Raw genomic sequence first — 121,896 nt, forward strand, 5'->3', positions numbered from 1 at the left:
CTCCGCTGACAAGTAGTAGTAGTAGTAGTAGTAATAATAATAATAATAATAATAATAATAATAATAATGAGATAGAGTATGTGATCTTACCTTGTTTCCTGTGAAGCAGTCCCAGATGAGAAGCTTGCCATCCTGGGATGCACTGACCATTGACCTGTGGAGCAGATAACACAGTCACTGTGTCTGAAAACAAGTCTTTAAGGGGAAAAAAACTATTTATTGCTATAAATCTCATCGATACTGATAATTTTCCACAACACAGACCATAACTTTGTGGTCAGATGCCTGAGAGAAATGTCTTATATTGCAGGAAAGTACTCTTGTCAGTTCCTTAATGTCTTAATGCTTTTTATGTCATAAAATACAAATAAATTTGCCTTGCATGCATCAAAATATTATAGCAGTTTTTGTATATTGGATTTTAAGCTCCATGATTGGAGTTAGAGACAAACCTGCATGTGAATAAAAAAACAAACAGATTATCTATATTTAAACTACACATTCTAGTCTGTAGCTTTAATAAATAAATAAAAATAAGTTAAAATGTTAATGCAAAAGTTTTTCCTGTCTTTAATTATGTCTGTGAAGTAGCTGACACAGAAAACTAAGGCAATTAACCAAAAATGTTAATCATTTTCAAAATAAATTATTATAAATAAATAATAAAAAATAGACAATAAATAAACAATAAAAATAAATTGTATATATATATATATATAAAGAAAAAGAAAAAAATGCAAAACTCAATAAATAAAAATAGTAAAAAAAAATTGGTAAAGGGGTGGAGTCACAAATTGATACAAAGTAAATAAATAAATAACATTAAATGTGTGTGTGTATGCCACATCTTATCAATTAATAAATGTCTATGTTTATCTTTAATACAATTTATGCTACATTTAATGGCTTATTTATTTATTTATTTCCTTCATACATTGTAAAACAGGACTTTTGACACGTCTCAGCAGGAAAAAGATAAGTTTGAATTAATAATGATAATATTAATAATAACATCGATTCCTGAGACCCATAAATACAGTGCTCTTCCTGCAGGACTGTGACGCAGGGCCTCGTGTGCTCACCTGGAGTCAGCGGACCAGTGCATGGCATAGATTTTAGCCAGGTGACCCTTCAGTGTCTTCCTGAGCTTCAGCTGGACTCGGCCCACTGCAGACGCGTCTCCTGATGACGTGGACATGCTGCCGTCATTCACAGCCTTACGGGCCGCCTGGTGGCCGCGCACAGAATCACATGTTGAGGGGAAAGAACAGAAAAGAGAAAAAGAAGAGTGAGGAGAGGAAACTAAACTTAGAGGTTCATTTTCTCCCAGTCTGCAGTTTAAAGTTGAATTACCTAAGATTAATTTATCATTATTGTTATTATTATTTAAAGGCACGAGGATAAGTAGCAGTGACAAATGTTTTAACAGTAGTAGTAATAGTAATATAGGTAATAGTAGAAAAGGTAATAGTAGTATAGGTAATAGTAGTATATAGTAGTATAGGTAATATTGGCAACAGAATATGGTAGAAGTTTGTACTTTTAATAAATAGTACATTAATAGTTCATTCAACTTTAATTCAAAGTTATTTTACAGAGTGCAACCAATAAAATAATAAGAAATCATGTTTAATAATTGTAAGTAATGCTATAATTTATGCTAGTAACAATTGTTTCACACATGATAGCATTTGATACACTATATATTGATATTTGATGATTATAATGTTAAATGGTTAAAGAATGCTTCTAAAATTATGTAAAAATGTTACTTAGATAGATTTAATGGGGCCAAATTAATGCAATTTAAAGCTTTATAAATCATTCATTTATCATTAACTAATAATTAGTTGCATTATTTGTTATAACAGCCACCAACTAAAATAGGAATGAATATTAATAATGTATCATAATTTAGCTAAATAATGTTTTAGATACTATAAAAAGTATTATTATTATTATTATTATTATTATCAGTTGCAGCTTGATACAAGCCATTCAAAATTAACAAATAATTAATATAATACATAAGATGTTATAATGTGTGAAACATTCACCTGGTAAATAGCATGAATTACTAATAATTAGTAGATAATAATGATCATGATTCCGCTTTTTGTTCACAGTCAAAAACAATAACAAAGATTAATTAACATCATTAATTATCATTTTACAATTTTTTAATGATTATTATAATAAAGTATTGTTAGTGCCCAATTAAAACCACTAATACAGTTTTTTGGTGAATTTTCAACACACAAACTGAAAATGTATACTTTTTTTGAGCTCTTTTCATTTGTTACAAAGGTGAAGACAGGGTTCTTTCTGGAGATTTATGTTTGTTTTTTCACAAGACCGAATCATTGCTTTTAGAGATTTTTTAACAACCCAAACAACAGAAAGTTCTGTGTGTTTTAAACGTCTCACCTCAATCTGTGCACGGAGGCCATCGCACTCCTTTTTCAGTGCATCCATTTCAGCTTTCTCAGCTGCCATGGTGACGGTTTTTAGGGGATGTTACTGACGGAAAAAAGGAAACTTGTCACTCTGAAACAGAAAAGAGAGAGAAAAAGAGAAAAAAAACATTAAAATATGTCAGTAATGTAAGTGAGTATCGAGGACTCCTGAAGGAATTTACTGCCTTTGTTCTCCTGCAGGTACACAGAGATCCACTGACCAGCACTCACAGTTCAGACCTGGAGCACCATCCAGTCTAGAGCAAAGATTAGACACATACCTGACAGCTTTAATCCCTCCCTAAACCAAAGTTGTAATAGCGTTAGCTCTCTTACTGTACTGGTCCAGCTATCAGTGTGAAGGGAGCGAGGGACGAGGGGGAAAGGGAAAGGAAAAGCTGAGTTGCACAAACAAAAGCAAAAACAAGAAAATTAGACTTTATATGACAGAGAAGCAAAGGAGGGAGGACAGTGAAGAGCTGAAACCTGATTCTCTGATGGTATGAAATGACATAAGACATAACACATGAAAGCGTGAGCTTGTGTTCAATATAAAATTCACTTGAAAGCAACAAAATTTCTCTTCCTTTCCTCTTTCCTCTCAATTTTAATGAAAACAGACTGTTTCTGCATTTTTTAAGGTAACTCATTATTTATGAGCAGCTCATGTTTTGCTTGATTAGATTCTCATTTTCAAGTATCTTTTGTCCATAATTCTTCAGATTAAACTTGTTCAGCCTTGTTAGGGTCGACAGTCGAGCAACAGAGAGAAAAAGAGAGAGAAGGTCTTACGCTTGACCTCACTTGTCTTTTATCACTGGTTCCTTTTACTTGGACATATTTTTTCATTTGGAGCCGTGCGTGCAGAAGTTCAGAGCATGGGCCTAATGCTCTGTAATAGGATACTGACGTGTGACTAATTGAACCCCAACAGCCTCCGTGTACAATTCTGCTTGTTGGCAAAGGAAACTCTAATAGCTCTTAAAACTGTTTTATAACATTTTCATTCATTTTACTGGCTTGTGAGCATTGGTCTGTAACTGTTGAATTGCTTTGGACAGACAATAAAAAGTGTTGTAAAAATAGTTTGACTGATTGATTGATTGAAAGTCATATGCATGGTTGGCAAAATGCAAGAATGAATTCTGTTTGTTACAGCAAAACAAGGAACTTCAACCACTTGTAATCTACATGCTCTATGCAACATTTTTAACCATTTCCCTTATTGTTACGTTATTAACTTGCATGTGATGTAACGCTGCAGTTTGTGGGGAAAGAAAAACCTTAAAGAGGAAATGATGATCTGATACTCAACTTCTAAAATGGAAGGATTACCAGTTTTTTTCTGTTCTGTACCATTGCAAATTAAATATATTTAAGTTTAAAACAGCCAGTGGATAAAATAAGCAAATTTAGCATGTCACCTTGGTAGACTGTGCTGGCCTTTTTCCACATTTTATAGACTAATTATTAGATTAATGGATACATAAATCACAAGAATAACTGCAGCTTTTATGTGACTCTTGCACAATAAAGTTAAATTCAGCAGTGGAGGTTTTGGCTTGGGACGAGGCCTGCATGCAGCACAGGTAGCAGCCTGAACCTGTGACCGGATGGAGGATATGGGAGGGGCAGCAGCAGCAGCAGCAGCAGCAGCAGCAGCAGCAGCAGCAGCAGCAGCAGCAGCGGAGGTGCTGGTGGTGAGGCGGGTTGCTACAGGGTTTAAATCCCAGGCAGGAGATCTTAAGGGAAGCTTTACGGGTCAAATCTCCTGTCATCCGATTACTGACTGCTCTTTACCTCGGGATCAGCGAGACACAGGGAGGGAGCCGCTGTGCACGGTCTGTTATAGTCAAAAATCAGCAGCTTCTCCTCCACCACCACCACCACCGTGTCCTTCTCTTATTTCGTGGACACGATGGTGCATTTGTGCTCTCACACATACATTTCCAATCTCAGGTGATCTTCAGCTCTGAAGTTAGAGGAAGATAGAGCACCAGAATAACAAACACAGTCATTAACAAAAGCATTTCAACCAGCAGGAAATAAAACCCTGTTAGCAACAGCGACTCAAACCAGCCGGCTGAGAGAGCTGGATGAGGTTTGGCCTTGTGTGATAGATCAGGCTGCAGCTTACTGCCGCCACACCTGAGGCACCAATCCTCTTTGGCAGCTTCCCTACAATCCAAAGATCACCTTCAAAGGGTTTAAGGAATCATTACTTTGGATGCAATTGTACACAGGACTGATTCTCTTACTCTCAAGGAACCGATGCCTCAAGATGCCTTTAAAATATCAGCGTCCTGTTGAGTGAAGTGGTCTTCTTGCAATAAAAAATGGCTGCTCAATTAAATAGAACAGCCCAGAAGTAAACATCATAAGAAAGCTCATGCTTTTCTAAAATCTCTGCAAATGCCCAGACTGCACCTGCAGCTGCAGCTGCATTGCATGATTTGCTGGCAGTCATATGCAGTAAATCTCCAATAACAAGTTGGTATTGTTTCCTGTGTTGCACACTGAAGTAAAAGTGCAATTATTTAAAATCTCACAAAAGCAAAAAATCCACCTAAAATATCACTAAGATGTAGCTCCAAATGTTCTCCAACAGCCGAGGAAGCACCTGGATATGATGCATAAAAGAAGAAAAACTCACCTTTTCCACTCAAACCGTGGTCACTTCTCTCGTTCTGCACCTGTGCAGCTCCTGGTCCCTGACACCTCCGGCTCTGAGTTCCCCTGTGAGCTTTTTTAGATTCCACAATCCCAGGGTGCACAACCTGCTCGCTGGCTCCTCTGATGCTCTCCCCCTGCAGACTGCTAGCAGCTTACTTGTGAGAAACTCTCTCTTTCTCTCTCCCTTCCTCCACAGTGAAGAACAGATGAGGATTGGAGGGGATGAAGGAGATAAGGGATGAAGGGATAAAGCTCAAAGATGGAAATAGAGAGGGAAGGAGAGGGAGAGAGAGGAGAGACAGAGCGAGAGAGAGAGAGAGAGAGAGAGAGAGACAGGGAGAGGGACCATGGCGCGAGAGAAGGTAAACCGATTGGAGAGAGAAAATGAGGTTATGAGGTCAAAAGACAAGAGCAGGTAAAGAAATGAAAGAAGAAGAGAAAGGGAACAGGTGGAGATGAAATGTGAGAATATGAGCGAAGAGAAATAAGAGATTACATCTGTTGCATCAGAAAGTTAAGAAACTGACATATAAGCCATGCACCTAATCAAATATGAAAGAATATGCTGTTGTTTTAGGCCCTGAGCTGCCAGCTCAAATGAGTTTCAGGTGTACGTGCAGATGCAGATCATTGCAAACTGAAAGTCAGAATAAAGTAAAAATGCAAAATGAGCCTCACTCCGACAACTTTTAATCATCTTAAGAGAGCATTTAAAATCATTTGCAATTTACAAATTTGAGACATGATTTTTCATTTCTTTGGTTCATTTGATTGTCAGGACATGTCCCTGGTGCCCTGTGACCACAGAGAGGTGACATTGTGCGTTGATTCCTGGCATTGCAGCGCATGATTCCTGTCAGGATGCAGGAGCAGGGAAGGATAGTCTGGGGCGGAGGTTGACATGGGTGAATTGGTTTGTCAGAGCTAATGAGCTGAGCCCGGTTAATCAGGGTCTAATGGGATATCCGGGGACAGCCAATCTCGTTAGGGAATTAGAGCAGGTCAGGGTAAACGTGCGTCACACCTGACACACAGCGAGGCAGGGACGATCAAGAGTGGATCAAGAGTCAAACGCAGAGTTTTGCATCAAAATGAGATCTGAGCAGTTTTAAGGCGTGGCAGCTGCTTCTTTTAACAAAAGTTAAAAACTGACAGAGAATGCTGCATTTCATAAAGAACACACTTTAAAAAAAAAGACTTTACATCTGTGAAATAATATCTCCTCCAGAGTGCATATATGAAATGGTCAAACGCAGCAGGTCAGATATATTTGGAGGCTGCCAGTGAAGCCGGACAGGAGGGATGGTCTGAGTTGAGCCACGACAGGAAGCAGAGCAGGTATTGGTCTTCAGTGAGATGATCTCATTTGGTCCACCTCCCCCTTGACATCCCATAATCTGACTTGTGGCTTGAGGGCAGATTTCCTTTTTTTTTCTCCTTCTCACTATTCTAGGAAAGGTGGGCGGTCGGGAACTCCACATGGGTTAATAATCTGACGCAGGGGTCGCCAGCTCCACACGTTTCAAATGTTATCACATGATTGAATGAGTGGTTTTTAGCCAATAAGTAGAGGCCTGCTCTACCTGCTGGCAGGTGGAGCAGGGATGTAACTAACATTTACTCAAGTACTTTACTGAAGTATAATTTTGAGGTACTTGAACTTTACTTGAGTATTTCCATTTTATGTAACTTTATACTTCTACTCCACTACATCTAGCTGCTAACTTTGGTTGTTTTTCAGGTCGAGATTTAACATAAAAACATGGTAAATAAAAAATGAATTATTATAAATTAAAAAAAGCACATAACAGTATATTTAGATACAATGAGCCCTAACTTGAGAAAATGTAAATGCTGCTTAAATGCATCAATAATAATAATTATCCAATGATATATTTGAAATATATAAAACAATCTGAGTGGGTCCGTTCTGCATCACGAGTACTGATACTTTTGATACTTTAAGTACATTTTGATGCTGATACTTTTGTACTTGTACTTCAGTAAGTTTCGCATGCAGGATTTTTAGTTGCAGTGGAGTAATTTATACAGTGTGGTATTAGTACTTTTACTGAAATAAGGGATCTGAATACTTTTTCCACCACTGCTGGCAGGTGGAGGTGGTTGATATCAGCTCATTCAATGGCTGCTCGCTGAAAACAAAGTGGCTATGTTTAGTTAAAAGGCTGCAGTTTCCTCACCATTACGCTACAAAACCGGTTCTCAGACGTTATGGCAAAAACCTTCTTGGCCAGGAGTTCTAAGACACAGTTTAACCCTCTGGGGTCTGAGCCTATTTTTTTCCCTTCATATACCACATAAAAAAATGTTTACTATACCCATATTTGGTATCCAATTTTCTCACTTTAACCTACTTTATCAACATATTGAGTTGAAAAATTATACTATTTACTACAATAAAAACCACAAATATGCTCAATGAACTGTTTTGGAACTTGAAAATGTAAATATAGGATACAAATATAGACATATAAAAAGGTAAAATTTAAATATAATAGAACTATATACAAAAAGTCCCATAAAAACATGTATATTTAAAGGCTTTTTTCCCCCTTGTTAGCTGTGCAAAATGACACAGAGAGCTACACCAACGCTCAAATATTTCTAAGTATCAAATTAAAACTATCATATCTTTGGTTTTACATGACAAATAAATGTTAAACAAAAACTGGGAGAAAGTTTCAGGTCTGTACTTTGGAGTGAAGTTGACAGCAGCGTTCCATGTAACCTAGTTTTTTTGTTAAACATCACGTGATCTGATCAGGATGGCACAATCATAGACCCCAGAGGGTTAAAACATTAAGTAGAACTATTACACTAGAACAGTAGAACTAGAACTATTACAGTAGAACATATGCATGTAAATGCTCAAAGTTAAGGTGTTTCAAGGACAATGTGAGCACCGGAAGTGTCGCAGTTACTTTGCTTGAGAAAACGTGATTTATGGGCGTGAACTTCAAAAAACATTGTGACTTTCTATTCTTTTCTTTTCTTTTCCGGTCTCCTGGGGTAAAGTGCTGGTTTGTTTGACCCCGCCCATCGTAAGAGCAACTTTTTGTGTTTCCTTTGCTTCCCCCTTCACTTTCACATGTCTCTGTTTCAGCTGTACAGTGCCCTAAACAACACACATTAATTAATAAAGCTGCCCATTCAACAGGCTGATAACGACCGCCCGGCCCACCAGCAGGCGGCTCAGGCCCCTTCTCATCCGTGCTTTTGGGTTGATAACTGCTTGTAACATTAGAATCAGGTGGCAGCTCTGTGTTTGTGCTCATCAGGACACTTCAACTGCTCCAACATTTTCTTCAGCCAACAATCAAGCATTCAAAGAGAAATTGTTAGATGAGCTGAATCTTCTCCTGCTGACAGCTTGCCAGTTGGCTTTTTGCCTGCTTAAGATGTGAAAACACTTGGGAAATGTTAACCTCTCTGCTCAGGCTCAGGTAATGCAGCCTAGTTACTACACCGCAGCTCTAAGCCACAAGCCTCGTCCTCATTGGCTGAGCGTCCTGCTAATCTTCGCCCTCATGCATCACGCTGAGATCCTCAGTGATGTTTGATGGCCTCCTCTAATGGGGACTTTCAGATTAAGCCTCATCGGGTCTTTTTTTAGTAATTGATGCAACAGGTTTTTTAGCTCAGGCCTGGTGACATCATACTACGACATCACTGTTATTCAGCCTGGATTGACTTATAGATGAACCACACAGACAAACACACACAGGTTTAATGTCTGCAGGGTCCATTATGAATTATGTGTCACTCAAAGTGGCTTTCAGCCAACACAACTTTTTAATTTTCAGGCATCACTTGTTTCAGATAATAAAATATGTAAAATGTAGAATATATGAGTTTTATGTATTCAGAATTAGTATAATAATAATAAAACAATAATAAAACCACATCGATTGTCATTTTAGGCCTTTGTGGACTCTCTCTGTGCCATTTGTTCGAAAACACAAAACAAAAGTTCTCCCATGGTGCAACCCCAATTCCAAAAAAGTTGTGAGGCTGTGAAACACCCAATAAACTTGTGACTTTTGTGGATCAAAACTCTATTAAACACCAAAGTGACACGATAACACAAACAAACGAACCGATCGAGGCAGCAGAAGACCAGCAACTCCTGGATTCTGCAAGGTGAAATTACTGTTTTTGTCAAAGGAGTCTGGTAGCTTTGGAGAGAGCAGAAAAAAAACCTTAACTTCCACCTGAGTTAACTGCAACAAGGCTGTCTGGCAGCAGTGAATATTTTCCTATTGCCTACTTCTCCAAAAGGGCCGACCTTCATCCACTGCAGATAATACACTGACTATCAACCAGTACCTCACATAACCACTTCTATAAATCAAAATTATCCATTCAAAGTCAAAAGAGAAATAATTGCAGCACTTAAAACTAGCTTGAACACACATATCAGGACTCTTGTTTTGCAGACAGACTTCTGACTTATTCTGTATTTTCTCTAAATGTGTCTTTAACTTGTTGTTGCTCTGTTGTTTGATTTGTTGATGGGACATTCTCACATAGAGTATGTAAAGAGCACGTACTGTATGTTTCTGCTCACCTCTCTCTCTCTCTAAGTGTCGGCCTGTAATCCGGGCTAATGAGCTGTGACAGAAGAGGGCTAGCTGACTTCCTGATAACTCTCTGTGGTAACGAGCTCAGGAGGGAGGAAGGAGTACAAACCGTGCACACAAGAAACCCCTCTCCGTCTTTGCCGACTTCGTTAGGGGACACTCTTAGCCCACTTTGACGAGACAGGACAATGTAACCCAGAGACACGAGGAGATGAGTCCTCAGGGAGAGATTTGAGACTGTGAAGTGCATACAAGATAAATAAGTGATGCAGTTGGTTTAGTTAATGAAAAGGAAATTTACAGAGAAAATAATCTGTGAGAATAACACCAGAGGTTGAAGTTGAAAAGTGAAGATCTCGTTCCTTTTTAGGATTTGCAATAATTAAAAATCAAGGGAAGCTTTCAAAATGAAACAGCTCATAAATCGCTTGTATAAAAGGAAAATCCCAGAATTTTTTTTCTTGTACAGTAGAGAGAGTTAATTAGAAGCTTAACTTTTTAATTTTCAGAGAAAAAGACTCAAAATGTGCCAAAGCCTTATTTTGTTTTGGAAACATAGAAATTAAATTTTCAGTTCAGCATATAAAACTTAACATAAAAGATCAAAAGTACACTTTCTGTCTACAGTATATGTAACAAATTATATGTAACCCTAACCCTAACAAAAATAAACCTACATAAACACAAATGTGCATATCCTTTTTCCGTGTTCTACAGTATTGTAAATAACTGACTTTTCACAGCATTAATGAAATGTTTGGGTGAGTTGCTGCCTTTGAGGAGATGCAATAGAGTTCATAGTGTCCCATGAAACAGTGGAAACAGTTGCACTCACAGTTTAGAGAACATTACTGTAAGAATGTTTCAGAAAATGAGACAAAGGGGCTGAAAAAAACCTGCGGACGTGTCCTGCAGACTCCCACACAGTCCACAGACTGACTGCAGGTTGTTTGTGTTGATGCTGCTCCCTGCTGGCCAACAACAACAGCAACAACAACAACAACAACAACAGGGAGGGGAAGTTTAAGACAACAAACCACATTTCATAAAGATGTTTTGTTCTATTAATGTATTATATTAAGCCACATTTTTGAGTTGATTCCTATCTGAATTTTTCACATTATTGATATTTGGTTTTTTTTTACCATTTTGTTTCATTGTGTAAAATGTACTTGAGTATTTCCATTTTCTGCTACTTTATACTTCTACTCCACTACATCTCAGAGGAAAATACTGTACTTATTACATTTATTTGATTAGTTACAAGTTAAGGTTCTTAATACAAAATATAAATCAACAAATTTATGATGTATTTTTATGGATTAAACTACCTACTAAACTACTAACAGTACATGAAGTAATAGGAATAAGCTCCACCTACCAACTTCAACTTTTAAAGTTATAATCAATAAATCAAAATAACATAAATAATAAAGTCACAGAACAAACCATGTGGAGATTCACTGAATTTAACAAACAAGTGTGTGGGGTTAGAATCGCTGTGTGAAGAAAAATGTAAAAAGTAAGGTGAGACACTGAGGTACTAAACATTTATGGTTATTATTTATTTACAGGATTCGCAGGAGAAATTTCTTCACAATTTCAGATATTTGACTTATGTTGCATATAAAAAGCTTAAATCAACTGGGAAACTATAAAAATATGAAAACTTTGACTCTCAAAGTGCATCAAATTAAAACTGATCTGAAATAAACACACAAAATTACACAATCATAATCATACATAATTAATATTAGGACACTTTCCTTATGTACAGTTGATATGACTATATCTATTTATAAAGAACCCATTTCACATGTAAAAAAATCCCTGATCTATGAAACAAACAAACAGAAACAGAAGCATGTAAAAATATTATATTATATATGTGGTTTAAGGCACAGATGCACGTTTAGCACCACCACAGTACGCCTCCAAGGTTTTAGAAAAAGCCGCTGACTACCCGATTCTGATTTTATCAGACAACTGAAAGGTTTATTAGCCTGTAAATACAGGCGAGTAGAGACCTGCTCCACCTGCTGGTAGGCCAGTAGGTCGTTATCAGCCCATTGAATACTGCTACAGAGTGTGAAGGGGAGGGGGAAGAAAGGGAAACGGAGAATAAAGGACGTAAAGTTGCTCTTAGGACGGGTTGGAGGGGACCATAAAACAATAAAAGTTGATGATGTTATTTGAAATTACCCGTACTTACATCATCCTTGTAACAACTTCAGTTCAGGTATTTATGTGCATTTATTTAACTTTGAAAACTACCTTTTATCATGCCTAACTAGGGTTCCAAACACCCTTAACAAGGAACTTAAATATAGTGGGGGAAAATATATTTTTGCATTATCTTGACTAGTTGCCTATACAGTTGAATATCTGCACAAGCACACAGCACACTGCTTACTGCAGGACTGCTTAGACCACGCCCCCGGTGTGACCACGCCCCCGGTGTGACCACGCCCCCTGTGTGACCACGCCCCCTACATGCACCATGCATCCCTCCATCACAGGTTCAATTCATTTACATGTTGAATGGGACTTTTTCAAGGGAGAGGGGCACATTTTAATTTATTTTTGAATGGGTGGGGTCAGGAGGGCTGAGTAATATTTAACTTCATGTTTTTGTTGTTTTTGTTCAATACAACAATTCAACCTTGATACAGTTCTACTTACAAATAAAACTGTGAAATGTCATGTTTTTTTTAATTGTACTAATTTGCATGGATGTCTGCTTATGACAAAACAAAATGTTTATATTTATGTTTGGATATGATACAGTTTGTTTAGATAACCCCCATTTTACAGTTAATTCACAAAAATCCCCATAATTCCCATGAAAAGCTTCCAATTTGGAATATTTACAAAATTCCCCAGTTTAACTTCGCATGGAAAGTTTCTGAAAATTTACCGAAAATGTTCCAATCCTTTACAACCCCAACCCTAACCAGAAGATTTTTTGGCCTTACCTTAAAGAAGTAGTTTTGTAGTGTAATTGTAGGAAAACTGTAGCTTTTAACTTAATGCAGTTGCCTTTCAGCGATTTTTAATCAATGGGCTGATAACAACTGCGAGAAGGTGAAGCAGGCCCCTACTCGCCCATATTAATAGGATTGATATTGGATGATGATGCAAATTCAATCGTGCGATCCAAAATCCAAGCTTGCAGACTTCTTGTTGGGCTACAAAAAGTTTTGTGGGTTTGAGGCGATACGGAGCCCGCTGGACGCTTTAGCCCTCGGCACTGTGGTGTTGTGGACAACATACTTTTGTTACACATAAGAGAAAAATACAATCATATGTTCATTTGAATTAACGCATCTTATGTTCATCCTGTAAACCCGTGAAGTTGAACATACTGTCTGAACTGTGTCAGAGCTAAATAAAGTTTGAAGCTGCGTTCCTTCGTGCAGCTGACAAACGACTGACCGCGTGTCCCGTTGTCCTCAGACCATCAGAACGGCGTGAACATCTCAGTGCGGGATGGCCGTGCTGGCGCCGGCGCCCATCTCTTTCTCGCAGATGAAGCGCCAGTACATGGTGCAGGGGGCGTCGTACCAGCTCTTGGTCGCCACTCGTGTCAACACGTCTGTTTTAATGATGTAGCCGCAGTCCTCGTTGATGTGGTTGTTGGGCTCGCCATCCTCCCAAAAACTAATAAGTAGAAAGAAAAAGCACTTCGGTCAACAACATATTTAAAGAAATCCATAAACTTAACCCTTTATCGGGCGAAGAAACCGTATTTGGTAACTTCAGCGGATATCCAAAATAAAAAAATTAAAATATTTTGAGAAAAAGGTTGCAAATTTACTAGATGAAAGTGGCAAATCTACAAGAAAAAAAGTTGGAGAATTAAGAGATTTAAAGTGGCAAATCTGTGTGGAAAAAAGTCACAGATTTACGAGAAAAAAGTGGGGAAAAAAGCAACTTTTTTCTCGCAGATTCACCACTTTAAATCTCATAAATCTGCACATTTTTTCTCGTAGATTTGCCACTTTAATCTCATGAATTTCTCAAAATATTACCCCCCTTCCCCAGGTCCGTATGTTTTTTTTTACACATTCTGGCTGTATGTAATATCCTCCAATATTCTCTAGGGTTGAAATTTGGAATTTGCAAGTATTTCAATGAGTGCCCTATTAAGGGTTAAGCACTTATATAATGTTCATATGTGATTATTATGCAGCTTGTGATTTTCATGATTCTGGTTATTTTACATAGAAACAGTGTGAACTGTAAATGTCAAGAGATCCCAGCTTCTGTCTGAAAATGTAGATTTGCTGATAATCTTAAAAAAAAAAAACAGGAACACAGGCAAAGATATTTCAACACATCTTTCCAGAGAAGCAACTTGGACATAAACATAAAAGTTGCAAGCAGTGTAAAAAATGTGATAAAGTCAACATCTGAACCAAGCCAGAACAACATAAAATAAGAAACAACTCAGCAGGAAAAGAGGAAGGAGAGGGATTTAAGGGGCAAAGAGGAATGATCTTTAACTTTAGTCATCTTCAAAATGAGGAAGAGAAATCAGGTGATCATAAGAAAATCTGTTCAGTCGGCACAAAATGGGGAAAAAAATCTCAGCGGGGACAAAATATTACCACGAGGGAAAGACGAACTGGAAGATGTTGGTGACAGTTTAAAGCTAAAAGCATCTTTCCACAGATCCTTCAGGCTCTGACACATTTGTTTTTCATCAGAGGTCAGAGGTCAGGGTCACCTGCAGAGCAGCGCCCTGCAGCAGGTTAACAACAGTTGCATAACGCTGCCCAGAGCTGCTGTTTGCAGCCGGCAGGAGACGTGATCCTGGCCTCCATCCAGCTGTTATCTCACATCTGGAACAGATTGTTCCTTTAACTCTGTAGTGACTGTGCTCTTTATTGTTTCTGTCTCTTAACATCTATACCCCACTGTTTATTTACATTTGAATAAGGGCGGAAAAAAGTAAGTATTCGTAAGAGATTAATGTTTTTAAAATTGTGAAAAATACAAAATTTCTTCTTTCTTTCTTCTTATGTTTGCACTGTTTGCATTTCTCCAGGTGCAAAGTCAAAAATGCACAAAAGGAATGCACGGCTGATTTTTATTGTTTTTTTGTTTTTCTTGTGTAAGAGACGACAGCTGTGCTTCAGCCCTGTGCTGTAGCATGACTAATACATTAATGGGTTTTGCTGTCAAGGAGAGAGTCTGGATTCAGATTCAGATTCAGATTCAGAATACTTTATTAGTTCCAGAAGGTTTTACAGTCAGGCTATCCTCATTGGCTCGGCAGCTGGGTGGACGTAAACACATGACGATGCACGACTAGTTGACTGCTGCAGACATTGTTAACTACTGGTAAACGCTGGGGAAACCCTGCTGTATTTACACTACCAGCCAGAAGTTTGGACACACCTTCTCATTCAATGGGTTTTTATTTCTTTCTAATATTTTCAACATTGTAGATTAACACTTAAGAGACATCAAAACTATGAAAGTACAGATATGGAATCATGTAGTAAACAAAAAAAGTGTTCAACAAGTTTAGATTCTTCCTTTTGTTTTGATGGCAGCTTTGAACACTTCTCTTATTCTCTCAGTCAGCTCCATGAGGTTTTCAGTTATCAGGTGTGCCTTGTCAAAAGTGAATCTGTGTAATTTGTTGCCTTCTTAATGTGTTTGAGAGCATCAAAACAAAAGATTAAAGGCTACTTTAAAGCATCTAAAATATAAAACAGGTTCTGGTTTCTTTAACAGTTTTTTGTTTATTACATAATTCAATATGTCCTCCTGTATGTCTTGCTATTGGGTCTAGAGCCTGTAATAAAGTTTATATATATATAAAATTCAATATGTCCTCCATCAGAGTTCAGATTTTTTAAATATTAATCTTCAACGTAGAGAATATAATATAACAATCTCTCTTAATGCTGCTCAAGAATCACAGTTGTAAAGATGTTTCCTTTTCAAGGGAATCAAGAAACCTTTTTTGGAGTCCAGGAACTTCACTTCCTTTTTTGATTATCTCCCTCCAAAAATGTTGTGAACAGCAGGATGACCTTCCAGTAAAACAGGAAGTACGGGGTTGAAGTCTGTCCTCAACAGTGTTTTTTCTCCTCAGCTACTTCCCCCTGGCTGCATCTCTCCTCTGGCCACCTGACTCGCTCACAGTAAACCAGGCCAACAACCGTCGCTGTGCAGCCTGCAGGCCAAAACCTGTGCCAAAGTCTGCAGGGTCTGTGAGGGGTCAGTGTTAAGCAGAGGTCCAATGGTCAGTCAGTCGGTCTGCGTGTGTTTGTCCAAGCATGTGTGTATTACAGACAGTCCGGAGCCAGAGGAGAGGACTCACAGTCTGGGCAGAAACTAACAGAATCTTCCTCTTCCTTTAAGACTTTTTCCTGAGTGAGAAACATTTGTTTACTGTATACTTATACAGGCTTTAGTGGCTTTGAGGTTTTGTTTTCACGGCTTTGTGGTGTAAATTTACTACCTCTCTGAGTGAGAAAAGTGGAAGTTCCTTCTAGTTTTCTTTATTATCAATCATCAGAATACACTGCCTAAGTACAATGGAGGAGAACTTTGTCCATTTCAAGGCTGCTGAAAAAAGGTTTCCCTCCAATGTTTCCCGTGTTCTCTCTGGCTTTTCTGTCTGTGTGTAAGATCATTTAATTCAAATGTTCCAGCCCATACGCAACACAGCCGGCACGTCTTCCCGGGCACGAGCACGCTGCTAAGTCTACTTTTTAACCTTAAAAGGACACAATCTATACTTGCTTATATTTAAAAAATCCAACGCCTTTACTGTCTGAAAACTCCCAGATATTAATGTTCATTATTCTGGTTTGAACCAGTTGGTACATGGAGACTCTGGCTGTTACATGATCTAGAGGTCATAGTGAGGCCTTTTCTTAATAAAGCAGAACTCTTATATTAAAGTAATATAAATTATACCATTTGTAGCATAAAATATACTGCAGCTTTCTTCCCTCCTCCTTATGTACCCTTGTTGCTGTAAATATCAGCATTAGTCTATGTTCAGCTGTGACCAGTGGTGGAATGTAACTCAAATTATACTCAAGTACTGTACTTGAGTATAATTTGAGGTACTTGTAGTAACTTGAGTATTTGAAGTAAAACCTCTACTCCACTACACTTTGAGGCAAATTTTGTACTTTTTACTGCACTACATTTAGCTTTAGTTACTTTTCAGGTCGAGATTTAACATAAAAAACATGATACATGTAAAATGGTTACTTCAGTAAGTTTTGAATGCAGGACTTTTACTTGCAGTGAAGTAATCTCCCAGTGTGGTATTATTACTTTTACTGCAGTAAGGGATACTTTTTTTCCACCACTGTTTGTGACCAGCAGCTCTATAGGTCGCTTTGTCAGCCTGTCGCTTGATCCACAAAAATGTCCCCCACCTCCTCCAGCAGCCAGAGTTTTCGCCATAGGAGACTGATATTTTGCATGTAGGTCACATGTGTATGTGTGTGATTGTGTTCCTGCCAACTGGCTAAAATGGGAAGTGGCCAATTATATCTAGAAAGTTTAAAAATGACTTTAAAAGAGAGCTTTGCTGATACATTTTCATTGGAGCTGTAGCTGTTTCTGTGCTCACAAAGTAATCCTTCAACTTTATTAAAAACACAAAAGTTGAATTTGTCTTAGATTATGGAAAATGAACTGAAGGAAACATGCGTCATTGTTTCAAAAAGACCAAAGACAGAAAGGAAAGGAGTTGTGAAAGATGAAGAAGTGGACCTACCCTCCGACCAGCGGGGTGCCATCCACCCATTTCCATTGATCCTCTGTGTGCTCGTCACTGATCCCAAACCAGAAGGCGTTCCAGTGGCCTCTGGGAAGAAGATCCCACACAAACGTCTGTAAGGAAACACACACAAAGGAAATGTAAAGGAAGGTATGATAAAGGAAGTAGAGAGACATCTAAATGCCTGACATTTGATTTATAGTGGACGATTCAGCATAAAATTCCGTTCCACAGCTGTGTTTTTGTAAAGAAAATGTCTGGCGATATCTCAGTACATGAAGAGAGGTTAAAGAAAGAAGGCAGACATGAAGTAAACACTGAACATAACACAGTTTGGGCTGTAGAAGTGTTTAAGGACTGGTTGATCGAAAAGAAAAAGCAAAGTGACTATTTCTTGGCGTTACAGGCAGAAAACCTCAATCAGGTGCTGCAGTTATTTTAGTCATCTGATCAAAATAAGAAGGTGTGTTGCTCGTTCAACCGTAAAATCTAACAAACTATTCATGAAGCTGAGGCATTTAAATCATTTTTAAATCAATTTTGTGTCAATTTAAGTTATTGATTGATTTAGTAAGTAGTCATGTTTTAAGCGGGATAATGTAAAGAGAACTGGTCGTTAAAGCAGAAAGAATCCACTTCATGGTGAATCAAGACCTGCTCGCTGTCCATTATCCCTCTCGTGTTCTTCCTCAGGATATAAATGGCAGCTTTGTGCTCACCATGTTGCAGCCCTGCAGCGTGTCTCACTGTACCTGCTCCTCGGCCGTGTGGATGATGGCGAGGTGGCCTCCCTGGCTCTCGCAGTACGACTTGCTCTCGGGCCAGTCCCTCGTGGTTCTGGAGATGAAGTAACAGCTGTTGTTGAAAAGATGCCAGTCCACGGGGCAGACGACGGGGGCCTTCGTGGTCGGTTTGATCACCTCTGGAGCTGATGAGAGAGAGAGATCAAGCAACCGGCTCTGACGGCTCTACGGTCCCAGCTGCTAATACTAACTCCGCAAGAACAGAGAAATTTACAACAAGGCCAGGACATTTCACACTTCACGAGAAACTCCTGGGAAGTCCTCATAGAACATGGGTCTCAAACTCGCGGCCCGCGGGCCAATTGTGGCCCTCGTGACGGTATTTTGTGGCCCCCACCTTGATATGAAAGTTTAATGTGAGTTTTATATGAATGGCACTTTATCTTGTTGTGTGTGGAAGGTCCCTTTATTGCGCAAGCTGGAGCTTTGTTTCACTTGTTTCTATGACGACGTTAACAAAAAGAAAGGCCGTGTTGTCACCGGAAGAAGTGGAAATGTTATGTAATGTAATTTTGTGTCTTTTTTTGGTAATTTTGTGTCTTTTTTTCGGTAATTTTGTGTCTATTTTTAAAATAAATAAATAAATTAATTTTGTGTTGTTGTTCTTTTTTGGTCATTTTGTGTCTTTTTTTTGTAATTTTGTGTCTTTTTTTGGTCATTTTGTGTCTTTTTAAAAAAAATATTTTGTGTCTTTTTTTTTTGTAATTTTGTGTCTTTTTTGGCCATTTTTTGTCTTTCTTAAGTAATTTAGTTTTTTTTCTGTCATTTTGTGTCTTTTTTTGGTCATTTTGTGTCTTTTTAAAAAAAATATTTTGTGTCTTTTTTTTTTGTAATTTTGTGTCTTTTTTGGCCATTTTTTGTCTTTCTTAAGTAATTTAGTTTTTTTTCTGTCATTTTGTGTCTTTTTTTGGTCATTTTGTGTCTTTTTAAAAAAATATTTTGTGTCTTTTTTTTTTGTAATTTTGTGTCTTTTTTGGCCATTTTTTGTCTTTCTTAAGTAATTTAGTTTTTTTTCTGTCATTTTGTGTCTTTTTTTGGCCATTTTTTGTCTTTCTTAAGTAATTTAGTTTTTTTTCTGTCATTTTGTGTCTTTTTTTTTTTTTTTAATTTGATACTGCCTCCAGCGGCCCCCAGGTAATTTGAGTTTGAGACCCCTGTCATAGATGATGTGTCAAGAACAGAGAAATGTGTTCTCTCTTCCAGAGCTGCAGAACAGATCCCTGCAGCCCTGGAAGAGAGAACAAATGTGCTTGTTCTTGCAGAATATGTATTAGCCTTAAGTGCTGAAGACTCTCATAGACAACTGTGGAGCCGTCTACCTTTAGTGGTCATCTTGGCGGCCAGTTTGGCGAGCAGGTCGTCCTTCTCTTTCTGCAGCTGGCTTTTCTCCTGCTGCAGTTTGTTGATGGCGGCGGTCAGAGCCGACACGTCTCCGTCCTGCGTCTGCTTCTCTGACGTCGCTTCGCCACCGCTCTGAGGTTTGTTCTTATCTGCGGGACAAACGGAGCAATGGACCAGAAATTAAACAAGTCAGTTTAAAATCTTGGAAGATAGAGATTAGAAAAGTTCAAGCTGGAGAAACACATGTTGGGCTGCTTGATTAAAAAATTGTTGCAGATTCTCTTGCACCAAAAAATTGTTGCAGGAGGCCCCTTTTTTTGCACCAAATGACGATGATCTCCAATAACATTAATCATATTGCAATTGCAATATCAGTCAGAATAATCAGTAGATATTTTTACTGTACTGTGGAGCCCTAACACATTTTTTTTAACCAATTTGCTTTAATATGGGCGAGCTGTTTTTATTTGTAGTGTAGATTTTTTTAAATAAAGCATTAAAATACACATGCAACAGATATTTTTTATACGTTAAATTGATTGAACCTCATACAACAGAGGCTAACTGATATACTTACATTAAACAGTGAAAATATGACGTACTTAAGGGACAGTTCAACCATAAATCAATTAATTTTTTATCTTACTTGTAGTGCAATTTATTATGCTTTTTTCTTTTTTTAAATTCAAATTTTATTGATTTTTATAATATATTTTCCATAAGTAAACAAGCAAAAATGTAAGAAAAAACAACAACAGAACCAAACAAAAAACAAAAAAATTTTTTTTTAAATAAAAAGGCAGGAAACACAACAGACATTGAAATGGACAACTAAAATTGGTTACAATAATGATGAGCATCATATATGTACATGGCACATACACAGTTGCATATAATATGTTAGAGATGCCAGCTTTCTCTTTACAATGGAACGATATGGCACTCAGCTTTTGTTGCTCAAAGCACCAAAAAATATATTTAAAAAACTCAACAGCAACGTCTCTTTCCCAAAATCTTGATAATCATCTAAATGAACAAAATATATATATTCATTAGTGTTTTTCACATTTAAAATCTTTAATATCAGTACTTCTGAGATGTCTCACTTTGTCGTAGCTGTCAGCAGTTTAACTGACGAGCTCATTAAAAGCAGAAGCAGCATTTCAGTGTGGCTGTTTCAACATACCAAGCACACACACACTCAACTATTACTAAGTGTGCCGTACTATTGGCAGAGGTGCCTAAAATGTCAGTGTTGCAAGGCTCAAACCGCTGGATCCTCTTTCTGTCTTACCTGAAACTGTTCATTCTGCAGTTTTTACAGCGTGCACTGATGTCGAGTCACTTAGTGGTATTTTTATCTCCTAAAATCTTAGCTGATGCCTTCAGATTATCAACAGTGATATCAGTGATTATCAGCTGTGTTCACGGTGTTTGTGGGAGAAATGTGACAACAGAAAAGCTAAATACCAAGTATATAGGCTGTAAATTTACATTTTCATCTTACCAGCAGAGATATTATCACTCTGGATTGTTTTGATGTGAGATGCTGAGATTTGGAGATATCTGCTGAAGAGATGGCCAACATCTATACTTTATACAGTCGATCCTCGTCCCTGAGTAGATGCACACTTCCTTTTGTACAGTGCATATAAAGTTTCTGTGGATTACTTTGAGTAACACGGTCATGGTTACTAGAAGAACAACATTGCTGCTGAGTTTTTTAAATGTATTATTTTGAAGCTCCACAGCCAAGAGAAGACGGACATCTCTTTGGCCGACATCTATAATAAAATATTATTTGTAAAAATAGAACTACAGGTAAGAGGAAAATATAGATATATTTTTTATTTTGGGGTGAACTGCTCTTTAAGACTATCTTTAGTCCCTCCAAAACAAAGAAAATAACACATAAGCAGCTCGTCAGCTCTTAAATTAAAAAAAAATAAAGACATTTTTACAACCTGCATGTAGTCTGGCTACTTTACCAGTCCAGTAAACATGTAAAAGCTGTTTCTTGTGTGTCTGACAGCGTGAGCACTCACAGTGTGCCGTTACAGCTATGATGGAGATGAGCAGCACAGCGCACAGCGTCGCCAGGCAGATGGTGGCGAGGCGGTAGGGCCCGGGGCCGCTGGGCCTGGGGATCCGTATGACCGGGGAGACTGGGTGAGCTGGAGCTGGAGAGAGGCAAGAGGTTGTTTTAATGAAGACAATAAACCATACTGCGTGAAGCTTAGAAACCACAAATATTAAGCTCTTTAAAATGAATGTTAATGGGACACTATAAGGTAACTAAACACATTTTGTATTGTATGAATTAAAAAAGCAATAAAACACAGTTGCTTATTAATGAAACATGTTTTTTTTTTGCAGCTACTGATATAGTTCAGGCCTCTTAACATTAGTGCACAACTTCCACAGGGGTTTATTCTGTCCCATTACCATTTTATTAACAAAGAGTGCTTTAATGTCCACTTTTATACATTTTCACCTCTTGTAAGCTGCTTAAAGTCACTAAAAACTGACCTTTTGTAAAACTTCTTCCAGGGTGATAATGTTTTCAGACACAAATGAGACATTTTGTGCAATGGCGGACACGGCAGTGCTGACAGGATTTAATTTTTTTTTTTTTTTTTTTTATGTTTTCACACAAATGACTCTTCCACTGTGGATGAGTAATTGATGTGCCACTGCAGACAGGTTGCCCTTTTTCAGGCTTTAAGATTGGCCAATATCTTCTTTGTGTGTTAAGTCAAACCCATTGGAAAAATGAGTTGCTCATGTGTTGCTCAATCTCGTCTCTTGAGAGTTTGAGCTTCTCATATTCGTATCTTTCATCAGTTGGATAAACTGAGGAGATCTCATAGTTTTATGCCCCTGATCTCAATTATGTTTCGGTTATTTTGAAGGAGAATTTAATTATTTATTATTATTTTAGCTTATCTCTTGCTCCTAAGGGACCCTTAGGAGAAGTAACTAAGAAACAAATGATCACAGAATGATGAGACGAGATTGAGCAACACATGAGCAACTCATTTTTCCTATGGAACGAGCTTTTTGGGTTCGGGTTTTATCCACACCGGTTTGTTTGCAATGCTAATGACAGCGTTTCACAATTGCATCCCGTTTTCAAAAATACCCATGTACGTGAGGACGAGGCCTGTCAGGAGATTTGAATTTTACAAAGTGCATGCTGAAGATGCAAAAACTGGGTAAAAAAAGCAATTAAAAAACATTACTAATTTAATAATAAAATTAAATTAATAAACCAAGTGTGATTGCTATTTCTTTGACAATGATTTATTAACTAGCTTTCACACCAAAAAAAGAAGATTTAGGAAGAAAAAGACCCAGAGCTCTTGCAGCTGAAGCCAAACGCCCTTTAATAACCCCTGAACCGCTCACAGATGTGACTGAGCTCCTGTATTGTTGCATCACTGGAAGTCGTTTCACACAACGGAAGTCGTTTCAGACAAAATCAGCAAAACTCATATCAATATATACACAACGGAATCTCCTCGACTCTGTTCAGACTTGCAGTAAAAAACAAACATGTCTCAGCAGTGTCTGGGATGTGGACAAACTGGCTGCACCCCAAAGACCAAATCAAGCATAAAGCAGTGAGAGATGCATGGGAATAAAAGTTTGCAGATTTATTCCAATACATAGTAGCTGGCTTTAACTTCATCTTCCACTCATAACGTAAAGAGTCTAACTGCAGTCTGTTACTGTGGTTCACTTTTTGTTTTTGTTTGATTATCTAAATACTCAGCATGCCAACATGCAAACAAGAGCAAGTTAACCACTTCAACCCTCTGTTTCACATGTTATCATGAAAGCATTTTCCACTAAACACACAAAAAACGTCTATTTGTTGTTGGAGCTCGAGGAAAAGACGAGACAAATGATTCATCCTCCAGGGAACATGAATGTGAGGATTCTGCAACAATTTGTAGACAAAACTATCATGTTTAAGCCCTGTTTTGTTACATTGCAGGACTGTGGGTTATTTGTTTTGATTTTATGTTGTTTATCTACTTTTCTGCTGTTGTATATTGGTATTAACACAACTTGTTTTAAAAAGTGTTGTGTAACAAGACTTAGTCAATTAATTAAGAGAAAATTGCAAAAACAGTTGAAAATCAATTTGCAAATATACCAAACAAGGCATGATTCCAACTGTTTTTTTTTTTCTGTTTTTTTTTTTAAATTAAACTGACCAACATCTGGTTTGGATTGTTTGTCGTTTCAAGCCTCACAGAGAGCCTCAGGAAGTCATTATGTGACATTCCAGTGGATCAAACAATTCATCAATTAATAAAGAAAATAATCTCTTGATTAACAATAATAAAAAAAGATAAATATTTGCATTAACATAACGGTTAATATCATAATAAACAATTAATCATATAATAAATAGTATTAATAAGAAATCCATTTTTCCAAGGCTACAACAATGTTCATTGCGTGCAACTGACTGTTTTGATTTTTTTAAAACTAAATCCAGCATTGCTATAATGAAAAAAAAAAAAAAAAAAATCAAAAAGAGAAACCAAAGGACCATGAACTCAAATGTTTAGCTTTAATAAGACTGTGAGAAAAAGGTCGCAGAAAGTTTAAAGCCTTGATATTTGTCCTTACCGCCGAGTCCCACATCTGGCCTCCGGTTCAGATCGTCATACGCGCCCTCCTCGTCGATCAGTTTGGAGTACATCCCCTCACAGGCCAGGGAGCTCCCGGTGGTCGACATTTCAGCTGTGCAGCGGGAAAAAAATAATGAAAATAAAAGTTTAAAAAGTTTCAGCGTGAAGTGAGAGCGAGCACCAAACTCCCACTCAACCTCTGGGTCAGGGTCCTCCTCTCTCCTGCTCCAGCTGTTTATAAACCGCCTCAGCTGCAGCGCTGCAGTCAAGCTACGCATAGTCACATCACTTCCGGTTACATTTGTCAAAATAAAAGCCCACCTGATGCACATAATATTACACAATGAAGGAAAAACGTTTATTATACAGTGCTTAACAAATGTATTAGACCACCTGTTATAAAAACGAGATATATATTTTTGAAATCCTTCAAAAGCTTGTTTAAAACTAAAATGTTATTATTTATTTGGCAAATAAAGTGAATTCACCTTTTTACAGCCAGACCACTAAAACTCATTGTTCTGTTCAGGAATGCAATGAAATAACTATAACTTGACATCTTAATCAAGAAATAATAATGTGCTTTACTATTTTTACAGGGTTTTTTTTGTAAAATAGTAAATGTGAAAATGCATGGATATCAATAATAATTATATTTTAGCATTTAATGTATATAATTTCTGTGAAAGAGCTTGTATATACTTCTGTATTAACATTACAGAAATCTTATAGATCATATATATTAAATATCATCTTAAAATGATACGAAAACATTCCTTTTTGGCTCAACCTTTCAGTAGTCTGGCCTTTTAAGTTATTTTATTCTTACTTCTTTAATAGTTTTTAAATAACGTCTTTGATTGATCAAATGTTGCTCTTCTTTTAACGTTTTAAACTGATAGTGTTATTTTACGTCTCTCAAATTTTGATGTTTAAACTTAACCTCCACACAATCATATCGGATTATTAATCGACTAATGAAGATGTATTAATTTCCACAAGGAGGTGCATTGATAACATTATATTTTATACATCACTGCATGAAAGAAAATATTTTTTCACCATCCAATGTCAAAGCAAGCATTAAGCAATAGCACAAAAAAAAACAGGTCTTTACCTTAACATCAAGGTTAGGGCTTTTACTTTGAAGGCGCACTCGTGTTTTCCGGTCTTGTTGTTGCGTGCTTAGCGTTCATTGTGACACATTATTCACCGTAGAACAGCCCCAGACCTGTTGCACTTCTCTTGCTTTTGGGTAGATTTTTGGGAACGTGTGCAACAGTTTGTGTGTATTTTTCAAACACTGTATAATATTTTACAGTCTAGGGTCAGAAGCATGTTGTGTCTCTTTCTGTCAGGACTTGTCCAGACAAGTCACACAGTGTCTCCTGGATACTTCAGACTAGGTGAAGACAGTCAACAGGATGTACATAACTGTCCTGACACTTTTGCCTTATTTGACAAGTATTCAATCTGTCTCATGCATATTTATATGGGAAAAATGTTAAGACTAGAGATCATTTCTACAACATTAAGTCTTCTATCAGTGTCTGAGAACATTCAGCTTGTTTAAACCACCAGTGAAATGACAATAAAGAAACAGTTCAAAGTAAATTATAAACTCAGGAAAATAAACTGTCCAGCCCCTTTTGTGTGAAAAATGTTTAATATGTGTTTAAAACATGTTACATCAAGGACTGGCCTTATCAATTAAAATACGAGACAAAGACACATTTCGTCTAAAAAAACATAAATAGACTTTGACAAATAGATTTCAGATGAATCAGTTTTACAAAAAAAGGAAAGAAAATGGCAACACACAAGTTTATTACATGTGGTTGGTCAATTGATTGTAATTGGTTGATAATGGCATTGTAGGGTCTATTATTTGTGAATAACAGACTGTTGCAATGTATAACAAAACGTTGCTATATACCTTTATACTTCTACTCCACCTCATTTAGCGGCCAGCTTTAGTAACGTAAAAACATGACACATTAAAGTGATGATACTTTTTTTTTTAATTAAACCTTATCACCGTACATTAAATAGTTAAAATGAGCCCTATAATTGCTAAATCAAAACGCTGCTTACATAAATTCATCAATACAAAAAAATTAAATAATATATTTAGAATATGTAGCCCTCCCAACCAACTCTATTTTATTACTACATAGTCATGGTAAAACCCCTTATATCTAATGACACCTCAAGCATGGGAGCTGAATTGGAGAGAGTCCACGAAAATATTAACATTTTAATGTGTTTACTTCAACTAGAGCATATGACCCTGACTAGGGTGCAGAGAGGCCTGGTTAGCTTATTTTATTGCTATATTGTTATTGTGAGCTTTAATACTCCCATGCATATGTAACAGAGCTAAAAATGCATTTATTATTTCCAATTTGTATTTGTACATTTTAATTATCATTTCATGATTATTTTGAGTGTTTATGAATTTTATCTCAATGAGTTATTTTCGTTTACCATTATTTTATACATTTGACCTCCCTGCACTCCTTCTGTTGTGTGCCTCCTGGGCTTCTGTAGCCCCTCCCCTCTGCCCCCACAGTCCCTGTTTGTGTTCATGAGGGTAAGTTGTGTGGGAAAATGTCACTGTAATCTTGTGTTATTTTTCTTTGAAAATGTAGTCATTTAAGTTGAACTCTTCAGTGTATATTGCTCTTTATTATATACTTTGTGTTATCCCGCTGGTTTGTGTTGTTTTGACCACAAATATAAGTTTTATGGATGTTTTTAGTTTCACATTTTTGGCGCGATTTGGTTCTGTGTAGTTGTGTAAGCTGTCCCCCCTCTCCCAGCGTTAACAGTGTATGTTTGCATGTTTAGGCAGCGGTGATGTAGAGGAAGAAGCAGAACATGTCAAAATTGTTATTATGTCTTATGCAGGTATGTGTTTTCTTTGTTATGTTATGGATTTTGTTAATTTTATTTAGCTAGCTCACCCCACGCTCTGTGCTCGTTTCGCCACCAGGTGGCATTGTTTGCTCCTTGTATGTTCTTTTATGGTTTTGAGATTTTAAAATTAACTGTGATAAAATGTTTTGTGAAATCTTTAAACTCTGCGACAGTCACTGTTTGTGTTCGTGAGGGCAGCGGTGATGCAGAGGAGGAAGCAGAACATGTCAAAATTGTTATTATGTCTTCTGCAGGAGGAAAATAAACTCAGAACAGTGCAATCAACTCATCCTTCATTCCCTGACCGCACATGGCCGTTACACGTACACCTTTCATACACTGTAGCCCTAATAACATCACATTTAATAAACAGCATGACTGCAAATACACATTGCAACAGGAAGAATTTTATTACACAGAAAAAATATATCGGCAATTACCCTTTATTTTTTTGACCTGGTGACCCTTTGAGTCAGCGAAATAAAATAAACTAAATATACCCGGGATTTTGTAAGTCAGTTATGGTTACCATATCGTTGGCGCGCATGTTGAGTTGGAGCTCATGTATCCTTGTGAAAATGTTTCTCAGTACTCACGGACAACCACCGTTTCCTCAAACCCTCGGTTCAGAGGAGTAAGGTGAGTGGAAATGAAGAAAACTAGCCCTGCTGACACGTGCTCCTGCAGCAGCAGGTTCTCTGGCGACAGCGTGGATCCGGAGCACCCTCTACAGCAGCAGACCAGCGGCAGGCATGCTGGCCCGAAGGCACGGAGGCAGCCACACTAAGCATAAATTCAAAACACTAATAAACTCGCTGTTCGTTCTCATACATTTTCATATTGTTACCAGTTCAAATAATGTTCATACTCACTCAGGAAAAAATATTTCTCCCTCTCACACACGGTCTCCTTCCAGCTAGCGGGACGAGGCTAACTCTAGCTCCATACACAACGATAATGGCGTCTCGGATATTCAGTACAATTCCCGGCTGAAACAGCTTTGAACTCGGTTCACTTTCACATTTAACACCGGTAATACACAAACAGACCTTCAGGTTTAAGGTTTTAGTAACAACAGTAACTTTAAACGGTTTAAAATAACTTACAACTACTTTTCCATGGTGTTGTCACTCTTTTTTTCTCGTCCTTCCCTTTACTAGCCTGAGCTTCATCTCCTCTTTTTCGGTAGATAGTTGACACTCGTCTCTGACAGGCACGGATTGGTTAATTACAGATCGATACCTGGTTACTCAAATAAACAAAAGAAACGTCATAAGACATTCACAGACCATGAAAAACATGGGACATTTTAGTACTTTCCACAAATGACGTGCACTTATTAATTTCTCTGTATTAATTCAAGTTTATTTCACCATAGAACTAATTCAACAGGCAATATTGCAAAATATACTAAATATTTAACAGACGTCTTTCACTGGAAGAGCGTAGTGGGTGGGAGGGTTTGTGGACCTGAACAAGGGAGTTCAGATATGTAGGAGCTGTTCCCGTTGCTGTCTTGTAAGCCAGAGACAAGGCTTTGAATTTGATGCGGGCTGCAACTGGGAGCCAGTGCAGAGAGGTGAGAAGTGGAGTGACATGTGCTCTCCTGGGCTGGTTGAAGACCAGACGTGCAACCACATTCTGGATCGTCTGCAGAGGCTTGGTGGTGCAGCAGGGAGACCTGCCAGTAGAGAGTTGCAGCAGTCTAAGCGAGATGTCACGAGGGCCTGAACCAGGAGTTGTGTGGATTGTTCGGTCAGGTAGGCTCTGATCTTCCTGATGTTGTACAGGGCGAATCGACACAATCTGGCAGTTGAAGATACTTGAGTCTTGAAGGTCAGTTGGTTATCAATCATGACACCCAGGTTCCGTGCAGAGCTTGCGGGCACAAGTTGCATGGATCCAAGCTGAAGACTGATAGGTTGATGTAGGGCTGGGCAGGCCGGGATGACTGGCTTAAAATAAGAATTTATTATGTAAATATATCAGCCATTTGAACAATTAAACAGTTGTTTAACACTTGAAGAATTCAAGGTTTTACCAAAGACGGACTTATATTTATGAGAGTATTATATGAGTATGACAGTAAAGAGTTGCTAGTTTTAGCAGGAGCATCACACAGGGTTCGTACACTTTTTCAGTGGTCAAATTCAAGCACTTTTCAAGGACTTTCAAGGTCCATTTTCAAGCTTTTCCAGTACCTTATGTTAGAAAAATTGCATGAGGAAACCTTGAAAATTGAATAATCTGACACCAACAGAAAATCCTCACCATTTTTCTGCGCAGATCGTTGATGGGGAAATGATGAGCAGGAGGATATCCAAGTTCTAAGTTTAACATAATTTTACTACAATACATCAAAAAATGTGCAGTTACAGAGCTCTGGGTCCAAAACTACATGTCCCTGATACACACAGACGGGTTTCAGTTCGTGAAGTCTGAACCACGTCCTTTCCCTCGAACCCATTATTTATCCTAACAATTGTTTACAAAACATGCTGGTGGATTTCTTCCAGGAAGTTCCGCCTTCTTCCTCCGCTGATTCGGCAGTCTTAATCAATACAAGGGCACGTCATGCCACCTGAGCTTGCTGCCCGGAACAAGGCCGTGACATCAAGTCCTGACCTGGCCTCTTCTCCAGAACATTCAACAAAACCTCCTGCCTTGTTATGTCTTACAGAGATATTATGTCTTACAGAGCCAAAGGATTTTCACTGTCTTACATGGATTCTAAAGTCTAAAAAATATGAAATACAATATATTCTTTGTGATAGATGATATAGAATCTTAATCAGTTTAAGCAAATGAAATATATGTAATCAAAGTAAATAAAATCAAACTCAAACCTCTCCAAGGTTTACTGAATTATGCATACATAGTGACCTTTGATAGTGACCTGCGTTACGCACAGAGACAGACAACAGAGATAGACAACAGAGACAGAATAATCAAATTATTTTAACACTTACAACGGTTGTAAATTGCATGTTTTGGATGAGTACCTCGACACTAAAAGGGGTAATTTCACTTAACCAAACCACCAGCAATGTTATTACACTTTTAACAACTAAAAGTAGTTTGCTAATTTCATAAAACATACTGGTATGGGAATCTAGGGGCTAGGGGCAAAAATCATCACAACAATCATCAACCAGCAGCTGGTGGAACTAAACACGACCCAAACTAGGAGGAAAGCCCCACAAATACTTCAGGAGCCCTCACATCCAGATACAGGGCAGAGCAACAAGAAACATCTCTGAAACAAGAAGACGCAGGTGGAGCGGTCTTCATTTCAGATAGGCTATAGGCTATTCACTTTATATAGTTTTTTCCATTGAAAATGCGGTTATCTATAGTCAGATTGCAAAAGAAATACAGTAAGAATTTCAAGCATTTACAAGCACTTTATCCAAAATCCAAGCACTTTTCAAACCTTGAAATTCAACATTAAAATTCAAGCATTTTCAAGGATTTCAAGCACCTGTACGAACCCTGATCAGAGGAGGGAATCTGCCCACAGTGTTTGCACATTATTTACATGATGAAGTACTCACTGTGATCAGTCAGGAGCTGTATCATTGTCCACAGGAGTTGGAGAGGATGAATGTTCAGAAGCTGTTAGAGAAAATTGTTAATAGTTGAGCTACAAACTACAACAGTATTTATTAAAGAGAGAGGGACAGACAGATATTCTGACATAATACTTACAGTTTGCGGGCTTGAGTCCTGGAATATAAATAAGAGATGAAGGTATTAAAACAGTACCGTGTTCTACTGAATATCAAGTCAAACTGTTACTTGTTTTTCATTAAACATTATCTTCTAGATGGTGTTCTGTGCTGAAACAGTGAAGTAAAAACTAACCAGGGTCAGTAAAGTAGAAATGTCTTCATGATGAGTAAAACCGTCATTATTTCTTACCATTCTTGTTTTTCCTCCAGAAGAAGAGTCCAGTGATGCAGAGTGCAAGAAGCAGCATCAATCCCACACAAACTCCAATAACAGCAGCAGCAGGAAACTCTGAGGGAGAAACTGGAACCAACACAGAACATTCTCACTTTGTCTCCTCTCCTGGATGGAGCTGATGTTGACGCCACTTACCTCTGTTGGTCCTGATCACTGCTTTGTCCAGTCTGGTGACGATGTCGTCCTTCACACCAACCAGCTGAAACACACACTCGTACCTGGTCCAGTCTTCAGGTTTGACTGATGAGAGGTCCAGGTCAACACTCATCTGGAAGGATCCATCGTGGTTGGGGAGGATCTCTCCGAGCTCCACGTCCTCATGAAGCTCCTCTCCATCTTTCCTCCAGAACATCATGGCTCCGTCAGGGTAGAAACCTGTAGCGTGGCAGCTGACTGGAGAGGAGGGAGTCTTCTGGAGGAGAGACACTGAGGGAAGGTCTGCAGAGAGGAGAGAGAAGAGGACAAATTAAGACATTAAGAAGGGAGAAATCAAGATAAGAAATGGAGAAAATTTGAGACTGAAGCAATAAAACGTATATTAAATCAAATCAATGACAATACAATGATAGTTCAGTCCCAGCGAAAGTGGTTGAGTTTCAGCAGACTGTATAAATATTACTGTGTCCATGAAATGATATCAGGTCATGTGATATTACCTTTTCTCAGCAGAGAGCTGTTGCCATAGTCCACATACATCTTCAGCCATTTAGGGAATACCTGAGTGAGGTGATACTCATTGTCTTTAAATCTAACTTTGTCAGCATCCCATCTCTGTTTGGTGATGACAGCCTGTGGTTTTAGAGCGATCCATGTCAGTGTCTTCATGTCCAATGATAAAAAGTCTTCTCCGTTATAACCATACTGATTAAAACCATTAACTTCTCCAGTCTCATCATCCCACTCACAGCCACTCATCCTCTGTAAAATATGGATACCTGAGAGAGAGAAACAGAGACTGAAACATGATGTACAGATGATATCTCAGGTTAAAAAAGATGATAGAAGATGATCTGATGAAAAGATGATCTTAAACATGTTGTGCATGTCATGAGGTTAGTCTCCCAGTCTTGTGGTGGCTCATGGATCAAACATTATGGTTTAACTGGGTTTCAATGGGGACATTTTGTTATTATAGACTGAGGAACTGAGGTTGAACCATCAAAAAATTGCATTAACACAACTAAATTGATTAAAAAATAAAATAAAATTAAGCAATACAAAAATATAATATGACAGTACTGTAAACTGTACCTCCACTTTGGTTGAAGCGCTGCTTCGAAAGGTCAATCGAGGCTTTGAAAAAGTGAGCCCCCTCACGACATTTTCCACTGTACCACTCAAACTGCTGAGGTTCATTTTCTGATAATTTTCTCACCCAGTCCTGCTTTGGTTCTACTGTCATTTTATCGCTGTCGCAGCAAACAACCACAATTTCATCAACCAATGCAACAACCACAAACTCTGGGACTTTTTGGAATCCAGAAGATCCGGTTGTAAAAAACTTCAAGGAGTGTTGAACTGTCGGACAAACAAGATTTTACAATCAGTACAAACTTCGTTAATATATGGTGCATTCAGTGTTATTCGGTTACAAACAAATAATCATAACAAGGCCACGTCAAAGTGAAAGTAAATAATATCAAATCAACAAATGCAGAGCTGACTGGAACAGTGAAGCAGAGATTAAGAAGGTGATCGTACCTGGAGATGCCACATGACAGAGGAGAAGCAACGAGAGGAACTTCTTCATCTTGTTTCAATAAATGACTGTAAATGTTGAAGTTAGATGGTTAGAAGTGAGACGGCTCACTGACCACTCAGCTCCTTTAGCTGTCCTGTTACTGCTGCGCCCGTTTAAACAAGCTGCTGCAGGTCTGTTGATTACAACTGTAGTGGCAATTTTGTCCGAAAAAATAACAAAATTAAACTTAAAACAAACTTAATCAAAATACCACTGATGCACCATGAGCGTGTGGTGTACGCAGGCAAAGAAGGTGATGTCCATGCATGATTGATAGATCCAAAGGTTTATTTTGTCCATTGCGAGCAAGCAAACAAAAGAACAAAGAAACATGGCTCCTGCTGCCTCTCTTCGCGCTGGTAAAAAACCATAGGCCCACCCAGGTGCATGATGGCCCTCTGCCTACCTACCTACCTATATAACCTCAGGTGCCCACGGTGCCAATCCAAATTCCATAAAACCCACAATATAATATATAAACTAAATATGCTAAACAATAATGATGATTAAACTAAACAATTAACTAGCAAAACAAAATATTATCAAAATAAACAAACGTCTAGAATAATCAAATAATACTCATTGTTAATAATAAACTAAACAGACAACTAAATACTAAAAAGAACTAAAAAGCTCCAACACTCCGGCCCCTAATTGTGCATTATATCACAATTAAAATTATCTTCAGAAAAGAAGAACGAAAGGAGCTATTTCTGCAACGTGAACTAATAATCAGAAATATTCCTTGTCATGCATTAACTTTGAATAAATTGTCTAAATTCTTGATGTATCTGCAACAAAAAGTTAGATAGAGAGAAAGAGAGAAATGTAGAGTTAGAGAAAGAGAGAGTCAGTCCATGATGTTGACTGCTGCTTCCAGAAGCAGACAGAGCTTTGTCACAGGCCTCTCCAGAATGCTGGTCCTGGTTTGAAGACACACAGAGCGTACCTGTCCCTTTGCATCTGGTCTGACATCCAAAACTTTCCCCATCACCCACGATCCTCTTGGAGCTGTGGCGTCGGCAACAAGGACAATATCTCCAGGACTGAGGCTTCTTCTTGGCCGTGTCCATTTTTGTCTCTCTTGCATCATAGGCAGATACTCTGAAATCCACCTCTTCCAGAATATTTCAGCCATGTATTGTATTTGCTTCCACCTTTTCCTGACATACAGATCACTGTGGTCAAACAATCCTGGTGGCATAATTGGCTTGCCCTTCAACATTAAAATGTGATTTGGTGTGAGGGCTTCAAGGTCACCTGCATCATCTGACACTTTTGTGATGGGTCGGTCATTCAATATTGCCTCCACCTCACAGAAAAGAGTCTGGAGCCCTTCATCATCCAGAGTTTGCTGCTTCACAACTGATGTGAGAACACTTTTAACTGAACGAATCAGTCGCTCCCAGATACCACCGTGATGAGAAGCTGCTGGTGTGTTGAAGTTCCATTGTATGCCATCCTGGACCAAAGCCCTTTGAATTTTGTCATGATTCAAAACAGTCAGATTTCTTTTTAGCTCTCGGCTGGCTCCAACGAAATTTGTGCCATTGTCAGACCTGATAGCTGAGACTGGACCACGTCTACAGATGAACCTCCGAACTGCATTTATACAAGAGTCTGTATCCAGTGTATGTGCCACTTCTAAGTGCACAGCACGGCTGGTGAAACATGTGAACAGCACTCCGTATCTCTTGAGAAGACTTCTGCCTCTTTTAACATCAATGGGGCCAAAATAGTCAACTCCAACATTTGTAAAAGGAGCTTTGTCAGGCAGCACTCTCTCTTCAGGCAAGTCTGCCATCTTCTGTTCGACCAGCTTTCCTCTGTTGCGTCTGCAAACAACACAGTCTGATATGACCTTCCTGGCAGCAGAGTTTGCATTAATGATCCAGTACTTCTGCCGTAACCTGGACAGCATGTGATTTCTTCCTGCATGTCCTAGTTGATGGTGGATATGACGTAAGATTAATGTAGATACATGCATGTCTTTGGTCAAAATGACTGGATGTTTGGATTCTGATGGCAGTGCTGCTTTACTCAGTCGACCACCCACTCTGAGGATTTCATCATCCATTACTGGGTCCAGTTTGTACAATGGACTGTCTTTGGGAATGTTTTTAAAGCTACCTTTGAGTGAGGCAATTTCAGCTTTGAACTTGTGTTTTTGAACATACAGAATGATTGACTGCTCTGCTTTAACCAGATCTTCAGGAGTCAGACTTTGACCTTTGAGCATGACTTTAAAGCTCTGAACTCTTCTTTCCACTTCATGTACTTGAATCTTCAGATGGTCCTTTTTCAGGCCTGCAGAAGCAAGAAACTCCTTACTCCTCTGAGCCAACATTATGAGAACGTCCCTGATCTTCAGAAACCAAGCCACAGATGTTTTCAACTTAGTCCAAGAAGAAAAGTAGCAGATAAGGTGGCTGGTGGGATTTTCCACATCCTTGACAATAGTGTTCACCATCAAGTCTCTTTTGATCTCTGGGTCATCTACAGAAATCACATCAAGATCCACATTCATTTCAGGCCAATCCTCCTTTGTCTTGGAGAGAAACTCAGGTCCATTTATCCATCTTCTGCCTTTCAGAAAATCCTGAGTTTTCATTCCTCTTGAGGCCTCATCTGCGGGATTCTCCTTGGAACACACATATCTCCACTGATCAATATCTACTGCTTCTCTGATGACAGAAACTCTGTTGGCAACAAAAGTGTGAAATCTCTTAGTTTCATTAGAGATATATTTAAGGACTGTTGTGCTGTCCGTCCAGAAAACTGACTTCTCCAGCTTAAACTGCAACTCCTTGTGCAGCACTTTATCCACTCGAACAGCCAGAACTGCTGCTGTGAGTTCGAGTCGTGGGATTGTAGTCTGCTTGAGGGGTGCAACTCTGGCCTTTCCAAAGAGAAAGGCAACATTAACTCTATGGTCTTTTTCCAGTCTTAAGTAAGACACAGTTCCATATCCAACTTGACTGGCATCTGAAAAATGGTGAAGCTGTGCTGTAACAGGGTCTCCAAAGTCTCTGGGCCTAACACAGCGTTCCACTTTGAACTCTGCCACCTTTTGGAGGTCCTCCAGCCAATCAGACCACTGTTTAGAGAAGGCAGGGGAAATAGCTTCATCCCACCCCAAGTTTCTTCTACAAAGCTCCTGTAACAACAGCTTGGCTGGCATAGTGAATGGGGCTAGAAATCCCAATGGGTCATAAAGTGAGCTGACCACTGACAGGATGCCTCTTCTGGTCTGCGGCTGTTCTCGCACTGAGGTCCTGAAGTTGAACTTATCAGCTTTAGTGCACCACTGTAGTCCTAATGCACGCTCCATTGGAAGTTGGTCTGTGTCCAAATCCAGCTCCTGCATTTCCTTTGCTCTCTTTTCCTCAGCAGTAGACAGCAACACTTTGCTGCTGTTGCTGGTCCACTTTGAAAGATGAAATCCTCCTTTGTGACAAAGAGCCGTCAAATCCTTCATCATTTGTATAGCTTCCTCCTCTGAAGCCATGGATTTCAGGCAATCATCCACATAAAAATTTTGTTTCACTGTATTCACCACTTCGAGAGGGAAATGCTGGGCATTATCTTCTGCTGTTCTCCTCAAAGCATAATTTGCACAACTTGGTGATGATACAGCTCCAAACAAGTGAACTTTCATACGACATTCCATTGGAGACTGTGTAGTGTCGCCATCAGGCCACCAGAGGAAACGAAGAAAGTCTGTGTGTCTTTTTGCAACATGGACTTGATGAAACATGGCTTTGATGTCGGCCATTACAGCAACAGGCTCCTGCCTAAATCGAATGAGGACTCCAATAAGAGAGTTGGTGAGATCGGGTCCCTGCAAGAGATGGCAGTTCAACGATGTCCCTTTATATGTTGATCCACAATCAAAAACAACTCTCAGCTTGCCTTTTCTTGGATGGTAAACTCCATGATGAGGGATATACCACACCTTTCCATCACTTTGTTTTAGTTGGTCAGCAGGCACCATCTCAGCATATCCTTGAGTTAACATGTCATTTACAGATGAAACATATTCCTCCTTAAATTGACTATTCTTGTCAAATTTTCTTTTCAAGCTCTGGAGGCGCTGTTCTGCAACACAGCGGTTGTTTGGCAAGATGGGATTGCTCTGTCTGAAAGGTAAGTCAATACAGTAATGGTCTCCGATTAATTCTGTTGAGCTACTCACAACATTCATGAACTTGATGTCTTCTCTGGACATTTCAATCTTCTCCTCTGATGATCTTTCATTAAAGTCTTGGTTATACTGTTTAACCAGCATCTCTTGAAGGTGTTCAACAGAGATTCGGTTAGCTGTTACAGCAGGGCAGCCACTCTTACTCCTACTGCTTCCGCCACGAAGTGGACCATTAATGACCCAACCGACCCTGGTTCTTGCTGCATAAGGTCCTTCATCCTGGCTATTTATCAGCTCCCAAGGCTCCATTACTTTTGGGGCATCAGTTCCAATAAGAAGATCGACACCTGAATCAATGTTGTGGAGCTTTACATCCTTCAGATAAGACCACTGAACAGGATCCTCTTGTTGTGGGACGTTGAGTGAAGAGACAGGCATGGTTCTTTGAGTCAAAACATCAGGTAACTGAATGAAATCATCTGCATTCACACCAGACACTTCAAGACCTGACAGAATATGAGCAGTTACAGTCTTCTTTTGACCCATTGTTTTTAACAGAATACTTGTCCTTTCACCTCTCAGGTTCAATTTTCTTGCCAGGTTCTCGGTACAGAATGTTCCTGAACTCCCTGGATCCAAAAAGGCATATGTCTGCACAGTTTTGTTACTCCTCTTGTTCTTGACTTTAACTGCCACAATTGGAAAGATGGAATCATCTTCACAACCGGCCCCAATATGGCCGCAAGTTTGAGATGTTACACAGGAAACACTTGGAGAGCTCACAGTGGGTTGGGAGTGTTCGGAGGATGTGCCTCTATCCTGCCGCTCTATGTGGAGGACTCCCGGGTGCTTTTGGTGACACACATTGCAATCCAAACGACTCCTGCAGTCTTTGCTTATGTGGCCTATTTTCAGGCAACCAAAACAAACTCCTTTTTCCTTGATGAAATTGATCTTATCTCGATGTAACTTCATTTTGAACTGAGAGCATTTATCCAACAAGTGACTTCTTTGTGCACAAAACAGACAGCTTGGGGTAGAAGAGGGCTTGATCTTATTTCCTCCATACTGAGATATGGCTCCTTCCTCTACTGCAGTGACATTAGTAGCAAAACTGCTTTCCTTTTTCCTTTGCTTTAAATGACTTGTGGTGGATGCCTTGTAGTTGATGGGTTGTGGGTCCTGAATGTTGCCAAAAAGGGGATCTGAGGCAATTTTGACTTGCTTTTCAATGAAAACAACCACATCATTAAACAATGCTCTCCGACCATTTCGCTCTTGCAGATCACAAGCAACAGTTCTCCATCTTTCCCTTAATTTGTAGGGGAGTTTCAAGATGATGCTCCTCATGTTAGAAGGTAAGTCCAATTCCTTCATGTGCAGCATTTGCTCTGTTAGATTTGAGCATCCACGAAGAAACAGGGAGAATGATTGTAATGCCTTAGTATCCTCACTTTTAACAGGCGTCCAGTTGAGAATCTTTTCCATGTATGCAGAAGCAATTTTGTATTCATTTCCAAAGTGCTCTGCTAGAAGACTTTTGGCTCTGTGGTATCCCAGGTCTGAAGGCAGATGTTGACAGCTGTGCACCAGGTCTCTTGGCTGCCCCCTGGTGTACTGTTCAAGGAAGTGCAAACAGTCACTCCAATTATCTGTCTTCTCCTCCACTCCATTCTCAAAAGCTCTGATGAAAGACCTATATTGAAGTGGGTCTCCATCGAACACAGGGATATTTCTTGTTGGAAGGACAGAGCTCAGATTTTGCTGGACCAACAGAGAAGCAATGTCATTTTGTCTTTGCATGATGTTCACAATGTCATTCTGATAGTTTTCAGTCACAGAGTGGGATTGAGAATGCACCAGTCCTGCTTGATTTTCAATAACAGCTTGTTTTACTTGAACTGGAGCATCAGACTTCAACAGAATTCCACCCATGTGTTTGGGCCGAACAACTTGTGGTTGTGACATTGCATCAGGCACAGCAGTAATATTAACCTTTTCCTCCATTGTGACAGGTACAAAGGCGTCAGCGTCAGGATTTAATGCATTTGCTCTTTGGGAGTTATTCCTTTCAAAATAAGAGTTCATGCCATCAGAACGTTTTGAGCCACACTGCGATGAATTTATTTCCAAGACATGAAGCTTTGCATTTGTTACAGCCAGCTCGGTTTCGAGTTCCAGTTGTTCCTTTTCTCTCCTCAATTTTTCCTCTTGAGCCTCTATTAGATGTTTCCTTTTTAATGCGGCGACACGTTCAATCAGAGCTGCTTTGTCGGCCTTGGCTTGAATGCGTGCAGAAGATGCAGAGGAGGTCCGAGATAGCTGGGAGCTTGTCCTTACAGAGCTCACTTTTACACTGGACACATTAGAAGCACTGTCTTCGGGGTTAATTTCATCTGCGACGCTTTGGTCATCGGGAGTGTCTTTATTTGGCTGCGCGTATGGATAGCCTCTCTCAGACAGCCAGGCTTTCACCCTCTCAGTGTAATCACAAAACTTCATCATTTTTTCCTTAAAGTGCGTACTTTGTCTTGTCGCTTCATCTTGTGGCAAAGGTAGACTCATAAAAGTTTCATGCATTTCATTGGCGTCTTCATAACAATGGATAAACTTGGCAAGCTCAGAATTCACTGAAATCACATTTTCATTTGACTCCATCAGCGCACGGATCTTTTCCACACATCGTTTAGCTTGTTTGCATTTTGCATTCCTTTTTTCTTGACACGTTTTCGTATAGAAGCACAAGCCTTTAGAAGTGAGTTTAACGCTTCTTTTTGCTGACGGCGTTCCGACATCATTGGCCGTAACATCGGACATTTCCACTTTTCTTCTAAACTGCTTGTTACACAGCAATCAAAATCCACAATCAAACAAATCGGCAGGTTAAAGGGACAAACAAGACGTGATGAGTGACATTGCAGTCGGGGCTTCCTCTTCTTTAATGAATGAAGTCTCCGACAGTGGTGCGTAATGGTACTGCGCAATGTTTGCTTGCGGCGATTCAGCGCCGTCCAACTTCTTAAACTTCAGAAACTTGATTGTGAAACACTGACTTCCAAACTCCAGTCGTTTGGCTGTTTTCCAATACAGCAGTCGTATCACGTACCAGTTTCATGTGAGAAGGCTGAGTCTTTGTTGATCCGGCTGGAAGCCGTTTTCCCGCTGATGCTTATTCCAAAAGGCGATGAATAAAACAATCCATACAGTTCATCAATCCAATATCCAAGAAGATCCAACTTATCCAGTGACGAGGGATCCTTCCTTTGAGTCCAAGGGCTGGTTTTTTACTTTATGTAGTGGCAATTTTGTCCGAAAAAATAACAAAATTAAACTTAAAACAAACTTAATCAAAATACCACTGATGCACCATGAGCGTGTGGTGTACGCAGGCAAAGAAGGTGATGTCCATGCATGATTGATAGATCCAAAGGTTTATTTTGTCCATTGCGAGCAAGCAAACAAAAGAACAAAGAAACATGGCTCCTGCTGCCTCTCTTCGCGCTGGTAAAAAACCATAGGCCCACCCAGGTGCATGATGGCCCTCTGCCTACCTACCTACCTATATAACCTCAGGTGCCCACGGTGCCAATCCAAATTCCATAAAACCCACAATATAATATATAAACTAAATATGCTAAACAATAATGATGATTAAACTAAACAATTAACTAGCAAAACAAAATATTATCAAAATAAACAAACGTCTAGAATAATCAAATAATACTCATTGTTAATAATAAACTAAACAGACAACTAAATACTAAAAAGAACTAAAAAGCTCCAACAACAACCATAGATTACAATGGGAGAAATAAAGTGATCGCAGATGATGACCGAGTCTTTTGTCCCAGAGTCTCCAAAGTAACGTGTGTTCTGAACATTCTGACACAAAAATGGCATTTTTCTGACGGACAAATCAGGAGAAAATTAACTGTTCGAGATCCATCCGTCTCAGCAACTCACTCTCGCGAGATCTGGCTCTGGATAACTTTAACCTTACCCAAAGTCTCGCGAGAAAATTAATATGAATAGGTCAAAATCATTTACTTTCGCTAAAAGTTTTCAAATACTGACATCAAAATGTGGGTCCACTCAAAGTACTTAAAGTGAGAATTATCCATTTATCCATTATCCAATAGTTACAGGCCCCGGGCATGAGGCCTGGTTAACAGATGATAAAACCGGATTTAAACAGGAAAGAAGGAAGAGACGGGAATCAGTGACTTCTTTTAAGGCTCTTGTCGGTCTTTATTAACATATATTAATTGTTCAATTACTCTTTTCCCTTTTTCAAAACTCATTTTGAAATAAAACATGTAAAGAAAATGTCTCTGCATCAGTCCTTTTCAATTACACACACAAATATTCACTTCAGATAATTTAACTGGAGGTATTTTACATTGTAACATACAGTATTACTCATTAATATTCATGTTCATTTAGGCTAATTACTGTTTGGTTACAGTTCTAACATTTACAGGTAAATTCTCACGAGGTAAGTATTCAATACATTAAGGCTACATTTATTTACTGTTTTAGTGAGAAGATGAACTAGCCTGTTTTCAATGAAATGTTTTAAACAAATGTGTTTAACTGAATATTACTATTGAAACTACAAACAACAAAAGTACTTAGCCAATTAACCTGCTGGTTTGATTGTTTAGCATAGAGCCACCAACTGCTCATCGCTTAACAGGGCTAAGTAAGTGCTGCTAACCAGATATAGGCCTACATCCAAATTGTATACTGTAACAAAATGCACTATTTTCCCCATATACAGTATATAGCCTACAAGAACATTAGCTAGAATCAATACATTACGATGTATGGAAATAACACACATTCTGCAATATGATACGATGACCTGCTGGCTAAATGAGATGTCTCATAATTCTGTTATTTACCTACATCATATATTTCTATTATGCAATCAAGGAAAACTCAATAAAAATGGTGTTAATAATATTCATGATTATTACACAAACAAATCAATCTGTGTCACATCTTTTATCCAGACATTGTAGTATTTATATTATTATTATTATAGCTCTGGTTAACCAAACCTCTTTTCTCTCTGCTGATCAATACCTGAGTTGATCACTGATTATTGACCTTTCCAGAGAAGTCAGCAGTGTGACAGCGCCCCCTGTGGACCAATAATATATCTGCCTTTGAACTGCTCAGGAGGAAACCACCTGAGGAGTCACCTGACTCTCTGTTGGTGTCAGTTAGACAAAACATCATGATGATCCATAACTCTGGTTATATGTATTTATCAAAGTAAGAACAATAGAATAAATTAGAATCAAATATGAATGTATTTAGTGTCAATGAAGAGCCTCACTGCTCCATGAAACCTAAAAATACCTTTAACAAAGCTGAATCCAGGAAAACAAACAAACTGTGAACCTCCAACAAACAACAAATAAATAATCTTAACTGTTGTCTATTTCAGGAACACAATACTCATTATATAAACCCTGATCATTACAAGTTGTAGTTAAATGGAGGCTGTTACACTCCAAACAGTAATGTTCTCATTCTCATTTTTCATCTTTATTTGATATTGGGGGAGATACAGAGTGAAAGGGGGAGACTTGGAGGAAAAGGCTGTGAGTCAGATTCAAACAAATAAATAAAGGCCATAAAAAGAAGCTTGAATTATGAATTAAACTGATTAACTGCAGCATTTAATAAAAAGCCACATTTCGAAAACAAGTCAAAATCTGACAAGTTTTTTTGCAATCTGATTAAAAGCCTCAACTCAAACTCAAAGCCTGAAATTAAAACACTTAAAAAAAAAGATGAAGCAGGTCAGAAGAGAAGAACGTCAGTTTGTCCACCAGAACACAATCCTGTATACATTGTTTGTTCTGCTCTTGTTATTTTTATCCCTTCTTATCTGAACATAATTACTGTATCTATGTGTTGTTTGTTTGTCCTTGTCTATAGCTTTGTTGTCTTTGTTTAGCTGCATGTCTGTGTTGGTTTCTGTCCCATTTGTGGGTTTTTGACAAAATGATTCTGACTAATTTAGTGGTAGATACGTACTTTCATCAATTTATTAAATTATTCCATTATTCAACCTTTTACACCACCTGCAGCCTGAAGAATAGTTGAGTTAGTCTCCCAAATCTTAAATGAAATAAAACATGTACACACAATGAGAGGTTAAAATTCACATGTATTGTTTTTTCTTCTATTTTGGTAAATAAGCTTTGATGCCTTCTATTAGAAAAAAATTACATTGATTTTGCTAAGGCCTTTTTTTTATTAGAGAAAACAGGAAAACATACCAGAGAAGATGCAAGATGATGTTCCAGTGTCAAAAAAAAAATCATCAGTAATGTTTTTTAATGTCATTTTTGAAAAAAAAATCCCTCCTCAGATGTCTGAAGGATCACAGGTTTTCCCAAATAATTTTGTTCTTCCTGCTCTGTAGTTTAAAACGGACAGGTCAGAGCCACAGTAACAGTAGTACAAACACATAAATACTCAAATAATTATAGTTACAGTATCAGATGTTTAAGCATGTATGTGTAATCACAAAGACAAGGACATTAGTTATATTGGGAACTTTATTGAAAAGCAAAAGTACAAAAGAAATGAAATAGCAGGGAAACTTCATTTGACATTCATCTACTTCACCCAACACAAGAAGAGCTTGGCTGTAAATTTCTTCAGTTAACATATCTAAGAGATTAAATGTCCCTTGTCCCTAAATACTCATTAAATATTTAAAATATTTCTATAACTGTATTGAGAAGCTTTGAACACCCCGCAACCATTTTTTATCTCAGCTAAAATAAAATATTTCAAAACGCATCAAAACAATGAAAAACAGCAACATAAGCTTCTCATGATTCATTCAGAAAAACCTCAACAACATAAATTATCTTTTTATTTGGCCTGACTTGAACCAAACAGAATCTTAAAATCCAACCAGTCTAAAGAAGAAATATATACACACAAACTATTTACACAACTGGAAAATAAAAGTGCTGTCTGCTGTTTATATTTTGTGTATGTTTGCATACACACTGTATATGTAATTCCATGTTGTGATGTATAATTAGCCACAGTAATGCAAAGATCCATCCATTTCCTCAGCAGTTGGTGGTGCTGAGAGCACACACTGGGAGAGGTGGAGTCCAGTTCATCACCAGAAGAAACACACAGACATTCACACTGACAGCTACGGGAAGTTTCAGGAGCAGTGGCGGACTCAGACTGTTAGAAGGGCAGGGGCGAAAAAATAAAAAGGGAACATTCTGCACAACATGGGGCCCCACCAGCATGCAAAAAGCTATGAAGCATCATGTATGATGAAATATTAGCATTAAGTTAAAAGGAGATCCGGATCAAAGTCATTAATGATATGGTACTGACAATTAAAACCATCGAACCGAACTATCTAGGGGGGTCCGGGGCAAAGAAAATGTGTACATTTTTAAGTAAAATGCATCTATTTTGTGCACTTTGAGAGCTAAATGAGCTAAATAAAACATCTCACATAACATTATTCACAGTTGGGTGTAATATAGAATTTCTAGAGGGCACCTCATCATAATTTATTGTATGAAGGTGCACCCTAAGGGGCAATCAATACGTTTTTTCATGTGTAAAGGGCAGCCAATAAGGCACTTTGTCTCATTTTCACCATCTAGAGGGCACTTTAGGCACTTTCAACCACGGAGGCACCAAACAGGAAGAAGGACACTAGAAGGGCACTCATTAAGGCACATTATCAAATTTTCTTGCGCTAGAGGGCACATCATCATTATTTATTATATGAAGGGGCACCCTAGAGGGCACCAAATCATTTTTTGCACGTGTAACTGGCAGCCAATAAGGCACTTCCTCTCGTATTCCCCATCTAGAGGGCACTTTCGCCCGCTTTTTCAGGCCTGAGTCCGCTACTGTTCAGGAGTCTAATGAGCAGAGAATATTTTGGGATGTTTCTGATTCATTTGCAGCATTGTCCCCCATGATCAAATACAACCAAAGAACCAAAGAATCAAAGAACGGCTGAATCAATATAAACAGTAAAATAACTTTCAACTGGTTAATAAATCTCTCTTTATCTCAAGGTTTATATTATCTTATTGCCAGAACCAAGAAGTGAGTTTAATAATATGAGAATGCACATAAATTAGCAGAAGAATCATACTATTAATGTGTTGTTGTTGTTTTTTTTTTTAGATGAGCACACAAACCTTTACTATGTATGTATGAAGAGTGTTGTGGTGATTTCATAATTTTACACATCATGTTTTACTTCTCTCCAAAAATAAACCTCCTCAATTTGATTTACAATCACTTAAGCAAAAATTATATCAGAATAAATGCCACATTTTCAAACATAATGATCCAAATAATAAAATCTCCATTCATGTTTGATAATATTTGTAAAATATTTGTTTGTTTGTTTGTTTGTTATTACAGTTTGTTTTCTTTGTATTCCAATCAATAAAAATCTACAATTAGATTCCCAACCCTGATTCTATCAGTTTATGATATAATATAATAATATGTTTGTGGAGGAGAATGTGGATGCAGCGCTCCTTGATCCAGTGTAATGTTTATCCATAAACCTAAAGAGACAAAAAGATAAGAAGATTATTAATAACATATAAAATATCCATTCAATTGTTAACATTTTATATTATATTTTTTTTAATTTACCAACTAAGCTTTTCAAGTACAATAATTTATTTTAATTTGGTTTAATTTAACAGTATTTTAATAAATTAGTGTTAATATTTGACTTTTTAATATTCCAGCTGATCTGAGCTGCTGATGTGAAGGTTTCTGAAAGCCTCTGTGTGCTTTTCTCCTCATTAAATCACTTCAATTCAACTGTTTCATCTTTGTCGGTCACAGAAGTTTAACAGTGGATAAAGAAATAATCGCATATGGTGATTTTCTTAGTTTAAGGCAGCTTTGTTTAACAACTGGTGTGAAAAGTTCACGTCCCAGCAGCAACTCACTGTGTGCAGGGTGGTGTGTTTGTCATTTATGTTCTTGGATTGAGTTCCTCCAAGACCTCCGGGTTGCTGACAGCTGTAAGGTCAGAAACACATTGTTAAACACGGAATCAGTTCAGAGCAGTGGGCCAACAAACACTGCAGGAAAAAGTCCTGAAAAAGTTCTTCAGAACAAAATCCAGAAACCATTTTTATATCTGCAGAGTGTAAGATCAGAGAAAATAGAATAAAAACAAGCTTTACTTACGAGATGGAGGGCGTTTGTCTGAAACAAAAAGAAAAGACAAAGTTATTAGTTGAAAATGATACTTTGTCACATTCTTTCCACTGATAATTCCCCTTTGACTTAAACTAAATAAGTAAATCCTGTTTACCTTTTGTTTTACATTATTTCTCTTCCAATGTCCCCTCCCTTATAACATCATGCTATAGTCATATTATAACCAAACTGTGGCTCTGAGCCTCAAAGCACTTAACTGTTGTTAAAAACAGATTCAATATAAATAAAGTTTAAAACCCAAAGTGTGAAACGAAGAGACAATCCTACTTTATTGATGTCTTACCATTCTTCTTTTTATAAATGATGAATCCAATCACAGCAAGGACGAGGGCGAGAGCAAGAACAACAACTATAGCGATGATGATGGTGGTCATGTCAGTGGCTGGTGGCTTCTCTGTGGAGCAGAAAACAACAAGAAATAGTCACAATCTGATTTAAAAACAAAAATTAACCTACAGAAAAGTGATAAAGATATTGAAAATCTAAAATTAAAAAATAAAGAAATTTGTTTGTAGTATTTTATATTAACCCATTGGCTTAAGCAAACATTGGACAGGCAACAGAAAACAAACTGTGGTAATAATTCTGGGTCCAGAAGTGAGTAAATGTGTTGGTTTAATACTTAAAGCAGGAGAGAGATTCAAGATGAACTTTACTGTCATTCATACTATTCACAGGACAAGTGAACAGCAGAAAGTCTTACAATTATTTATAAAAAACTAAATTAAAGTAACTGGAAACAAAACAATATGAGGAAAGAGTTAAAAGACAGATAGAAGTCTCACCTCTGTTGGTCCTGATCTTTACTTCTTCCAGTCTGGTGAAGATGTGCTCCTTCACACCAACCAGCTGAAACACACACTCGTACCTGGTCCAGTCTTCAGGTTTGACTGATGAGAGGTCCAGGTCAACACTCATCTGGAAGGATCCATCGTGGTTGGGGAGGATCTCTCCGAGCTCCACGTCCTCATGAAGCTCCTCTCCATCTTTCCTCCAGAACATCATGGCTCCGTCAGGGTAGAAACCTGTAGCGTGGCAGCTGACTGGAGAGGAGGGAGTCTTCTGGAGGAGAGACACTGAGGGAAGGTCTGCAGAGAGGAGAGAGACACAGTTTATAGGTTCTTTATTACTATCACTACCTTAATACACTATAGATACAGTATCTATACAATGTGAATACGTCTCATTAACTGATAAAAGAAGAGAGACAGAAGGGAAAAGACAGATGAAGAGAGGTGAGACAGATTAAAAAGTGCAGTGGACAGTGAGTGTGAGAAAGACGAGTGGGGATAAATGTGATGAGTCAGAGAAATAAAGAGACCAGAGAGAAAAAGAAATGTGTTTAAACTGAGACAGATTCAGCCTCTGTATGGTTTATATTTATTGTAATGTTACTTATGGTTGGAAACACAGAAGGCATATTAACATTGTGGTGTTCATTAAACTACATCAGGTCATGTGACTCTACCTTTTCTCAGCAGAGAGCTCCTCCCGAAGTTCACGTACTTCTTCAGCCACTCAGGACAAATCTGGGTGAGGTAGTGCTTTCTCTGAGCCATATAAGCTTTGTTATGTTCCCACTTTTGTTTGGTGATGACAGCCTCTTGTTTTGGAGCGACCCATGTTTCTGTCATCAGGTCATATGCTAAGAAGTCTTCTCCATCAAAAGCATGCTGATTGAAACCTTTGACCTCACCAGTCTCATCATCCCATTCACAGCCATACATCTTCTGGACAATGTGGACACCTGAGAGACAGAGAGACAGAGACACTGCAGTAAACCAGAGTGAGATCACAGCCCAGTCATCTATTACCAGCTGATATCACATCTTTACCACAGAGACACACTGATCCACAGACACTAAGACACACAATCTACACCTCCTGCTGTTACTGTCTCCATGACAACCACTTACAGCCAGTCATCATGTGGACAGTGTGGACGTCTCAGAGAGAGACAGAGAGGCAGAGACTGCTGGGAAACAGAGGGACATCCTAACACACTTCATATCCTCTTTTCTTTAACCACAGAGACACACTGTCTCCACGGAGACCAGCAGTTTGTCTCCACTGTTGAAGGTGGTGTGGCTTCATGTGAGCTGCAGGAACAGACACACACACTGAGGTGGAGTCCTGATTATCAGACTCAGATTAAACCTGAACCTGGACTGAACGTTACAGCCACTGAGACCCTGCAGCCAGTGGATCAGTCCAACAAAGTCCTCTTCCTGAGAGAGACTACACACTAGACTGTATCTGTTTAATAAAAGACTTAAATCATTATTTGATTATCAAAATTCGTGTCAATTAATTTTCTTTCAATCAACTAATAAATTAATTGAGTGATTGTTTCATCACTATAGATGTTATTTATGGAACAGACCCACCATGGTCAAGTAAAGTTAATCTGATCTCATCTCATCTGTAGTTCTACTAGATATTTGTGACTTGAATTAATTACTGTTATTATTGATTACGTAACAACTATTTTGTCAATTAATCATTAATTGTTTACACTGTAAAATGTCAGAAAATTTTGAAAAATGTCCATTAAAAGTCCCCAGAGCAAAGGGAGAATTCTTCTTATTGCTTTTTTTTATCTGACCAACACTGAACAGTATTTAATATAAAATGATAAAAAAATAGAATATTCTCATATTTGGGAAACTGGAACTAGAAACTATTTGATATTTATGCTGATTAAAAGACTTAAATGATTATTTGTTTGCCAAAATTTGTGTTAATTAATCTTCTGTTAATCATCCAAACGATTTTATAGACTAACTGTTTCAGCACTATATACATATATTATGGCCTACACACACTGTGGTGAAGTGAAATAATCAAATATAATGTGTACTTCTACAGTATATAAAGGTATATTATGGGATGGACACACTGTGTATCAGTAGGTAGAGTGGAGCTGTTAAACTCTTTAAACCTCTGATCTGAATGAGACGTTCACTATGTCGTCCTGTCAGCAGCTTTATTAAAACAAACCGCTCCTCCTCTCATATGAGGACCCATCAGAAGCAGCCTGTGTCCCCTTTACAGTCCCGGCTCCACACTTTGAGAAACCAGGCAGTAATGTTCCTCTATCAGCTGTGTGTTGTTAAAGTGTTGTGATCAACAGGTTCCTGCAGTAGAGTTATTATGGAGCGACTCACTGTGGGCAGTTCAGTCGAGTTATTCTGATCTAATCTAGTGGAGATAAAGTGTTAATAATCTCTGCTGGTTATTATGGGATGGACACAAACACTGTATCCATGTAGTACAGCAGCATTCACTAGTCTCACTGTCTGACTGGGCTTCAGTCAAGAAAAGCTCTCCAACACTTTCATCTGGGAATGGTGTGTGTGTGTGTGTGTGTGTGTGTGTGTGTGTGTGTGTGTGTGTGTGTGTGAACATCTGTGTACTAATATACAGGATAAAAATAAAAATATACAACACAATAAACCACATTTTATCAGTAGAAAGTGAAACATAAACAAACCTCCAGTTTGGTTGAAGCGCTGCTTTGCAACTTCAATGTTGTTTTTGAAGGCCTGCTGGGCACCAAATCGATACTCAGTCTGTGTCTGCCAGTACTGAGGATCACCTTGTGTGGCTGTGATCATCCAATCCTGTTTGGGTACGTTTTTCCTGCTGTTACTGTCATAGTGGTCCATCTGAATTTCATTAACATAACCAACAGACACAAACTCTGGGAAGTTTGGGACTTGAGACGATGCAGTGTAGAAATACTGCAGAGAGTGAGTCACTGGAAGAGAAAAGAAGTCATCATTTCAGTTTTTATATCACAGTTTCATTAATAACTTAATCTTATTTTCTTTCACACAGAATCAAAAAGAATGACAATACATTTGAGACATCCTAATAATCTGTTTTACACTCTAATAAATACAAAAATACATTTATAGATTTTTCATATTTTTCATATTTCTGATAATTTTATCTTGAAAACTGAATTAATTCTAAAATAAAATATTAAACAAGTCACATATTTAGGTCATGCAGTTGTGTACTTGACTCTCATTGACTGATTTTTTTTTTGTAAAAACAAGATAATTTATTAATTTAATGCAGAAAAACCAGTTTAGTTTCCAGTCAGTGGATCATTTATTCTTCAGGATGCATCATTAGAAGTTTATGCTCCTCATTATTGGATTAGTTAGAAATCTGAAATCACAAACCTCTGACCCAAAATATATAAATGCTGCAATTTCCTTTTCAATAATTGACAAATTATACTTTTTTTTCAATATTTTATTATTTAAAATGCCCTACAAGCTCTATTTAATACTATAAATTGTGACCAAATACAACTTGTGTTTCTTCTTCTGAGGTTTTGAAAAACTAATTTGAAGCTAAAAAGTCACAACACTTCTCCTTCTACAGTTTACAAGAGTTTTGTTTTGCTTTTTTCTATTATTGTTTTCATTTTTTATATTCAAGTAACAACTGATTTCATGTTTGTGGTGTTGTCAGAGGGTTGGTGGATTCTACAAAGTTTGAATATAACTTTTGTTTGTTTTGTTTTTCTAAATAAAACCAACAATAAAAACAAATATCTGACACGTTGTGCCTCTAACTTTCTTTATTTATGTAAACTGAAGGATTATATTAAGGTTTCACTCTTTTGAAACCAAAATGTAAAACCAAATGTTCTGTATTTAATGACAATCCCAGAAAACTCTATATTTAATAAAGCTTTAATAAATAAGATGTTTATCTGTCATGTCGTCATTCTGTACAGTTTTAGTTTAGTATCAGTTATAAACTGGTTTAATATCTAAATTCCCTCCATCATGAAGTGATCATTATTTGCTCTTAGTCCTGATACTAGAAGTCTTTACAGATTATTTTAAAGTTTGAACAGAATAAACTTTCTACAGTTTTCTATGAGTTTTGATGATCATCTATTTAATAATCCTCCACTGTCCTCTGTTGTCTGAATGCATGTAGATCAGATTTCTGTGTTTAGATGAACTTTAAAAAATCTGCACTGGTCACACCAAAGAAGGTTTTGCAGATCTGTCCAAGAATAAATATCACTGTTTCATTTCAATCAATTCATCACATTCATTTATTTTAAAATCTGATGTAAAAGTTGATAGTAACTTAAAAATATAGACAGGTAACATAAAAAATGTTTTTGTGGCAAAGATCCATAGAGAGGAGGGAAAGTCCCAGTTTAATGATAAAACTGTTTCTCTGGTGGACAAACGATGTAAAGGTGAAACTGTTTCAGAGCCTCAAACTAAGTTAGTTCATCTCTATATTTGACACATATTTATCTGCAATAACCTGATATCATAAAATAATATCCATGGCTGATTTATTGGTCTAGCTCTACTAAACAGTTTGACGTGCGACATTAAAGCAGATGTGTCTTTCAGTACGTGAATTTAAACTGTGGAGTTATTTGGGGAAGGGCTTAAAATATGTATTTTTTTTTTAAATATAATGCACATTAAGAAAATATATAAAGGACAAATAATATCACATTATGAATTTAATAACTATTTTTAGTAGGCTGTTAGTGAATATGTTTTATTCTAACAAATAATCAATGTTTACTATTTATTTATTCATTTATTATGATGGGGCCAGGTTATATAATGTTACTTTCTTCTTAATTCTCTTTAATGATAAAAGATTATTCTTTAGTTACAGATTATAGTTTATGTTTTGTGTTGGGAGTGTACATTTAAGTTATATATTTATATAATTAATATAAATATATCATGTTACTATCCAATTCATTCTGTTTACACACATTAGTCAACAATATTAAATATTGTACCAACAGAGCAGGAAGTTGTTCAGCAGGAAAACAACGATATCATTTGACATGTTGGATGAAAATAAAAATATGATTTTTTTCCACTACATATGTGTGCATATAGTTTTATATTCAGCTTGTTCTGAGTTCATAAAGATACCAAACACTTAATTATGCTCCTTGTAGTTTCTGAGAGCATTTTTCTTATCATACAGTATTAGGTCTTTGGACACATGGGACTCCTGTTTTTCCCTGAATTATAATGGACTCTAGTGCTAAAACAGCAGTCCATGTCCCAAAAAGACTAGATATAGAGAGATAAGAAAAACTAAGTGTTCAGATAAACGGGTTGACCCAACATGACGTCACATTTGTGTTGAGGGAAGTCCCGAGAAGACTCCAACAGGAAATTAAACATTTCAGACGGAATAATAGCGACACACTTTATATAAGAAACGACCGTGAACAACTTATATCTTGAATAAGAGCACTAAATATAGTTATGGACAAGAACCGTTTAGTTTAAAAGTCTTTCTTCATGTTGTTGTTTTATTTATTTCTCTAAATGTGGGCTGGACTGTTGCTGCAAAGTCATGCTGCCATTTTAACATTAACATGGATCAGATATAAAAAAATAAAAAGATAAATAAAAGATATAAAAGTTAAGGAAAACACACTTCTGCCCTTTTCAGGATTACAGTACTGACTATCCCTCTTTACAAAAGTTCAACAGGAACCGAGAAATCTTTTTATAGGATCATTCAATGAGGTGAACAGACAGGATTTACTGACGTCAACTTTAACATGATGGTTTGTTACTTATTAATATTTATATAAAATACACAGAAGTCCAGGAAATAAACATCAAAGACAATCGTAAAATGCTGAAACTCATAAATACAGTATAGAAAGACATTAAGCATTTTTTTCTTTTACAATAAAGCAACAAAACAATGTTGACTCACTTGCCGCAGCGCCATGCAGGGCTGTTACCAGGACAACCAGAGCAGCCAACATCTTCACTGTGACCGTCTGAAGATTCAGCAGAGTGAAGCTTTGTGTGTTTGTCTGAAGAGAGAAACAGAAATCGTCCTTCAACCTCGAGAATCAGGGTTGAAATGAGGCTCAAACATGAGACTGTATGAATAAAACATGAGGGGGCGCTGACACAAACCTTCATCTGAGCCAATGGGAATTTATTCTGAGCATGACGTCACTTGTATCTCGGTAAAACAGACTGAGACAGGTTATGAACGAAAAAGTGCTTCAGTAGTTTCTTGTTGTTCTGTTGTTCTGTATGGCTGCCCTGGGATTTAAAACAGTCCTGATCAAAATATCAACAACAAACAACAAATCCAAGTTTGGTTTGATGGATGTTAGTGTTATCTGTCCTACAGAATAAATGCTGCTGAGCTGGTTTGAAGCTGTGGACGCTGAAAACTGCTCAAACAACAGAAATTGAACACCTCTGTTGATGTTTGAACACATGATCCTGCTTTTCTTTTTGCTTTGTCTCTTCATATAGCTTCTCTGTTTCCACCCTCTCTTATTGCTGTTGAAGCACTTTATTAAAAAGTTATTGAATTGGGTTTAATGAGAATAAATAAAACATGAGGAGGCGCTGACACAAACCTTCATCTGAACCAATGGGAATTTAGTCTGAGCATGACGTCACTTGTATCTCGGTAAAACAGACTGAGACAGGTTATGAACTGAAAGTGAAAGTATATGATGTTACTTCAGCCTGTAAGAGGAAGGGGAGACATGCGGGGCTTGGCTTTTATTTCTCTACTTTGTCCACATATGAAAGGAGTTTTATACTTTCTGCTGCTCACATCTTGTAAAAATGTTTTGCAGACTAATGAAATGTGCAGAAATGTTGTGGCAGGTCAGAGGTCACTGTCAGCTACAGATCAGACACTCTGCAGTTTGTGGGGATTCACTAGTGTCTTATTGTTCTTTTGTTCTGTATGGCTGCCCTGGGATTTAAAACAGTCCTGATCTAAATATCCACAACAAACAACAAATCCAAGTTTGGTTTGATGGATGTTATAGTGAGTAAATGTGGTGAGGTGCTGCCCCCAGTGGTTCAAAGCTGCAGTTGATGTGCAGCAGTACAGACTGTCATTATCTGTTATTTTAAACAGATATGTGAGCAGTCAAACCATCTGCTTATTAAATGAGATGGAGGGGAACATATTAAATCCCCTCTGAAGTTCTTATCTAATGAGCTGCTCTATGAAATATGTCAGTATGTTAAAGTGTTTAGTTTAGCTCCACTACAGGCCTGCACACTGCTGTTGGCACACATTAGCTCAACTATCAGGACAAACAGTAGAATAAAACACAAGATGGTTTCCATGAAACAATATTTCACCTCATTGGAGTTTAATAAACAAATAAAATAAATAAAACTGGAGCAGAAAGCGAGTCAGAGAGCTTCTTAAACACAAGCATCAGATCAGGTCAGCTCTGTCCTACAGAATAAATGCTGCTGAGCTGATTTGAAGCTGTGGACGCTGAAAACTGCTCAAACAACAGAAATTGAACACCTCTGTTGATGTTTGAACACATGATCCTGCTTTTCATTTTGCTTTGTCTCTTCATATAGCTTCTCTGTTTCCACCCTCTCTTATTGCTGTTGAAGCACCTTATATAAAGTTATAGAACTGGATTTAATAAGAAACTTAGATCTTTTGTTCTCACTATTCCAACTGAGACAATAATATTCATGATTATTACACAAACAAATCAATCTGTGTCACATCTTTTGTCCAGACATTGTAGTATTCATATTGTTTGTTACTTTGAGGCTTGAGCTCTGGTTGACCAAACCTCTTTCTGCTCTCTGCTGATCAATACCTGAGTTTATCACCAGGAGATCCAGTTAAGAAGATCTCCAAGGAATGTTTAACTGTCAGAAAAACAAGGTTATAATCAGTGAAAAGGACTGTTTGCTGCGGTGACGTTGGTTCAGTGAACATCTGATGTGGTGCACATTTAAACAGGTTCCAGGATGCTGTTCAGCTATTTATCTAGTCAGAGTGTTTCACTGTATGGTCAACAGGAGGATAGATGGATGATTGGTGGATGGATGGATGATTTTTGCCATATAATAAAATACAAAAGAGAATATAACTTATCTGATCATATCAAACAATAGTGTTCCTAATAAATCAGGTTACTCCTTTACTCCATTAATGCATCCACAATGGTTTTAATTTACTTGAAAACAGGAATAAACTCAGGAATCTAGTATAACAAGAACACAAATCCATCCTCTTTGTTCTGGCTGGTGTTTGGAGGGACATCAGAGGGAATCACAGGCCTGGAGGGCTGGCTTTATAGACTTGGGGGGAGTGGCAACCTCCTGAGTGACAGGGTGATGCTACGGGCTGTTTAGGGACTTGAGATTTAACAATCAGTACAAACATCTTGAATATGGAGCATTCAGTGTTATTCAGTTACAATAATAGTCATGTCAAGGGTTAGTAGATGTTAAAATAGATAATATCAGCTCAGCAGGAACAAATGCAGAGCTGACTGGAAAAGTGAAGCAGAGATTAAAAGGTGATGGTACCTGGAGATGCCACATGACAGAGGAGAAGCAACGAGAGGAACTTCTTCATCTTCTCAATAAAGGAGTGTAAACAGAGACAGGTACCAAGAGAGACGGCTCACTGACCTCTCAGTCCCTGAACCTGTCAGGTGGCTCAGTTACTGCCACGCCCCTTTAGGAGACGAGCTGCAGGTCCAATGGGAGAAATAAAAGTCAGCACAGATTATGATGTGTAACATGATTTAAGATTAATTTTGGAGTGAGAGATACGGAGGGAAAAGCAGGTTAGAGAGTTTAGATGAAGTGATATTGATGAACCTGACTCTAAAGACTCTAAAGGAAGTTGTAGCTGGAAAGACTGAGGAATGTTGCTCTGGCAGCTTGTTTCACTGCAGTGACTTCTCTCTCAGCTGACTCATTTCAGAGTTATGTTGCTCTCTAGTGGTAACATAAGGAAACACACTCTAGCCTCAAGATTCAAGTGAGAGATTAACACTGAATCGAACTGTGAGCAGGTGATGCAAGTTCAATTTGTTGAACTTGAACTTTAGTTGCCACAGAAAATAAAACATTTCCCTCAAAGAAATAACACTGAAATGCAGGAAAATAGGAGAAAATGTAGCAGCACCTCAAGATAATTTCCAGTTCACCAAATGGGAAAAAATGTTAATTAAGACTGGAGATTATTTCTACAACATGAAGTCTTCTATCAGTGTCTGAGAACTGAGAACATTCAGCTTGTATAAATCACCAGTGAAATGAACATAAAGAAACAATTCAAAGTAAATTATAAACTCAGGGAAATAAACTGTCCAGCCCCTTGTGTGTGAAAAATGTTTAATATGTGTTTAAAACATGTTTTACATGTTTGGTTCTGGTCTTATCAAACACAATATGAGACAAAGAACACATTTAGCCTAAAAAACATCCATTGAATTTAAAAAAATAGACTTTTTACAAATAGATTGACACCTCAATTTTACAAAAAAATAAATAAAAATGGCAATATGCAATAAAGTTTATTACATGTGGTTGGTGAATACTGGATTCTAATTGGTCGATGATGGCATTGTAGGGTCTGTTATTTCTGAACAACAGACTGTTGAGAGGTATAACAGAACGTTGCTATGTATAGAGACTTGCTATGGATATAGTTCTGATCATGGACTCTGTAGGATCATGTCCAATCATATCAATACGCAGAAAGAAATCCTCAACAGCTGTGGCAAATTAAAAAAAATTAAAAGCTTATTCAACACCCTCCACTTTGCCTCTGGGTCCAGCATCACCATGTCAGAGATCATTTCATGATAGTGACCCACTCGATGTTCATTATCTCTTCATATCGTTACATGACATGTCATCAATGCTAATCATCACCAAAGACAAGAGATCACATGACTGAATAACATGAATTTGATATGTAAAAGCCCCAAGATTCTGCACTGGAAACATGGTTGTGTGTTGTGTGCAGTGGTGGAATGTAACTAAGTACATTTACTCAAGTTCAGTTTTGAGCTACTTGTACTTTACTTGAGTATTTCCATTTTATGTAACTTTATACTTCTACTCCACAACATTTTAGAGGCAAATATTGTACTTTTTACTCCACTACATTTATCTGCCAGCTTCAGTAACATAAAAAACATGATACATTTAAAATGCTTAGACTTTGAAAAAAAAAATTAAACCTCATCACAGTATATTAAGTAGTTAAAATAAGCCATATCTTTACTAAATTAAAAACTGCTCATATAAATATATAAATTATTTGGAACATATAAAACAATCTCAGTGTTGCGGTTCTGCATAACGAGTACTTTTACTTTTAATGCTTTAAGTACATTTTGATGCTGATACTTTTGTACTTTTACTTCAGTAAGTTTTGAATGCAGGACTTTTACTTGCAGTGGAGTAATTTCACAGTGTGGTATTAGTACTTTTACTGAAGTAAGAGATCTGAATACTGTACACTTGACAAGTTAGATTTAAAGTAAACAAATTTTGTTTATACATATTTATGTCGCATAACATAAGCTAATAAAATATTGATGCCCCAACCACTTCACTGGAGTTACGCTTCTTCTTCTAATCTTCACTGAATCGCTGTAAAGAGAGGACAAAGGAACCTGGACTCAGTGTTGATATCATCATGGAGTATTTGCTGTCACATTATATGCAGTATGTTTGGACCAAAATGTAAAGTTTTCAGTTAATATTATCATAAAATCTTAGTTTCAGCTGTTACCTCTAACTATACTGGATCACTTGGCTAATAATAAGAATTTATTATGTAAATATATCAGCCATTTGAACAGTGAAGAGTTGTTTAAGACTTGAAGAATTCAAGGTTTTACCAAAGACAGACTTATATTTATGAGAGTATTATATGAGTATGACAGTAAAGAGTTGCTAGTTTTAGGAGGAGCATCAGAGGAGGGAATCTGCCCACAGTGTTTGCACATTGTTGACATGATGAAGTACTCACTGTGATCAGTCAGGAGCTGATCATTGTCCACAGGAGTTGGAGAGGATGAATGTTCAGAAGCTGTTAGAGAAAATTGTTAGTAGTTGAATTAAAAACTATAAGAGTATTTATTAAAGAGAGAGGGACAGACAGATATTCTGACATAATACTTACAGTTTGCAGGCTTGAATCCCGGAATATAAATAAGAGATGAAGGTATTAAAACAGTACCGTGTTCTACTGAATATCAAGTCAAACTGTTACTTGTTTTTAATTAAACATTATCTTCTAGATGGTGTTCTGTGCTGAAACAGTGAAGTTAAAACTACAACAACCGGGGACAGTGGAGTAAAAATGTCTTCATGATAAGTAAAACCGTTATTATTTACCATTACCATACACTTACCATTCTTGTTTTCTTCCAGAAGAAGAGTCCAGTGATGCAGAGTGCAAGAAGCAGCATCAATCCCACACAAACTCCAATAACAGCAGCAGCAGGAAACTCTGAGGGAGAAACTGGAACCAACACAGAACATTCTCACTTTGTCTCCTCTCCTGGATGGAGCTGATGTTGACGCCACTTACCTCTGTTGGTCCTGATCACTGCTTTGTCCAGTCTGGTGACGATGTCGTCCTTCACACCAGAGAGATGAAACACACACTCGTACCTGGTCCAGTCTTCAGGTTTGACTGATGAGAGGTCCAGGTCAACACTCATCTGGAAGGATCCATCGTGGTTGGGGAGGATCTCTCCGAGCTCCACGTCCTCATGAAGCTCCTCTCCATCTTTCCTCCAGAACATCATGGCTGCCTCAGGGTAGAAACCTGTAGCGTGGCAGCTGACTGGAGAGGAGGGAGTCTTCTGGAGGAGAGACACTGAGGGAAGGTCTGCAGAGAGGAGAGAGACACAGTTTATAGGTTCTTTATTACTATCACTACCTTAATACACTATAGACACAGTATCTATACAATGTGAATACATCTCATTAATTGATAAAAGAAGAGAGACAGAAGGGAAAAGACAGATGAAGAGAGGTGAGACAGATTAAAAAGTGCAGTGGACAGTGAGTGTGAGAAAGACGAGTGGGGATAAATGTGATGAGTCAGAGAAATAAAGAGACCAGAGAGAAAAAGAAATGTGTTTAAACTGAGACAGATTCAGCCTCTGTATGGTTTATATTTATTGTAATGTTACTGATGGTTGGAAACACAGAAGGCATATTAACATTGTGGTGTTCATGAAACTACATCAGGTCATGTGACTCTACCTTTTCTCAGCAGAGAGCTCCTCCCGGAGTCCACGTACTTCTTCAGCCACTCAGGACAAATCTGGGTGAGGTAGTGCTTTCTCTGAGCCATTAAAGCTTTGTTATTATCCCAACTGTGTTTGCTGATGACAGCCTCTTGTTTTGGAGCGACCCATGTCTCCGTCTTCAGGTCTAATGATATGAAGTCTTCTCCATCATAAGCTTCCTGAAACGAAAAACCTTTGACCTCACCAGTCTCATCATCCCATTCACATCCATACATCACCTGGAACATGTGGACCCCTGAGAGACAGAGAGACAGAGACACTGCAGTAAACCAGAGTGAGATCACAGCCCAGTCATCTATTACCAGCTGATATCACATCTTTACCACAGAGACACACTGATCCACAGACACTAAGACACACAATCTACACCTCCTGCTGATACTGTCTCCATGACAACCACTTACAGCCAGTCATCATGTGGACAGTGTGGACGTCTCAGAGAGAGACAGAGAGGCAGAGACTGCTGGGAAACAGAGGGACATCCTAACACACTTCATATCCTCTTTTCTTTAACCACAGAGACACACTGTCTCCATGGAGACCAGCAGTTTGTCTCCACTGTTGAAGGTGGTGTGGCTTCATGTGAGCTGCAGGAACAGACACACACACTGAGGTGGAGTCCTGATTATCAGACTCAGATTAAACCTGAACCTGGACTGAACGTTACAGCCACTGAGACCCTGCAGCCAGTGGATCAGTCCAACAAAGTCCTCTTCCTGAGAGAAACTACACACTAGACTGTTTCTGTTTAATAAAAGACTTAAATCATTATTTGATTATCAAAATTCGTGTCAATTAATTTTCTTTCAATCAACTAATCAATTAATTGAGTGATTGTTTCATCACTATAGATGTTATTTATGGAACAGACCCACCATGGTCAAGTAAAGTTAATCTGATCTAATCTCATCTGTAGTTCTAATAGATATTTGTGACTCAAATTAATTACTGTTATCATTGATTATGTAACAACTATTTTTCAATTAATCATTAATTATTTACACTGTAAAATGTCAGAAAATTATTAAAAATGTCCAGTAAAAGTCCCCAGAGCAAAGGGAGAAATCTTCAAATTGCTTTTTTTATTTGACCAACACTGAACAGTATTTAATATAAAATGATTTAAAAAAAAAAAAATAGAATATTCTCATATTTGGGAAACTGGAACTAGAAACTATTTGACATTTTTGCTGATTAAAAGACTTTAATGATCATTTGTTTGACAAAATTTGTGTTAATTAATCTTCTGTTGATCATCCAAACGATTTATAGACTAACTGTTTCAGCACTATATACATATATTATGGCCTACACACACTGTGGTGAAGTGAAATAATCAAATATAATGTGTACTTCTACAGTATATAAAGGTATATTATGGGATGGACACATCAGCTGTGTGTTGTTAAAGTGTTATACACTATACAACACAATAAACAACATTTTATCAGTAGAAAGTGAAACATAAACAAACCTCCAGTTTGGTTGAAGCGCTGCTTTACAACTTCAATGTTGTTTTTGTAGTTCCGCTGGGCACCCATAAAGCTCTCAGTCTGTCTCTGCCAGTACTGAGGATCTCCTGCTGTGGCTTCGCTCATCCAGTCCTGTTTGGGTTCTGCTTTCCTGCTGTTACTGTCATAGTGAACCATCTCAATCTCATCAACCAAACCAACACCCACAAACTCTGGGAAGTTTGGGACTTGAGACGATGCAGTGCTGAAATACTGCAGAGAGTGAGTCACTGGAAGAGAAAAGAAGTCATCATTTCAGTTTTTATATCACAGTTTCATCAAGAACTTAATCTTATTTTCTTTCACACAGAATCAAAAAGATGACAATACATTTGAGACATCCTAATAATCTGTTTTATACTCTAATAAATACAAAAATACATTTATAGATTTTTCATATTGTTAATATTTCTGATTATTTTATCTTGAAAACTGAATTAATTCTGAAATAAAATATTAAACAAGTCACATATTTAGGTCATGCAGTTGTGTACTTGACTCTCATTGACACATTTTTTTTTTGTAAAAACAAGATAATTTATTAATTTACAGCAGGAAAACCAGTTTAGTTTCCAGTCAGTGGATCATTTATTCTTCAGGATGCATCATTAGAAGTTTATGCTCCTCATTATTGGATTAGTTAGAAATCTGAAAACACAAACCTCTGACCCAAAATAAAAATTCAGCAATTTCCTTTTCTATATTTGACAAATTATATATTTTCTAGATTAGATTTTATGATATAAAATGCCCTACAAGCTCTATTTAATACTAAATTGGGTCCAATTACAACTTGTGTTTCTTCTCCTGAGGTTTTGAAAAACTAATTTGAAGCTAAAAAGTCACAACACTTCTCCTTCTACAGTTTACAAGAGTTTTGTTTTGCTCTTTTCTATTATTGTTTCCATTTTTTATATTCAAGTAATAACTGATTTCATGTTTGTGGTGTTGTCAGAGGGTTGGTGGATTTTCCGAAGTTTGAGTATAATTTTTTAATTTAAAAAAATAAATAAATAAAACCAACAAGAAAAACAAATATCTGACCCGTTGCGCCACTCACTTTTATATTTATTTATTTATGTAAACTGAAGGATTATATTTAGGTTTCACTCTCAGCATCAAGATGAAACCAAAATGTTGTGTAAAACCAAATGTTTTGTATTTAATGACAAGTCCATAAAACTCTATATTTAATGAAGCTTTAATAAATAAGATGTTTATCTGTCATGTCGTCATTCTGTACAGTTTTAGTTTAGTATCAGTTATAAACTGGTTTAATATCTAAATTCCCTCCATCATGAAGTGATCATTATTTGCTCTTAGTCCTGATACTAGAAGTCTTTACAGATTATTTTAAAGTTTGAACAGAATAAACTTTCTACAGTTTTCTATGAGTTTTGCTGATCATCTATTTAATAATCCTCCACTGTCCTCTGTTGTCTGAATGCATGTAGATCAGATTTCTGTGTTTAGATCAACTTTAAAAAATCTGCACTGGTCACACCAAAGAAGGTTTTGCAGAACTGTCCAAGAATAAATATCACTGTTAATTCATCACATTTATTTATTTTAAAATCTGATCTAAAAGTCGACAGTAACTTAAAAATATAGACAGGTAACATAAAAAAAAATTTTGTGGCAAAGATCCATAGAGAGGAGGGAAAGTCCCAGTTTAATGATAAAACTGTTTCTCTGGTGGACAAACGATGTAAAGGTGAAACTGTTTCAGAGCCTCAAACTAAGTTAGTTCATCTCTATATTTGACACATATTTATCTGCCATAACCTGATATCAGAAAATAATATCCATGGCTGATTTATTGGTCTCTCTCTACTAAACAGCTTGACGTGCGACATTAAAGCAGATGTGTCTTTCAGTACGTGAATTTAAACTGTGGAATTATTTAGGGAACGGCTTAAAATATGTATATTTTTAAAATATAATGCACATTGAGAAAATATATAAAGGACAAATAATATCACAATATGAATTTATTTTATTCTCACAAATAATCAATGTTTACAATTTATTTATTAATTTATTTATTATGAGGGGGCCAGGTTATATAATGTTACTTTCTTCATAATTCTCTTTAATCATAAAATATTATTCTTTAGTTACAGATTATAGTTTATGTTTTGTGTTGGGAGTGTACATTTAAGTTATATATTTATATAATTCATATAAATATATCATGTTACAGTCAAGTAATTACTCAAGTAAACAAGTAATTCTGTTTACACACATAAGTGAAAAATATTAAATATTGTACCAACAGAGCAGGAAGTTGTTTGGCTTCAGCAGGAAAACAACGATATCATTTGACATGTTGGATAAAAATAAAAATAATATGATTTTTTCCACTACATATGTGTGCATATAGTTTTATATTCAGTTTGTTCTGAGTTCATAAAGATACCAAACACTTAATTATGCTCCTTGTAGTTTCTGAGAGCATTTTTCTTATCATACAGTATTAGGTCTTTGGACACATGGGACTCCTGTTTTTCCCTGAATTATAATGGACTCTAGTGCTAAAACAGCAGTCCATGTCCCAAAAAGACTAGATATAGAGAGATAAGAAAAACTAAGTGTTCAGATAAACGGGTTGACCCAACATGACGTCACATTTATGTTGAGGGAAGTCCCGAGAAGACTCCAACAGGAAATTAAACATTTCAGACGGAATAATAGCGGCACACTTTATAGAAGAAACGACCGTTAACAACTTATATCTTGAATAAGAGCATTAAAAATAGTTATGGACAAGAACCGTTTAGTTTAAAAGTCTTTCTTCATGTTGTTGTTTTATTTATTTGTCTAAATGTGGGCTGGACTGTTGCTGCAAAGTCATGCTGCCATTTTAACATTAACATGGATCAGACCGTATCGGTCTTAATGGTCCTGATAGTATAAAATAATGAGCCGAATAAAATATATAAAAGTTAAGGAAAACACACTTCTGCCCTTTTCAGGATTACAGTATTGACTATCCCTCTTTACAAAAGTTCAACAGGAACCGAGAAATCTTTTTATAGGATCATTCAATGAGGTGAACAGACAGGATTTACTAACGTCAACTTTAACATGATGGGTTTGTTATTTATTAATATTTATATAATATACACAGAAGTTGTTAGAATAATTTGAATATTATACTTGTTGAAAATGAAATGTTACTGTCTTCCTCTCTTTTCCTCTTTGTCTATGCATTTATATTAATCAGGTAATATGATTTTGATACATTGATTGTGTTTGTGTGTTAATATTGATGTAGAAAACTATGATTACTTTGTTGACATATACTTCATTGGCTTAAACTGATTAAGATTCTATAAATCACAAAGAATGACATCCAGATATATTGATGCACAGTTTTTGCTGTGTGTGTGTGTGCATTTGTGAGTGTGTGTGTGTGTATGTGTGTCTGGAGAGGGGAGACCACAGAAGGCCGAATGAAAATCCCGTGTGAGAATCTCTGTAAGTCATAACAAGGAAAAATGTTTGTGCTAACAAGTTTGTTAGTAGGTCAGGGCAAGGCCTGGTTTCGGCAGCAAGCAACCAGGTGGCATGACGTGCCGTTGTATGCATTAAAACTGGCAAATGAGCGGATCAAGAAGGCGGGACTTCCTGGAAGAAATCGACCAGCATGTTTTGTAAACAAATGTTAGTATTTTAATGGGTTCAGGGAGAGAGTCGGGGTTCAGACTTCACGAACTGAAACACGTCTGTTTGTATTCAGGGACATGAGTTAATTTGAATCCGGAGATCTCTGTAAAGTGCACATTTTTTGACGTATTGTAATAAAACTTTTGTTAAACTGAGAGACTTGGAAGTCTCCAGCTCTTCATTTCCCCATCAACGAATGTGCAGAAAAATGGTGAGGTTTTTTCTGTTGGTGACAGATTATCAATTTTCAAGGTTTCCTCATGCAATTTTTCTAACAAAGTCCAGGAAATAAACATAAAAGACAACCGTAAAACGCTGAAACTCATAAATACAGTATAGAAAGACATTAAGCATTTTTTTCTTTTACAATAAAGCAACAAAACAATGTTGACTCACTTGCCGCAGCGCCATGCAGGGCTGTTACCAGGACAACCAGAGCAGCCAACATCTTCACTGTGACCGTCTGAAGATTCAGCAGAGTGAAGCTTTGTGTGTTTGTCTGAAGAGAGAAACAGATATCGTCCTTCAACCTCGAGAATCAGGGTTGAAATGAGGATCAAACATGAGACTGTATGAATAAAACATGAGGGGGCGCTGACACAAACCTTCATCTGAGCCAATGGGAATTTATTCTGAGCATGACGTCACTCGTATCTCAGTAAAACAGACTGAGACAGGTTATGAACTGAAAGTGAAAGTATATGATGTTACTTCAGCCTGTAAGAGGAAGGGGAGACATGCGGGGCTTGGCTTTTATTTCTCTACTTTGTCCACATATGAAAGGAGTTTTATACTTTCTGCTGCTCACATCTTGTAAAAATGTTTTGCAGACTAATGAAATGTGCAGAAATGTTGTGGCAGGTCAGAGGTCACTGTCAGCTACAGATCAGACACTCTGCAGTTTGTGGGGATTCACTAGTGTCTTATTGTTCTTTTGTTCTGTATGGCTGCCCTGGGATTTAAAACAGTCCTGATCTAAATATCCACAACAAACAACAAATCCAAGTTTGGTTTGATGGATGTTATAGTGAGTAAATGTGGTGAGGTGCTGCCCCCAGTGGTTCAAAGCTGCAGTTGATGTGCAGCAGTACAGACTGTCATTATCTGTTATTTTAAACAGATATGTGAGCAGTCAAACCATCTGCTTATTAAATGAGATGGAGAGGAACATATTAAATCCCCTCTGGAGTTCTTATCTAATGAGCTGCTCTATGAAATATGTCAGTATGTTAAAGTGTTTAGTTTAGCTCCACTACAGGCCTGCACACTGCTGTTGGCACACATTAGCTCAACTATCAGGACAAACAATAGAATAAAACACAAGATGGTTTCCATGAAACAATATTTCACCTCATTGGAGTTTAATAAACAAATAAAATAAATAAAACTGGAGCAGAAAGCGAGTCAGAGAGTTTCTTAAACACAAGCATCAGATCAGGTCAGCTCTGTCCTACAGAATAAATGCTGCTGAGCTGATTTGAAGCTGTGGACGCTGAAAACTGCTCAAACAACAGAAATTGAACACCTCTGTTGATGTTTGAACACATGATCCTGCTTTTCATTTTGCTTTGTCTCTTCATATAGCTTCTCTGTTTCTACCCTCTCTTATTGCTGTTGAAGCACTTTATAAAAAGTTATAGAACTGGGTTTAATAAGAAACTTAGATCTTTTGTTCTCACTATTCCAACTGAGACAATAACATTCATGATTATTACACAAACAAATCAATCTGTCACATCTTTTATCCAGACATTGTAGTATTTATATTTGTTGTAATGTGAGGTGCAGGGAAACATAGTGAGACTTGGGGAGGACAAAAAAACATCACAATAGCCAGGAGTTATGATGAAAAATAACTCAGACTTTAATTTTCAGTCTCAAAAAAATAGAACAAGACAAAATAAAATATTAATAAAAAAAACTGGTCCCAGCTGAAACAGTAGAGACGCCACTCTCCCTCTATCAGACTCTGCCTCTGTCATGTCACTCATATATGTAGTATGAGAGCCGCCTTGCCAGTTCAAAGTGGCCTATCAGGTCGGCACTATAACATGAGAGGTGACAAGGTTAAACACAAATATACAGTTATTCTTAGTTTGCTCACACCAACAAACCCCACTTCATTTATTCAATATGTGATCATTAATGTCATACATTTAAATTAAGTAAATCATTTCTTTATCATTCAAGATTTATATTATTTAGCTGTCATTTTCATGACACATCCTTTGACCAATCAGATGCAAGTACCCACATACTCACATATATATGGAAGTAAATCTGTGTCATCGGAGTCTGAAATAAAAAAGACGTTGAATTTCTAGCACTGAATATTTATGCATTGAAATTATGTATCTGAATGTTTTTCGTTAAAAATTCAACCTCAAAAAATTCAACCTCAAAAAATGTTTTAAGGTTGAATTTTTAACGTTGAAAAACATTCAGATATATAATTTCAATGCATAAATATTCAGTGCTAGAAATTCAACGTCTTTTTTTATTTCAAACTCCGATGACACAGATTTACTTCCATACACATACATGATAAAAGGGCTGCAACTGAGGCTGCTTCCTCTTTAAGCACCAGCACAAGATGGCCTCCGTTAAAAGGACTCAAAGGACAGGTGATGGCTTTAACTTAAAACTGAGCTTCATGCAAAGTAAATAATTTGTATTTCTAAATTCATCCTCTAACCATTTGATGCAAAATAAAGGAAACAAAGAAAACTATGTGTGAGTCTGTGCACTTTAGTTAAAGAAAAAGGGGTTTAAGCAACAGCTGGTGAGGGAGTTGATGCTTCCTCACAATATTGTTTGTTACTTTGAGGCTTGAGCTCTGGTTGACCAAACCTCTTTCTGCTCTCTGCTGATCAATACCTGAATTTATCACCAGGAGATCCAGTTAAGAAGATCTCCAAGGAATGTTTAACTGTCGGAAAAACAAGGTGATACAATCAGTGAAAAGGACTGTTTGCTGCGGTGACGTTGGTTCAGTGAACATCTGATGTGGTGCACATTTAAACAGGTTCCAGGATGCTGTTCAACTATTTATTTAGTCAGAGTGTTTCACTGTCTGGTAAAATGGAATACAAAAACATAATTTATCTGATAATATCAAACAATAGCTTTACTAATAAATCAAGTTACTCCTTTACTCCATTAATGCATCCACAATGGTTTTCATCTACTTGAAAACAGGAATAAACTCAGGAATCTCGTATAACAAGAACACAAATCCATCCTCTTTGTTCTGGCTGGTGTTTGGAGGGACATCAGAGGGAATCACAGGCCTGGAGGGCTGGCTTTATAGACTTGGGGGGAGTGGCAACCTCCTGAGTGACAGGGTGATGCTACGGGCTGTTTAGGGACTTGAGATTTAACAATCAGTACAAACATCTTGAATATGGAGCATTCAGTGTTATTCGGTTACAATAATAGTCATATCAAGGGTTAGATGTTAAAATAGATAATATCAGCTGCTCAGGAACAAATGCAGAGCTGACTGGAAAAGTGAAGCAGAGATTAAAAGGTGATGGTACCTGGAGATGCCACATGACAGAGGAGAAGCAACGAGAGGAACTTCTTCATCTTCTCAATAAAGGAGTGTAAACAGAGACAGGTACCAAGAGAGACGGCTCACTGACCTCTCAGTCCCTGAACCTGTCAGGTGGCTCAGTTACTGCCACGCCCCTTTAGGAGACGAGCTGCAGGTCCAATGGGAGAAATAAAAGTCAGCACAGATTATGATGTGTGACATGATTTAAGATTAATTTTGGAGTGAGAGATACGGAGGGGAAAGCAGGTTAGAGAGTTTAGATGAAGTGATATTGATGAACCTGACTCTAAAGACTCTAAAGGAAGTTGTAGCTGGAAAGACTGAGGAATGTTGCTCTGGCAGCTTGTTTCACTGCAGTGACTTCTCTCTCAGCTGACTCATTTCAGAGTTATGTTGCTCTCTAGTGGTAACATAAGGAAACACACTCTAGCCTCAAGATTCAAGTGAGAGATTAACACTGAATAGAACTGTGAACAGGTGATGCAAGTTCAATTTGTTGAAGTTAAAACTACAACAACCGGGGACAGTGGAGTAAAAATGTCTTCATGATAAGTAAAACCGTCATTATTCCTTACCATTCTTACTGAGGGAAGGTCTGCAGAGAGGAGAGAGAAGAGGAAAAAATTAAGACATTAACCCTTTGATGCACAACAGAGTTTTTATGTTCTATATCTTTGCAATATATATATATATATTATATATAATATATTTTCATCATTCAGTATTCCAGATTTTCCTCAATTAGTTTGTTTTTGATCATCATACATCCTAATTTTCCTTGATTAATTTTTTAATAAAATCCCTTTTTGTGTCACTATCCTTCTAATGCACAACATGGGTCAAAAATGACCCATATCCATTTTTTTCAGCCAAGTAGCTTGCTAAGCTAACTACTGAGCTAACGTCTTGGCTAAGTAGCTTGCTAAGCTAACTACTTAGCTAACTTCTTAGCCAAGTAGTTAGCTATATAATAATACAAAAACTTTTTTTCTTCATAAAGTATGAGAGGCAAAATGGAAATAATGATCTGTTGTTATCAAAAACAAGATATTTAAAGAATACTGGGAATATTCAACCATAAAATAAGTTGATATCAAAAGATAGAGCACAGAAACACACAGCAAGTATTAATATCATGGAAAATTAATACAGGTCATTTTGACCCATGTTGTGCAGAGAAGAATTAGAAGAGGGTTAAAAAGGGAGAAATCAAGAGGAATAGAAATAGAGAAATGAGGAGACAGAAGCAATAAGATGTGTGTTAAATCAAATCAACGACAATACAATGATGGTTCAGTCTCAGTAAAAGTGGTTGAGTTTCAGCAGATTGTATAAACATTATTGTGTCCATGAAATGATATCAGGTCATGTGATATTACCTTTTCTCAGCAGAGAGCTCTTGTCATAGTCCAGATACATCATAATATGACAGTATACTGTACCTCCACTTTGGTTAAAGCGCTGCTTCAAATGGTCAATTTAGGCTTTGAAAAGCTTTGACTCTCGCTCAGCACATTCTCGAGTGTATCATCAACCAAAACAACAGCCACAAACTCTGATGAGACTTTTGGGAATCCAGATGATCCAGTTGTAAAAACTTCAAGGAGTGTTTTACTGTCGGACAAACATGATTATACAATCAGTACAAACATCGTTAATATGGTGCATTCAGTGTTATTCGGTTACAAACAAATAGTCATAACAAGGAAAAGTAGAAGTGGAAGTAAATAATATCAGCTGCGCAGGAACAAATGCAGAGCTGACTGGAACAGTGAAGCAGAGATTAAAAAGGTGATCGTACCTGGAGATGCCACATGACAGAGGAGAAGCAACGAGAGGAACTTCTTCATCTTGTTTCAATAAATGAGTGTAAACGTTGAAGTTAGATGGTTAGAAGTGAGACGGCTCACTGACCAGTCAGTTCCTTTACCTGTCAGGTGGGTTTAGTTACTGCCACGCCCCTTTAGACAAGCTGCAGGTCTATTGATTACAATGGGAGAAATTAAAGCGATCGGAGATGATGACCGAGTCTTTTGTCCCAGAGTCTCCAAAGTAAATATTGGACTCATTTATCACCGGCAACGTGTCTTCTAAATATTCTGGAACAAAAACGGCATTTTTCTGAAAGACAAATCAGGAGAAAAATAACTGTCTGAGATCTTTCCGTCTCAGCAGCAAACTCTCAATCTGGCATCACAGATTCCACAATCAGTACTACCCAATCAGACCTCGCCGTCACTGTAATGGTTTTATTTTGAAAGGGTTTATCGGACGTTCTATTATGTTATTCTGTCTAATTTGATATTGATGTTGTAGTTACTAGTTGTGGCCACAAGAGGGCGTCGTGATTACAAATATATAAATGTAGACGTTTAAAAAATAAATAACGTTTAAAAAACGGCATATTCTTATATATATTAGTGTTTTCACGTCATAAATATTGTTTTACTCTCCCAAAGACAGTTGAGTTCTACACTCATCCACAGATAACCTGCTTACAGTGCAATCTAGCACAACAACTAGCCAGCTAGCAATAAAGCTAGCTAACTACACAAAACAATGCAAAAATTGAAAATCATTCCGGGGCAGTTTTACTATTTATTTTTGATATATATTTGTATATATATATATGTATATTTGAATTATTTTACTATGTATATATATATTTTAATTATTTTACTATGCATATATATATATCGCATTTATTTATTTATGTATATATTATATTAATCTACAGTTACTGTAACTGACATTTTTCGTTGTATGTCTTGTTTATATCCTGAATGTTTGTTTGTCTCTAGTTATTAATAAAGATCTGAAATTAAAAAAATGACAGTCTCAGTGGGACGTGTCATTGTGTCTAAATAGGCGGTTTGTTTAACAAAACAGCTGTTGTTGTTTTTTCACCCAGTTTTTGTTTCTTTCTAACCTTTATAGTCTTCTATATCATATTAAAACTATTACAAATGTATTCGCCGGAGAGTTAAATGTCTGCCTTGACTCTTGGTAGACTTTATGGTAATGAATGACAGTTTGTAACTCCTTATACAATCACATGTAAACACTGCCCTCCGGTGGACACAGTGCGTAACTACATTTATTTATTTCGCTGTTATTTTGGAAGGGCTTGCCGGAAGTATATCTACGTAACTGTGTCTGCCTTGACGGTAGTATCCTGTTGTAGTTACTCGTTGTGGCCACAAGAGGGCTTTAAGACAGTTATGTTCTCCATTCATCCACAGATAACCTGCTTACAGTGCAATCTAGTACAACAACTAGCCGGCTAGCAATAAAGCTAGCTAACTACACAAAACAATGCAAAATTGAAAATTATCCCTGGGCACTTTTTACTATTTATTTTATTTATATTAAATGATCGGAATTTGGTGACTTACCGGCTTGTCTCTGACTGACAGCCACAGTTCAGAAGTACCATTGAAGACTAATGGGAACTCACATTTAAATAACTTAGGTATGGCATCACATGCCGGCTCAGTACATCTCATTTTGACTGACAAGAAAAATAATTATTCAAATATAATTCATGCTCTAGCTCTGTGAGACTGTGTTCACAGTGAAGATATTTTGGTAACTAGTAGATCTTAAAGTATGAACCGCATTCCTTGTTTACTCGGAACCGGAAATAACGTCACTATATGCGACAGGCGAAGCTGGGCTTTAATTTTGGCATCTTATATATATATAGGCGGTTTGTTGAACAAAACAGCTGTTTTTTTTCAGTTTTTGTTACTTTCTAACCTCCATAGTAAATAAATATATCATATTAAAAACTATTTCAAATGTATTTGCCACACATTCAAATGTCTGCCTTGAAACTTGTAGAGTTTATGGTAATGAATGACAGTTTGTAAATCCTATTATACAATCACATGTAAACACTGCCCTCCGGTGGACACAGTGTGTAACTACATTTATTTATTTAGCTATTATTTTGGAAGGGCTTGCCGGAAGTATATCTACGTAACTGTGTCTGCCTTGACGGTAGTATCCTGTTGTAGTTACCCGTTCTGGCCACAAGAGGGCTTTAAGAACTCATGTTTTGTTAACAGGTAGTTTGTTCAACAAACAAAACGGCAGTTTTCCCTTTATTGTGGAAATATTTTATCATTTAAAACCTCCATAGTCATCTATAAATGTATTTTATTCAAAACTATTACAAATGTTGTTACCAGAACGTTTATAATTCATAAAGATTTTGTAGCTCAGCTTGCTCTCTGCCTTCTTCTGTTGTGATGTTTCAGTGACAGCAGGAAAATAATAAGATCTGTTTCAAAGATTTCTCAATTAAATATTAGCTGGTTGGTGGATCAGATACATGCCCAATAAAACACACACACACACACACACACACACACACACACTCACATTCTTTTTTTCATTTAATGAACTTTATTAAAACAGGTTGTACATACAAACAATTCTAGAACAGCAGACAGGTGCTCCAATATATAGTTATCATCAGAAATACATAAACAATAAATAACTAAATCACGGTAAATTAAGGTTATTAGTAATGCCAGTAAACTTAAAAAAGGAGAGAGAATCATAAATAAATGAATAAATAAAATGACAGGAAATATCATATATATCTGTGGATGCAATGCTTTGTTTAGTGTCAGTTAGTGTTAGAGATTTCATGAACTCTTTAAACTCATGCAAGAAACTTCTCAAGTTGGGTGGAGTTTTGATGTATTTGCGTTTGTGTATGTGAAATTTGCCGTACAAAATGAACAGGTTTGTAATAAAGGTGATGTCATTTTCTTCATGGACAAAATACATAATCACACTTCTACAGACAATTCAGATGTTTATCTTGATTTTAAACTATATATTGTTCAAGCTGAGTCCAGAAATTGATAGATTGGGAAGAAAAATTAGGTAAGGTTCCATATTGCAAAAACTGCATTTGTTTTCAATATTTAAAAATGAGAAATATAAATTTGTTGGATATGTAGTGTGTAAAATTTTGATGTGAACCTCTTTTATTTTATTGGAACACACACACTCATAACACTGTTAATTCACCGTCTGTCGTGTGTGTGTGTGTGTGTGTGTGTGTATGTGTGTGTGTATGTGTGTATGTGTGTGTGTGTGTGTGTGACGGTATTTTTCTTTTTTTTTCTCCGGTTGAGGCTGCAGATGAACAGCCTAATTAAATATTTTAATACAATTTATAAACCTAAACACGTGTATTAATACTAACACTGTACAGATTTTAGCTTTTTGTGCTTAACACATAACTTTAATTGGTAGATAATGTTAGCTGCGTGTTTGGATATTTCTACAATGCAATTAAGGGAAACTCAATAATAAATGGTGTTAATAATATTCATGATTATTACATAAACAAATCAATCTTTCTGCCTTTGAACTGCTCAGGGGAAACCACCTGAGGAGTCACCTGACTCTCTGTTGGTGTCAGTTTGACAAAAACATCATGATGATCCATGACTCTGGTTATATGTATTTATCAAAGTAAGAACAATAGAATTAATTAGAATCAAATATGAATGTATTTAGTGTCACTGCTCCATGAAACCTAAAAATACCTTTAATGGGACATGAATGTATTACCAGTTAAGCATATAAAAAATAAAACACAACTTTACTCTTTAAACATAAACTGGCACTAACCCATAATATATGAAGTATATAAGGAAATAGATATATTAACATTTAAACTAAAATCATGTTTCACTAGATTATTATTTTGCTCTTCTGGTCCGATCACCATGACTCTGCTCTGTTGACTGAGTTGTAAATTGCTCAGCACGCCATCTACTGTTGTAAATCGGCTCTGAACCTTTCAAACTAAAATTGTTTTCACTGCTGACATCACATAAACATGAGCCTCAGATCCTTGAACTCCTTCACAACGAGATCTGTGGATTATCTCGACTAACCGGCTCATGATATCTGCAAAGATACTTTTGACTTTAACTCTCTGGAGTCTTTTTGGCCTATTTTGTCCATTTTTGAATCCTTTTCATCCTGCCTGTTTACACCACTTAAAAACGTTTAAATGCCATGATGGTATGTATTTTTTCAGCACAACCTCACCTATATGACCTAATAATAATTGATGTTTTATTCTGACTTACTGGATCAACATTTTGAACCAAAAAGAAACAAAGAAAAACCAACATAAATGTGATCTTGTGATTGTGTGTGATCCTCTGTTTTTTTCTTGTAGTGTGACTGTATTTTATTTGTGTCTCGTGTGTTTTGTTTTAGTCATTTTGTGTCGTTTTATGTCTTTTTTGTGTCTTTTGTTGTGTCCTTTTTAGTTATTTTGTGTCTTTCTTTGGTCATTTTGTGTCTTTTTGTGTCTTTTTTTAGTCATTTTATGTCATTTTGTGTCTTCTTTAGTTATTTTGTGTCTGTTTTTGGTCATTTTGTGTCTTTTTTAGTCATTCTGTGTGTTTTTTAGTCATTTTGTGTCTTTTTGTGTCCTTTTTAGTTATTTTGTGTCTTTCTTTGGTCACTTTGTGTCTTTTTGTGTCTTTTTTTTGTCATTTTATGTCTTTTTGCGTCTTTTTTGGTCATTGTGTGTCTTTTTTCAGTCATTTTGTCTCTTTCTTTGGTAATTTTGTGTCTTTTTTAGTCCTTTAGTCCAACATAAGATGTGATTTTGAATCTTTTTTTAACTTTCAAAACACTATCATGCTCAATAAAGAATTTTAAATGTTACAAATATGACCACAGGTGTCAAATCTAACATATAAGAGGGTTCCATCCAGTTCTATCATTTTATACTAAATCTATTTGAGCTTGTCTCCAGTTTTACTTGGTATATCATCATCAAACTGAAACTGGCCTCATGGAGTTTACAGCCAGAACTTTAGAGGTAAATTTACAGTAGGGCTCCACGCTGCTTTGTTTTCTAGTCTGGATGTGATGAAGAAGTCTGGATTTGGAGCTTTTGGAGACTCCAGAGAGTTAACAAATGTATGTTTACCCCTCTAGAGGCTACAGCAAATATCTCCCACCCCATCCTTTCAGCACACATTTTCCTCCTCTTCACAGGTGCGAATGACGTTGGTCTAAATGTGTTCCACCCACTTTTTGCCCTGTTTACGCAGTCAGGTTAATCTCTAACAACAGAGGAATTACATTAAAAAAACTGTTGTCCAAAGGATTATCTACATACCCCACAACTCCGACTGGGAGCAATTTCCCCGTAGGCAGTGGAGTCGGAGGATTATCAGAGGAACCAGGACAGACTTTCTATAACGCTGCTTACACTTTGAACAAGTCAGGGAGTCAACGGACATCTGGATGTCCTGCAATAATCAATATTTAAAAAATAACGTTTAGTGTTGTAGTTCTAAAACTAAGAACCCAAAGTGTCCAGATGTTCACTGGACAAGACGGACAGAAATAGTCTGTATGTAAAAGATTATTATTGTTTCATAATGAGGAGACCTACTTTAGTTTCTTGCTCCACTTTCTCTGAGACATCTGCTGTCTGTGGTTTTTAAAGTACCCATGCTTACGTTTCTATTATTATGAAACCAAATTCATTAAAAAAGAATCCTTCATTAATTCACTACAAATTAATTTTTGGAGGGTTTTCTTTAAATCAAACAAACAAACACAACCACACGTTTGGAATCATTCTTGTGGAACTCTTGTTTGACTTTGAGCAAATAAATCCTCTGTACTCTGAGCTTAAAGGTGTAAAACAAACTACTTCAACTAAATACTCGACGTAGTTCTGCAGGTTGACTCAAAATACAACTCTAACTCTTGGTTTCACCTGGCACACAAACACTGGTCTCCTGGATTACAGCCAGGGTTTGTTTCATCTGTTCACTTCGACCTCCCTAAATTGACTTTTACACTATTTAATATTACATCTGTTGCTCTGCACGTCTATTAATGATGCAGACAGGTTTTCATTGGAGTCTACAGGAAGTCAATCATGGTGAATCTGATACAGATTCCAAAGGATACCTTGTGCTGAGACTGATGGTCATCTAATTTCTGTCCCTTTCTCATCCTTTATTCTGCACCAGTGCAAACTAAGTCTTCTTCTTCTTCTTCTTCTTCTTCTTCTTCGTTTTGAATGTTATCAGAGGAGTGAATGGGTGAGTAGAGGCCTACTCCACCAGCTCGCAGGTTGAGAAGGTTGTTATCAGCCCTTTAAATGGCTGCTCGCTGAAAACAAAGTGGTTAGGTTTAGTTAAAATCCCAAAGATTCCTTACAATTATGCTACAAAACTAGTTCTCTAAGATTACGGAAAAAACTTCCTGGTTAGACATTGTTAAACATAGTTTAAACATAGTTTAAAAAGGATAATAAATGCTGGTAGTGAAGGTATTATGAGGGCGATACGAACCCTGGAAATGACATTGTTTTAGGTCACGTAAAAAAGTGACGCTAACTGACATATACCATTCCCAACTTTTGTAATCAGAAAATTCAGTGGGCTGATAACAACCTACTGGCCTACCAGCAGGTGGAGCAGGCTCCCAGTCAACCATAACTTAAGTTTTGAATGTTATCAGAGGAGTGAATGGGCCTTATCAGCAGTTATCAGCCCATAGGAATGGGTGAGTAAGGGCTTAATCCACCTGCTGGCAGGTTGAGAAGGTTGTTATCAGCCCTTTAAATGGCTGCTTGCTGAAAACAAATTAGGTTTAGTTACATTATATTTAATTACAATTCCAATTTTTGTTATCAGACCATTCTGTGGGATGATAACAACCTACTGGTCTACCAGCAGGTGGAGGAGGCTCCCACTCAACCACACATATGGGCTTATAACAGCTGATAAGGCCCATCTAATCATCTCATAACATTCAAATCAGATGATGTCTGATGAGTTGAGAGTGACAGCGGACGACTTCCAGTATAAACGAATACAGAAACTGATAACGCCGTCTCTGTACACCTCTAACAGTTGGTTTGAACTAAATCACCTCTGAGACAATGTCGTGAGAGGCTTATCTTGCATCAACTGTTGTATAATTCAACTTAATTACTGTCCACATACTGCTCAGTGTCCCGACAACCCAGTTTATCTCCGCCTCACTTCCAATATTATGTCAACATCTCTCTCCCTCCCTCGCTCTCTCTCTCTCTTCGTCTCACTCCGCTGACTGGGGAGATTATTGACATAATCTTCTGCCAGGCATTTGAAAGCATCTGTCTTAATGTCCAAATCTCTCTGTTGCTGTAATCTTTTATTCTCGCTTTTCTTCTTTTCATCGGTAAATATAAACACAGGGAAACATTAAGAAGGAAAATAAAAACATGCTAACTTGGTATACATACTCAGATCACATATTCAGGCTGCAGGTGACAATATTGTAAAAAGTCTTTAAATGGTTAGAAATAAGACAACTTGGTTTGTCTTTATTTATCACCTTGTACTGGAGGGGATGTTCATTCATTCATGTGGACACAGATTTAAACAAAAAACATAAAAATAACATCTTTTAACAGTCATTGTCACAGTTGTATCTGACATGTATGTCAGATACTCTCACACATCTCATGAATCATAAAACTTTATACAATCCCTGAAAAGTCCCTGTAAGGCTGTATTTACATGAGAAAACTGATTGTTGCAAAATGTTATATTGTAAGACAATTCTGTAAGATAAACATTGTTGCATAGCGTCAGAAAAAAACTATTTTCCAGCTGTTTCAATCTCCGACGTTCTGTCTACATACATTAGCAAGTTTCTTATGAGTCTTAAAGATGATCCAGTCTTTGACAAAATGCACAAATATTAACAAAATTATACTAGACTCAATCTTCTATTGGCATTGCCACACAAATAACTTAAAGTCCCTCTCCAATGTGAAAATGTCTGACCTTGCCTATATTTACTTGTATCTGTGCACAGTTTGTTACTAGAGAAATGGTTTCACAATCTCCTACTGAAGGGGGAGATAGATAGATTTGAGTCTGACATTCAAACTTACTCCAGGCAAGCTAGATCAGGTACGAAACAACTTTTAAATCCAATCAAAACCAGAAAAACACACTGTAAGATTAAAGAAGAATGATTGTATGTGTCGCTTTGGTCCCCTCTTGTTGATGCCGTCTGCACTGAGAGTTTCCAGACTACTACACAATGAATCACTGCTTAACCCAATGGGAATTAACACAAAACTCTATGCAGTTTTTAGCCTCTTTTAGGCCATTGTTTTGGTTCTTCTGCTGCACGAATACTTGAAGGTGGAGTCTCACATAAAAACAAAAGTTCATGTTGCCTGAAAATGGGACGGTGATGTGTCTCCATGTGTGCTGGATGCATAAGTAGGAGATTCTTTGCTGATTTGTTAGCTGTGAACCAACCTTGAATTGGCTGTTCTGCCCCCTAGTGGTCATGAAATTGAGCGACACAGCTTCAAACAATCATTGTGTAACTTAAAAACAGCCTAGAAATCCTACTTGAAACTACATATATACAAAACATATCAAGATTTCGAAGGTATGAGTTCAAGTCTTGTAGTCTTGGAATGTCGTTTCAAATAAAATGTGTAAATCCTGACAGGATGTTGTCAGAGTCCTTGACTCCAAAGAGTTTTAGCAGAGTGAGTCCTCTCGCTCCTCCTGCAGAGTGTAATCTATTTCGTCCATCTCCCGCTCACAGTCTTCACATCCTTCAATGCCACATTCCTCCACCACCACCACACCGTGAGGGTCCACCAGCCGGCCCCCTCCCATTCCACATCCTCCAACTGCTCCCATTGTTCCCAATCCCATCCCTCCAACTCCTCCCATTCCTCCCATTCCAACTCCTCCTACTGCTCCCATTCCTCCCATTCCAACTCCATTTCCTCCAATGCCAACTACTCCCATCCCCATTCCCCCAACTCCCCCAACAGCGCCCACTCCCATCCCCATCCCAACTCCTCCCATTCCAACTCCTCCCATCCCAACTCCTCCCATCCCCATCCCAACTCCTCCCATCCCCATTCCAACTCCTCCCATTCCAACTCCTCCCATTCCAGCTCCTCCCATTCCAGCTCCTCCCATTCCCATCCCAACGCCAACAGTTCCCATCCCTCCAACTCCAATCCCTCCTCCGCCAACGAGCAGCGCTCCCCCGGCACCGCACGCCAAAGGGCCGACAGCCGGGCCCACTCCTCGGGGCCACAGAGGGTCCATGAGCGCCCCCTGCTGGCCAAGCTGAATCAGCTGACTGACGGAGTAAACTCCACTGTTGGTTCCAGCTCGAACTACCTCCTCGTAGGAGGGTGCGCAGACGGCGGCACGCGCCTCTTCCAGCCTCACCCGGGCACGGTGCTTCATCTCGATGATGGTCTTGGTGTAGGAGTTGAGCGTGGCCACGGCGGCCGCCATGCAGCAGCTGAACGACAGCCACGCCATGCTGGGGAGGGAGGAAAGAACATTTAAACCTCGTTCATCATACGAAACGCTAATGCAATTTGTTGTCTGAAGGCCCCGTCACACACAACAACATATTCTCACGAACAGTTTGCATGATTTCTCACGAGAACTCATGCAATGTCGTACGTATGATATCCTATGAAATATGGTTGTTCGACTCATTGCTAAACATGATGTGAAAGTTGTGAAAAGTAACCACTTGGTGAGGCAACAAAACCACCGGATTAGGTTCAGAAAAAAAGGAACAGGGTCAGGGTTAAAATTACTATTTCCACATATAACTCCTGGACACAGCTAGATGGACAAGATTTTGTGGGATCGCTCCGAAATCTGGTGTATTCCATCCTCCATTCTGGTTTCTCTCAAAATCGCTGATATTGCCATGCATCTACATTATGCGGTGTTTTTTAGCCACAACTCAGAATTTTAACACTGTTTCACCAGACCTCTGACATCCCAGCTGCAGACAAAATAGTTATAACCATCTAGATTCTTGTGCGGTTTAATCTGGCTCCCTGTGCAGTAGGAGGCCTTAAAGTCTAGGTTATTTGTAACCATGAACACCTCCACACCCAGCAAATCACAAAAAAAGCTTTTATTTTTATGGATCAAATCAAGTTCAATTTTCCGACGATACTCACAGCATTTAATGTAAGCCAACTTTTTTTTAATCGTCACTTTCCTTTATTTCCTTTTCACCTAGTATAAGGATTTACTACTTCCTGCCCTCTATCTGAATTTCATGCACTACTTGATTGCAAACAAGCTTGAAATTAATTGCTTTTGCAGCAAAATTTTACAGTTTTAAATGCAGGTTGTGACCAAGTTTCGATCCGATTTAAGGGGTTAAATTTTGACTAAAACTCACGCAAAAGACCATCCGTAGTCCCAGGTCTGCGGCCTCCAGTCTTTGGGCCCGATGCTCACGGTCATCTGAAACACTGTGGTGTACATCATGTGCGCTACCATCCCCATCATCCCTGGCAGAGGAAGAAGAGAAGGTAAGTCAAACATCAGGGTTAAAGAGTGACATTTTATAACCTCATTGGAGAGAGACTCGTCACCTGAGAGGACGGTGCACATGGCGGCGAAGGCGTTGATCTTGAGGGCGTTCATCTCCCTCTTCGCACAGAGGCAAAGCACTTCCACACACATCAGCAGAAAGCCCATGGCCAGAAGACCGATATATGTGAACTCACTGATGACTGAAAGCCAGAGGACACCTGCAGGAAAATAATAGACTTTGTACCTGAAAGTCTGAATGACTGGATGTAGATGTCATATTTCACATATTCTCCTCCCCTTCCACTGTCTCCGCTATCTATTTCATCACTACATCCTGCTGCCCAAGACTACTGTAATCAGTTTAAAGAAATACAAAGAACCCAGAGCAATTCTTACCCAATAGAAGAGTGGTGCTCAGTGAATAAATTGGATAAATATTTAGAGAAGTTTAGGATTACACAAGCTACGCCGAATCCAATTGGTACGCTGTGAAACGTCTCCAAAAAAACCCCTCTGCAAGTGCATACTCCTGTTATTACTGCATCTATTTCAAAAATTAAATGACTTACTTAGTCAATTTACAAGTTAAATAAGTCATTGATGATTTTTGGCTTCACATGGGACACAAACATTGGTTTCTTGGGTCACATTTCTGTATTTGTTTGGCCTATGCGGACTTTATCGCTCTTTATATGTGACATGACTTCCTCCCAACAGTACAACCTCAAACATCTACAGCATTGAAATGCAATATACATAATAATGCAGCAGTAATATTAGCCCAAACGACTTTTATTGGTAGTGACACAGTGTGGTATTTGTACTTTTACTCAGGTATGGATGGATGTTTGGCTGTGGTGATGTGGTAATTGAAATACAGGTTATATTTTCTGAGTTTTCTGTTACTGACCTTGTGTCTCTCCGGGCGTCAGCTCAATGAAGCTGCGACACTTTTCTTCCTGATCCTCACCTGGAAGAACAATCACGACAGAGTTCATGTTTTTAGCATCCATGCAGACTGTAATAAAAAGCTCAATCTCTCAGCATTAGAGTGTTATGTTACAGCTCTAATATGAAGTTTTTTTAGGGTCCGAATGACGTAAATAATCTCTTGTAAATGCTTATATATTCTGAAATTGTTATATAAAGAGTTAGCTTTAAGCCAAACTCCTATGGGAAGAAGAATTAAAGGTCAAACTGAGTAATATCAAACAATCACATTGTGCCAGTGATTACTTTTTGTTTTCTGGATACCTAAGCTGGATCTCTGCATGCTTTACCAAACCACATAACAATTAAAGTAAATTTCAACCCCTTGTATGCTCAGCTCTTTTTTGTTTTGTTGCTGAAACCATACTATTTAAAGGGCCAGACAAATGTATTTCTTCAGCACATTTTCATACCCGGAGGCAAAACAAAGTACTTTCCAGATTACAGTACAAGTAAAAGCACAATCATAAAAAAATAAAGTAAGCCAGCAGACGTCTGGATGACTGCCAATACGGCATCGGTATGGATCCAAAATAATACAATTTTTCTGTGAATTTATTGCAATAAACAGCTCAAAAGTATGCTGAAATAACAACAGGAATGTCTGGATGTGAAAACAGTCTGAGTTCATGGGTCCGTCCTCAAAATGACAAGTAAACAACTTTTAAAATGTTTGTTTTCTGAACGGAGTTCTGATCGATCAACACCTGGCAGAGATCTGCAGCTCCATTTGATACAGAAAAGGTTTTGGGGTTGAAGTAGTCCTTGCTGATAAGACGTGTAGGATTTTGAATGCAGGACTTACTTAGTATTTGGTAATGTAATCACATTACTTTGCCTGAACATATTATAAATATACCAGTAGTAAACTGGTAGATGTGCAGGTGAACCAACAATAAGCCTTTGAGTTCAAACTCAGCTGTTAGAAGGTGCAGTATGTGATCTGAGTTCAAGTAACACAACTTTCAAATTGCGTGCAATGCACATGCCAACAGGAGTGTTGAATAGAGACCCTACTGTTTGCAGGACACTGTTTGTTAAATAATGTTGCATTTCTGCTCCGAAAGCATTTATCTAAGGTTGGTGCCAAAATGTTCCTAGTTAGGCTCTAAAAGACAGTTTAAACAGTAAATAAATGGTGTAAATGCCGGAAGTGACATAGTTCAGTAAAATGTGATGCAGGAAGTTAAATGATGTTTGAATCACATGGTTTACTTTTGTTCTCACATGGAAGACAAACGCTGCTCTGCTGGGTTTGTTTGACCCATCCACCTTCCTTAACTGCAACTTATGTACTTTATACTCTCTTCTTAAGAAGGAGGTTCCCTTTTGGTTCTCACTGAAAACTGATGTTTTTATAAAACTGAGCCATATTTGCTCTCTCTCGCTGAAATTTTGAGCCATTTTGAGCGAGACAGAAACCAGAATGGAGGATGGAAAACACAGGATTTCGTAGCGATCCCACAAAATTCTGTCCGTCTAGCTGCACCCAGGAGTTACATGTGGAAAAGTTCATTTTAACCCTAACCCTGTTCCTTTTTCCTGAACTTAATCAGGTGGTTTTGTCGCCTCACCAAGTATTTCATAACATACACAAAATGTTTAGCAACCACTAACACTTCGGCCTCATTTATAATAACTTTGGCCAACAGACATGTGGCGTTTCATATGCACGCAAAATTGGCTTTTGCCGTATGCATTGCACGTAATTTAAAGGTCTTGGGGTGAGTTATTTATATGCAGATTCTGTGACAATGGGTTGGACCTGGAGTCTCATTTCCAGGTCATTAAATACACTTTTTGGTTCAGACTAACTCCAGCTACAGCTTTTGTCATGTCGAAGGCCTTCATCACAAACCTTCATTGTGCTTCTCACAGGAGAGCCAGAAGCCCGTGTGGAAGTAGCGCAGCATGTACTTGTCCTCTCCCGTCTCCCAGATGTAGTGGACGGCGTTGGCCAGCTGCTTCCTCTTTATCCTCGCCTGCTCCTCCTTCTGCAGCGGCGACAGCGTCACGTTGGAGGGCGGGTTCCTCGGGTCCGGGGTGGGCGTCTCTGCATGCAGGAAAAAGAAATTAAAGAACAAAAGATTAACTTGTGGGCCCGGAGGTGCAGGGGGAGGAGGAAGGAATAAGAAATGAAATATTTTCCTAAAATCAGTTTGGGATCGTGGAATCTCCGACATAAATCCTACTGCGGGTCTGCCGCGGGTCACGGCGTGTAACACAATCCTGCCCTGAAACACTGTTCTTTAGGTAATCTGTCATTTTGTATGGAGTGAAAATTGAATGCTACACGGAAACAAATAGGCTTAGCGGCGGGAGATAAGACAGCGGGTCAGTGAATCCAGATAACATGCAGCTGCAGATACAAAGTTCTGAGATTAGCAACAAAGCCGGGATTATGTGAATCTGTGCCGGGAAGGCAAGGCGAGAGTAAAATACTCGAATATGAGGTGCAAGGAAAATACTGTGGACGCCATAAAATCCCCCCGTAGATTAGAGTTTACTATTTCTGGAAATATTAATACAGTTCAAACCTCTTATAGTGGATGATTATTATAACCACAGTTTTTGTTTTATTTCTCATACAGCCATCAGTCTGACATGTAACTTAAGTGCAATTTTGAGGTTCTTGGACTTCTATTTATGTAACTTTATACTGTTACATACTATTCTCTATAATAATAATCCAATAATATATTTAGAATATATAAAACAATATGAGTAGGTCAGTTGTGCATAAAGAGTACTTTTACTTTTGATACTTTAAGTACATTTTGATGCTGATACTTTTGTACTTTTACTTCAGTAAAGTTTTGAATACAGGACTTTTACTGTAGTGGAGTAATTTCACAGTGTGGTATTAGTACTTTTACTTAATTAAGGGATTTTCCCACCACTGCACACTGTACATTTATAACATGAATATAAAGTGATGATTGTTTAAACACTTTAAATTGCTTTGCTGTGTATAATTCAAATACACTATATTTAATAGTACTGTAGACAGACTGTATATAGAGTATAGTTTACTGCAGTTTATATTATAATTAGGTTTTAATTAAAACAGTATTGTGTTGTCTACAAATAGAGAAACATCAGGAATAGATAGAGCTGTATAAAAATCTCATTGGTCTGTGAACTGTGATAACTCTTGTTGTTGTTACATTATAATCTTTTCATAATGCATTATAATGTGATTATAGGGGGTTAGGATAATCCTGATCCTATAATGCATCACAAGTATGTTTATAATGCTTTATAGACACGGGATTGTAAAAACAATTTCTGAGTTAGCAGCAATTAGTGAAATATTCTGATATTTTACCTTTTAAGAAATTATTAAATGCTTTATAATGTGTTATTACAATTGTTCTAATAAGGCTTGCTTGCAGGTTTTAATGCATTATTAGTATGTTAAAATGCATTACAGACTTCCTATTCACTCTAATTTATTAATTAGCAATTACTTCTGGGTTTGTGATTTTTTTTACATGTTTTAGTGAATACTTTAAAAAATGTATGTATCTGTGTCAACATGTTTAAGTAACAGGAACTGTTCTTACTATATATTGACACAAAGTATAAAAAAAAAACATGCACAAGAAACTCAAAATTAACTTGTGGATAGAGTGTCCAATGCACAATAAAAAAAGAGATCTTGGCAAAATGTGAAAAAAAAGAAGAAAAATAAATCAATATGCATTTAACATTGATTCTGGTCAAAAAGCACAGAGCCTTTCGGACACAGATGATTCAGTGCAATAGTTAAAAATAAAATGAATAATAATAATAATAATAATAATAATAATAATAATAGTAATAATAATAATAATAATAATAATAATAATGAAATGTAGCAAACTTGTGTCTATACACCTTGGCAAAGTCAAGAGGAGGGTAAAAAAATGTGCAAAAATTTGATTATTTTAACAAGGGCATATTTCAATTTTTTTCAAGAAAGCTGACCTCTGACCTCAAGATACCTGGATGAAAATGGGCTCTATGGACATGCCTGATTTATGATAATTCATGCAATTTAAGGCAAAACTGCATTGTGTTATTTTGTCCTCTTGTATGTGATTATTTCTACACACTGGGGTCCATAAACAGTCTGTGAGCTGCATAAATCAGGTCTGAGTGTAAAGCTGAGACTCTTGTGGATTCAGTGAGCCCAATGTTCTTCATGTGTGATGATGTGAGTCAGTAAAACTTGAGCTAAGTGTATAAAATGAGCTGCTGTGACCTCTAGGATAATCACAGCCTCATGAAACTTTACAACCACAAACTAGAGACCTGGAGCATTCAGAGGATGTGTAGCTTCCCTACATATATTGACAATAAGGAGGTTTCTCAGCAGGCAACACAACACAAGTGCTTGCCACACAATCGCTGAAAAATGTTTTTCTTTCAGAAATCTTCAAGAGGTTAAAAGATTTTGAAACCAAATCACAGCATGGATTCTTCAGGCTGCATTAATGTGGCATTTTGGAGGAATTTATTACCATTTTTATCCATTCTCGAGTGGCCAAAAATGATTAAATTTATAGCACCAAATCTGTGTAACAAATGGTATCAAACAAATACATCGCTGCAACACTCATGTGACATAATTGAGAATGGAAATTGACTTCACATACTTGGCAACACAACACAAGTCGCCATAAAATCACCTGCTATCAACTTGTGATAAAGATTGGACCTGGTTCAAACATAACAGGAGGGTAAACCTGTTAGCATTCCTCCAACCCGGCTACAGGTAGTGATATATGAAACTAGAAGATCTGAGGAATCCACTAATACCAACCATGTCATGATATCACAGCTTTCCTTGTCCTATTAACAATAAAGGGGTTTATCAGCAGTTTAAAGAACAGAAGTGCTCGTTATCAAATCGCTGAAAATACAGAAAATTCCAAAATGACCAAAGTTTGTGAAGCATGGATTTCTCTATGTTGCTCCAAAGGTCTTGGTGTATTAATGTTATATTCTGGAGGTGTTCTTCACAATTTATATCGATTCTCAAATAAGCCAAATTCACCACCAAATGTGTGTAACAAATGGTATCAACCCAAAAATTGCGGCAACAACTTATGGGACATAGTTGAGCTGGAAATAGTTTTCAGAAAGCCAAACATTAATGTTCTGAACTATTCTGCCCTACAAAGCCTAACAGCAGTAACTACACAAAAGGTAAAACGGAGAAAAACTGATTTAAAGTTTTTTAATGTTTTTTAACTGGTCAGCCAAATGGGTTATACTGTAGGTAGGTAAGTGATATGACACTTATTTCTACCTGTATTGATGATGTAATTTTTATGCTCAAAAATCATGATGATGCATTTGACCTTTGACCCCAAAAACATGGTTTTGCTGTAAAAGGTTCTAATAGTAATGCAGAAACAGAGTGAAGTAACTACAATGTTGTTGTCTTCTTTCAGCTTATTTATTTTCAGTGAATAAACAATTTCAAATTGATTTTCTTGGAAGTGTATTTAAAAGTGTTTAAGAACTCTATTCAAAGATGTGTGTATTTTAGACTTAATATTATAAAGAAATGTTATATTTTAGTCATCTTAACATCATTTCATCTCACTTTTTTACCTCATCACTATCTAGATAATAATTTCCCTTTCAAATAAACTTATCATTTCAATTATTTTTTATGTTTAAATTAGTATAGACTCAAAGCAGACTGTGTGACAGTGCAATTACTGCTTGGTTTTGAGTTGGATTTTGTGGTTTTTATGTAATTATTTCATCTGAATTAAAGCAAAATTGAAATCTAAAACTTTGTCACAAGATAAAACCGACATCAAGGAGTTCATTTTTAGTTATAACTAAATTTTGACCAAAAAATGTAGTTACTGCAGTTAGGCTTTGTAGGGCCATATATACTTCCCAGCTTTCCGATGATTGTTATCTCCCCTTAAAACACTAGGGATGGGGGGGGGGGGGGGGTTGATAAAACACCCAATAAGGCATTAAGGTAAGAACGTGTTAGACCTGCCTTCAAAATACAATCAAACACATGTAGCTTTCAAAATAAGAGCACATGGATGTGTTAGCAGAGTCCGCCACAAAATTTACAAGAAGACTGTTGAAATATGACACCTTAAATAAAATATAGGAGAACCCTTATTCTCCTTTACAATAATTCATTAAAATATGCAATGATTAAGATGGAATATTGGCATTAGAATGTGTGAGAGGCACCAAATGTAGGCTTTTAGGCCAAAAATGTATCCGGGGTAGCATGTCCCCGGACCCCCGTACTAAGTTATGGTCTCCCCATCAAAGTCTCAGAGAATCCTGTGGGAACACTGGTTATAAAGAAGAAATCGCCCAGCAGTATGTTCAGGGTGATGAAAGGCGGAGAGATGTTTTTGGGTCCTTCATTGAGTCAGCTTCAAGTCAGTAAATTTGTTTTGCTGCACTGGGAATCTCATGCACAAACTTATTTTTATTTATATAAATATCTTGATTGTTGCTTACACTACACTTCATTTAAAAATGTTTAAATAAAACACATTTTGGTTCAGACATGGAGTGCAAAAATAACTAATATGAAACGTGTCCCTGCAGGGCAGCCATACTAACATGTATCGTGACCCCGGCCTCACCTGTGGTGTACGGCTGGCTGTTGTTCTGCCCGCAGTTCTTCATCTTGACGGGCGACAGGCAGAGAGGCTTCACCACCTTGTGAGTCCCGACGCACCAATAGGAGGTGCAGAAGGCCGAGACGGACAGAGTGAGGGCCAGGGAGGTGAGGGAGAGGGAGAGCAGGGAGCGGTTACACCTCGACATGTTCTCCAACATGGTTGTTTCTCACGGAGACGGCAGTGTGAACAAAAAAAATAAACGTTTACGGGCCAAAGATTTCAGCCGGGATGAGCGGAGTGAAGAGATTGAGTCATGGAGGATGGTAGGAAGGAGAAAAAGAGGAGGAGAGAGAGAGAGAGAGTGAGAGAGGGGATTAGGGATGTTTGAGATGTGGAACAAAGGTCAGAGGTCAGGTGGCGAGATGGCGTGAGGAGACAGTCGATGAGCGGAGGTCAGAGGACAGCGGCGTGGAGAAAGATGAAGGATTTAATCACTTCCACTGAGTAAGAAAGAGACAGATGTGGAGGCCAGAGGTTGCAGGAGGAACTCTCCTCCTCATGAGATTTAAATTCCCTTTCTTCTTCTTCTTCTTCTTCTTCTCTTTACGGCACGAGCCAGGCGACACGTCTGACTCCACACATGTCCTCCCGCCGAGCCGCCACTCTACCCCGCCGATGACATCACGCCTCGGCCTGTCCGCTCCTTTCTGATCACGTCTTTATGAAAGCTGATCCTGTGGCGTTCTCTCCTGTTCCTCAACCTGCTCCTCCACCTCTCCGGGAGGGGTTGAGCTCGCCAAGGAGCGATTAGTCCGGTTTCTCAGGACTACCTCGTCGGGGGCTGGTAATCTGTGGTAATCTGGCAGGGTTAGGTGGATCAGATTAAAAGACTCTTATGCTGTCTTTGTCTCGACGACCACCTACAAGTGGATGAGGAAGACAGAGTAAACATCTGGATTAAGAGAGGAGTCATTCATGTTTCACTCCTGACATTATTTCTTCACTTCTTCTGTTTTTAAGGTTTTCAAAGGAGCACAGACGTTTGGAGGAAGTGTGTAGTTTTCATAGAACTGATTTACTAATTTATATTTCATATGTTGGCTTTTATTTTGAGCCTGACAGATATATCAGTTGACAGATATTATTCACGGTCGCCCAAAAACTTGGAATAAAATATTTTTTACGTGTGATCGGTTCTTGATAAATTTGAGATTATTTATTATTTATTAGTTATTAATCAATCTCTTCCAAACACATCACAATGAAAATTAAATCACAATTAACAGAGGATTGTGTCCGAAAACAAAATGATTCCAACTTTATGGTGCGAGTGTGTATAATACAAAGCTATTAAAAATCAGTATCGCTGTGTATGTTGTTTTTTACCCAATATAAAAATCAAACTAAAAATTGGTGTTAGCTATTGATTTTTTATTCTTTTTAAAAAAATGTTTTGCAATTGACTGAAATTGAACAGAAACCATGTTTATTAAGCTATTTTATTAATTTATTTCTTACTTTTTCTTATTTTTAATACATTTCTTTAGTTATATGTATGTAACATGTTCATAAAGTTTTTTTTTATTATATTTCTTATATTATATATTTTTTATATATTATTATTTATTAATTGTTAATACTTTTTATATTTCTACTTGTTTATATTGTAAATTGTTAATTCTTTATAATATTTTTAACTTGTTTATTTGCTAATACCTTTCTTATATTTCTAGTTTATACTGCTGTTTACTATTTATCCACTTTGCTACTGTAACTATGGGACATTTCTCCATTGTGGGACTAATAAAGGAAATCTTAGTCTTAATAAAGTTTGAGAAAGAAACTCTCCTGATAAATTGGTGCACAATCCACATAAAAAAAAAAGGTAAATTTCCATCCTTGCTAAAAAAAAAAAAAAAGACTATATCAGCCATCATATCAGCTATTGATGAAAATGTCCACCTCTGAATTCAGTCGAGCTCTATTTTTTTAATAGATAACACCTGACACTAAGTAAGAATAAATCAATGTATAGGAAGTATTTTAATGCATCTGAAATACTTTTAGATCCAGTAAAACCTGTAAACATGGTGCTCAGACTCTCTGTCGTCTCATCTCTGAAGACTTAGTTTGCACTGGTGCAGAATAAACTGCAATAAAAAGGTCAAAGTTCTGAATGTTCCCATAAGAACAGATGAGCAGAGAGCTGCTCCACCTGCTGGCAGGTTGAGAAGGTTGTTGTCAGTGATTAGTTACAGTGGTTACATTTAGTTAAGATGCAGCAGTTTCTTATGATTAGGCTACAGAACTTCTTCTCTACGTTTAGGGCAAAAATCCTCCCGGTTAGGTGTTATAAAAGAAAGTTATTAAAATGAATGCAGAAAGTTAAGTTACGAAGACGACGTGAGCCCCGGAAGTTTTGTTGGTCGAGTACAAACATGATGCATGAACGTTAAATAACAACATCGACTTTTGTTTACACACGTGACAGGAAGCTCCGTCAGGTTTTTCTCTCTCTTCTTTTCATGTCACTTTATATTTCTACACCACTACCAAATATTGTTTTTTAAATTCTCTACATTTACAATTTTATAAAATGTGTCTGTGAGGATCCGCACATTTTCTTTTAATATATTATTTGGATGTTATGCTATGAATGTCACTTTGGGCTCTGGGTAAATGTTACGTCATTTTACACAATTCTCACTATTTTTTGCGAGCCACACAATCAGTCTATTAATAAAAAAATGTGTTCCTGATTATACTTACATACTTTTAATTAAGTATCATTTAACTAGAGGATTTTCACAGTATGTCATTACTTTTACTCCAGTAAAGGATCTAAATGATCTACTTCTTCCACCACTGGCTCAATAGTCAAAAGTCATTTTTCTAATATTGTTGAGCACAATTAATCAAAAGTCAACCAAAATGTTCCAGATTGGCTTCCTGTTATCACACCATGCAGCATGATGTCCATCTGCAACATTATTTAAACCCCTGTAACCCCTGTTTTCCAGCTTTAAAGTTTTTTTTAAATCCTTTCCTCTCACTCTGTCTAAAAATAATCTATACACTGTATTCTGTAGTTTCTCAATGAAACTACATCAAAAGTTTCTTGTTCGATAGTTATGCAAATATTCCCCAAATTCAGCCTCATATATTTGTTTTTCTTTGGAAAGTTCTGATGGTTTTAATAATGTTTTTGCTGCTCAGCATGAGACCAGCATCAATCAGATTAAAGGTGATCTGTGTGTCTTAAACAATATATATTCTGAGTTATTAGAGAAATCCTGTTATTGAGAAACTCATTCTGCTCTTTTATCACCTGTAACACCATTTTCAGCAAATCTTTCTAAACACAGATGGTTTTGTCATGTTTAACCAGGCGTTGAGGTTTAATTTGATCCATCAAATAATCTGTGTGAAATAATCTAAGGCAGTTATTGTACATGATTAGAGATAATGTCTCCACACACCTGTCCATGTTATAACAGCTGACAGATTAAGTGAAGCAGCTCTGAGACAAGCCTCCCTCCAGCCTGCAGAACAACCATTTCTGAATGATTTTCGTAGTTTCGGTGGCTGAATGTCACTACAGAGACATAAAACCATGAACATCCTCTCAATATGAAAGCAGCAGGAGCTTCAGTGTTAATAAAAGCACGTACTGTGTCTTTATCATCTCATCAGGATAAGCTGAAATCTTCCTCTTCATGTATGTGATTGGAAAAATCCAGCTTCTGTCAACTTTTTAAATCAGCTTACACTCAAAAAATGCATCAAAAATAAACGGGACTCACCGTTTGTGTTGGTTTCCTCCGCCTCTCCTCCAGCAGGGATCCCGTTTCCTTCACCTTTCCTCTGCGCTCCCTCATCACTGCCTCCTCCGTCTTGGGAGCGTTTCCATCAGAAACCCACCCAGATTTCTCTAATCCTCACAAGTCCATCTGTTCCTTTCCCTCCCCTTTGCTCCTATACTGTGCCGACTCATCCAGCTCTTTCTCTCTCTCCTGCTGTCTTCATCTCTCCTGCTCCTCTAACCCTGCTGACCTCCGCTCCTATACTGATTAATCTGACAGTATGCTATGGAACAGCTTGGAGCCAGATGAGTGTGAGTCGTGGTGTCGTGGTCCCGGCTGCTCTCTAAACTTCAACCCTTCTTAACACAAACCAGTCCAGTACAGTATGGAGAGCAGCTGGCTGCAGGCAATCCCACGACTCCTCCTCCTCTGATTAGAAAACCAGTGAAGAAGAACAGCATGTTGGAGACAGTTTGTCTGAACTTCAACAGGTCTGAAACAGCAGCACATGCATATCATTCAAGCAGTTTAAAAGCTGGTTTTGTTTCTGTGTTTTGTTGCAGACCAACTGATGCTCTCATGTAGCCAAAAACACAAAGATGACAAGCAATGGTGGAAAATATATTCAGATCCTTTACACTAGCACTCAAATGTTTTGTCACTTAGAAAATGTCTGTTGTTTTCCATGAAAACAAAAAGTTTTATTCATGAAATGAGCTCAGAATATAGTTAAGACATTGACAAGGGTATAAATAATAATTTTAACCTGAGATTCTCCAACTTTACCTCCAGATACTCAACCAGCCTAAAGCCCTTTACATTCTCCACTAGAACAGAGAAATTTGTTCTCGTTCTCGAGGTGGCAAGAACAAGAAAAAAGTTCTTTCTGGCCAGGACATTTCATACTTCACGAGAAACTCCACGGCAGAACTCCTGGGAAGTTCTCACAGGGCCGACCCACTGCAGCACACATTCGTCTTATTGAAATTTAAATTTTTGACTAATCACACAATAGTTGTTGGACGCCACACAAGAAAAAAGTTCTGCCCAGATGTTGTGTCAAAAACAGAGACATTTGTTCTCTCTCTTACGGCTGCAAGAACAGAAATTTTTTTCTTAAAGCTCTGAGAGAGAGAAAACACATTTTTCTGTTTTTGCGGTGTATGTATAAGCCTTTAGGAAGGATTATTTTATTGCTTCTCAAATCAGCACAAAACAGTTTTCAGCTGAGCTAACATGATGTTCAGGTGTTTTAATGATCAATCAGCCTTTCAGCACAGATAAACGTGGATTAACACAATATGCCACTGGAACACAGGACAATATATAATAGATACTTAATAAGAAAATCATGTCTAGTTTTAAAATGTTTTGCTTTTCTTTCAAAAATAAGGACATTTTTAAGTGACAAACTTTTGAGCAGTAATGAATTATCAAATACATATATTTTTTGTTGAGTTGTGCGTGAGAATGCTTTTCCTTTACTCTACTGAACATCTGGCTGGCTGTTTTAATGTCTATTATGTTATCTTTCAACTTTTCATCTTTAAGCAACTTCTACATTTTGCACAATTAAAAAAAACAAGCAAACTATCACTTCCTCCCTGCATTAAAAGCTCTCCTCAAACCTTCCTTACTTTGCAAAAGTCAAACTCTCTCAGCAGCAACAGGGGATCACTCTACAGGCTCTGAAAAAAAGCAGCACGCTTGCACTCTAAAGCCTCTAAAGACTCACAGGTTAGGATAAAAGTTCATGTTTACTGAATGAATCTGCAGTCAAGGGTCGAAGGTCAAAACTAGACAGACAGAAGAGGCAAACTCAGACGAGAAGGGGGGCAGAGAGAGCTCAGGCAGGCAGAACAAAGGTTGGAAATCAAGCTAGAAGCTAGAGGTTGAAGCTGATTTATATACTGAGAGGTTGATCAATGAAATGGGAAGCAGGTGAGTGAGTGAGTGGGCGGGAATAACAAGTGATAAGAAACGTGTTAATAAACAGGCTTTATCGAATCATTTTCAGCCTCTGATCGTTCTGTCCAGTCTGGGATAGAGAGTGTTGCATTGTGTAATCTGACTTGGTTCTGTGAAAAAGGCAACACAAGGCCTGAACTGACCATCGTGTCCTAATGTAACACATGTTCACTAACTGTCCCCTGCTGCTTTTAGACACTAAGCTCTCTCCACATGAATGGGAGAGAGCTCAGAGTGGATCCTTCATTTCCTCCCTGTTCTCAACAAATTCTGCCATGGCCTGAACTGACTCCACTGCCTGCTACTCTCCTAAATTACTGGGGAGAAACTGTGAATGCATTAATTAATAAAATGTTGGAATAAATGGAAAAATGTTCTCCCCAAACATGTTGTAAGACATTTTAAGATACTCCCCTTTGTATTTGTGGGTGTTTTTTTCCACTAAAACTCAATAAACTTGTTAAAAATTCCCAAAAGCACATCTGGAAAAGTAATGCATTCACTTGAGAGAAAAAAAAGCCAGTTTTCTGAATTGATTAGATAAATATATGAAAATTGAGAACTGAGAAAAGTTATTTTTAATGTAAAAAAAACCCCCTGCTTTTTCCTGAATAAGATAATTATTTGATAGATTCAGAAAAAGATCAGATAATTATTTCATTCATTTAGAGAAACGGAGCATACTTTTAAAGCAAAACATTTCCTTTTTTTTAACTCAAATTTATGAGCTACTTATCTGAATAACACAGAAAAAAAAAATCCAATAATCTCATTTAGAAAAACTAAAGCAGATTTTTAAGCGAAATTCTGAGATAATTATCTGATTTGTTTCCAAAAAAAATTATCTAATTAAATCGGAAAATACACACTTCTCTTTGATTAATTTGGTTTAATTTTTTCTAAATATTATAAACATAAATCCAAATTCTGAAGCAGACCTTTTCTAGAATTCTGAATATTGAAACAAATATTATCTTTTATTTATTTGACAATATAATCATATTTTGTTCATCAGATCATTCTCATATTTAATACTTCAATCCCCCAGTCATTTTAAAAAACAACTTTTTATGCACAAGGTATTCTTAACTTGTTGCATGTTTGCTTTAATAAAGTTCGAGCCTTTTATTTAGAAAAGTTGCAAGACGTCTAGCTCTAAATATGTGTGTTTATGGCCCTCTTGTGGCGACAGTAGGCAGGTTTATGGCTTGTAAAATAAAACAAATCCCCAATAAACAAAAAAAACAACAATTCAGTTTAAAAATATAGAAAATGTTGAGAGAAAAAAAGAGGAACTCTTCTGCAGGAAATCAGATACACAGAAAGGCTTTTATTTCTCAAATGTACTGTATACTGTCACAGTTTACAACACAGCTTTAAATTTAAATACACAGCAAAATAAATTAATTTCATACAAAATTAAATTTGAGAAATAATTATAATAAGTGTTATGGTCTAGTTTCTCATCCTTTCTCTACTGACACTCCTCCAAGCTGAACTTTCTTTCAGTTACGTTTTTTACCGAACTTCACATTTAAAGAAGTCAGAAATACATGAAAGACGCGTAAAGACTCATGAAACACAAACAAGTCAAACTAAATGACCTATTAGAAGCCAGCGTCAGCTCTCAGGGTGGCTTTGATTCACTGAAGTGTGATGCTCCTGCAGCCGTTTGTAGAACGACATAAAGAGATTCAGAAAAGGTGAAGTGGAGCGTTTTCCTACAGGTGTGAGTGTGTTGAGATATTTCATTCACCGCTCACACTCATGCACTAACAGAGGAGGATCTGCTCAGACTGCATGCACATGGAGTCGTTTTTATTCAGTCAACACTGCAGCTAAACATCTAATACATCTCTGTTTTTCTTGTGTAATGTCGGGAGAAACAGCAGAGACACGTTCGAGTACACAACGAATCCAGAATGAAGACAAATCCAAAAACAGGGAAGAGAAGAGAAAGCCACCAGCAGTTACTGAGTCGATCAATAATGAAATGTCTGAAAAGCTGAATTAGATTAAAGCAAATTACATGATTAGAGCTGCAACCAACAGTCGACTAATAGATTCATTGATAATCTGCAAGTATTTTAGTTGAATTATAAGTAATTTTTCATGCAAAAATGGCAGAAATGTCATTTTCAACCTCTCAAAAATGGAGAATTCCTGCTTTTCTCTGTTTTATATCACATCAAACTTAACATTTGGGGTTTTCAACTGACAAAACAAGACATTTAAAGACATCACCTTAAATTTGAGAGGCTGAAATGGACATTTTTCCTTCATTTTAAACAATTATTATCAAAAATAACCCTCAGATTAATTGATAATTAAATCATTAGTTGCAGCCCTACATGTGGTTGACCTGATTACGCAAACGGAAAACTAACCTGAACTGATCTCTGTTGGAGGCCGTTGTTGAATTAATAATTAATCAATCAATAAATAGATCAATAAATAGTTATTCATGATTGTAACACTCTAATATACAGCATATTTCCAGGTTTTTACTGTGATTACTTCCACTATTTACATCAGCACGATATATACTGCATACACACACACTGCGTGCATACAGGTTACACACACACACACACACACACACACTCCGCCTTGTACAAACACATACACACTCAATGAAAACCTACAGTGACGTCTTTCCCCCGATCGATTCCGTCAATGTTTAACAGGTCCAAACATCACTCACATCAACAGGAATTCTCTCTGTTTCTCAGACTTGTGCGTGAAAATGGCTGGTCCAATAGATTTGATTCAATAAGTCAATTCTGACATATTTTGTGTGCATTATACTGCATATATTTAAACCATGGCTATTATGTGAATTGGACAAGGGGAGGTAAATGAAAGCTGAGGAGCTGAAGGGTTTGATTAAAGGATCATACAAGTGGTTTATCATGTTTTAGCCCAGTAACATGTTTTTTAATTATCCATGAAATGTTTATACTGTTAACTACCAAACAGGCTGCCACTGATATCAGTCAACCAGTGAAAACATTTATTTTTGTCAAAGTAATTTGACAAAATGTAAGTAATTTGTAAAAGTTATTTGATGTTAATTCAGTGGGGAGCAGAGACTCTCACCACTGAATCAGTTTCTGTCCTCTACAGAGTTTTTAAACTCTTCACGCTTCTCAAAAGAAAGTTTTTAAAGTAATACTTCACCCTGAATATGACCATTTGTATAACTATTATTCATCCAGGGTAACCTTCAATTATTGTAATTCTCTCATTCCTCCACTGTGAAGAAAGACAAGAAAACAGAATAAATCCTTGCTGAATTAAAGTCAATGTGGCCACATTTAAAGACAGAAAAACAATATTAAATAATCTGTTTACATCCACTAAAATACTTTTTACAACACTCTTACCACTTTTCACAGTGGAGAGAGTGTTATAAATAGTAAGATTTGTGTGAGAGTTTGTAAACGGATGTTAAAATATATATTTTTGCTGTTCATCAACGATTTATGGATTAGGATTTTCTTGGATTCTCCATGAAAGCATACAAGAAAAACAAAGGGCGAATAATTGACATATAAATGGTCATTTTAAGGGTGAAGTATTGCTTCAATTCAAGAAAAAGCCAAATTTATGTTTTTCACATTTTCTTTCACAAGTCTTGCAAGTTCCCTCAAGAGTCCCTAAAAGTATAAAAATATCATTTTATTATATCTTTAGATTGACAAAACCATAATGGAACATGATGAGGGTAACTGGAACCAGTGGCAGCCTGGAAGATGCACAGGTAAGCAGTCTAAAATCTTCATGCTGTTTTGGAAAATGGCTGCAACATTTACATATAGAAGGCTAAAACATATAAAACCACCCTGTATGGTCTTTTATTACAACATGTATCTGACAGAAAAGATTACATGTCAAGTCTTCAGAAGAGGAATGGATTGGTGTTTTTGTTCACAGTCTCACCCGAGCTGCTGCCTGAGAGGAACTGTGGCTGGAAGGGGATTCCCCCGCCGGCCTGGGAAATGGATCCTCCCGGGTGAGCCACTCCTGTTTGGTGATTCCCTCCATAGAAACTGGACTGACCCATTCCCAAGAAGACGGGGTCCGCCACAGGATTCCCCAACAGAGATCCAGACTGCACCATCCCCACTCCTCCGAAGGCGTGGGTCATGTTAAGTCCAGTTTGTGGACCCCCTCCCACAGAAACAGACTGTACCATTCCAGTTCCTGAACCCAGAGGAGCCTTCTGAGCTGCCTGAAGCATATTTAAGCCAGAATGAGATGCTCCCATGGTGTGGGATGGCGGCTGAAATCGGGGAGTTTCACTTGAAGGATTAGTGGCTCCAAAAGTGGAAGAAGGTGCACCAAAGGAGGGAGCAAGGGTGGGGCCGAAAGGGCTGCAGTATGATGTGTCAGGAATGGCCCCTGATCTGACCACAGGGCCACATGTCAAGCCCCGGGCTTTGAAAGCGCCTGGGAAAATCAGTAACAGGAGGATGAAGGGATGAGGGGGGGAGGGAGGGATATACAGTTTGAAGTTTTCCAGCAAAGAGAAAATGCACCAAAGCAGAGAGAGGGGTGAAAAGAGTTAAATATCTTCTGGTTAATATACTCTATACTAAACTTCAATAGGTCACTAATGCTCACACACACACACAACATCTATACACTATACACAGTGAGACCACAGGGGAGGGGTGGTTCGACTAATCACGATAAGATTTTCCATACAAACCTACTGATAAATATTAATTTGTCACTCATACTGTTTCACCCCTCTTTCTGTCTTGCTCATTCTCTGGACTTCAGCTGTAAAGTTGTGGAATATATTTATTATTACTGATTGTTTAGTATCTCAGTGATTTTTCCAGTCTTTGAAGTTGATCATGCATCATTAGAATCACCACAAATATTTCCACATGAAGCCTCTGTCAGAAATGGCATTTGTCACCCAGAGTGAAGCGTTTTTTCCGTCCTTACCGATGGCTTGTGTCTGGGCAACGAGCGTGTTGGCGAGGGGGCGCAGCTGGGGTTTGGGGTTAGAAGAAAATAGATCGTCCAAGTCAACAAGCGACGCCCCCGCGGAGCCCAGAAACGAAGCAGTCTTTCTGTACATCTTCTCGTCCTGCGCTGTTCGCTTTCCTGAAATACAATAAAGGTCCAGTTCTACTCTAAAAGGTGTTTTCTTTTTCGGGGGGACAGGTCAGGGAGGAAGAGAGAGCAAAGCGGAAGAGAAGTTTAGTTGATTAGGATTGTTAGCCAACTGCTGAGTGGTGGGAAGATGGAGGTGAAATGGAAGAAAACGGTGACACATGCAAATGACCATTAAGTGTAGACAAAAAGGGTATTTTTGTACATAAATGCAGCTGCAAGCACATAAACAGTTACGTTTTTAGAGTCACCATTCTCAGATGAGCAGTAATACAGCTGGCATTGACATATATTGATTAAAAACAAGCATAAATTTTAGCCGACTACGCAGAAGAAAGATTTAGTTGATTTATTCATAGTGCAGCATTTTATTGGCGGGGAGCAGACAATGAGGTGTTACTCTCATGAATAATGGATGAAACATAGAAAAAAAGCATTCAGGCAGAGCGTAGAGTGCAATTTACCTGTTCCATTGCTAGATGCGTTGTTTGATGCACCCCAAGGATCACTTTTTTTAGATGCTCCGTCTCCAAAGGGGTCACTAGAGGCGGGCGAGTCTAAGGGGGGAGCAGGTGAACCCCACGCATCATCTGTGCTAACTGGAGCTGCGGCTAAACACGGAAAAAAAGGAGACAGGCTAAAGCAGGACAAACCAATAATAAACAGATAAGAGAAATACATTAGCCTGGTTATTACTGTGATAAAAATCCACTCAAAATGAGGTTCACTTATTAGCTTTTCAAACATATCCCAGCCTTCTTCAGCAACTGGATCCTGCACAAGTTTCCAATTTCTTTTGGATGAGTCTGGTGGCACAGGGGTTATGTCCCCACAATGTTGGACCATTTTGCAATGAGATACGGAGACAGGCAGTTAAGTTCTCCTTCAGTTTAAAAATATGTATTTGGAGTTTCTTACCTGGAGCTCCCCATGGGTCATCGTCCACTTTGGATGCATCTCCAAATGGATCCGAATTATCAACAGGTGAGGAGGCACTTTTCCCAGCCCCCCAGGGATCTCTGCCCTTTGTTTCTTTTGGAGGAGATGGTGCCCCCCAGGCATCTGATGCGGTGGCCGGTGGAGAGCTAGCAGGGGCTCCCCACGCATCTGCACTGCCTTGGGGCGAGCTCAGCGGAGGGGCACTGAAGGGATCCGAGGCATCATCTTTTGGTGGACTAGTTGGCGCTGTGAATGGGTCCTCTTTCGGGGGTGTTGTTGGTGCAGCGAAAGGGTCGTCTTTTGTAGCTTTAGATGATGCAGAGAATGGATCCTCTTTGAGTGGTGATGTTGGAGCAGCAAAGGGGTCCTCTTTTGTAGGTTTGGATGGAGCAGAGAAAGGATCTTCTTTTGGTGGTGTTGTTGTTGGTGCACCAAAAGGGTCGTCTTGGGCAAGTTTATCTGGTGCAGAGAAAGGATCTTCCTTAGGTGGTGGTGAGGAAGCAGTGAAGGGGTCGTCTTTAGATGATGCTGCGAATGGGTCTTCTTTAGGGGGCGTTGATGCTGGTGCGGTAAAGGGATCATCATTCGGGGCACTAAAAGGATCTGCCTTTGGAGCATCAAACTGATCGTCTTTTGGAGCACCGAATGGATCATCTTTCGGGGTGTTGAATGGATCATCTTTCGGAGTATTAAAAGGATCATCCTTTGGAGCATTAAATGGATCATCTTTCGGTGTATTGAATGGATCATCTTTCGGCGTATTGAATGGATCATCTTTTGGGGCGTTGAATGGATCACCTTTAGGGGCTTTGAATGGATCATCTTTAGGGGCATTGAATGGATCATCTTTAGGGGCATTGAATGGATCGTCTTTTGCTGAATTGAATGGATCATCTTTAGGGGCATTGAATGGATCATCTTTTGGGGCTTTGAATGGATCATCTTTTGGGGCTTTGAATGGATCATCTTTTGGGGCTTTGAATGGATCATCTTTTGATGCACTGAAGGGATCTGGTTTATTTTTTGGAGCAGCAAATGGATCTTCCTTGTCTTTGGGTGCAGTGAAAGGGTCTGAACTATCTTTTGGCGCTTTGAACGGATCATCTTTTGATGCACTAAATGGATCGGGTTCATCTTTTGGAGCTGCAAAAGGATCTTCTCCATTCTTTGGTGCATCAAATGAATCTTCATCTGTTTTTGGTGCAGAAAATGGATCTTCCTCAGTTTTAGTTGGAGCCCCCCAAGGATCGCTGCTGGCTTCTGTGTCAGTTGTGTCAGGTTTTGCAGGTGTGCCCCATGGATCTGTGGCCTCTTTAGGTTCTTTGGGTGCTCCCCATGCGTCTGTTTTCACCTCCTCCTTCTCCTCCTCTGCTTTATCTTCTCCCCAAGCACTTTGAACTTCACCGCCTTTGCCGGCATCCTCCCATTTCAACTCGTCTTCACTCAACTTGGCCTAGGACATTGCAATTGCACAATTAAAGGAGTAAACATAAACATTTACCAAAGGCTTCATTACTGGTGTAACTAAACCTGTTGACTTAAAATACTGTGATATAGAATGTTGAGTTTGTTAAGACTTTGTCAAAGGGAAGTTGTTATTTTTGAGGCTATAGTTGCACTGGTGTGGTGTTAATGCAATTGTGTCCAATTGCTGTAGCTGAGAACTGTACTTGGCATACACTTACCCTCCTCTCTGTTTCCTTCTTCTCAGCTTCCTGTTTAAGACGCTCCTCTTTGCGGGCAGCGAAAGAAGCTGTCAAGTCGGCCACTGAGGGTATGTTGTCTAAGGATGGAAGCCCTGAACTACCGGCAACGTAGCATGGCTTGTAGTTGGGATCCTTGATGGCGTCAACGGATGAGGCTGGTTAGAAAGGACAAGAGATTAAATGAGATAGAGACACAGGCAAAAAAGACGTTTCCCTTTAAACAATGGGTCTGATTCTTTTGGGTGAAAGGGCTCACCAGCAGCACTTTTTGACGTCTTCTCTCTGGTCTTGACAGCAAAATCTCTCTCTTCCTTTAGTTTATCATCGTCCTCCATAAGAACAAGGACAACCTTGGCCTTCTCTCTCACGTTAGAACCCTGGAACAGAGATACCTTCATTAGAGATGGATTTGACTCCTGCCATTTAAGCCTGAAAATCATAGTGTCAAGTACCGTTACTCTGGAAAGCTTTTAAACCAAGAGATTCCATACTGAGACTGAATCTGTTTTGTTGTGAACTTGACCTAAAGTTTAAGAGGAGTATGATGATATGGATATTACAGCGCCAATAATGGATAGCCCCAGTGCAGAACATGCCAGAACCTTTAATTGGATACTTAAAGTATCACCTGATCTTTGCCATCCTTTTCTACAAAGCGGTACTCGGTGAGGGCTTTGACGATGTAGATGTTGTCTTTCATTTTCAGAAGCACACGATCGTCACCTGTTTTTAACAGGTACTCCAGCAGTGTCAAGGACTAGTGTGAAAAAAACACAACAATTAACTTATATGTGAAACAAAATATTTATACGGAGAGGATAAAAGATATGAAATAGCTTCAAAGTACATAAAGCTTCTAGCAGACACTAGTGTGACTGATGTACCATCTCGATAAACCAAGTGAAATTTTAAGGTTGACATAACATCCACAGTAATAAGTGTTTGAAATGGCATTTAAGCCCCAGTCTTGTTGCATAATACACTTATTGTGCTTTGTTACTGATACCTTGTGGATGTGTCTCCAGTTCTTGTCGTCTTTCAGGCGTTTCCAGAGCATCGTCATGATCTCGTTGCAGGCCACCACATTGTAGGTCAAATCAGAGATGTCAGCCATCTGAGAGCTGGACGGGCCCCATGGGTCATTAGACGTCGCCTCTCTCACCTGCAAAAGAAGGAAGCAAAGCAAGAAGAAATGTCAACTGTGTGTGGCGGCTGTCCAAAGGTCAGAGATGCCAACTGGTGACAAAAAGGTGCACAATTAGCATGTTGAAATGAGGTGTTAGAAAGGATACCTTGGAATCAGTGCCACAGTTTCTAACGAAAATGATAAATAATCTGTTGTATTTAAAGTGAAGCAAAATACATCAAAATGAAGTCACTGGATATTAACAACTGGCATCTTGTGCTACTGGCCTATAGGTTAAAGACATATACTACCCCAATCTTTCTTCCCACTAATATCTAATAAAAGCAAAAAAAAATGTTTTATATATCTTTAAAAAAAACAAAAAACAAACCCATCTTGAACTAGTCTTAAAGAATGTAACAAGACAGCAGTTTATTTCCTGCTAAAGGGAAATTTTAGCTGACATAACGGGGATATTGTGTTTCACTTCATGTTCTTGACTTCAGTGTCTTTTACCTTGACCTCGGCCTCAGAGTAGTTCTGGACCAGGTTCTTGAGCTGTCGGCGGAGCATAGAGGACGTCATGGTGTCTGGGAGGTGGGGGGTGGGGAATCAAACCACCGTGATCTGATTCAGAGAAAGCTTGTCAAAAGCATGCATGCCTACAGAGAATCAATAAGGGGTGCTACAATTTAAATTCGGAATCGAAAAATCAATCACAATGAGCTTACAATTTTAAAAATCCAAAGTAGGATGGGAAAAACTAATAAAACTCTGACTGTATTACCTTAGTGTGGTACATTACAGAATAAACGAGACAGTTATATCACACTTGATATAGTGTGGTATTTCTTTTTTAAGAAGAATTTGAAAATGTCAAAGCCTGCTGTCCCGGTTTATAACCAATTATCTATTTTCATGAATCAAGACTCCATTGTTTAAGAATTTCATGACCTTCAATGCTGAAAAAACAAACAATAAATTTAAATTTTTGACCTTAAAATCTTCAGTCTTATCAAAACATGCATTTGGACAATCATGACACCCCTAATCAATACTGGTATATTGCAACAACCATATCATATACCATAATTTCAAGCAAATCATTGAAATCCTAAACCAAACATTGGATTGTTCCATTATATCATCTTCTGTTGTGAAACTATAATCTTTATAATACACAATGTTCTGCTTTTACCTGCTGCATATGCGTATAAATAATAATGTCCATGTTATCAACAGCTGACAGATTAACTGATGCAGCCAATGCAAGGTTCAATACATGAATTCTATTCCCTATCCCAGTGTACAAAACATACATTTTTAGTGATTAAAGTCGTTTGATGTCTCATGATTTAAGGAGCTCTGCGTAATTAACCCTCTGGAGTCTCCAAAAGCGCCAAAGCATGACTTCTTCATGACATCCAGACTTAAAAACAAAGCAGCGTGGAGCCCTACTGTAAATTTACCTGTAAACTCCACGAGGCCAGTTTCAGTTTGATGATGATATACCAAGTAAAACTGGAGACAAATAGATTTTGTATAAATGATTGAAATGGATGTAACCCTCTTATATGTTAGATTTGCAACCTTTGTTCACATTCGCAACATTTAAAATTCCTTATTGAGCATGATAGTGTTTTGAAAGTAAAAAAAAAAGATTCTAAATCACATTTTCTGTTGGACTAAAGGACAAAAAAGGACACAAAATGACTAAAAAAAGACACAAAAATGACTAAAAATGACACAAAAATGACTAAAAAAGGACACAAAATGACCAAAAAAGGCACAAAATGATCAAAAAGACACAAAATGACCAAAAAAGACACAAAATGACCACAATTGTTACGCTAAACACACAAGACACAATTAAAAGAGTCACACTAGAATAAAAACCAGAGTTGGATGACAGGATCACGCACAATCACAAGATCACATTTATGTTTGTTTTTCTTTGTTTCTTTTTGGTTCAAAATGTTGATCCCATAAGTCAGAATAAAAATCAATTATTATTCGGTCATATAAGTGAGGTGCTGAAAAAAATATATACCAACATGTATACAGGCAGGATGAAAAGGATTCAAAAATGGACAAAATAGCCCAAGACTTCAGAGGGTTAACACAATATCAATGTTTCATTTTTCAAATACCCCTAGGTTACACATAATCAAATATCAAACACATGCAGACTCCCATACCTTTAGTACAGTCTGTGCTGTCAGAGACTTATGTTTACGTGTCTTGAGTGCTGGCTCAGTGAGTGTACATCCTGCTGCTCTCTCTTCCTCCTGACTGCACTGATGACAGAAACCAGATCCTGCAGCTGCAGGGAGGAACCAGTCAACATAAAAAACAGCTGAGGCATGGATTGGCACTAAGTTACAATGGCAAGCTTACAATTATGAATATGTGAGTGCAGAGCTGGGCCAAAGGTGCGTCTACACCTGCTGTGTGTGACAGTTTGTCATGGTCACTGCGACAAACAGATCTACCACTGGGTTAGCTGTGTGGCTAAGCTACCAGCTAGTTAGCTGACAGCATCTTGGGAGAAAACATAAGCTAAAACCTGATTTTTAGTGCACCTGGATGTTCAGTATAAACCCTGGCAACTATAAGTCGACGTGGCTGTAAGTATCGTCTCAGTGAGGATTCACACTTGGTGTTTTCAGGACCTCGGAGAGCGACTGAAGACGGCCAGCAGCAGCAGCAGCAGCAACATGGCTAACAGTCAAGCCAGACTGGAATCAGCTTAAACATGGGACTGTAGCGGTCAAATGAAAGGTTGTAATCCGAGGAAACCCCCGCTGCTTTAACTTCAACATATTACAAACCGACCAGGCGTTAATGTGTGCATTTAATATACGTATTTGCAGCAAAAAATAAAAGATTTACCCTGAGTAGATCTTCAGGAATCTTCGAGGAGACGACAGGACGGTTTCCGCTTCCGCAGTTTCCAGCACCTGCCAGGCCACGCCCCCTCACGATCCTTTTATTTATTTATTATTATTTTATTACATTTATTATTTTTAAATGAAATACGCTGGTTGTATGACTGTCTATCGCAATGATATTTTTCGGAACTGTAATCAATCAATTTATTTTGGCATGTCATACATAATGGAGAGTATATTTGATATAAGATGTGGTTTATGTACTTATGTACTCGACTAACTACCTGCAAATATGACTTTAGTAAGATGAAGTCATTTAAAAATAATTGTGGCTGCAGATGAAAAACGATAACAACTAAATAGTTAGAGCATAAACCAGCTATATTAGCTTTATTGCAATGATGAAAGATTCCTATAATGAAAAAAACATTTTCTCTAAAGCTGAACGATTTCAGTGATATTGCGTTAAATGGATACAGTTGAACCTGGCCTTTGAATTTTATATTTTATTCCTATATTTGTATAAAATAATATCTCTATTATGTTCTCAAGGAAATCAATAAATGTGGTATTTTTGTACTGTAAATAAGTTTTAATTCCAGTCTGTTCCTCTGTTGTTGTTGTTTATTATTATTATTTTAATGTAATTTAATTTAATTTTGCTTCTTTTAAAAAAATAATTTATTTAATCTAATTTAATTTCAATGTAATTTTATTTTATTATTATTATTATTATTATTTTTTTTTTTTACAAATTTTACTTATTTGTAAAATATATCAGAAAGTAATGATGATGAGAAAAGTCTTGGTTTAAAAAAATATATAGTTTCTTAATTAGATTTATATATTTGTGTAAAACCGTTATGTGTCCTTTATTCTGAAATTTAAAAAAAATAAACAACCGGAAACTTGTTTTTCTCCCCAAAAAGATAAAAGTACGGTTAGTTCACACACACACACACACACACACACAAACACACACACACACACACACACACACACGCACACACACACACACACACACACAGAAACCAAATAAATGAGTCACAACCACAACTCCCACATCAATAACAGTTGAATCAAGATGGCGGCCGAGGGCGAGTACGAGTCGATCCTGTGCGTGAAGCCCGATGTCAACGTTTATCGCATCCCGCCGCGAGCTTCAAACCGGGCGTACAGGTAACGAGATAACCGGCGGCCGTTAACGGCGCTGTAAAAAATATGCTGTAACGGTTTTTTGTGTCGCTTTTGGTGCGGGAATTTTTACTTTCACTGCTCGCTGCCAGAAACACGCTTACAAATCACGACCGGGGGGATTTATGTCGTGTGTGTGTGTGTGTGTGTGTGTGTGTGTGTGTGTGTTCCTGATGAGAACCCGTTTCCAGTAGTAACGGGTTTTTAACGGTTGGGACCGTTGGCTGGTTCTGTGAGCTGCTCTGTTGAGCTGTCAGAGATGTGACGGGGGTATTTGTCATGATGCCGGGTCGATGCGGGCGGAGAGCCAGGATGGTCCCACTCCGGTGTGACAGCGTGGATGTCCTCTTTACACAGTGACACCATTGAATTTATTTAACCGTTTTCAGGCTTTTCTGCTCGCTTTTTGCTTGTCACTCTGGATTTAAACTTTATTTGTTCCCTTTGATAGACATGCAGGTGGATTTGAGACACAGTCTGGGTGGAGATATATTCATAAAATAATCTAAAATAATATTATTATCAGTGGTGGAAGAAGTATTCAGATCATTTACTTAAGTAAAAGTAATAACACACTTTACAATTACTCCATTACAAGTAAAAGTCCTGCATTCAAAACTTCATGTCAATATGCCAACAATACCTCGGTTAAGCCATGGTCACCTAACACACACACACATATATATATATATATATATATATAAAAAATTGCTCTTCTTCTTCTTTTCTCTTCTTTTCTTCTTTAACATATAGCACTCCTGTAGCGATGACAGTTAGCTCTTAAAGTTCTGTACTTACTTGATTCCTATGGTCTATGTCTAGTACCTTCAGGTTGAATGCACTTATTGTAAGTCGCTTTGGACAAAAGCGTCTGCTAAATGACATGTAATGTAATGTAATGTAATATGGTCTCTTCATTCTCTAATTTTTCATTCTCTAATTTTGCACATTCATACTAGTTTTTAACTTTATTCTATTCTATTTTATTGTACTGGTATTGTGCTGGAAGTGCAATTTCCTGAAGGAAGCTTCTCGAGGGACTAATAAAGATCTATCTATCTATCTATCTATCTATCTATCTATCTATCTATCTATCTATCTATCTATCTATCTATCTATATTATTAGATAATTATTACCATTTTCAAGTTGGGGGGTAACATTAATGACTTAATGGTTGGCGGTTTAATTTATAAAAATGCATGATATCATTTTAAATCGGTCTTTACACAGTGATAGCATTTGAATTTAATTAACTATTTTCAGGCTTTTCTGCTTGCTTTTTGCTCCTCATTCTGGATTTAAACTTCATTTGTTCCCTTTGAGAGACATGCAGGTGGATTTGAGACACAGCTTGGGTGGACATATATTCATAAAATAATCTAAAAATTGAAATCAAATAAAAACATTTAATTAAATCCAGTCCATCTTGACACTAGTATTATTATCAGTGGTGAAAAATCAGATCCTTTACTTCACTAAAAATACTAATAACACTGTGAAAGTCCTGCATTCAAAACTTACTTGGTACAAAAGTATTACTACTCAGATTGTTATATATTCCAAATATATTATTAGATAATTATTACCATAATCACGGTAGGGGTAACATTAATGACTTAATGGTTGGTGGTTTCATTTAAAAAAATGTGTAATCATTTTAAATTGGTCTTTAAACTTAAAGTATCAAAAGTAAAAGGACTCCTTATGCAGAACACATATTGTGTATATATATTCGAAATATATTATTGTAATATTATTGATGTATTTATGTAAGCAGCGTTTTACTGTTGTCAAGGTAAGGCTAGTTTTAACTACTTAATATACTGTTATAAAATGCATGATCATTATAAATGAATCAGGTTTTTCATATTAAATCTCAACCTGAAAAGTAACTGAACCTGTCAGTAAATATTTGCCTCTAAAAAAAAAAAAAAGGAAGTATAAAGCTACATAAATGTAGCTTTAAAAAAGTACCTAAAATTGTAGTTAAATCCAGTACTAAGTAAGTTTAGAAGTGAGTAGTCTGGCAGTTTAAACACCTTATTGCTGAAGCCACTTTAAATTATTAAATAACCAGTATATATTGTAAAATAAGTATATTAGTGATTTATATATATATATATATATATATATATATATGTGTGTGTGTGTGTGTGTGTGTGTGGTTTTGGATAATCTACCAATTTGTTGGCTGTAATTTCATTATCAGATTAATGCATAATAATAATAATGCCTCTTTAAGACTCGAAAAGTCCTTAAAGTAAGTAAAACAAGGGATACTTTCATCTCTTCATATCTATAAACATCCTTCAATTAAAACAAAAATCTGCCTTTTGCTTAAGCTCAAACCACTGGATGATCAGATGTTTCACAACGACATAAGATGGACAGTATCCTTGTTAATATCAATGTCCTGTTAATATTTGAAGCCTAACAGCCAGTTTGTGTGCAGGGCAGCTGACTGGAAGCTGGATTCTCCAGACTGGTCCGGTCGAATGAGGATCACAGCCAAGGGCAAAGTAGCCTTCGTCAAACTGGAGGACAAGGTCTCAGGTACGACCTCAGAGTCTGTTAGACTTTCAAACTGCACAACGTGACACTCTGTTACATTACAGTGTAGAGATAGACCGATATATCGGCCGGCCGATATTTGTGTTTTTTACTTGTATCGGCATCGGCCGATACGTGCGTGCATTCGCCGATCTCGGTGCAACATCTCCGTTCTCTGGTGAGCTGCTGCTGATAGCGGGAAAAAGAAAAACACATCAGATATGTGGATCATCTCAGGAGCCACCACCTGGAGGCCTAGAACAACATACACATTGTTTGCTATCCTACTGTTAATATGTTTTGTTTGTTTTGTTAATAAATGTTTCTTTTTTTGTTTAAATTGAGACTTGTGTAACATTTGTTATCATTGTGTTATTTTTATCATGTAAATGGAGGGAGAAAAGGCAATATCGGCTTCAAGAATCAGCCAAAAAAATCAGCAGCACATATCAGGGACCGGTCAAGACTGAAAATAATCTGTATCGGCATCTGCATTAAGAAAGCCCTATCGGTCGACCACTATTACAGCGTTACTAACTGCACACCACTTTACCCAGAACAAACCATCAGAACCTGTTCAGCTCTAATCACAATAAAAAGATTAATAAATGGATTTATGTTTGACACCTTTATGTCTTGTCATCCCCCTGTTGTCCTGCAGGGGAGCTGTTCGCCCAGGCTCCGATCAAAGAGTACCCCGGTGTTGCCGTGGAGACGGTCAGCGACTCCAGCCGGTACTTTGTCCTGCGGATACAAGACGACAACGGTGAGGACGTGCATGTTCCGGAGCTCGCCTCTTTCAGTGATTTAGACTTTACCAAGTTCATCGTCTGTGCTGTTGTTCAGGTCAGTTTGTGTGACATCACTTGTCGTCTGCAGGTCGCAGTGCTTTCATAGGAGTTGGCTTCGGGGACCGAGGGGACGCTTTTGATTTCAACGTGGCTCTGCAGGATCATTTCAAGTAAGCAGTGACTGAGTGGATCCAGTGTTGAAATGAATGTAATGGGATTACTTTCACACTTCTCAAACTCTGAATTTGGTTGAAATCAACGACATTCACAGCAGTAAAGCCAGGACTGAACCTTTCTTCCTTTAGTGTTGACAGTGTTTCCTCGTGTCCCGGAGCATCTGCAGCATAAGCACTCCTCACCAGAACACCATGCTGTGGTGCTGGACTTGTGGAAAGCCGCATACTGTTCTTCTTTCCCAGAAACTGCTGAGATGCATCGCTTTATTTGTGTATTTGTGCTGATGGTTTGTTTGTTTGTTTGTGTGTGTGTGTGTGTGTGTGTGTGTGTGTCTCTGCAGATGGGTGAAACAGGAGGATGAATTGAGTAAAAGCGCCCAGCTCGGCGATTCAGGACCCAAACTGGACCTGGGCTTTAAGGAGGGACAAACCATCACACTCAACATCGGGGTAAGAACCTCACAATAACCAGCTTTTTCATAACATTTTAAATAAAATTAGACTGGCGGCAAGTGTAGAAAGAAGTGCTGTTTTGGTTTTCTAACCTGCAGGTAGTTGACATAAATCAGGAATGACACATTCATTTAAACGGCTTTCTAGAAATAACTTTATGCTGCATATAAAACTTAAATAGAGCTCAAGTGTAACTGAAGATGGACCAAAATAAATCTAGTCATAATTTCCCTCACATGGCTCTTAAAACTCCAAACCAATTTAGGAGTTTTAATAATATATTTCAATTCTTTCTATATTGTAAAACATTTCTTTTATAAATGAATTGTTCACTTTCACTTACTTTCAAACTCAAATTTCTGCTCATATTTTGCCCCATTAGTTTACTCGTCAGCTAGTTAATTACATGGAACATTTATAATGTATGTATTTGACAAATTATTAGATTTATTTATGAATAAATGGATTATGTCTATTTATAATGTAGTAAAAGTTTAGATTCTATCTGCATATGACATCGTAATACAGCCTGAGCAAACAACACTTAATTTATAATAAATATAATAATGATGACAATAATAATATAGATTTTTTGTAGAACTTTTGAAAAAGACACATAAAAAACACATTTGCATACCTGCATACACATTTGCATACCTGCATACATATACAAAGCACACAAGTAACGTAACAGAATAATAGCCAGACAAGATATTTTTTTATAAAAGGGCTAACCTGTAAAAAAGAGTTTATTCTCACAGCTTAAATAATCTCAAATTCAGCAGAGGAAATCTTTGTTTGCTCAAACAAGCTCCTTCATCGGAGGATTATTTCTCTTTTCTCTGTCTCTAGCAAGGTAAAAAGAGGGATAAGCCCCGCCCACAAGGCTCAGGTGGGTTTGGACTCCTCCCACCACCACCTGGAGGCAAGATAGCCCCGCCCCCTCTGTCAGGCTCATCCAATCACAACATCGTCCCCCAGACGGGAGACATGGCTACAGGTTTGTGCATCAGTGGCAGTGACTGTAGCGTAGTGCATATTTAATTTGGGTTAATGTGGTGTACGACTGTTATTGCATTAATAATAATTGTGCAGCTTCCACCAGCAGGAGTGACCTGTTTTCTTCATCACCGTGTTAATTAGTTAAGTGAGTCGTGTGTTTCGGAGCTTCAGGCTGCAGGAAATGAAGTGAAATGTGTGTCAGTTTTAAGCTGCTGTTGATGAGCTCTGTGCCCTTCTCTGTGTCTGCCAGGCTGCCTGTTGGAGCTGGACAGTAGTAACTCTAACACAGTGATGCAGTCCAACCCTAGTTCAGACCTCTGGGGAGAGTTCTCTGCTCCTGCAAGGTAATTTAATGGTTTTAACGTTTGACATGTGACTCTGGTTTTTGGATCTGGCTGCAGGGATTTGTTGCTTATTTTAGACAAAAGAGCATTAAGGAAATCTGACTATGTTCATCTTTTAGGTGTTGGATGGGGGTCGAGCTGTTTGCAGGCCAGTCAAGTTCTTCCACACCAAACAAAGTTATTTATAAGTACAGTTAAATAATTAAAAAATACATCTATAAAGCAGACAAAGTAAAGCGATGATATAGTTAATAATTAAGGGGACTTAAGATCTGACAGCAAGTGGTAAACTGTTCCTCGTCTCTGAAGAGCAAAATGTTTGTCCAAAAGAGTGTGGATGTACTTTTTTGCCATATAATATAAAATTACTTGTGCATGTAAGAAGTTTAAATTTTGTGGATATTATGCATTATACACATTTTAGTTCAAAACGGCATGTTTTTAGTGTAACGCTAGTGGTTATTTTATTTTATTTGTAGTAAGAAAGGTTATCAGGTGCAATAATAATAATACAGCCCTGATTCCAAAAAAGATGCGATACTGTAAAAAATGTTATAGAAAAAATGCAATGATTTGCAAATCCTCTGTGACCTACATTCAGTTGGATACAATATATTTATTTATTGAAGTGGAAAGGTTTTATTTTTATTTTATTTCATTTGATGCATTTTTTTATTTATGTATTACACAGCGTCCCATACGTTTCTGACTCAGGGTTGTAATATTATGGACGATTATTATAATTCTAATCTTTATTTGGTGCTTTTTGAAACTAATTTACAAAGTGCTTTACAAGATCAAATAAAATGGGGAAAAAGCATTGATGAAAACAATTTAAAAAACAGTTTAATTATTATGATGCTTAATTTATTATTTATTGTGCACATTTTCTCCTGGATAACTTTTTAGGTCTGAATCTTTTTTTGAGCTTTAAGCACCGTTTATACCATTGAGCAAAGGAGCTACATATGAGTAAAATAAAGAAGTGAAAAATTCTCAATGATTAATAAAATAAAAGTTAAGCACTATTTAGAGGTCCAATATGATTATTGTCACATTTTAGAGTCTTATTCAGTTGCTATCCACCCACTCTGTTACATATCAATGTCAGATTTTCTGCTTTTTATTTATTTGTGATTAAATATCTAAATTGTCTGGTATAAGTGTTTGAGGTTTTGTTATTTTTTTTTTAATTCTTACTGAAGAAAATGCCCAATATACAGTCATGAAAACATTATTAGACCACCCTTTCTTTCTTCAATTTTTTTGTTCATTTTAATACCTGCTACAACTAAAGGTACATTTGTTTGGACAAAATATAACAATAACAACAAAAATAGCTGATAAGAGTTTAATTATTTTTTATACATTTTCCATGGTTTTCTTGATAATGATTTTGGTTATTATAATTCTCATATTATGATAATGATATGGTTATTATAATCTTATATATTTTTCCCATGACTGTATTAAATAGGTTTAAAGAAGTGACTTAACAGATAAAAGTGAATTCAGGCCACAAACCGTGTGAAAGCAGATTATAAAATGTTTTATTGCCAGTCTGATCTCCTCAGTGAGAAAAAGGGCAGATAGTATCTTCATTTCTATTTATTCTGATCACATTATAACACTTCTAACATCATTAATGTGTTTCCAGCTCTGTCCCGCCTCCGTCACGACCTCAGAACGCCGGAAACTGGATCCAGTTTTGAGCCGTCCCGTCGGCTGTGATCTCATCCCACCTGCATCGTGTCTGTAGCTTCCTGTGCATCACACTGACAGTAACTCCCACACACTGACCCCAAAGCAGAGACGTGAACCTCCACAGAGCTGTACAAGCACCTCAACACATCATTTAACCCAGAAAGAATCGCTCGTCTTTCAGATATCCTCGACAGGAAATGAAGCATCAATGTGTATTCAAAAGCCATTACATGATATGAGCCATTTCCCAAAAAGTATTTAAGGGCTATGTGTGGCGTCCTGAGTAGCAGGAGTTCCTCTTCTATGTGTCTGCGTGGCCTCCCCAGCAGATGGCTCTCTCTCTCTGCAGAGCTTTATCTCTGAGCCGCTCATGTTTCTCTCGCTGCAGTGGCGCCCCCTGCAGGCGCTGCAGAGAGCTGCATCTCAAGAAAAGGCCCCAGTGTTTCCTGTGCAGAGCTCAGCTTACTGTAGGTGTAAGATGCTTTCTTTATCGCTCTAAAATCGGTATTTAAATCTTATTTTTGTGCATCAGCCCAGTTATTCCGACTGAAAATTAAATTATCTAACTTATTTAAATGAAAAATTCTATAGAAAGAGCAGGCTGAGGCAACACTTTTACCTTATTTGCAACAGTTTTCACTGAGAAAAGTCGGATTTCTAGCCTGAAAAGGGGATTAAATGACTCTTCCTGTCCTCACACTGTGAAATTTCTGTATTTAAAACAACTGCTGTAGGTCTAAAGTGCGGTTTCACTGCATAATGATGATGCAAGTGGATTTTAAAGATGCAACTTCTTTGCTTTATGGGGTGTGAAAAACGAATTTGCCAAGATGCAACCCTCTGCTTCAATCACCTTTATCATGCCTTTACTAATATTTATCGCCACAAGAAGCAGGAATTATCCTCTGTACAGTATTAAGTGTTCATAGAATCACTGAGCTCACATTAAGTGGGATGACATGTAGGTTAAAAAAAAAGGTCTAAGATAGAAATATACGGGGTATATTAACATTCCTGTCCGCTGTATTTAATCTATAAATTTATGTTTACAATGCAAAATCATATTGTGTTTACGACTGGGTGGCTTATTATGTTGTTGTATTGAAATCCGGAGCCAAATCCAGACATGTATTCAATTATTGACATACTTTGACTGTATTTTTAAGATAATAAGATAAGAATGAGACATATTTTTGCTGAATTTGGCGACAGATGTTCGTCTGCTGGAAGGAAATCAAAACGACTTAAATACTGAAGAGGCCTTTTAAACTTCCCCAATCAGTTCTTTTTCACCTCATACCAGTTAGCTTTCCAAAATCAAGTTCAACTGAATAAACGAGGTAAAGCAGGAATGTAAGGATAGTTATCAGACAGTACTATTTAGCTTTGAAAACCTACTTTAAATGGATTGTTTTGAAGTGAGAATGTATGAGGTACTTATTCATAGGATTTAAGCCACACAAAAGAATCATCTAAATCACTAAACTGTATGATATATTTTGAGTATTTTCACTGCTTTGCTGCTCCATAAGACCGTCGTATTAAAGTGTTCACGTTTGGGATTAAAGCATTTTAAAGCTACCAGACTCTATTAACAAAAACATTAATTTAACCTCACAGAACACAGAGCTGCTGGTATTCAGTCATGGCAAAAATATTAACCACCTTGTGGATAACAACAAAAATAGCTGATAAGAGTTTCATTTAAGAGCTGATATCTTGCTATTTTCCATGGTTTTCTTGATAATGACTTTGGTTATTATCTATAAAAAAATATGGAAAATGTCTAGATATCAGCTCTTACATTAAACTCTTATCAGCTATTTTTGTTGTCATTATATTTTGTCCAATCAAATGTACCTTAAGTTGTACCAGGCATTAAAATCAACAAGATATTAGACAAAACATGGATGGTCTAATATTTTTTTTTCCATGACTGTTTATTTGTGTTATTGTGTCACTTTTAGGTTTGAAAAAGTTAGTTTGGAGTCAATAAAGTGACACAATAACACAAATAAAGTAACTGCTGTGTTCTGCAAGGTTAAATGACTGTTTTTTTCAGTGGAGTCTGGTGGCTGTTAAGAAAGCAGAGATGACGGCTTGTCTGGTGGCAAATACAAGCTGTGAAAATACAAATATAACATATATATTTGAAACTATTCTGAGTGCCAGTACTCCTGTCTGCATCATGGATAAATAACTTCTACAACCCCGCTTTAAAAGACGCGTTCCTGACATCATCAGAGGAATGATGTAAAGTAAATATCAGCTTCACTTTTTGCATTAAATATGTATAAAACTATTAATGTACACCAGATTTACATTAAGATGCACCTCCCAAATGCTCCCGTTCTGTAACAACCCACTTAAAGAGAAAACAGGTTTTTGAGAGCGTTTATCTGCTTTTTCATGTTTGTGAAATGACTTTTTAATAGAGAAAATGTTTGGGGAACTTGCTGCTCATATGACCTTTTAGTACTAAATACTGAATGTTTCATGGAAGTAAGAATAGATTTTGATAAAGTACAGAAAATAAATAAAGTTTCTGATGCAGAAGCTGCTGAGGTTTAGACAATCTGAGGGAAATATTTGGCACTTAAAGGAGTAATTCAACATTTTAGGAAATACTACTTTGTAGGGCTGCACAATTTGGAAAAAAACACACTCAAAATATTAAAGGAAATTATACATTTTGTGTAATTTTTCTCCTTTAATTAAATAAAAATGTAAAATGGTAATATAATCATGCTTTTTATGAGGATCTCTATCAAAAAACCTTTTTATTCTCATTTTTAGAATAAAATTTGTAGGCCGGAAATCTGTAGAGCACCACAAAACTTAATTCAGAACGCTATTTTGACATGTTTTGCCTTTAGGAAATGTTGCGGTTTGGAAGATGTATTAGTGAATTTTGCAACTTCTATGAAATTTTAATTAATTGTGCAGGACTACAGATTTGTTTTCATACTGACAGTTGATGAAATTTGCCGTCAGACACTCATATTTAAGTTTGCACGGTTGGGACTGAAGCTGTTTTGCTTTTCTCTGTTTAAAGCTATCAGACTCCATTGACAAAAGCAGTAATTTAACCTTTCAGAATACATGAGTTGCTTTAATGCTGCCTCGATGGTAGGGCTGGGCGATATGGACCAAAAATCATATCCCGATATATTTAGGCTGAATATTGATATACGATATATATCCCGATATTTTTAAAGTGAAAGCAAATGTTCAGTCAAAGTCAAATATGACATGTTACAAGTAGTTATATTGAAACTGTTTATTTAAGTGAACATAAATATAAATGTATAACAACAGGAGTACGTTTAAAAAAAAAAATCAATTCTCCATAAAGTGCACATTTAAATAAAAAAAAAACAAATAAAAATTGCCTGTGAAATAAAATAGGCCAAACTGTTTCTGAAATAACTATATTTATATGAGAAAAGAATAACGGACATTATAAAATAACTAAATATCAAACCCTAGCAGCATTTATATATAAAGAAAGAAAAAAAAAGAAAGAACTTTATCAATATATTCAATATGCTCTTATTCCATATCACATTTAAAAATATATCGATATGTATCTTTTAATGCCCTAATCGATCGGTTAGTGTACTTGTGTTATTGTGTTATTTTAGTGTTTAAAAGGTTAAATTGGAGTCAATAAAATGACACAATAACACAAACAAACTGACAGATGAAGACAGCGGTCGATCAGCAACTCTTGTATTCTGCAGTTACTGTTTTTGTCAATGTAGGCTGGTGATGATTGATATCAGTCACGTTTATGCATTTAATTAGCTTAGCTTAGCATCAAGACTGGACACGGGGAAACAACTCAAAAAATCTCACTGATTACCATCTTTGCTTATATTTCCCAACATGTTGAACTACTCCTTTATTTATTTAAATACTGAGTGACTTTAGATAAAAGAATGAAGCGAACTGATGCAGTTATCCCTGTGTGGCTTATTTCAGACTGTAAATGAAAGTAAAAAGTGACCCAGTAGAGATTAGAGCGCTTTTCTTACTTCATCTGATGAATGTCTTCTCGGCAGCATATGATATGTTCATTATTGTTTTTGCAGCAGAGGCTCGAGGCCGACTGTGAATTTAGACGCTGTTTACACGACTTTGACATACGAATTGTCATGAATATTTCTCGACTGTGAATTCATTTTGTTTGCGTAGATTTTTAAGGTTTTGCTGTGATCAAATCACATGAAGTGTATTTAATTGGTATCAGATACAGGGCTGACTGATGTCACGTCGACATGTGTGTTGTGTTTACATTGCTTGTATCGCTGGCTGAAATACATATTAAAAAAAAAATGTCTCCCATTTCTCACTCGATCCACTCTGGCTGTAAAATCACTGGACTAACACTTTTGATTTATGACCAATTTAATGAGAAAGAGGCAATAAATCCTTTCAAAGGACGTGTGACGTCTTATTGTGATTATTTAGAGCACTTATGAAAAGTTCTGTTATATCTCCACGTTCACTGTTTTAATTGTAATGAGAAAAATAAAATTTTTATTTATGTATAATTATTTATTTTGCGAGAATTTAAGAGGAAGTACTGCAGGTGAACAGGTTAAAATATTAACTAATATGTAATATTAGCATTCATTTACCTCCATTTGAATATTTACATTATTTTTTGTATTACAAGTTGCATTAGAATATTGTATATTTACATATCAATATGCACTAAGTTGCATAATTGAGATAACAGAAATCTGAACTTTGGATGAAGCCAGGTTCAAAATTCTAGTTCAATTTAATTAATTATTATTATTTTTTTTTTTACATATTAGAGTCAGATGCTTTTACGGAGGTGACACACACAAAAAAAAGAAGTTTAAATGAACTAATTAAACTTAAATTTTAGCTCTCACGTGTTTTCAAAAAAATAATTCTTGTAGTTCACTCAAGTTTTTACATTATAATGTTTTATTACATTTTATTCCACATGTATTTGGCAACTATTAAGCCCAGAACTTATCATTTTGTAATAATAATAAAAATAATACATTCAATTTGTATAACACTTTCCTAGATACCCAAAGACGCTTAGTAATTAGAACAGCTGTGGGTACAGAGACGTAGTTTGAGTGTGATTTATTTGCTGAAAAAGAGACAAAAATGATAAAACCCCAGAACAAATTAAAGATAGATGATATCAATGATAATCTTGTAGTGAAAACAGTGACTGACCATTTAAAACCATCCAAGTTGTAGTACCATGTCCCAACCACCAGGTGGCGGACTCCTAAAAGGTGTCTACAAATCTAATGCTGCAGTTGTCTTTGTTTTTCAGTTGCATCAAAAATTTAAAAAAAATTGGAGGGAAAATGAAGTTGTGCTCCAACTTTCTCTGGTTCTGAGAATAAATGGATTTCCACTAATATCAGACAGGTAAAAAATATCTTTTCAAGCTAAATAAAGTTAGAAATACTGAAATATGTTCAGATTTTCACAATATATAAATATATATATATATATATATATTTTTTTTTTCTCTTTCTGCGACTGACGGTATGGGCCTCTTCTGCATGTTTTTTTTTCTTTTTAATTATTATATAATTAACACTTAAATAGTTTTATTAATTTTATTATTTATTTCTCCAGATCTGTAAAATCTGGAGACGATTTTCAGATTTTATAATTTACAAAAGTTTTTCCGGACCTATATGAATTACTTTTTACAAATATTTGTTCCTGTTCACTTCAATGAAATACAAAAAAACAAACACATATTAACATGATTTTTCACTTGTTTAAAGGTAAAACAAACCACATAAGTAATATTACTTTGTGACTTATTAATTCATGCATGTAAGGGTTATCTCATAGGACTTTTACAGCACTTTAAAATGAGTAGTTTTTTTTTACTTTTTTTGTATGTGCTACATTTACATAAGTTGAGGCTATAAATACTTCCCTTATATTGCACCACCAGCATCACACGCTCCATAAGAAGCTGGTTAGGTAAGAAGCCAGAGAGACAGTCACAGTAGAAGTGAGAAATATTGTGTAACGTCAGGCGGTGACCTCACTGAGCCGAAGCTTTTAGCTCTGCTGACAGACGGAAAGAGAGAGCGACAGACAGCTGGACGGAGGAGAGGAAAGCGTCTCTGTCTCTGCTCAGCTTCGTCACCAGCTCCATTCATCTTCCTCTCCTTTTCTTGTCACCTCTCTGCATCTTGGAGGCCCTTTTAGCATTCTGGCATTTAAATAAATGTGTTACAGCGCTGAACATGTCTGAACACAAGCTTGAAACTCTGTGTGCAGTGGTAGAAGTCACCTAATATATTTACTCAAGTACTACTTACTACCAAGTACTTTTACTTTACCTAAGACTGTAAGTTTTCTGCAACTTTTCTTCTACTTCACTACAATTTAGAGGGACTTTAAAAAAAAAAAAAATAGACATGGAATAATCATAATAAAAGGGAAAAAGGGGGTTAGAATACCATAAATATTGTATCATAAAATGCAAAATAAAGCTCACTGAATTTTTATGATTAAAATAAAGTAAAATATTTTTTTTGCATTGTGTAAAAATAGTTAAAGTTAAGAATTGCAGCACTGCAGAAGCAAAAAAAATCTCAAAACATTTTCAATGCAAATATAATAAATGCAACGTATTCACCATTTACAGATGTGCTAATGTGTTAATAGCATTGGTTATTATGTGGGGAAAAGATAAAAAATATATATATTTACATATTTACTATCAAGTACTCCTTCACTGAAATGCTGCTTCCATGTTTCGAGCATCAGCACCTTAATAATATTCCAATAATATGATATAATAATAACAACAATAATAATAATGATAATAATAATAATCATAATACAACTCTTGGCCCAACAAGTACTTTTACTTTATTACTTTAAGATCATTTTGTTTCTTATGTTAGAGAAATTTTGAATGCAGGACTGCTACTTTACTCAAGTAAAAGATGTTAGTAACTTCTGTGTGTGTGTGTGTGTGTGTGTTAGTGTGTGTCTGTGTGTGTGTGTGTGTGTGTGTGTGTGTGTGTGTGAGTGTGAGAGAGAGATCTGGGTCACCTCTTCCTCTGTAACTCACACCGAGCAGCAGCACATCTCTCCAACACACCATCACACACTCGTGTCATATTGATGGATCCATTTGGATCCTTGTTGCAGCCAAACATAAATTACAGAGAAACTCTGGACTTTAATCCACTCGATATCTCCGCGTGCTCGCTGCAGATTCTGTTTCCCTCTGCGGAGAACGTTCCCATCTATCACCATCGGCCTGATGAGGGATCAGATTTAAAAGTTCAAGCTGCAACTCAAATAGAAAATGTACAATAACTTTCATGTAGTGGTCAATTTTGAGGTTTTGGGCTATTTTTCTCCTATAACATGTCTTCTTTGACAATAGTGGAAAGATCCAGAACAAACATTTTGGTCTATATTTTATGATATTTTGTAGATTTCTCCTAAATTCACTAAAAGTTAGTGTTCTATTGCAGCACTCTCCTGCGCAATATCATGTGTTTTGCATGTCATGTATTGTTGTTGCTGTGAATTAGATTCAATATTTGGTCTTCAAATAGTCATTTACATTCAGAATGTATAAAAACCTTTAAAGGCCATTTTCTAAAAATGTGTTTTTTCTCATAAATCTCAACTTCAGCTCCACTTACAGACACCAAACTTACCAGTTTTATTCCTAACTATATTATGAAGGTTTTTACAGAGGGGGTTGTCTATATATCATTCATAGTCTGATTTATGGAACTTTTTGTACCTAAAAACATGATGAAAATGGTTTTCTTTATGACTTTTGACAGTATTTTCTCATTCATTAAATAATAAAAGGAGATATCCTAATTTCCTAATGCAAACATTTTTAAATCTGACATATCAACAAAATTAAATAATAACATTGAAATTGTCTTTAT

General features: G+C 37.3%; 8 protein-coding genes across 8 annotated transcripts in view; 1 reads left to right on the top strand and 7 right to left on the bottom strand.

Moving 5' to 3' along the window:
• The window catches only part of LOC131985093 (guanine nucleotide-binding protein G(I)/G(S)/G(T) subunit beta-3-like), a 6,226-nt gene extending 5,053 nt beyond the window's left edge, over nt 1-1,173 (bottom strand). The window contains exons 1-2 of the mRNA XM_059350129.1: nt 1,083-1,173; nt 91-154 (exon numbers count right to left, since the gene is read on the bottom strand). Coding sequence (XP_059206112.1) covers nt 91-154; nt 1,083-1,105 — 87 coding nt within the window. The 5' untranslated portion in view covers nt 1,106-1,173. The remainder of the gene's footprint in view (nt 1-90; nt 155-1,082) is intronic.
• Nucleotides 1,174-10,895: 9,722 nt separating this feature from the next.
• Nucleotides 10,896-24,526, bottom strand: LOC131984503 (CD209 antigen-like protein E). Its single transcript, XM_059349340.1, has 6 exons — nt 24,278-24,526; nt 21,679-21,813; nt 19,612-19,782; nt 18,242-18,417; nt 17,487-17,602; nt 10,896-13,390 (listed from the first exon to the last, which is right to left on the bottom strand). The coding sequence occupies exons 1-6, from the start codon at nt 24,384-24,386 to the stop codon at nt 13,210-13,212; spliced, it is 888 nt and encodes a 295-aa protein (XP_059205323.1). The 5' UTR covers nt 24,387-24,526; the 3' UTR covers nt 10,896-13,209.
• A 4,013-nt stretch (nt 24,527-28,539) lies between these two features.
• On the bottom strand, nt 28,540-33,051 carry LOC131984508 (major histocompatibility complex class I-related gene protein-like). The gene is made up of 8 exons (XM_059349345.1): nt 32,866-33,051; nt 32,416-32,682; nt 31,821-32,099; nt 31,300-31,602; nt 31,120-31,230; nt 30,907-30,924; nt 30,690-30,813; nt 28,540-30,094 (listed from the first exon to the last, which is right to left on the bottom strand). Exons 1-7 carry the CDS (start codon nt 32,912-32,914, stop codon nt 30,758-30,760), a joined length of 1,083 nt encoding a protein of 360 aa, XP_059205328.1. The 5' UTR covers nt 32,915-33,051; the 3' UTR covers nt 28,540-30,094; nt 30,690-30,757.
• A 10,558-nt stretch (nt 33,052-43,609) lies between these two features.
• On the bottom strand, nt 43,610-53,225 carry LOC131984505 (class I histocompatibility antigen, F10 alpha chain-like). Its single transcript, XM_059349341.1, has 8 exons — nt 53,067-53,225; nt 49,810-50,076; nt 47,785-48,063; nt 47,102-47,404; nt 46,600-46,710; nt 46,284-46,301; nt 46,040-46,112; nt 43,610-45,643 (listed from the first exon to the last, which is right to left on the bottom strand). Exons 1-7 carry the CDS (start codon nt 53,116-53,118, stop codon nt 46,066-46,068), a joined length of 1,077 nt encoding a protein of 358 aa, XP_059205324.1. The 5' UTR covers nt 53,119-53,225; the 3' UTR covers nt 43,610-45,643; nt 46,040-46,065.
• Nucleotides 53,226-56,480: 3,255 nt separating this feature from the next.
• On the bottom strand, nt 56,481-68,431 carry LOC131984502 (major histocompatibility complex class I-related gene protein-like). Its single transcript, XM_059349339.1, has 8 exons — nt 68,162-68,431; nt 65,019-65,121; nt 60,917-61,183; nt 59,396-59,677; nt 58,713-59,015; nt 58,534-58,643; nt 58,149-58,208; nt 56,481-57,766 (listed from the first exon to the last, which is right to left on the bottom strand). The coding sequence occupies exons 1-7, from the start codon at nt 68,174-68,176 to the stop codon at nt 58,158-58,160; spliced, it is 1,131 nt and encodes a 376-aa protein (XP_059205322.1). The 5' UTR covers nt 68,177-68,431; the 3' UTR covers nt 56,481-57,766; nt 58,149-58,157.
• Nucleotides 68,432-77,391: 8,960 nt separating this feature from the next.
• On the bottom strand, nt 77,392-92,371 carry si:ch211-232m10.6 (uncharacterized protein LOC572203 homolog). The gene is made up of 8 exons (XM_059349343.1): nt 91,972-92,371; nt 88,190-89,088; nt 83,425-83,619; nt 81,487-81,546; nt 80,636-80,794; nt 80,440-80,551; nt 79,292-79,551; nt 77,392-78,889 (listed from the first exon to the last, which is right to left on the bottom strand). The coding sequence occupies exons 2-8, from the start codon at nt 88,383-88,385 to the stop codon at nt 78,744-78,746; spliced, it is 1,128 nt and encodes a 375-aa protein (XP_059205326.1). The 5' UTR covers nt 88,386-89,088; nt 91,972-92,371; the 3' UTR covers nt 77,392-78,743.
• Nucleotides 92,372-95,896: 3,525 nt separating this feature from the next.
• Nucleotides 95,897-105,865, bottom strand: LOC131984349 (epsin-1-like). Its single transcript, XM_059349216.1, has 11 exons — nt 105,733-105,865; nt 105,039-105,163; nt 103,357-103,467; nt 102,721-102,876; nt 102,343-102,471; nt 101,971-102,091; nt 101,694-101,869; nt 99,988-101,461; nt 99,534-99,680; nt 98,899-99,084; nt 95,897-98,391 (listed from the first exon to the last, which is right to left on the bottom strand). The coding sequence occupies exons 3-11, from the start codon at nt 103,423-103,425 to the stop codon at nt 97,841-97,843; spliced, it is 3,009 nt and encodes a 1,002-aa protein (XP_059205199.1). The 5' UTR covers nt 103,426-103,467; nt 105,039-105,163; nt 105,733-105,865; the 3' UTR covers nt 95,897-97,840.
• Nucleotides 105,866-106,728: 863 nt separating this feature from the next.
• On the top strand, nt 106,729-118,392 carry necap1 (NECAP endocytosis associated 1). Its single transcript, XM_059349342.1, has 8 exons — nt 106,729-106,910; nt 109,380-109,480; nt 110,139-110,243; nt 110,357-110,438; nt 110,786-110,894; nt 111,750-111,897; nt 112,150-112,243; nt 113,901-118,392. Exons 1-8 carry the CDS (start codon nt 106,816-106,818, stop codon nt 113,953-113,955), a joined length of 789 nt encoding a protein of 262 aa, XP_059205325.1. The 5' UTR covers nt 106,729-106,815; the 3' UTR covers nt 113,956-118,392.
• Nucleotides 118,393-121,896: the final 3,504 nt, after the last annotated feature.

This window comes from Centropristis striata, chromosome 14 (genome assembly GCF_030273125.1).
Source record: "Centropristis striata isolate RG_2023a ecotype Rhode Island chromosome 14, C.striata_1.0, whole genome shotgun sequence".
Taxonomy (NCBI): Eukaryota; Metazoa; Chordata; class Actinopteri; order Perciformes; family Serranidae; genus Centropristis; species Centropristis striata.

Excerpts from the sequence above, each read along its gene's own strand:
- necap1 (XM_059349342.1), top strand. The coding sequence starts at position 106,816 with ATGGCGGCCGAGGGCGAGTACGAGTCGATCCTGTGCGTGAAGCCCGAT. Across the intron at positions 106,911-109,379 it reads GCTTCAAACCGGGCGTACAG|GGCAGCTGACTGGAAGCTGG; the intron begins GTAACGAGATAA and ends GTTTGTGTGCAG. Across the intron at positions 109,481-110,138 it reads ACTGGAGGACAAGGTCTCAG|GGGAGCTGTTCGCCCAGGCT; the intron begins GTACGACCTCAG and ends GTTGTCCTGCAG.
- LOC131984349 (XM_059349216.1), bottom strand. The coding sequence starts at position 103,425 with ATGACGTCCTCTATGCTCCGCCGACAGCTCAAGAACCTGGTCCAGAAC. Across the intron at positions 101,870-101,970 it reads GACGTCAAAAAGTGCTGCTG|CCTCATCCGTTGACGCCATC; the intron begins GTGAGCCCTTTC and ends CTTTCTAACCAG. Across the intron at positions 99,681-99,987 it reads TGACCCATGGGGAGCTCCAG|CCGCAGCTCCAGTTAGCACA; the intron begins GTAAGAAACTCC and ends TTCCGTGTTTAG.
- LOC131984508 (XM_059349345.1), bottom strand. The coding sequence starts at position 32,914 with ATGAAGAAGTTCCTCTCGTTGCTTCTCCTCTGTCATGTGGCATCTCCA. Across the intron at positions 32,100-32,415 it reads GCGCTTCAACCAAAGTGGAG|GTATCCATATTTTACAGAGG; the intron begins GTACAGTTTACA and ends TCTCTCTCTCAG. Across the intron at positions 31,603-31,820 it reads CAGCTCTCTGCTGAGAAAAG|ACCTTCCCTCAGTGTCTCTC; the intron begins GTAATATCACAT and ends TCCTCTCTGCAG.
- LOC131984503 (XM_059349340.1), bottom strand. The coding sequence starts at position 24,386 with ATGTCGACCACCGGGAGCTCCCTGGCCTGTGAGGGGATGTACTCCAAA. Across the intron at positions 21,814-24,277 it reads GCCAGATGTGGGACTCGGCG|CTCCAGCTCACCCAGTCTCC; the intron begins GTAAGGACAAAT and ends GCCTCTCTCCAG. Across the intron at positions 19,783-21,678 it reads CATAGCTGTAACGGCACACT|ATAAGAACAAACCTCAGAGC; the intron begins GTGAGTGCTCAC and ends TTTGTCCCGCAG.
- LOC131984502 (XM_059349339.1), bottom strand. Across the intron at positions 59,016-59,395 it reads GAGCTCTCTGCTGAGAAAAG|ACCTTCCCTCAGTGTCTCTC; the intron begins GTAGAGTCACAT and ends TCCTCTCTGCAG. Across the intron at positions 58,209-58,533 it reads TCTGGAAGAAAACAAGAATG|CTTCTGAACATTCATCCTCT; the intron begins GTAAGTGTATGG and ends TTTCTCTAACAG.
- LOC131984505 (XM_059349341.1), bottom strand. The coding sequence starts at position 53,118 with ATGTTGGCTGCTCTGGTTGTCCTGGTAACAGCCCTGCATGGCGCTGCG. Across the intron at positions 47,405-47,784 it reads GAGCTCTCTGCTGAGAAAAG|ACCTTCCCTCAGTGTCTCTC; the intron begins GTAGAGTCACAT and ends TCCTCTCTGCAG. Across the intron at positions 46,711-47,101 it reads AAAGATCAGGACCAACAGAG|AGAAGCCACCAGCCACTGAC; the intron begins GTGAGACTTCTA and ends TCTGCTCCACAG.
- si:ch211-232m10.6 (XM_059349343.1), bottom strand. The coding sequence starts at position 88,385 with ATGTTGGAGAACATGTCGAGGTGTAACCGCTCCCTGCTCTCCCTCTCC. Across the intron at positions 80,552-80,635 it reads CATGTGCACCGTCCTCTCAG|GGATGATGGGGATGGTAGCG; the intron begins GTGACGAGTCTC and ends TTCCTCTGCCAG. Across the intron at positions 78,890-79,291 it reads CCGAGGAGTGGGCCCGGCTG|GTGGAATGGGAGGGGGCCGG; the intron begins TCGGCCCTTTGG and ends CAGTTGGAGGAT.